The 132,207-nt window shown below is 35.5% G+C and overlaps 1 long non-coding RNA gene across 1 annotated transcript, besides 2 other annotated features; it reads left to right on the top strand.

The window, feature by feature from the left end:
- The first annotated feature begins 2,888 nt into the window (after positions 1 to 2,888).
- On the top strand, positions 2,889 to 52,016 carry LINC02444 (long intergenic non-protein coding RNA 2444). Its single transcript, NR_110130.1, has 4 exons — positions 2,889 to 3,142; positions 6,893 to 6,932; positions 50,031 to 50,121; positions 51,146 to 52,016. It is a non-coding gene; the product is annotated as a long intergenic non-protein coding RNA 2444 (long non-coding RNA).
- Positions 34,088 to 35,287: an enhancer, noted in NCBI's record as "MED14-independent group 3 enhancer chr12:73584169-73585368 (GRCh37/hg19 assembly coordinates)". NCBI's record gives its function as "activates an origin of replication core promoter dependent on BRD2, BRD4, P300/CBP and CDK7 cofactors, and independent of MED14, by STARR-seq in HCT116 cells {active_cell/tissue: HCT116}" and the evidence as "EXISTENCE:reporter gene assay evidence [ECO:0000049][PMID:35650434]".
- Positions 65,615 to 65,815: a silencer, noted in NCBI's record as "peak1832 fragment used in MPRA reporter construct". NCBI's record gives its function as "represses an SCP1 promoter by STARR-seq MPRAs in K562 erythroleukemia cells {active_cell/tissue: K562}" and the evidence as "EXISTENCE:reporter gene assay evidence [ECO:0000049][PMID:32103011]".

The following is a 132,207-nucleotide window of genomic DNA, read 5'->3' on the forward strand; positions in this document are numbered from 1 at the left end:
TATAATTTTTGCCAAATTTAAGGTAATTTTAATAACAATCTCAGTCATATTGACATCTGAAAAAAAATTAGCTAGAAAAATAAAACTCTGTGAAATTCATCTGGAAGAATTCCAGGTAATTTTAAACTCCAGGATATTGGAAAATGAGTTACATGGGAGAGCTAATTCTGTAATATATGAACTATGTTTTAACACCATACTGGTTAAAACTAGTTCTGCTGTTGGCTTAAGAATAGATAGGCAGTTAGCAAGACCACAACTGAAATACAAACTCTGGTCTGTATTTCATGTTTACATATATACTAAAATAAGTGGTATATCCAAGATTTTTCAATAAATAATTTTGAAATGAAGTTTATGTTAAAAAATCGGATTGTTTTCATGTCACACCATGCAACAGAATAAATTTCAAGTGGTTGATTATGAAACAAAAAAATATTAATCATAAAATGTGGAAAATTTTATTAGCTATAGAAAGAAGACAAGGTTGACTATATAAGCAAATTTAAATTAAAAACAGATGAAGACAGTACAATAGAATATGCAAAACAGTAGAAACACTAAACAACAGATTAGTGAATATTTTGCAGTATGTATGATATATAAGTAATGATATTAAAAGATAAAGAATTCATAAAATAATATATTTACAAAATAAAACTCCAGTAGAAATAATGAGCAGCAAACAAGCAAAGGCAAATTACATACACACAAGCAGAAATTAAAAATGTCTTATAATTACTCATAGAAAAACAATTAACCTTACTTCAAATCAGATATTTAAATACATAAAAAGGAAATATTTCTCAGGTATCAGTGTCCTTTATAGATAGATAGATAGATAGATAGATAGATAGATAGATAGATAGATAGATAACTTCTGGCAAGGGCAATGTAATTTATAAGCTGTACAACAATGATAAGATGTGAATGGGTGAGACTTTCTGTAAGACAATCTGGCAATGCTTATTACTAGTTTCAGGTATGTTTATACTCTTTAACTCAAGAGTTCCATTTTAAGTTTTGAAAAAGACTCATGGGAATCTATCTTAATGAAATAATCATAAATGTGGATAAAAACTACCCATAAAGTACCAAAAGTATGGATGTTTATAATAGCAAAAGAGTTAAATATAAAATAATGGTACAGAAATAGTGAAATCATGAAATAATATTAGCAGCATCTTATCATGGAAATTTAAGTATCATTAAAATGGTTTCCTGAAAAAAGTACTCAAGATATTATACTTGAATTTAAAATTGAGTTTACTACAAAATTGTGGCCTTTGTATTAGTTCAATTATAAGAAAAAGTTGCACTTAAAATGAACTGCAATTAATATACTCAGTTAACAATCGATGCCCTTCTTTCCTTTGCTACTTTTGTTCCTTTCTCCTCTTCATTTTTCTTGACTAGACTATAGTTCACAAACTCCATCTAATCCATTAACAAATCTTACTTCTATCTTCAAAAGATATCCAGAATCAACCACTTCCCACCATATCAGCTGCTACTGTATCACACATCTGAGCTGAAATTAACTCTTACCTGTATTATGACAATAGCTTCTTAATGTTTTCATTCTTTCACCCTTGTCCTCACAGCACTGATGACTGACCATAAGTAAGGTTCTATGTTTCCCCTTAACCGAACAATCAAATGGCTTCCCATGGCACTTGCAATAGAAGTCAAATTCCATACAGTGATCTAAAGGGTCCAGTGAAATTTCCTCACTTCTCTAATGACATATTCTACTGATTTCTTATTTCAACCTTCTTTTGATTTCTTATCTATAATGAGTCTGTTCTTCATGGAACATCCTTCCTTAACATCTCTATAGGCTCTTTTCAGCACTTTCATCAGGTGTTAACAGTTCCTTGCCTGACAAGTACCATTCTGTATTCCCCTTATCTTGTTTCTCACCATTTATTTATACATTCCTCACCCTTTTGCACATTCAATTGTTTTGTTTGCTGGTTTATTTTTTTTTTCATGCTAGAATATAAGCTCTCTGAGGGCTATAAATCCTAGACCTAGTGGAGCATATTGCTTAGATTTTTTGCTCAATAATTATTTGTTGAATGCATGAATCAATATATCTCACATGACATGTTAGTATACAATACAAGCCAAAAAACATTAGTGCAAAAATTCTGCAGGGTGAAGCAGAGCTTAACAAGCAATAATAATTGTGATATAGCTCATATCATTCTAGGGTAAATAATAAAATGCTTATGAAGCAATAAACACATAAAGGCATTCAAAACATTTACACCTAAGAACATATTTTGCATGGGTTCCAAAAGTCTATATGATAACTACTCTTTCAGATTCTCAGACATGTACCAGTTGCTCTTTATTTTTCTTATCAACTTATGATGAAGACATTGAACTCTATAAGGATTATTTCTAGTCTATCAAAAATAAACACCACTTCTCAAAATATAACTTTAGTGATAGCATTAAAAATGCTTTAAAAATGCAATATAACCACTTTATTTAAAAATGCCATTATACTTCAAATATTTCCAGTTCTTAATACCAGATATATTTCCAGATGTTGTTCCATGTTCAATATAATTTTGTTTTTTCCTCAAATCTTTTGTAGAGTGCATCTTTATTATAAGTATATGTTTGAGAATCAAATTATTTTAGACCTAATATAATCTGCCAATCTTAAATCAATAGTTTATAATGGCAAAATCAAAATTTTAGATACACAGTTACATATTGACAAATAATTGATACATTGTGCAGCATTGAGTCCTTCTATTTTCTTTTTCTTTTTTTTTTTTGAGACGGAGTCGGAGTCTCTCTCTGTCGCCCAGGCTGGAGTGCCGTGGCGCCATCTCGGCTGACTGCAAGCTCCGCCTCCTGGGTTCACGCCATTCTTCTGCCTCAGCCTCCCAAGTAGCTGGGACTATAGGCGCCTGCCACCACGCCGGGCTAATTTTTTGTATTTTTTTTAGTAGAGACTGGGTTTCACCGTGTTTGCCAGGATGGTCTCGATTTCCTGACCTCGTGATCCACCCGCTTCGGCCTCCTAAAGTGCTGGGATTACAGGCGTGATCCCCTGCGCCTGGCGAGTCCTTCTGTTTTCAACATGTGTGAACATAAGTCATATTAGAAGAAAAACCTCTTGGTGAATATACTTTTGATTTTACTAAATCCTATTTCTTGAATCATCTGATTCGGGTGCAATCTTTATTTTCCTAAAAAGTCTAGCAGTTTTTTAGGTACATGCATAAAAGAGTAAAAGGCTCCTTTCTTTTACCTATAACCATTCCTTACACATTCCACATGGTTACTGGTCAGTCCTTTAGGACCGGTGCTATTCAATCATCTTAATAAATCTACACTATTATTATATTAGTTTCTTTGAAATAGCTATATTTAGGTTACCTCAGGTAAAAAAGATTCAAAGTAAAGAAACACTGGATTATAAAAGAGGTATGAAAACTATCTTGCAAAACTTAATGAAAAACAGCATCCAGTATCAATTAGAATCTAATAGGAATTCCAGTAGTTAGATAGCAGCTCCGGTAACTAAGTAGATTTGCCAGTTGTCCTTGAAGAATCCATTTCAACAGGTGTAACTGAGATGCAAAAAACATTCCAAATGTTAGGGTATATTAAGGTCTTATACTGTGTCCAGATTCTGAAGGGCTGTGTATCATTTACTTACTGATGCATAAAAAAATCACCCTAAAACTTAGTGGTTTAAACCACAAGATTCTATTACTGTATATGAGTCTTTGTCTAATCTAGATGGTCCTGCTGTTCTAGGTGGTTTTGCTCATCTGGGCTGAGCTTGCCTGACCTTGGCTGGGCTCACATATGCAAGTGTGGTCAGATGATAAGTTGGTAGGGACTCCCTGGTCTAGGATAGCCTCACTCATATGTTTAATGTGAGGTCTGCTTTCAACTGGGTCAATGGAAATGACTCATCATCTAATAAGTTTATTCATATGATGATGTCAGGATACAGAAAGATCAAAAGCATGCAAAGTCTCTCTTGAGGCCTGGATTTGGAATTGACAAACTGTTACTTTTAGAGCTTTCTACCTAACAAAGCAAATCCCTAGGTGGAGAAAAAGAGCTAAAAAAATTTTCTTGAGAAAAAGAGCTAAAAAAATCACATTACAAAAGGTATGAAGATAAGGAGGATGAAGCCTTGTCGCCCTTTAGTAATCTATCACAGAGAAGAAATGACAGATTATGATTTGGGGAATGAATGAGTAATGAAAAGTTGTTTCATCTTTCTGTATGCAGAAGGACACACAATTAAACTATGAGATTAACCTGTGGGCAATAAAAAATGGATTGGAAGTGGGAATAATAAACTGAAGGTGAGAACAGTAATGATTGTATCTTTCTATATATTTAAATGGTAATAAGGACTTGAATTCAGTTCAAATGTAAAGGAATGGAAAAGCTGATTTGTAAATGTAGAATTGACCAAAGCATGAGACTTCCAAATGAGAAGAGAAGAATAAAACCATTGTTCTTCTAAGTTCTCACACTTTATAACTGGATACAGACTACTGCCAAAATCCAAATATGAAATTGAAAAAGAAAGGATATAATTTTGAATAAAATTTCATATGACTGAATATGATCATTTGGCATTTTATTTATTTAGCTCATGGAAAAGGTGTAATTCCTGCTGGAAATTACCATAATTAGTTAGTAACATAAGACTGTAATTCTTTTACAAGACGTACAATCCTTTCAAAAACTTTATGTTGCTCCCATCTCCTCCTCTTAGGTGCTTTTTCTTTGCATGAGAAAATCCATTCCTTCTATTCATGAGCTTTTCAATCAGATCAATATTCTTCATTATATGCTCCTGAGAACTCTCAAAATTGAATTATCGTCTGGAGTGAATTTGTATAACTTTGAACTCATGGACTGAGAAAGGGCAAAAATATTTTCCAAATCTATACGTATTTTCCCTCCTTAGAATTTCTGCTTCCTTCAATTTATCAATAACTGCTTCCAGAGCCGATACAACTTCTTATTTATAAGTCTGTGTTCCCTTAGCAAACACTGTATCTTGTCTATTTCATTATTTATGTCATAGAATTAAGAGGGCAAATAAGTATCCTTTCCTCAAATTACCTTATGTTCTTACATCATTTGCATGTTCTTTTCTTAAAGAGTTCTAATTTCAGTCTTCAAGTATCTGCTCATATCTGAAAATAATATTGTTCATTTATTGAACTCTTTCTAGTACAAGGATGTTTTGGGTTGAATTGTGGATCCACAAAATTCATATGTTGAACTCCTAAACCTCTGGACCGAAGAATGCCACCTTTTTTGGAAATAGGGTTGTTGCAGATGTAATCAGTTAAGATGAGTTCACTAGGATGAGATGTAATATAACATGACTGGTGTCCTTATAAGGAGGGAAAATTTGGATAGAGGCATGGACATGGTGAGAATATCACATAAAGATGAAGGCAGAGATCTACAAACCAAAGATCACCAAAGAGCTCCAGTAAATCAATGGAAACTAGGGAAGAGGAATGCAGTCGATACTCAGAAGGAAGTCTCTTCAAGATTGCAACATAAAAACTATGCTTGAGTTTTAGCGTGATAAGATTACAATATCATCTCTTACCTCAATATCCAGCCTGGTGACCTACTGTGTAGATTTTGAACTTGCCAGCTCCACTGCCAATTCCTTAAAATAAATATTCAATTTCTTAAAATAAATATCTTCTCTAGACAGTGTGAAAGAAAAATAAATCTTGGGGCCCCAAAATCACTAAGCTGAAGGGAAAAGTCAAGCTGGGAACTGCTTAGGGCAAACCTGTCTCCCGTTCTATACAAAGTCATCCCTCTGATAGCTGTGATAGATGCATATCTGATTGCCTCATGTGGAGAGGCTAATCAGAAACTCAAAAGAATGCAACCATTTGTTTCTTATCTACCTATGACCTGGAATCCCTCTCTCTATTTCAAGTTGTTCTGCCTTCACCTTGAGTTGTCCCACCTTTCCAGACTGAACCAATATGCATCTTACACATATTGATTGATGTCTCATGTCTCCCTAAAATGCGTAAAACCAAGCTTTGTCCCGACAACCTTGGGCACATAGGCAGAACCTCCTGAGTCTGTGTCACAGCATATGCCCTCAACCTTGGCAAAATAAACTTTTTTTTTTTTTTTTTTGAGACAGAGTTTCACTCTTGTTGCCCAGGCTGGAGTGCAGTGGCGCGATCTCGGCTTACTGCAATCTCCGCCTCCCAGGTTCAAGCGATTCTCCTGCCTCAGCCTCCCGAGCAGCTGGGACTACAGGTGCCTGCCACCATGCCCAGCTAATTTTTTGTATGTTTAGTAGAGACGGGATTTCACCATGTTGGGCAGGCTGGTCTCAAACTCCTGACCTCAGTTGATCTGCCTGCCTCGGCCTCCCAAAGTGCTGGAATTACAGGTGTACTGTGCCCAGCCGGCAAAATAAACTTTTGAAATTAACTGAGACCTGTCTCAGATTTTGAGGGTTCACATTTTGGTTACAATGAAGGGATTCTGAGTGGAGATGCCCCTGACCTTTGACAAATCTCCTATTGGTGCTTGGTACCAGCATGAGCTGATTTAATGGCTCAAACCAATAGGACAATTTGCTGAGGTCTGGGAGCACCCCCTCCAGAGAATCCCTGATCTCCCGAAATTTGGTCAAGATCTAAAGTTTATTTTGCTGTACAACTCACCCCCCTCCCCTCTAACTTTTTTTTTTTTTTTTTTTTTGGAGTTTACTTGCTTTCAACAAGAAAGGCAAGATTTCCTGTTTCCATAATGATGGAAGGCAGGTAATTCCTTTATGGAGTTTGAGCTTGCTCACAGCAGGAAAGATGAGTTCAAGTTTTTTTTTTTTTCCTTCTTCTAGGATGGTAGAAAGCAATCTTCAGCCTGAGACCCATTCCTAGGTAAGTAGCTGAATTGAGTTTTTTTTCTTGGTTAAAGTATAACAATCAACTGGTCTTAATTTCTCCTTACCATTAGAGCACTCAGTGATCATATGGCTGGGTTTTTGTTATTGTTTTTGTTGTTTGTTCCAGTCTTTTCCCCATCAGATTTGACCAACTCTACCTGACTTGGTCAAATCTGAGAATTCCAAATTATGGGTAACAAAACCTTTCTAATTTGGCTAAAATTCCTTGCAGCTGCAAAAGAGCAAGAAAACACAGCAACAACAAAAACAAAACCATGTCCTTGGTTTCTCTGTTTGCTTCCTGTCTTAAAAAAAAAGGTTCTTTCATTTACTTTTTTTCCACCCCATATCTCCTTTCCCTTTTGCCATCTGCTGTACCAAAAAATCTAGAGACGGCTTCTAATGACTTGAACCTCTTTAAAGAATTCAGAACAAAGGTGCCATTCACCCATTGGGGTGTTCTGTTTCCTCTGTGGAGTTTCAAGAGTCATGGGGAGATTCTTCTTAGGTCTAAACCTCTGTTTTCCTACATTGAATAATCTGGGCTCTTTGACTTTGGGGGTACCAGAGATTACTTAATACTGTGAGAGGATTTGACCTTGGCACTTGTAATGGCAGATGAGAGCTACAAAGTAGGGGTGGTTGTGCATAGTTTACAGAAATTGGTCTTAGCTGTTTTTTTTTTTCTCTCCTAGGAAGTTGTTGTTTAAGGATCCTAATTCTAGTTCTGAGATGCATTCTAAAGAGTCATCTCTATCGCTTTTTTCTCCCAAAATTAATCTCCATTTGGCTTGTCTGTGCACATTTCTATGAGCAACTGAACTGTTGTTTGCATAGGTCAATGAGAGACTGAGTTTTCTCAGCTCAAAAGAAATAGGCATATCTTTCTCCCAGCTGAAAGGTGCCCCTGGGTGACCAGGGGCCTCGTGGGAGTGTCTGGGGGGTTGATCCCTGTGACATGCAGCTGCCCTACAGGGAAATCCCAAAAAAAAATTAATTAAAAAAAGGCTTATCCAGGAAATGCATATAAAGGCTGATCACCTGGCATTTTGAGTCCTCTCAGAGATTATAGACCTCTGGAGAGAGAAATTGAGACACACAAGAGGGTGGAAACAACTCAGTGGTGATGCAATGTGGAGTCCTGCCCACAAAGAGCATACATCCACCCACCACACAAAAACCCTAGGCCACAACTCAGTTCCTCCTTTTTTTAAAAAAGTGGGAAACAAATAATCTAAGAATGAGGAGAAAACAAGGATAATGACAACCTTTTGAGCACTCCGTAGGTTTTATGGCACTTCTACTTGCCAGAGTTTATGTAAAATAGAAGTAATATAGTCTTTGTGCACATTTATTTTAAGGAAAAAGAGCCCTAAGGTCAGCCAGCAAACTATAGAGTTCCTGAGTTCTCCTTTTCTCTATTTTCTCTTCTGCCTGCTTTAAATCTGCTGTTATTTTTCTATTAATATAAAAACCACTGTTGGGATTCAACAGGTTATTTTTGCAAGCTGCTGAATTTTATATTTATCTCATGGCTAAAGTTCTGAAGTAAAAGCTATAGGAACTTCGTGTGTGTGTATATGTGTGTGTGTATATATTTAAAAGACTTTTATAATTTCTATAATTTTATGTTTAATTGACAACTCCATTTTAATTTTTCTTTAGCACACAGGACTTTTTCTCTCCATACTCTATGATGTAAATTTTGCTATTTGATTTTCACCTGAGTTGTTTCCTTTAATATGCAAATTTAAGGCTATTTAGCTAACAACTACCTAGGGTAATAAAACAGGTTGTCAAGAATTTGAAAGTTTAAGGTAGGAAAAAACAGGAGTTTTATGAATCTATAAGATGTACTTCTATCCACATGCCTAATACGTCTATGTATTTATGTGTTGTGTACACAGTGTTTCACTACTGATATATATAAAAAAGCTTTCATTAATTGGCTTAAGAAAATAAAAGCACTTGAATTAAATACTTTATCAGAAAAAAAACTGGTCATATGTTTTTTCATGCTTTCATTTTAATTCAATTATGTAAACTTAAGTAAATGCTTAACTTTTACTTAAGTTTATGTAACTTAAGTAAAATCTGTAATAAATAAGCCAGCATTAACATTATTGGTAAAGTAATATTAGAAATGTCTTAAGAATTGAAAACATACATTTTTGTTTGCACTTATTAATCAAGCAATTTTATACTTATCCTGCCAAATACTATAAAGTATCAAAATTTGGCATAGGGGTTAAAAACACAGAATAATCTTTGCTTGTGTAATCTTTAATAAATAAACATTAATATTAGTTTAATGAAAATAGCTACCTCTTGAATTTAGTTTAGATTACCATAACTTCTAATCTTGTGGGTGGTTTAGTCCATAAGCAGCAAGGTTTGTTTTGGAAAGGGATTGTTATTGTCTCTGTCCCAAAGCTAAACAATAAATTAAGTTCCTCCCAAAGTTAATTTTTCCTGTGCCCAGGAATGAACGAGGACAGCTTGGAGGTTAGAAGCAAGATGGAATCAGTTATGTCATATCTTCTTTACTGTCTGTTACAATTTTGCAATGGCCGTTCCATAACTTTAAACAATGACTATTGCAGTTTTCATAAATAATCTAGGTAAATGACTAAAAAAATAATTAGGCAAATGTAATGGGATAAATACATGTAGAAAAACTTGTCAGAATCTATAATCTAAAGTTATATTAAGCTAAATAATAGATATCTCATTATTTGGGCACTTTCCAATAAAAATGTATTTGTAGGAAAACATATTTTCTTAAACAAAGTGTGTCCTTTTAAAAGAGGTGAATAATTATTGTCTAATTCAAAGCTTATTTAAAGGTTATATATAAAACAAGGTAAAAGGAATGAGGATATAACAGGGTTGTAAAGAAAGTTATAAAAATAAAGTTTTTTTGTAAGAAAACTTAAAGGGAAATAATTTTATATGTGATAGAATCTGCTATGGTAGATTTAGTCCTAGAATAAAATGACTGGTTATTTAAGAAAGAGGGATGGTCAGAAAAAATTAGAAAATCCAAGCAGATCATGAACAATCTGTGAAAGTCATAGTAAAGTAAGAGGATTAAAAAAGAAAAAGCACAAAAACTTTTATATGATCAAGCTATTAATTAAAGGAAAATTATAATGGTCTTCCTAGAGATTGGGCTTGACGTAGGAAAAAACCATATAGAATAAATAATTGGTTAAAACAATAAAGTTTTCTTAAGGGAATGATTTACTCCTAATAAAATATGAGAGGTTTTAATTTTTTTAACCCAAAGTTTAACTTTTATTGCATCTCACCATTTTCTGTTTTCTCACCCATTTTAAACGGCACAAAATAGTAACACGGTCCTTCAACTCATTTTCAACTTATTAAGATTTTTTTCTTTGAGTCCTGTTTAATGTGTCCTAGTGCTAACAATGTTTTCTTAAAGTTCTAAAGGAAATGTTTACTTTCAACATAATATTTTGTGCAGAGCAGAAGGTCATTTCTTTTGTCTTTTGGTACCTGGCCTAGCAGATTTTACGTTTTATAGAAATATTTTCTCTGTCATTATTACTAAATTTTGGTTTGCTTAGGAAAAAAACTGTGATTGATATTTTTTAATTAAGGTTATTACATCCATGTGTCTTTCAGTATTTGCTTTCAAAGTACTTGTGACATTGAGATACAGGGCTTTGACTCCTAGGTCTAAAAAGGACACCAAGTCCTGCTAAATCTTAAACATTGACAGCAATTAAAACCTCATCTTCAGGCCGGGTAGAAATCCCAAACCAAATAAACTGTGTTCCTGAGACATAGGGCCAGAATTTAAAGGTATTCAACTCCTCAAGTCCCAGGAAATATCGCAGAAGAGATGGGTGTGTGAGATTGTGAGGGCAGACTTTGAGAGATAAAATAAATGCAGTTTCTCTATAAATTAATTATTAATGTCAAAGGCACATTGATGCAAGACCAGCATATGGGCCCTTATGTTAAGAAAACCTTAAGTTTTCCTTGAAGCATTAACTGACTCCTTAATAAAGGTTATAAAAGTTATTAAAGGTTTATGGAAGTTATATCTTATGGTCAAGATTAAAATTTTGTAGATTGTTTATAAAATTTTGAAAAACAAATTTATTTGGCTTTATGTTGTTTTTATTAGGGTTTATTGTTTAGAAAATTAAGTCTCTTCTCTCAAAGAATAAAAGTTATCAGCTTTTTAAAAAAATCCTTGTGTTATCACTTTGGTCAAATGAATGACTTATTTTACAATGACCTGTAATATCAACTGTTTTAAATGTTTGATAATTTTCCAAAATCAAATTATAAATTATATCTTCTCCTGGCCTAATTAATTCTTTAAGATATTGGTTTCCCTAAAGCCCAAAAATGACATAATTTGGCTTATTTAATATGAAAATCATATAGAAAACATTGTTAAATATGAAATAGTGTTTGCTTTTCTTTGGGCTGTATTTGTGTAAATATGTTATTGGTATTTGCTCCAAAATTATGAAAAACTCCTATAATTCTGATATCACTTAGTGTACATTATCAGTAGTAATTATAATTGTTATCTTAAATTATTGTGTGTCACAGAGGAAACAAATTTGTCACTTATGTCCTTGACTATGGCTGCCCTAAAATATTTTGTCATCCATGGACAATTGTTGTCTTGTTTTGCTCCTCTTTAGAAGGCAGTTTTATGACTTTTTAACGATTGCCATTCTAACTGGTGTGAGATGGTATCTCATTGTGGTTTTAATTTGCATTTCTCTGATGGCCAGTGATGATGAGCATTTTTTCATGTGTCTTTTGGCTGCATAAATGTCTTCTTTTGAGAAGTGTCTGATCATATCCTTCGCCCACTTTTTGATGGGGTTGTTTGTTTTTTTTCTTGTAAATTTGTTTGAGTTCATTGTAGATTCTGGATATTAGCCCTTTGTCAGATGAGTAGATTGCAACAATTTTCTCCCATTCTGTAGGTTGCCTGTTCACTCTGATGGTAGTTTCTTTTGCTGTGCAGAAGCTCTTTAGTTTAATTCAATCCCATTTGTCAATTTTGGCTTTTGTTGCCATTGCTTTTGGTGTTTTAGACATGAAGTCCTTGCCCGTGCCTGTGTCCTGAATGGTATTGCCTAGGTTTTCTTCTAGGGTTTTTATGGTTTTAGGTCTAACATTTAACTCTTTGATCCACCTTGAATTAATTTTCGTATAAGGTGTAAGGAAGGGATCCAGTTTCAGCTTTCTGCATATGGCTAGCCAGTTTTCCCAGCACCATTTATTAAATAGGGAATCCTTTCCCCATTTCTTGTTTTTGTCAGGTTTGTCAGAGATCAGATAGTTGTAGATATGCAGCATTATTTCTGAGGGCTATGTTCTGTGCCATTGGTCTATATCTCTGTTTTCGTACCAGTACCATGCTGTTTTGGTTACTGTAGCCTTGTAGTATAGTTTGAAGTCAGGTAGCGTGATGCCTCCAGCTTTGTTCTTTTGGCTTAGGATTGACTTGGCAATGTGGGCTCTTTTTTGGTTCCATATGAACTTTAAAGTAGTTTTTTCAAATTCTGTGAAGAAAGTCATTGGTAGCTTGATGGGGATGGCATTGAATCTGTAAATTACCTTGGGCAGTATGGCTATTTTCATGATATTGATTCTTCCAACCCATGAGCATTTGTTTGTATCCTCTTTTGTGGTGCTGGAGAGGATGTGGAGAAATAGGAACACTTTTACACTGTTGGTGGGACTGTAAACTAGTTCAACCATTGTGGTAGTCAGTGTGGTGATTCCTCAGGGATCTAGAACTAGAAATACCATTTGACCCAGCCATCCCATTACTGGGTATATACCCAAAGGACTATAAATCATGCTGCTATAAAGACACATGCACACGTGTGTTTATTGCGGCACTATTCACAATAGCGAAGACTTGGAACCAACCCAAATGTCCAACAGTGATAGACTGGATTAAGAAAATGTGGCACATATACACCATGGAATGCTATGCAGCTATAAAAAATGATGAGTTCATGTCCTTTGTAGGGACATGGATGAAGCTGGACACCATCGTTCTCAGCAAACTCTTGCAAGGACAAAAAACCAATCACCGCATGTTCTCACTCATAGGTGGGAATTGAACAATGAGAACACATGGACACAGGAAGGGGAACATCACACACCAGGGCCTGTTGTGGGGTGGGGAGAGCGGGGAAGGATAGCATTAGGAGATATACCTAATGTTAAATGAAGAGTTAATGGGTGCAGCACACCAACATGTCACATGTATACATATGTAAAAAACCTGCACATTGTGCACATGTACCCTAAAACTTAAAGTATGATTTAAAAAAATAAATAAATAAATAAAATAAATTAAAAAAGAGAAGGTGGTTTTATAATCAGCTATAAAACTCTAAAAGGTGCTCTTCAATACAAGTTTCTGATAACTTTGGAGATTGCGACATCAGAATAGAAGAAAAACTTTTAGGACTCACAGATAACTGAAATCTTCATAGCAAGCAGAATCAGAATTAACTATATGGACTGAACTAATGTTGCTGATCCTTTTTTTTTCTCAGAGTCAAGGAAACTTTTCTTTTCAGCTATTGACAGCTTTTTACAATTTAATATACTCCTATGAACAGAATTTAGAACATATTTCTTTCTCTCTACCTGATTTCTCCAGAATTTGGAAACTATTTGTAAGTATTCTTAACTTACAGCAAAATATAGTTATTTGCATAAGTGCAATAAGAATCTGTTTTCATTTATAACAGAAAACAATTGGAGAAACTGGTTATTTTACCAAAGCCTTGACTGGAATAGTATGCTTTCCTTTAAGGAACCAAACTTGACTTATGGAGCCAATAAAGGCCCCTCAGGAAAACTGGCCTCATACCTTGTCCACACAGTGCCTTACAGGGTTGCTGACCTGTGGTAAGTAAAGAATGTCACTTTCTGGGCCAGGCACAGTGGCTCATGCCTGTAATCTCAGCAATTTAGGAGGCCGAGGTGGGTGGATCACCTGAGGTCAGGAGTTCAAGACCAGCCTGGCCAACATGGTGAAACCCCATCTCTACTAAAAATACAAAAATTAGCCAGTTGTGGTAATGTGCACCTGTAATCGAAGCTACCCAGGAGGCAGAGGCAGGAGAATCTCTGGAACCCAGGAGATGGAGGCTGCAGTGAGCCGAGATTGTGCCACTGTACTCCAGGCAGGCTGGGCAACAGAGAAAGACTCTGTCAAAAACAAAAAAAAAAAAAGAATGTCACTTTCTGACAGGCCTAGGAACCCCAAGGTTATCTTTGAACCTTATGAGAAGAGGAATTCACCCAACTGATAGATATTTGATGGTACAAATCCACAGCTGGGCTTGGCTTCAAAAAGTCTTATCTGAGATTCCTTCTATGGAATAAAGTTCCATGAGAGATCAGACAAAACCTGAGACTGGAGACTCATTCTCCCCTAAAAATTCTTTCTCCAAAAGATTTTTAAAAAGTAAAGGGGTGAAACGTGAAAGGAAACTAAATCCTGGGTCCCCAAAATCACTAAGCCAAAGGGAAAAGTCAAGCTAGAAACTGCTTTGGGCAAACCTGCCTTCTATTCTATTCAAAGTCACCCCTCTCATCACTGAGATAAATGCGTATCTGATTGCCTCATTTGGAAAGGCTAATCAGAAACTCAAAAGAATAAAACCAATTGTCTCTTATCTACCTATGACCTGGAAGCCCCCTCCCCACTTCAGGTTGTCCTGCCTTTGCCTCAAGTCGTCCCAACTTTACAGACCCAACCAATGTACATCTTGCACATATTGATTGATGTCTCATGTCTTCCTAAAATGTACAAAACTAAGCTGTGCCCCTACCACGTTGGGTACATGTCATCAGGATCTCCTGAGGCTGTGTCATGAGTGCATGTCCTCAATCTTGGCAAAATAAACTTTCTAAATTAACTGAGACCTGTCTCAGATGTTCAGGGTTTACAACAGAAAATAGACAGATAGATGGACAGATGATAGATTTATATAATTAGATACATCTATATCTACAAGATATATGTACTGTCAGTTCTTTTTCTCTGGAGGACTCTGATTAACACAAAGAAATCTTGCAACTGGCTAATGAGAAAGCTATAATCATTCCCACTTTACACATGATAGTACTGATTTTTAATAATTTTAGTAACCTGCCCAAGGTCCCACAGCTCATAGGTGACAAAGAAGATTCAAGTCCAGGTCTCTGACTCCATAGCCCATTGTTGTAGGTACAGTGAAGGTCAACAAGATATCATTTCAAATTGTTCTCCATTTTTATTTATGTGACTTTTGGGAGAAGATTCCCCCATTTTTCTTTTGGTATATTGACAAAAATGCATTTTTTGGAACCCACATTTACAATTTCAGTAATGTAGATGATGGGAGGATGTAGTACCTACAAGATATTTTAGTCAAACCACTAAGATCATTAAACTTAGTCCTACTGTGAACTCCTGCCTGACCCCTACACATACAAGGAAATGCTCCTATAGAATATAAGAATTAATCACACCTTTCTCCACAAGTGCTTTAGACTAACCACATCAATTTCAATCTCAAGGTGAGTCTTTGCATCATTATCCTCTGTGTTTCCTCTGTTCAACTTGGAAGTCTTTATTTTATATATCTAAAAATATAAACTTATGCTCTAAGCAGCCTTCAGTATAAAATTAAGAATTACTTCCCTCTGACAGAGCTGCTGACAATCTGAGAACAAACTACACACAAACATACACGCAATGTTGTATATTCAGTCCAAGATTCTCATTCTGCAAACTAGACTTTTCAAGCACAGGTGCAGCTGCTGAGAAGCAGACATTTTAGATAACACAGACATTAAGGAACCAAATGATTAAATCAGTTTTATGTCTACACAGGAGATAAAATTTAATTAAAGGCAATTAAGTGACTTTTAAGTGGATTGCATGTAGAAAAAGCTATACCTTATCTTCCACACCTTTCAAATTTCTCTTGACCAATGCTGTCACTTATCTAGCCATGTATTTTCTTTCTATTTGCCATTGTGAATATCAGTCCTATGCGTAAGCTGACTCTGTGCAATGTTTTGAGTAAAAGAAGGAAAGTTTAAACATATTATACTAATCTAGTGCCTGCAGAACTTTCAGATATGAAAAGAACTTTCAGATATAGCTTCAAACCTGGATTACTCAACTTCTACTTATACCAACCTTAGAAAATAACCCTTTTTGAATCTCACCTATTAAAAAACAGGGCAAATAATATAGAAAACAATGGATTTTATGAGAATTAAGTTCACAAACCTAAAGTTACAGAATGCACCTTCAATCAAAAGGTGGACTGAACCAAGGTGGTAAATCTTATTTTTGCTTACAAACACACAAAAAAATAAAACAGCAGCTGGAAATAAAAAGCTTAAATAAGTATCTGAGATTTTTGGCTCATAACAAGATGAAAATCCAACCCAGTGTGCTGGGTCTCTCTCCCAGCTTAAGACTGAAGGTGCCAGCGAGGAAATGAAAATATGTGGAATTGAGTAATTACAGTTAAGTGTGAGAAACTCCTGAGGATAAAAGGGCAAATGTGACCTGGTGTGGAAAGCAACACACTAGCTCAGGGTAGACAGAGTGAACTTTCATAATTTGGAATATGGTCAGGAAGTCTGGAGAGAACTTTTTATTTCTGCTCATTTTTTTCCTTTTATTTCTTGCTCCCACACAACTAGGGTAGACAAACAACAGCTGCAGTTGAGAACTGTAGTCAGTAGGGGTAACATCAAAGTCATGCCAAGACTGGCTGGAGAAAGAGAGTATAAAAACAAGTACAAGCTGATTACCAGGACCAGAGCATCTCTTACTCTTTCTTCCACTGACACTCTAAAAATGAGGTAAAATCAGTTAAGGGAGATAAATCATTCAAGAAAAAGAGTGCTTAGAAAGGTGATATGTTGTTTCACATTCAACCACATACATGTTACAGGAAGGAAGATGAAAGGATGCCATCTATGTTAGGAAAATAATACTTTCCCCCGAAACCACTGGATGATTTCTGCTTAGGACTCAGGGTCTATGACTGTTTCACCCAAGTACCTGTAACTCCAAGGATGTCTAGGAAAATAAGTGTATTTGTTTCTTATTGTGAGAAACTATATATCATTACAATTATATTCTTGCATGGCTGTACGTACTTTGTTGAACTTAAGAATAAAAATGGACTGTTTACGCTGTTTCTCTGTGTCTTTATTCTAAAGACTCTTGTGTACACATGAAATAAAATTTTGTATGGCTTATCTTCAATTAATCTGCCTTTTTTGAGTTGATTTTTTAGTGAACATTAAAAGGGCTAAGAAGAAATTTTCCCTTGGTCCTGATAACTGCTAGTAAGAAAAGGGAAGAAAAGAAATATCAGGTAACTAGTTAGAAAATGCCTAATATGGACAAGAATTCCAGTATAAACAAAAGAGAATTCAAAGTAAATAACATCATGAAGAATAATGAGTTTTTATAACTGATAGAAAGTAATAATTAGGAATTTATTCATGTAGATTAAGAAAGAAACTGCTGCTTCAAGACTCTTGCCTAGGTTGGCCCATTGATCTAGTATGCTCTTTCCTCAAATATCTACATGGCCTCCTACCGTCTCATTTCTTTCAGATTTTTAGTCAAAGCAGAACTGTTTAGAGAGATCTTATTCCCGCTCCCTGTAACTTTCTTTTTACTACCTGCTATAATTTTTATAGCACTTATTGGTATCTCATATTCTGTATGTTATGCTCAGTTGTTTATTTTCTACCTTGCTCCCTGCCATCCACAATGATATAATCTTCCCAATGGTAGACACTGCGTAGGTTTTGTTCATTGCTGTGTGTCTAGTGCCTAAAGCAGTGACTGACACAAAGTAAGGGCTCCATAAAGAGGAATAAATTGACTGCATAATTACAAATATGTATGCAGAAAAAATAATTTAGCAGAACAAACAGTAATTAGCAGAACTATGGATAAAGCCAAACCCCAACGCTCAAAGTTTTAAAAGACTCATCCTAGACATTTTATTGATCAAACAAATACTACATAAACAAATATGTAGAAGATTCAAATAACACAATAGGCACACACACCATACATCTTCAAATCATACTTTACTGAGGATACAAAATTGATTAAATCCTGGTTTACAATGATTTTTTTGCGTTTTTACATATTTAATTCCGAATTTTTTTCTTTTAAAAATGCCAAAGTTACAGAGAAGTTGAAATAATTCAAGTAACAGCTATCTATCTCATACTCACTAATTTGTTTTATATTTTACTTTACGTTCTGGGATACATGTGCAGAACGTGCAGTTTCTTTACATAGGTATACATGGTAATAATCTTATATGGACTAGATTTTCCATACAAAAGTCAATGGAGGGAGGGAGGGATGAATAGATGAAATACAGTCAATTTTTAGGGCAGTGAAACTATTCTGTATGATATTATAATGAGAGGTATATGTCATTATACATTTGTCAAAATAGATGTAAACCATGTGCAATGCAGAGTGAACTCTAATGTAAACTATGGACTTAGTTAATGATAATGTATAAACATTAGCTCAATTATGGTAAACATACCCCTCTAATGGAGAATATTAATAATAGGAAAAACTGAAAATGTGTGTCTGTTGGGATGTGGTGAGGGGTATAAGGAAATTCTACTTTCCTTTTAATCTTCATGTAAATTTAAAACTACTCTAAAAATAGTATCTATTAGAAAGAAAGGCTGAATGAAATTGAAAACAAGTTACAACTTCTATGTTTGCAATATTAATAACATATTCTTAAATATCTCTTGGATTAAAGATGCATTCATATGGAAACTTTAAAATAATGAAAATACTATATGTCAAGGTTTGTGGACATTACCAAAACATTTTCTTTTAGAATGGTGTATAATTTTAATTATGCTGATCACATAATAAGAAATGAAAAAAATAAGCCAACACAAGAAAGTAGAAAGACAAAGAAAGCAAGTACAAAGTAACAAGTAGAAAGATTTTTAAAAATTAGATGTTAAGGAACTAGAGAACAACCACAAAAACAAAGCAGTACAGAGTGTTAACAATGAAACAATGAAATAATACCAATAAAATAAATACAATTTTGGAAAACAGGATCAAGGAGAAAGGACAAAAAATTTAGAAATTCAAAACGCATACAAGAAAATAACTGTAGGCACAACTGGCACAATTATATTAGTAATAATGATGGGATAAAAATATAAAGATGCATATGTAAATTGATCTGTGTAAACATGAATATAGTATTTGCCAAGTGACATAGACAAATATATTAAATAATATACTTTTGAATATTGGTATCAGAATCATAAAATCTTTAAAAATCAAAATAACTAAAAGTAATAATCACATTCCTCACCCTTACTTTACAGATGATTTTTGCCATAATTTCCAGGCTTTGATAATTCCATATAATAAATCTTATGCGAGAAAATATACAGACAGGTAAAACATCATAGCATAGGGGGTTGGTGAGTGGAGGAGTGAGAAGCTAATATATTAATTTAAAGCCAGGTCAAAGTTTAATTAAAATAGCAAAGACAAAACTAAGCTAAAACAACTAACCTATTTCCAGTTATAAATACAGTGGTGAAAGCGTCAAACACAATTGCATCTAAATAAATCCAATAGAGTTTTACAAATAATATATCATAAAATAAGGTGTATTACAGAAATTCAAGAGAACAGGAATTTGAGTTTGTAGGTCCAACACATTTGTAGGTTATCATGTTGTGGAGGAAATGGAGGTAAGGGGGATAAAACAAAGGAAGACCCTGAATAACCAGTCGTAGCAGTACTCTGTAAAATGAGGTCTATGTTGAACTCATTTCTCTGCACCTTGGCTCCAGTTAGAATTTAAAATATTTAAAGAAAAAAAAACTAATTAGTAGCTGAAGTATCAAAAGGAGGAGGAAAAGTAGACAGAGATTACAAAGTAGGAGGAGGGATCTCTGATCTCTGTAGACAAAGAAATGTTAAACTTGAAGTAAAAGCTTTAATGTGTATCTGAATCACACACACACACACACACACACACACACACACACACACACACACACACACCTTAAGTCAGTTGCTTTCTAGGTGTAGTCCCAGACTGCAAGCATCAACATTATCTGGGAATTTGTGAACTCAGAATTCCTGAACCCCACCCAGGTCTTCTGGACCAGAATTCTGGTGGTAGAGCCCAGCAATGTGGTTTTAATAAAATGCATGCTAATGCTTCAAAACCCCTTCTTTAGAAGGTGAAGTTGGAACAACACAGTACAGAGAGTTGAGCCCATAGTTCTTGTTAGTGTTAGGGACCATACAATTTATTGTTCAATCTGTGACACCCTTGGGTTTAAAACAGGAAGTTAATAAAACCACCAGTGCCAGAGCACAGCGGTGTTCTACCTAGAACAGTGGAAAGAGTCCCAGTGAAAATTTAGCAATGAAAACATGAGTTTTGCATAAGCAAAAAGTTGAATTTGTAGGACTCATGTGATGCTATAACCCCTAGCCTTGATACTAACAGAAAGCTGATCTTGAATCAGTGAACTTCATAAAGACATGGTAGAGACAGCCACAAAACAGTGTCACAGGGAGAGAGTACGTTGAAGTGTTCAACATGGAGGTCTTCTAAGGTTGGATTCACAGGAAATACAAATCACAAGATGACATTATTGCCATGAGAGTAACAGGCTCGTGCTAACAATACAATTAGCAAGAGGACCTTAAATATATGTTTGAAATAGTCAAAGATAAAAATAACTAAATTCATAACCCAGGTAAAGGGGAGTTTGAAAATGGCTACTTTGAAAAAAACAACAATGTAGATTTTAGAAATTGAATTTACAGGATTTAAAATCAAATTATGGCAGGGCGCAGTGGCTCATGCCTGTAATCCCAGCACTTTTGGAGGCCAACGTGGGCAGATCATGAGGTGAAGAGATTGAGACCATCCTGGCCAACACGGTGAAACCCCGTCTCTACTAAAAATACAAAAATTAGCTGGGTGTGGTGGTGCGCGCCTGTAGTTCCAGCTACTTGGGAGGCTAAGGCAGAAGAATCACTTGAACCCGGGAGGCAGAGGTTGCAGTGAGCTGAGATCACGCCACTGCACTATAGCCTGGCGACGAGTGAGACTCCATCTAAAAAATTAAAAAAACAAATAAAATTATGTACAACAAAAATAATTGGATCATGATGATAATTTTGAGATTTCTTCCCAGCAATAACTGGTACAAAAGCTCCGGGATTCCATATATGTAGGGGTGTGTGTGTGTGTGCGTACATGAGAAAAAATATACACCTTTACTAATGTAGTTTAGTCAAATAACAGCTATCACTTTTTAAAAAATCACTGATTGTCATCCCCTTCCTAAAAACCAGGAAAAATATAATTTTAGATTCCGTTAACCATGCAAGACATAAATGAAGACTATAAAATTTATATCATTACTAAAGAAAATCATGCATTTTAATTTCTAGCTTTTTATATTTTTATTTTGCTTTTCATCGAGATGCTTTTTGAGGAAGCTTGCTAAACTATGATTAACTATTTGGAAGAAATAGTTATGCTGGTTTCATTCATGAAATACAAGCTTTCCTACCTTAGGCCTGTAGATTGCCTTGGGTAGTATGGACATTTTAACAATATTCTTTCTTCCAGTCCATGAACGTGAAATAGTTTCCCATTTTTTGTGTGTGTCCTCTTCAATTTCTTGCATCAGTGTTTTATAGTTTTCTGTAGAGACCTTTTCCTTCTTTAGTTAAGTTAATTCCTATGCATTTAATATTATTTGTGGCTGTTGTAAATAGCATCACTTTCTTGATTTATTTTCAGATTCTTTACTATTGGTATATAGGAATGTTACTGATTTTTGTATGTTGATTTTGTATTCTTCAACTTTACTGAATTTGTTCATTAGTTCTAATAGTTTTTCAGTGAAAACTTTAGGTTTTTGCAGATATAAGATCAAATTATCTGCAAACAAGGATAATTTGACTTATTTCTTTCTAATTTCAATGCCCTTTATTCTTCCTCTTGTCTGTTTACTTTGGTTAGAACTTCTAGTACTATGTTAAATAGCAGTGGTGAAAGTGGGCATCCTTGTTGTGTTCCTGATCTTAGAAGAAAGGATTTCAGTATTTCCCCATTCAGTAGGATATTAGCTGTGGGTCTGCTGCATATTGCTTTTATTATTTTGAGGTATGTTCCTTCTACACCAAGTTTTTAAAGGGTAGGGATTTTATCATGAAGATATGTTGAATCTTATCAAATGCTTTTCCGGCATCAGTTGGAATGATTATGTGGTTTTTATCCTACATTCTGTTGATATGAGGTATCACATTAATTGATTTTTATATGCTGAACCTTTCTTGAATCCCTGAAATGAATCCCATTTGGTCATGATGAATGATCTTTTTAATGTACTGTTGAATTTGATTTGCTAGTATTTTATTTAGGATGTTTGCACCAACATTTATCAGTAATATTGATATATAGTTTTCTTTTTCTTATGTTTCTTTTTCTAGTTTAGGTATCAAGGTAATACTGGCCTGTCAGCATAAGTTTGGAAGTATTCCTTCCTTCTCTATTTTTTTGGAATAGTTTGAGAAGGATTGGTATTAATTTTTCTTTAGCTATTTGATAAAATTCAGAAGTGAAGCCATTGGGACCCAAACCTTTCTTTGCTGGGTGTGATGGTTAATACTAAGGTTAATACCTATTAAAGTATCATTGACATTCTTCATGGAACTAGAGAAAATTATTTTAAAATTCGTATGGAACCAAAAAATGAGCCCAGATAGCCAAGGCCATCCTAAGCAAAAAGAACAACATTGAAGACATCATGCTACCTGACTTCAAATTGTACTACAGAGCTACAGTAACCAAACAGCATGACACTGGTACAAAAACAGATATATACACCAATGGAACAGAATAGAGAACATACAGCCATCTGATCTTTGACAAACCTGACACAAGCAAGCAATGGGGAAAGGATTCCCTATTCAATTAATGGTGCAGGGATAGCTGGCTAGCCATATGCAAAAGATTGAAACTGGCCTCTTCCTCACACCATACACAAAAACTAACTCAAGATGAGTTAAAGACTTACATGTAAAACCCTAACCAATAAAAATCCTGCAGGTCATGTTTTCCTGGATCGTCGCAATGCTTGTGGATTTTCAACTGTGTCTGGGCATTAAAGAGAGGTATATACTGTAGCCTCCCAGTGTTGGTGGATCCCAGGAACACCCGTCCTTCTTGGAAATGCTTTCCAGGTATTTGGAAGGACTTGGGTGTTGTGATCTAAACCATATCTTATTAGGGGATGCCGCAAGCCTAGTAATGCTGTGATCCTTGCAGACTTATAGAAGTATCATCTTAATAGCCTTGGAGAAGATCCAGAATTCTCTGGATTACCAATCAGAGACTCTTGCTCTCTTCCCTTACTTTTTTTTCCAAATAGAGTCTCTTTCTCTTCTCTGAGCTGCAAGTACCCCTGTGGCTACCACCACTGCTACTGTTCTGGGTCAGAACTGAAGCCAGTACAGCACTGGGACTTATGTACTAATGCCTGCTGTAACCACTACCTGGCTCCACCTGTATTCACTAAAGGTCCTGGGGCTCTCAAGTCAGTAGGTGGCAAAGTCAGTTGTTTGTGTCCTTCCTTTCATGGTGGCAAGGTTCCCCAGGCCCTGGATGGGTCCAGAAGTGCCATCTGAGAGCTAGGGACTGGAATAAAAAGACCTTAGAAGTCTACCTGATGTTCTATTTTACTGTAGCTTAGCTGGCTCTCAAACTACATGATGTAGTCCTTCCCACTTTCCCCTCACCTTTCCCCAGGCTGAGGAGCCTCATCTCATGGCCACCAACACCATAGACCCACATGAAGTACTTCCAGGCTACTTCTGATGTTCACTTAAGGCCCAAGGGCTCCTTACTCAGCTTGTAGTGCTCTCTGGCCCAAGACAGGTCCAGAAATGTGGTTCAAGAGCCAAGACCTGTAATGGGGGGCCCTGAGATCTCACTTGGGTCCCCTATTCCCCTATGTTTGAGCTGGTACCTAAGATGCAAGACAAAGTTCACTTTACTTTGTCCTCTGCTTTTTTCAAGCAAAATGAGTCTCTTTCCATAGCCACCACAGCTGGGAATGTGCTGAGTTTCACATGAAGCCAGCAAGTTTCAGGGGCTCACCCAAGGCCCACAGCATTCTATATGAGTATTGCTGATGGTTATTCAGGGCTCAAGGGCTCAGTAAGCAGAAGATAGGTCCTAACAGGACTCAATTTTTCCCTTCAAGACAGCAGGTTCCCTTCTGGCTTTGGGTATGTTAAGAATAGTCACCCTGGAGCTAGGGCCTGGAAAAGGGGCCTCATGACCCTCACTGTTGCCCTATTCTACTGTGTCTGAGCTGGAATCCAAGACACAAAACAAAGTCTTCTTTACTCTTTCTGCTCCCCCTACTCCTCTCCTGAAGTGAAAGAAGGGGTCTTTTTTGGAGCCATGAGCTGTGCTCCCTGTGGCTGAGGGAGTGGTGGTGCAAGCCTCTCTTAGCCACCCTGTCTGATATCTCTGCAGGTTTCATGCCCTCCAAGTCCACTGTCTACGAGCCCAGTTCAGCACTGGGATTCACCTAGTTGCAGTTCTTGTGGTCTAGACTGCCTTTCAAGTTTATTTATGGCCCCAGAACACTTTAGCGTGTGGTGTTTGGCTGCTAGGCTGGGCAATTCCCCTCTGGCTAGGGCTCCTTTAAACGCTCCCTCTGAGGGTGTCAGCTGAGTTCAGCCAGGTTTTGCTGTCTCTCTTTTTTTTTTTTTTTTTTTTTTTTGAGACTGAGTCTTGCTCTGTCGCCCAGGCTGGAGTGTAGTGGTGTGATCTCGGCTCACTGCAACCTCTGCCTCCTGGGTTCAAGCAATTCTCCTGCCTCAGCCTCCCAAGTAGCTGGGACTATAGGTGAGCGGCACCACATCCGGTTAATTTTTGTATTTTTAGTAGAGATGGGGTTTCATCATGTTGGCCAGGCTGGTCTTGAACTCCTGACCTCGTGATCCACCTGCCTTGCCCTTCCAAAGTGCTGGGATGACAGATGTGCACCACTGCACCCGGCCAGCTAGGTTTTGCTTTCTGCTGTGACGGGCAGCACTGATTTCAATGCAGTGTCTCACAGCTGCTGTGCTCGCTCTCTCCCAAGCTCACAGATTATCTCTTCGCACCATGTGGCTACTGGTGGGGGATGGGGTAGAGGTGGTGTCAGTGATTTAAGGCTGTCTTTCCTACCCTCTTCAGTGCCTCTTTCAGTGATATAAAGTTAAAATCAGGTACTCTGAATGCTCATTTGATTTTTGTTTTTTGTGAAGTAATTTTTTGTGTAGATAGTTGCGAAATTTGGTGTTCCAGCTGGGGAGATCATCAGTGGAGTCTTCTATTTGGCCATCTTGCTCTGCCCCTTACCACATCTTACGCTTTCTGTGTACTCTACTATCTAGAATAAAGGTTTAAGTTAAATTGTTTCATTCTTAATATATATGATTCTTAAAATATTTATAGAGCTTTTAAATATGTTATCATACCTGAAAATAAAGTGAAAATTACACTATCTCTGCCTAATAACTTCTAGTAAAATATATTCTTTTGGCATCACAGAAAAGCATTTGATAACAAATATGCAGCAACTATTAAGTGATTTTTCCCGTAAATTTATTTTCTGCCTCATATGGCTGATCATATTTCCTTCAGCAATTTTAATTAGTCTTTCCCAGGGCATGTGGCTATGAAAAGCTTTGTACAAAATAAAAGAAGTGACACCTATAGAATAGGTTAGTAGAAATGACTTAGGCTGCACTGCTGATTCTTCAAGTCTCTATGGATCACTTCGAGGGAGAATAGCTAACTAACCATACCAGTAGTCAGCTAATGGAGTGACAGATTGTGTGCCTGAGGGCTAAATCAATGAATAAGAATATAATCACATGATTTAAAATTCTAGATGGGACATTTTCTCATGCTTAAATAATCTTGGTGTCTTTGGCTCAAAGCTATTTAGATGTATGATGAAGACTATCTCTAACGGATTAAAAATATGAATAGGAATTGTTAACCATTGCTTAGACTATCATGGTTGTCTATAATCCTATATATTTATATTCCCTTCTCCCATGTAATTTAAAGATTTAATCCTTAATCTACAAATTTCTAGCAAGAGAGCAAGGCATTTGAATCTGTTTCTTCCTGATTAATTTGTTCACTTATTGAACGAAGTACAAAGGTAATATGAAATATTAGGAAAGCTATAACAATCTTAACACTTTCATTTCTAACTCTAGCTTTCAAGTTTCATGTTTTGAAAAAAACTCTTAAAAATAATGGCTTTTTTAAAGTAGCAGTCATCTTTAGGATTAATATATTCGTCATACTCAGCAGATTTTCTTGGGAGATCTCTCTCTCTTTCGCTCTCTCTCTCTCTCTCTCTCTATATATATATATATATATGTTCAGCCATATAAGTCTCTCTCTATAGAGAGAGAGAGCGAGAGAGAGCGCCTCATATGTCTGAATATATTTCCTTCAGCTATTTTAACTAGTCTTTCCCAGGGCATGTGCCTTGAAAAGCTTTGTACAAAATAAAAGAAGTGACACCTATAGAATGGGTTAGTAGAAATGACTTAGGCTGCATTGCTGATTCTTCAAGTCTCTATGGATCACTTCAAGGAAGAATAGCTAATTGTATATATATATATATATACAGAGAGAGAGAGAACAGATATGTATATATAGTATATACATAAAATTATATATTATATATGATTTTTTTTCAATAATTTATTTTTTTTTCAACTTTTATTTTAAATTTAGGGGTACATGGTTACATAGGTAAACATGTGCCATGGTGATTTGCTGCACAGATTATCCTATCATGTACGTTTTAAGTCCAGCATCCATTACCTATTTTTCCTCATGCTTTCCCTCCCCTGACCTCCCCGACCCCATCCCCTCACAACAGGCCCCAGTGGGTGTTGTTCCCCCTCATGCGTCCATAGGTTCTCATCATTCAGATACCACATGTAAGTGAGAATATGTGGAATTTACTTTTCTGTTTTTGTGTAACTTTGTTGAGGATAATGGCTTCCAACTTCATCTATGTCCACGCAAAGGACATAGACTCATTCCTTTTTATGGCTGCATAGTATTCCATGGTGTTTATGTACTACATTTCTTTATGTACCACATTTTCTTTATGTAGCTCTCTACTTACCTGCTGTTGGTATATAGGTGTGCTAGTGACTTTTTTCACATTGATTTTGTATCCTGAGATTGCTGAAGTTGCTAATCAGCTTAAGAAGCTTTTAGGCTGAGATGATGAGGTTTTTGAGATATAGGATCACGTAATCTGCAAAGACAATTTGACTTCTTCTGTTCCTATTTGAATGCCCTTTATTTCTTTATCTTGAGTAATTGCCCTGTCCAGAACTTCCAATACTATGTTGAATAGGAGTGGTGAGAGAGGGCATCCTTGTCTGGTGCTGGGTTTCAAGGGAAATGCTTCCAGCTTTTACCTATTCAGTATGATGTAGGCTGTGGGTTTGTCATATATGGCTCATATTATTTTGAGGTATTTTCCTTCAATATCTAGTCTATTGAGAGTTTTTAACAGGAAGGGATATTGAATTTTATCAAATAAATCACATTTATTGATTTGCATGTGTTGAACCAACCTTGCATCTCAGGGATGAAGCCAACTTGATCATGGTGGATAAGCTTTTCGATGTGCTGCTTGGTTTGGTTTGCCAGTATTTCCCTGAGGAGTTTTGCATCAACGTTCATCAAGGATATTGGCCTAAAGTTATTTTGCTTATATATATATATATATATATATATAAAATCTTCCAGGTTTTGGTAACTTTATTATGCTGGCTTCATAGTCACAAAGCAGGCCCTCTGTTTCAGTTTTTTTTGGAATAGTTTTAGTAGAAATGGTACCAGCTCTTCTTCATAACCCTGTAAGAATTCAGCTATAAGTCTGTCTGAACCTGGGCTTTTTTTCAGTGGGTAGGCTCTTTATTACTGTCTCAATTTCAGATCTTGTTATTAGTGTAGTCAGGGATTCGATTTATTCCTGGTTCAGTCTTGGGAGGTTGTATGTGTCCAGGAATTTATCCATTTTTTTCTAGATTTTCTAGTTTATATGCATAGAATTGTTTAGTAATCTCTGATGTTTGTATTTCTGTGGGGTCAGTGATGATAGCCCCCTTATCATTTCTGATTGTGTCTATTTGATACTTCTCTTTTTTTCTTTTTTATTAGTCTAGCTAGTGGTATATCTATGTTATATATCTATTGTTATATATTTTATATGTACTCATTGATATTTTAAGGGTTTTTTAATGTCTCCATCTCCTTCAGTTCAGCTCTGATCTTTCTGGTAGCTTTGGGTTTGTTTGCTCTTAGTTCTCTAGTTATTTTAGTTGCAATGTGGGTTTTTAACTTGAGTCTTCCTAGCTTTTATATATGGGCATTTAGTGCTATAAATTTTCCTCTTTACACTGTTTTAACTGCATCCTGGAGTTTCTGGTATGTTGTCTCTTTGTTCCCATAAGTTTTGAATAACTTCTCAATTTCTGTCTTAATTTCATTACTTACCCAAGAGTCATTCCAGAGCAGACTGTTCAATTTTCATGTAGTTTCATGTAGTATTGAGTAAATTTCTAATCTTGAGCACTAATTTGATTGTGCTGTAGTCCTAGAGGTTGTTTGTTATAATTACAGTTCTTTTGCATTTGCCAATGAGTGTTTTGCTGCTGATTATGTGATCAGTTTTAGAGTGGGTGCCATGTGGTGATGAGAAGAACGTATATTCTGTTATTTTGGGGTGGAGAGTTCTGTAGATATGAACCAGGTTCACTTGATCCAGAGTTGAGTTCATGTCCTGAATATATTTGTTAATGTTCTGTCTCATTGTTAAAGTCTCCCACTATTACTGTGTGAAACTTTAAGTTTCTTTGAAGATCTCTAAGAACTTGCTTTATAAATTTGGGTGCTTCTGTATTGGGTGAATATATATTTAGAATAGGTAGCTCTTCTTCTTGAATTGAATCCTTTACCATTATGTAATGCCCATCTTTGCCGTTTTTGATCTTTGTTGGTTTAAAGTCTGTTTTGTCAGTAACTAGTATTACAACCCTTGCTTTCTTCTGTTTTCCATTTGTTTGCTAAAATTTCCTCCATCCCTTCATTTTGAGCCTATATGTTTCTTTTCACATGAGCTGGGTCTCTTGTAGACAGCATATCAATGGGCCTTGGCTCTGTATCTAGCTTGTCATTCTGTGTCTTTTAATTGAAGTATTTAGCCCATTTACATTTAAGATTATTATTGTTATGTGTGAATTTGATCCTGTCAGTATGATGCTAGCTGGTTATTTTGCAGACTTGTTTATGTGGTTACTTTATTGTGTCACTGGTCTGTGTGTTTTTGCAGTGTCTGGTAATGGTTTTTCCTTTCCATATTTAGTGCTTCCTTAAGGAGATTATGCAAGGCAGGTCTGGTGGTGACAAATTCCCTCAGCATTTGCTTGTTTGTAAAAGATCTTATTTCTTCTTCACTTATGAAGTTTAATTTGGCTGGATATGAAAGACTGGGTTGGAAATTCTTTTCTTTAAGAAAGTTGAATATTGACCCCCCAATCTGTTCTGGCTTGCAGGGTTTCCATTGAGATGTCCACTGGTAGTCTTATGGGCTTCCCTATGTAGGTGACCTGGCCTTTTTCTCTGGCTGCCCTTAACATTTTTTCTTTCATTTTCGCTTTGGTGAATCTGTCAATTATGTGTCTTGGAGTTGATTTTTTTTTTTTCTGCAGTGTCTTATTGGGGTTGTCTGCAGTTTCTAAATTTGAATGCTTGCCTGTCTTACTAGGTTGGGGATGTTCTCCTGGATAATATCCTGAAGTACGTTTTCTAATTTGTTTCTGTTCTCCCTTTCAGGTACCCCAATCAGTTACAGGTTAGGTCTTTTTACATAATCACATATTTCTGAGAGGTTTTGTTCATTTCTTTTCATTCTTTTTTCTCTATTTTTGTCTGCCTGTCTTATTTCAGAAAGATAGTCTCCAAGCTCGGAGTTTCTTTTCTCTGCTTGATCTCTTTTGCTATTAATACTTGTGGTTGCATTGTGAGTTTCTGTGTTCTGTTTTTCAGCTCTATTAGGTCAGCTATGTTCCTCTCTAAACTAGATATTCTGGCTATCAGCTCCTGCATTGTTTTATCATGATTCTTAGCTTCTTTGCACTGGGTTATAACGTGGTTTTTTAGCTCAGTGAAGTTCATTATTACCCACCTAATATTATGTTACACACCTGACTCCTATTTCTGTCAATTCAGCCATCTCAGTCTCAGCCCAGTTCTGTAGTTTTGCTGGAGAGGTATTGTCATTTGGAGAAGAGGTGCTCCGACTTTCGAGTTTTCAGCATTTTTACATTGATTCTTTCTCATCTTTGTGGGCTTATCTATCTTTGATCTTTGAGGTTGATTACCTTTGAATGGGTTTTTTGTGGGGTCTCTTTTGTTGAATTTGTTGTTGTTTTCTGTTTGTTTTCTTTTAATAGTCAGGCCACTCTTCCACAAGGCTGCTGCAGTTTTCTGGGGATTCACTCCATATCCTCAAGATGAGATTATGGGAGTATGCCCAAGAGGGAATTAGTCAAAAAAATGTGTCAAAATTTTGTATGTCACAAAGTGAATTTCTTCTCAGAAACTTGTTTTTGGATCTAAGTAAACAGGTTTTTCCAAATTATTAATGACCAAACAAAATTTTGAGTCAGTCAAAATAAATCTTTAATTTATTTAAGAGTTCAGGTTTGAAATTGCATCCAAAGGTGTTTGCTCATTTTTACTTAAGGTTTGCTAATAAGGTTAGATTTTAATTATTGAAAAAATCACTTCATACCATTGCTGAAGTTCTATGAATTGCAATCTTCTAAATCCATTTTGTGATTGATAGGATGAAGTTTTATAGATTTTGCATGATGCTATTTACTTGTGAAATCTAAAAATGTTAAATTTGGAGAAACAAAGTAGAATGGTGGCTGCTAGGGACCAGGGGAATGTAGAAATGGGGATCTTGTCAAAGTATATAAACTTTTAGCTATAAGATGTATAAATTCCTGAAATCTTAAAATATAGCCTGGTAACTGTGTTTAATAATAATATATTGATGATTGAAATTTGCAAAGATTAGACCTTAAGTGTTCTCAGCACAAACACACAAAAAGGTAACTATGTGAGGTGATGGATATGTTAATTAGTTTGATTGTGGAAATTATTCCATAAGTTTATAAGGATTTTCACATATATTTTATATCAAAACACCATATTATATACCTTAAATATATACAATCTATTAATTTGTCAGCTGTACCTCAACAAAGCTGGAAAAATATTTAATAGCTTTTGAATTATAAACCAAATTTTCTTCAACTTTGAGATATTTATTTTTTCACCCCTTTGGCAAAGAAATCCAACACTCTGAGTTTGTCTGATGATTGTGTGGGGAGAATTGCCACTGAATCTCAAGCTGTTCAGATTCCTTCTCAATAGCATTCAGGATAATCATTGCTAGCATGGCATTGAGATGGATCTTAGTCCTGTAAACAATGTTCAAAACTGATGCCTTGCTCTGGAAAGCAGTTCCTGCCACATAAATCATAGATGCCATAAAAATCACTTGACAGGAGAGGTAAAATTGATAGGCGATTACTACTGAAAGAATGATTGACAGCAAGACAATGCAAAACATCTCTGACTGAGGGAAATGTGGCCCATAGAGGACTGTGTTTTCAACCCATGAAAAATGGTTTCCACAGCAATAAATAGAAAACTGCTGCTAGCTTATAGATTTCTTCTAAAATGACTGATTATGGGAAAAAAGGAAGTAAAACTCCATATATTGAGGGGTAAAGGTGACCTGAATTTTGCTTCCTGTAGTGATTCTCAGACCTGCACATATATCACAGTGATTAGCGGTGCTTCCGAAGAATGGAGATTCCTCATCCCTACTGCAGACATAGAGAATCTTAAACTACAGGGTGGAGCCTTGGCCTCAGCATTCGAAAAAAATCCCACACATGATTAGTATAAATAGTCAGGTTTGGGAATCACAGTTAAGAAATATTTTCATAGCAGTTCCTTTAAAAATTTAGCTTTCACCTATGAGGAAGTCTATTTTTATCATCTTCATTTTCTCTATAGTATTGATTTTACATTAATACACATTCAAACTGTAATAACTTGTTTTTGCATTATCATAATATACACATTTTAATCTCTAGGACAGGTCAAGAAATATGATTTCCTTTTCCTAGTAACTTTCGGTATTACCTATTATCTACAGATTGAGACGCAGTCTCTTTTTGTCAAATTTGGGACGCAGCGTCTTTTGGTCAAATCTCTCTCCAGTCTGTCTTTGAGCATTTATTTGTGTACCATATCTTCAGCAATCCATTATCAAGCCAAGCACTCCAGACAACTATACGTTTGCCTATTATGGTAGAATGGCAAGAATAGCAGTTTCATTATTTTTGTCAATAATAACATCCCAGGAGTAAGAACTGACCAAAGAGATAATTGAAGTTATCCAGGGATTTAAACCAGCAAGATGGAAACAAACAAATTAAAGAAGTTAAGGTATCCAGCAAGCTGGACAGTGAAGATTTGGAACAGTGAATCAAAGTGATTAGAATAGAAAGGACTATAAAACTAGGAGGGTGTGATAGGCTGCCATGATTGGAACAAACAGAGGGAACAGAGGACAGATGAAAAAGTGATGCAAACTCAATGGATATAGACAAGTAAAAATGCCAGAGAGAGATATTAACAATTTTTGGAAGCCTAAATTGGTAGTTTCTTCCTGTGGTGAAAATAAAGATAGTTTTCTTTGAGAAAGTACAGCATCTCTAAGATAACACTGTTGAAATTTTCATGTTACGATTGAGATTCCTCAGGATATTAACATGAGTTTGGATAAACTGAAAAATAATGGAAAAGGTATTAATATATTCTTGAGATAAGTAGGGACTGTGTGGAAATTTGGAGATTGACTTTGATAAAAATGAGAGAGAGGGTATAGAATCTTATGATATGGACTTTAAATAAGGAGAAATTGTCGAATGTGGTAGAATGATTTTTTGTAATAAAGAGGACAGTGAAAATTATTCCAGCTTTTTGCCTTGGTGCCAATTGATGTTTGTGGAAGAGGTAATACTTTCTTTCTAATAAGTTTTAACATTTCAATAAATATAGATTAACCATTGCATGTTTAAAACTAAGCTGTATTTTAGAAGTAAAGGAAGGATATACATGTGAATAAAATGAATTTCTTACCTTTAAAATGTGCTTACAATCGCATCTGGGAGACAGTTCTGCACCCATCATAATGAATGAACAAGAGACTGAACCAAAGGTACTTATAATATTTATTGTATCCCAAATATAGAACGATTTTGCACAGAATTCCAAATTCAAATTGCTATCATGGTATAGAAAACACATTTTAAATCCAATTTAGCGGCATAGGAAATGATCCAATTCTCAAGGCTGGTAGCTGAAAAGAAAAGCTATGAATTTATAACTCACATATGTTATTATTTAAACAAATGTATTAAATAATGCTCAAGGTTAAGTTAATATTTTTCTTGATAGAAAGTGAACGCATTTCATGGGAAGACATCAAGGAAACACAGAGCAAGAGGGCTAATGGATTTTCAACTTGACTGATTTATTCTATTTAAAAGAAGCTGATGAAGAAATTTAAAATTTTTCCTAGTTTGGGGTTATAAAGAGAAAGAGACACCATGAGTACATTTATTAAATTTGTTTTACATCACTTATAACTTATGTTAATACACATACAACTATTTGCAAAAAAATACTTCATAGCGGCTGTTGGGCAAGTGTCAATGGTGTGCAATTACTAGGACCTTTGAAAATGACTCACATCTAGCTTGGATCACCTCACTCATTAATTACTTTATTCAATAATTTAATAATTCCATTATTAGAAGACTTAATTTAATGGTGGAAACCAATTTTATAAAGACACACTAATGTAGAATAGTAATTGCATCAAGCTAATCTTGAGAAAGTAGTACTCGAGTTCAGATTCTGAAGAATGAGATGGAGCTAACTAGAAAGGAGCAAGAAGAAAAAAAGATATAAAAATGTGTAAGTTTCTGAGCTTGGAGAAATCATTGGTGAATTGACAGAACTAGAATAAAGCCATCCTGATTTGGCACTGGAAGACATAGGGAGCTTGGTGTCAAATAAGGCTTGACATGAAGTAGAGGGACAAATTATACAGGATTTTTTGAATATATGCAAGTTATTTTACTTTATATTTAGAAAAATAAGAAACCATAAATAACACTTACCAATACTCTCAATTATTCTGTATAACAGTCAAGCACAAAAATCTTAGCAGTAGATTGAGAGAGGCAGTTCATCTTTGTTCCTTATGGCTCTTATTCTCCTTTTAGCCATGGGCTAGCCTGGACAAGTTCTCTCCAAAGGGGTGGAAAAGCACTTACTTGCAAGGCAGGTGAAAAATCCTGAGGCGTCTGACGGTCTGGGCTTGGAAATGGATCACTTTGATTTCCAGCTTCAACTAACGGCCAGGCAAATCTCATGGCTGGGGAAATCCACTCTACTACTAAAGTCAAGGGGTGTGGAAATGTACTTCACTACTCTATTGGGGAAGGAGAAATAATGAAGACTTCTGAGTTTTAATCTAACCTACCACAATAAAGAAATTGTTAAGTATGTGTTTGTATGTTTGTTTGTGTGTGTGAATGAGAGAGACACAGAGAGAGAGAGATGGAGGGAGAGATGCACTAGAGAGAGAGAGAAAAAATAAAATAACTACATTACCTTGTAAAATTATTGGTTCAATATGGAGAATGGATTGGATATATCTATCTATTGATCAATTGGTCTGTTTTTCTATCAAGACCTCTGTAGTGTCCCAAAGAAATGATAGTTTTTTGGACTTGGTTGAGTGAAGGTCGTGAAAAAAAAGTAGATGAATTTAGGACAGAAAATCAAAAAAACTTGGTGATGCCGTGATTTTAAGGGTAGACTAAGAGGAAATTATAAAGATATATATAAAGTTTCTTTCTTGATAAATTGAAAACTTGATGCCGTTCCTTAGGAACAAAGCAGCAGAAAGTGAACCAGTTTAAATAATTGAATTACGACAAAACATTCTGCTTTGGAAATATTCAATTCCAGGTAAATTTGAGATATCCCAAAAGAAATATTAATTAGAGAATTAGATTTTAAGGTTTCAATCCTAGAGGAAGCTGTTGATAATAAAAGTTCTCCTCTGTTATTTCTCCTTACGTACCAAAAAAGAATATTGGGAAATACTGAAGAGCTAAGTTTTTATTAAAAGCCCAGGTAGAGGAAGAACAGTCATCAAAAGAGTCAGAAGTTGGTAGAATGGTAGAGGGAAAGCCAGAAAATTGTTGTGTCATGCAGCCGAGTGAAGAGTGTGCTTTAAAAAAGAAATAAATAAGCAAGAGTCAAATGCTGCTTTGAAGTGAAATAAAATGAAAAACAAAAGCTTCCATTCAATTTCCTGCTTTGCTTACATAAAATAATATTTTTAAAAATGTGATTAGTCTTAAAATTGAGATACAGGTGATAGCTGTTAAGAGAAGGAGTATTCCAGCGAGGGTATGTTGGTTTGCTTTTGCTTTTATATTTCATTTCATTTTATTGGGTAAATCACCCATATGTTACTATAGAACCATAAATATATCTCTGGTATTTTGTCCTTCTTTCCCCTATTATTTCTTCTTTATATAAAAATAAACACCCTTCAAACTCTTGCTAGAGCTAAAAATAACATGTGCATGTAAAAAGGGCACAATATTGTCTTAAGGGAATGTGCTACTTCTCCAAGAGCAATTACAGCAAATAGTATCATGCCAACAGGAGCTGTTGAAAGTTATATTGTTGATCTGTGGTTGGAGAACAGCATATTGGATATCAGCCATATGAATGGCAAAAATAATCCCCTAATATAATACAATAGTTATATGTAAAGCATTAGGCTGAAGTGTAATATTTTTTAAATATTAAATTTTAAATTCTTAGTGTACTGAGGATGAGGGGTGCTAAATTTAATTAAGAAATCAACTTCCTCTTTTAAATGATTTTACTTTGTATTATGTCAGGAATAGAATGCTCGAAACTAATGTTCAAAGTAAAAAAAAAAATGCTTAAATTTAAATGAATGTAAAATCTTTGTTTTGATTACAGTGAAGCTACCCTGATTCATTTAATACTAATGGCATCAGTGATGACTCTAAGTTTCGGAAACATTCCATAGAGTACTTCTTAGGTTTTTGCATAACTTAGTCATATCGAATACTAGAACTGGAAAATGGGTGCGAGCCTTTTTCCCAGGAGAAACCATCATCGAAGTCAGTACTACTCAGAAGATAGTAAATACCCTGACAAACATGCTGACTTATACAAGTCTTTACCATTCTACTAGAAACCGATATATTCGAATAGTCAAAAAATTTGTGATGAAACCTATAAAGTGATTCAGAGATGGTAGTTTAAAAAACACAGTTCATTTTTACATCCATTATAATAGCATTGTGCATTATACATTATAAATAATATTTCTTAACATAATATCCAATATGTAAAAAGCTACATTTGATTACTAAAAGAACATTTTTCACACTATGGTCCTAGAGTGTATAATAGTGGCCACAATATAATCGGTGAAAAATAAGTGGTTGCTGAAGAAATTGATTTTTATAAAAATATTTTCCAACACACAGAAGGTAAAACAAAAGACTTCAGTGTTTTCGTTCCATATTGATTCTGACCTGCCTGATGGCAAGTAAATAATACTTAAAGCAGAAACATCAATTGGTAATCTGCTGAGACTGAATAACTCATTTCCCACTTATCATAGAAGAAGGTAGACAATGTTTTCAGGTTAATTCTTAATTTTGAAACTTATTCTCTTAAAATGCCTCAACTATGTGAGTTTGCTTTAGGTGATACATAGAAGTTTGAGCAGTTTACCCTCTCATCTGTTGCGCTTTCTTTAATTTTTTTTTTTATTGTTTCATCTTCACTTGTAGGGTAAAAGAGAACTTGATTGCATAATTATAACGTAACAGATGGTCACTATTAAATTTAATACTAAATACCCTATCTAGGGTAATTATGTGGTTCCTTAGTTTAGTAATCAATTCAGGAGCCTGAATAAGAGCATTTATAACATAGTTCTATTTATGTCATCTTTGGCTATTTTCTTTTTTTTTATTATTATACTTTAAGTTTTAGGGTACATGTGCACAATGTGCAGGTTAGTTACATGTGTATATATGTGACTTGCTGGTGCGGTGCACCCACTAACTTGTCATCTAGCATTAGGTGTAACTCCCAATGCTATCCCTCACCCCTCCCCCCACCCCACAACAGTCCCCAGAGTGTGATGTTCCCTTTCCAGTGTCCATGTGTTCTCATTGTTCAATTCCCACCTATGAGTGAGAATATGCAGTGTTTGGTTTTTTGTTCTTGCAATAGTTTACTGAGAATGATGATTTCCAATTTCATCCATGTCCCTACAAAGGACATGAACTCATCCTTTTTATGGCTGCATAGTATTCCATGGTGTATGTGTGCCACATTTTCTTAATCCAGTCTATCATTGTTGGACATTTGGGTTGGTTCCAAGTTTTTGCTATTGTGAATAGAGCCGCAATAAACATACGTGTGCATGTGTCTTTATAGCAGCATGACAGCATGATTTATAGTCCTTTGGGTATATACCCAGTAATGGGATGGCTGCGACAAATGGTATTTCTAGTTCTAGATCCCTGAGGAATCGCCACACTGACTTCCACAATGGTTGAACTAGTTTACAGTCCCACCAACAGTGTAAAAGTGTTCCTATTTCTCCACATCCTCTCCAGCACCTGTTGTTTCCTGACTTTTTAATGATTGCCATTCTAACTGGTGTGAGATGGTATCTCATTGTGGTTTTGATTTGCATTTCTCTGATGGCCAGGGATGATGAGCATTTTTTCCTGTGTTTTTTGGCTGCATAAATGTCTTCTTTTGAGAAGTGTCTGTTCATGTCCTTCGTCCACTTTTTGATGGGGTTGTTTGTTTTTTTCTTGTAAATTTGTTTGAGTTCATTGTAGATTCTGGATATTAGCCCTTTGTCAGATGAGTAGGTTGCGAAAATTTTCTCCCATTTTGCGGGTTGCCTGTTTACTCTGATGGTAGTTTCTTTTGCTGTGCAGAAGCTCTTTAGTTTAATTAGATCCCATTTGTCAATTTTGGCTTTTGTTGCCATTGCTTTTGGTGTTTTAGTCATGAAGTCCTTGCCCATGCCTATGTCCTGAATGGTAATGCCTAGGTTTTCTTCTAGGGTTTTTATGGTTTTAGGTCTAACGTTTAAGTCTTTAATCCATCTTGAATTGATTTTTGTATAAGGTGTAAGGAAGGGATCCAGTTTCAGCTTTCTACATATGGCTAGCCAGTTTTCCCAGCACCATTTATTAAATAGGGAATCCTTTCCCCATTGCTTGTTTTTGTCAGGTTTGTCAAAGATCAGATAGTTGTAGATATGCGGCATTATTTCTGAGGGCTCTGTTCTGTTCCATTGATCTATATCTCTGTTTTGGTACCAGTACCATGCTGTTTTGGTTACTGTAGCCTTGTAGTATAGTTTGAAGTCAGGTAGCATGATGCCTCCAGCTTTGTTCTTTTGGCTTAGGATTGACTTGGTGATGCGGGCTCTTTTTTGGTTCCATATGAACTTTAAAGTAGTTTTTTCCAATTCTGTGAAGAAAGTCATTGGTAGCTTGATGGGGATGGCATTGAATCTATAAATTACCTTGGGCAGTATGGCCATTTTCACGATATTGATTCTTCCTACCCATGAGCATGGAATGTTCTTCCATTTCTTTGTATCCTCTTTTATTTCATTGAGCAGTGGTTTGTAGTTCTCCTTGAAGAGGTCCTTCACATCCCTTGTAAGGTGGATTCCTAGGTATTTTATTCTCTTTGAAGCAATTGTGAATGGGAGTTCACTCATGATTTGGCTCTCTGTTTGTCTGTTGTTGGTGTATGAGAATGCTTGTGATTTTTGTACATTGATTTTGTATCCTGTGAGTTTGCTGAAGTTGCTTATCAGCTTAAGGAGATTTTGGGCTGAGACAATGGGATTTTCTAGATATACAATCATGTCGTCTGCAAACAGGGACAATTTGACTTCCTCTTTTCCGAATTGAATACCCTTTATTTCCTTCTCCTGCCTAATTGCCCTGGCCAGAACTTCCAACACTATGTTGAATAGGAGTGGTGAGAGAGAGCATCCCTGTCTTGTGCCAGTTTTCAAAGGGAATGCTTCCAGTTTTTGCCCATTGAGTATGATATTGGCTGTGGGTTTGTCATAGACAGCTCTTATTATTTTGAGCTAACGTCCCATCAATACCTAATTTATTGAGAGTTTTTAGCATTCAGGGTTGTTGAATTTTGTCAAAGGCCTTTTCTGCATCTATTGAGATAATCATGTGGTTTTTGTCTTTGGTTCTGTTTATATGCTGGATTACATTTATTGATTTGCATATATTGAACCAGCCTTGCATCCCAGGGATGAAGCCCACTTGATCATGGTGGATAAGATTTTTGATGTGCTGCTGGATTCAGTTTGCCAGTATTTTATTGAGGATTTTTGCATCAATGTTCATCAAGGATATTGGTCTAAAATTCTCTTTTTGGGTTGTGTCTCTGCCCGGCTTTGGTATCAGAATGATGCTGGCCTCATAAAATGAGTTGGGGAGGATTCCCTCTTTTTCTATTGATTGGAATAGTTTCAGAAGGAATGGTACCAGTTCCTCCTTGTACCTCTGGTAGAACTCGGCTCTGAATCCATCTGGTCCTGGACTCTTTTTGGTTGGTAAGCTATTGATTATTGCCACAATTTCAGCTCCTGTTATTGGTCTATTCAGAGATTCAACTTCTTCCTGGTTTAGTCTTGGGAGAGCGTATGTGTCGAGGAATTTATCCATTTCTTCTAGATTTTCTAGTTTATTTGCGTAGAGGTGTTTGTAGTATTCTCTGATGGTAGTTTGTATTTCTGTGGGATCGGTGGTCATATCCCCTTTATCATTTTTTATTGCGTCTATTTGATTCTTCTCTCTTTTTTTCTTTATTAGTCTTGCTAGTGGTGTATCAATTTTGTTGATCCTTTCAAAAAACCAGCTCTTGGATTCATTAATTTTTTGAAGGGTTTTTTTGTGTCTCTATTTCCTTCAGTTCTGCTCTGATTTTAGTTATTTCTTGCCTTCTGCTAGCTTTTGAATGTGTTTGCCCTTGCCTTTCTAGTTCTTTTAATTGTGATGTTAGGGTGTCAATTTTGGATCTTTCCTGCTTTCTCTTGTGGGCATTTAGTGCTATAAATTTCCCTCTACACACTGCTTTGAATGCATCCCAGAGATTTTGATATGTTGTGTCTTTGTTCTCATTGGTTTCAAAGAACATCTTTATTTCTGCCTTCATTGCGTTATGTACCCAGTAGTCATTCAGGAGGAGGTTGTTCAGTTTCCATGTAGTTGAGCAGTTTTGAGTGAGTTTCTTAATCCTGAGTTCTAGTTGGATTGCACTGTGGTCTGAGAGATAGTTTGTTATAATTTCTGTTCTTTTACATTTGCTGAGGAGAGCTTTACTTCCAAGTATGTGGTCAATTTTGGAATAGGTGTGGTGTGGTGCTGAAAAAAATGTATATTCTGTTGATTTGGGGTGGAGAGTTCTGTAGATGTCTATTAGGTCCGCTTGGTGCAGAGCTGAGTTCAATTCCTGGGTATCCTTGTTGACTTTCTGTCTCATTGATCTGTCTAATGTTGACAGTGTGGTGTTAAAGTCTCCCATTATTAATGTGTGGGAGTCTAAGTCTCTTTGTAGGTCACTCAGGACTTGCTTTATGAATCTTGGTGCTCCTGTATTGGGTGCATATATATTTAGTATAGTTAGCTCTTCTTGTTGAATTGATCCCTTTACCATTATGTAATGGCCTTCTTTGTCTCTTTTGATCTTTGTTCGTTTAAAGTCTGTTTTATCAGAGACTAGGATTGCAACCCCTGCCTTTTTTTGTTTTCCATTTGCTTGGTAGATCTTCCTCCTTCCTTTTATTTTAAGCCTATGTGTGTCTCTGCATGTGAGATGGGTTTCCTGAATACAACACACTGATGGGTCTTGACTCTTTATCCAATTTGCCAGTCTGTGTCTTTTAATTGGAGCATTTAGTCCATTTACATTTAAAGTTAATATTGTCATGTGTGAATTTGAACCTGTCATTATGATGTTAGCTGGTTATTTTGTGTGTTAGTTGATGCAGTTTCTTCCTAGTCTTGATGTTCTTTACATTTTGGCATGATTTTGCAGCCTCTGGTACCGGTTGTTCCTTTCCATGTTTAGTGCTTCCTTCAGGAGCTCTTTTAGGGCAGGCCTGGTGGTGACAAAATGTCTCAGCATTTGCTTGTCTGTAAAGTATTTTATTTCTCCTTCACTTATGAAGCTTAGTTTGCCTGGATATGAAATTCTGGGTTGAAAATTCTTTTTTTTTAAATTGTTGAATATTGGCCCCCCCTCTCTTCTGGCTTGTAGAGTTTCTGCCGAGAGATCAGCTGTTAGTCTGATGGGCTTCCCCTTCTGGGTAACCCGACCTTTCTGTCTGGCTGCCCTTAACATGTTTTCCTTCATTTCAACTTTGGTGAATCTGACAATTATGTGTCTTGGAGTTGCTCTTCTGGAGGAGTATCTTTGTGGCATTCTCTGTATTTCCTGAATCTGAATGTTGGCCTGCCTTGCTAGATTGGGGAAGTTCTCCTGGATAATATCCTGCAGAGTGTTTTCCAACTTGGTTCCATTCTCCCCGTCACTTTCAGGTACACCAATCAGATGTAGATTTGGTCTTTTCACATAGTCCCATATTTCTTGGAGGCTTTGTTCATTTCTTTTTATTCTTTTTTCTCTAAACTTCCCTTCTTGCTTCATTTCATTCATTTCATCTTCCATCGCTGGTACTCTTTCTTCCAGTTGATCGTATCGGCTCCTGAGGCTTGTGCATTCTTCACATAGTTCTCGAGCCTTGGCTTTCAGCTCCATCAGCTCCTTTAAGCACTTCTCTGTATTGGTTATTCTAGTTATACATTCGTCTAAATTTTTTTTCAAAGTTTTTAACTTCTTTGCCTTTGGTTTGAATTTCCTCCTGTAGCTCGTAGTTTGATCGTCTGAAGCCTTCTTCTCTCAACTCGTCAAAGTCATTCTCCATCCAGCTTTGTTCCATTGCTGGTGAGGAACTGCGATCCTTTGGAGGAGGAGAGGTGCTCTGCTTTTTAGAGTTTCCAGTTTTTCTGCTCTGTTTTTCCCCCATCTTTGTGGTTTTATCTACTTTTAGTCTTTGATGATGGTGATGTACAGATGGGTTTTTGGTGTAAATGTCCTTTCTGCTTGTTAGTTTTCCTTCTAACAGACAGGACTCTCAGCTGCAGGTCTGTTGGAGTTTGCTAGAGGTCCACTCCAGACCCTGTTCGCCTGGGTATCAGCAGCAGTGTCTGCAGAACAGTGGTTTTTTGTGAACTGCGAATGCTGCTGTCTGATCATTCCTCTGGAAGTTTTGTCTCAGAGGAGTACCCGGCTGTGTGAGGTGTCAGTGTGCCCCTACTTGGGGGTGCCTCCCAGTTAGGCTGCTCAGGGGTCAGGGGTCAGGGACCCACTTGAGGAGGCAGTCTGCCCGTTCTCAGATCTCCAGCTGCATGCTGGGAGAACCACTGCTCTCTTCAAAACTGTCAGACAGGGACATTTAAGTCTGCAGAGGTTACTGCTGTCTTTTTGTTTGTCTGTGTCCTGCCCCCAGAGTTGGAGCCTACAGAGACAGGCAGGCCTCCTTGAGCTGTGGTGGGCTCCACCTAGTTGGAGCTTCCGGGCTGCTTTGTTTACCTAAGGAAGCCTGGGCAATCACGGGCACCCCTCCCCCAGCCTCTCTGCCGCCTTGCAGTTTGATCTCAGACTGCTGTGCTAGCAATCAGCGAGACTCCGTGAGCGTAGGACCTTCCGAGTCAGGTGCAGGATATAATCTCCTGGTGCGCCGTTTTTTAAGCCCGTCGGAAAAGCGCAGTATTTGGGTGGGAGTGACCCGATTTTCCAGGTGCCATCTGTCACCCCTTTCTTTGACTAGGAAAGGCAACTCCCTGACCCCTTGCGCTTCCCGAGTGAGGCAATGCCTCTCCCTGCTTCGGCTCGCGCACGGTGCGCTGCACCCACTGACCTGCGGCCACTGTCTGGCACTCCCTAGTGAGATGAACCCGGTACCTCAGATGGAAATGCAGAAATCACCCGTCTTCTGTGTCGCTCACGCTGGGAGCTGTAGACAGGAGCTATTCCTATTCAGCCATCTTGGCTCCTCAGCTATTTTCTTTTTTCTTCTATTCTTTTCAGCCTATGTTTTGCGTTTGCATCATGGTAATAAATAATAGCATCTAATTCTTTATCTTAGAATCTAAGAAGTGTTAAAAAATCTGTCATGTAAAACACTAATTCTGATTACACTAGGAGCACCTAAAGTTATTTGTAAGTTAATTGAATGTGGTTTGGGAAAAAGTATCATCTGCCTTATGGCATTCATTTGCATATTAATAAAGAAACTTTGTTCAGTAGAGACATTTTCTGATTAAATCACGAATGTAAGAGCTCACTTAGAGATTATATGATTTCAAACTATGAACTGAAAAAGTCATAATTTCTAAAGAAAAGTCTTCTCAGACAAGCAATTTATATAAAAGAGCAAAGAAACACATTGAAGCTATTGATACCATGTCTATACATACCAAGAGGCAAAGAAAGCAATGTTCTAAAGCATGTTACCAAAAATTTCTGGACTTTTATTAAGAAAATTTTATCTCTAGTGATTTTTTAGAGCTTTGTGGTGGTCAGATAAGTTTCCCAATGTTCTTGCAAGGAGGGTCTTGGGAGAAAGCTGAGAGGTTATCATAGGTTGTGAGATCCTGGAACACATACCCGCTATGGCCAGCCATGGCTATTAGGCTTTGAATTAGTAACATAAAATAATAAGAACTATTTAAACTGCTTCACATGAGGGGAAACCCTACCAATCCATATGTCTGAAGCCTACCAACAAACTTCTAGATTATTCTCTAGAGAGTTTCATTTGTAAGGTCCTTTGTCAACCTTGCTTAATTTGGATTTTTAAATAAATGGGTATAAATCATGTAGCCTGTTCTAAAACATTCTGGAAAAGTTTTCAGAAAGCTTCGTTTTCTAAAAAGATTTTATTACTTAAGAAGCCCCATTATTTAATCTAGTTGCTTCAGACCCTGCTTTGCAATTATGTAGTTTCTTTGGTTGAATTCATATTCAGCTTATTTTATGAAGATCATAATTTTGTATAACTACATTGTGGTTTTGTAATATGTCTTACATAACAGTCCTTGTGACTTGATATTCATTGACTTTTTATATTCATTATTTGACTTTTCCTTTCGGAAAAGGTACAACATTTGAACTCAAATTATGATAGTTTCTCATTGTAAATATATGGTCATCAGTGTAAACTATTAATTAGCACCTCATGGGATTTTCTTAAGTGTCATCACATTTTTGGCTTAAATTTTTCTTCTCAAGTTACCTTTCTTTCAAAGCAGGCATAAGATATAAAAAAGGTAAGTGTTGGCTTCCTCCAATTAATAATTCTCTTTTAAACAATGATGATACTACTGACAGTAAGTAGTAATGGTGGGTGATGTGTTTGCATTTAACCTTTTTTCTCCTCCTTTTCTCACTTGTCACTTGTAAGAGCATTCCAACTAAGTCAAATGGAAAAAAAAAAAAAAGACTGAGGCTCAACTTGGCATCATTAAAGCACTGACCCATGTAGGGATAGGTATAGACAATGCATGAAACTTAGAGTCATATTTTATTACACTTGGAGAATTATATCCAACAACTTTCTACTGGACATCTCTACTTGAATGCTTCAGAGATATGACACACATAATAAATACTAGGTTTACTTTCTTCTTTGCTCCTCAGATCTCCCTATCTTTTCATTTTTTTCCTGTCTTGCCATTAAATACCTCTCTTGCCACCATTAAATACCTAGTTAAAACATAACCCTGGAAATTAGCCTCAATTTCTCCCTCTTGTTTAGCCTTTAATTTCATTGGAGATAAGACTCTATCCATTTTGCCTCTTAACACTTCTTGAATTCCTCCCTTCCTTTCCATTCTCACTGCAACTACTTTGCTTCAGACCACTATGGCTTCTCTGCTAGACTTCTCTAAAAGTGCCTTGAGAGGATCCCATGCCTCTGGTCCTGTTTTTATCCAATCTATTTTTCACACCATTGTAAGAATTACCTTTATAAATCACAAATGTGACTATGTCATTTCTCTGCCAAGAATTCTTCTGTGACTTTAACTTTCTACTTCTAATAAGTCTTTAAGAGGCTTATGACACACTGTAAGAATCTTTCATATTCTAGCAACTCTTACCTCATAAGCCCTATTTCTTGCCAATCCTTCTCCAGTTCCTTACTCAGGTCATACTTACTTTCTTGTAATCCTCAATCAAGACATTTCTATTTTTTTCCTGAACCTATGTGCATGTACTTCTGTAAGCCTAAACATATCTTCTCTTTTTGTTTTGCTTAGCTAAATTTTATGTCTTTTTCAACATTTATGAAGGCTTTAAAAAATAATTTCAACTTTTATTTTAGATTCAGAGGGTACATGTGTAGGTTTGTTACATGAATATATTGTGCATTACTGAGGCTTCAGATACTAATGATCCGGTTACCCAGGTAATAGGCATACTATCCAACAACAGTTAGTTTTTTTCAACCCTTATCCCCAACCCCACTCTAGTAGTCCCTAGTGTCTATTATTGCCATCTTTATGTTCATGAGTACCCAAGGTTTAGCGCCCACTTATAAGTGAGAACATGCAGTTTTGACACTCTCTTGCTACCCTTTTGGGTTTCTATTTTATAAGTTGTTGTAAAATCTCAAATTTGCTTTGATTTGACACTTATTAAGATAAATCACAACTGTATTTGTCTGTTCTCAAGCTGCTAATAAAGAAATACCCAAGATTGGGTAAATTATAAAGGAAATAGGTTTAATTGACTCACAGTTCCACATGGCTGGGGAGGCCTCACAATCATGGTGGAAGGGAAAAAAAGAAGCAAAGTCATGTCTTACATTGCAGCAGACAAGAGAGAGCTTATGTAGCGGAACTCCTATTTATAAAATCATCAGATCTTGTGAGACTTATTCACTACCATGAAAAGAGTATGGGGGAAACTGAGTCAATTATCTCCACCTGGCCCCACCCTTGACATGTAGGGATTATTACAATTCAAAGTGAGATTTGGGTGGGGACTCAGCCAAACCATATCAACAACTGTCTTCTGCTAAACCTAAATATCCTCAACCTAGAGATTGTGTCTTTTATTTTACTTCTCACAATTTCTAGCACAGTGCTTGACAAATAGTGCACAGTCCAAATTTATTTGTTGAATAAATGATTGAATGAATGAAACCAGATTAATTTACTTGATTTTTCTCTTCTGATTTTTCTTGATTTTGCTGTTAGAAAGTTCTTATAAAAATGCAAACAAACTCATATGCAGCACAATCAGTATGTGTCCCAAGTAGACAAAGGACTCCTACTTGACACTGTTCCATACATGTAGATAAATCACTTCTACATTATAATACCTACCACCATCCATGATGTTCTCCCTACTTAAGACCTCAGGAGTATTGTTGACCATTCTGCTTAATTGGTTACACCCAATATTGAATAAGTCTTTTTGAATCTATCCTCCAAATTGCTCTTGGAGGCTTTTCCTACCTCTTCTCTTAATTCCCGTAACCACTGTATTATTCCTGCTCCCATCATTTTTCGTCTAAATTGGTTTCCCTAAATAGCTTCATATTTTCTTATCTCATTCAACCCTGTACAGTCTAGTCTCTGTAATATTACCATAGTCATAATTCTAAAATATAAATTTATTTATATTCTGTGCTTAAAATCATCCAACAGTTCTCTAATTTCACATAGAAAAGTCAAGATTTACTTACAAGGTGTGGCAGATAAAATGTTTTATTTATATCAAATCTATTACATTTTTGTCTTTGGGCACTCCGATTAAGTCTGTTCCTCAGATTCCATTACTGATAGACAACATTTCAACATTTCAACTGCATTGAATCTTGGATCATAACATGAGTAAACAATGTAAACTTTATTTTGTCAATCTGATGAAATTCAAAGTTTCTCTGTTAAAGCATTTACATTTACTTACACTGATTAATATATATGATAACCACAGCACTGTGGTTAAGAACATGAGGTTTTAAATTACAAATGAGTCAGAGTCATGGCTCCAATATCACTACATATGGAAATGTAGGTAAATCACTTTCTTACTCTAAGTTTGGATTTTCTTTTCTAGAAAATGGTAACTATCTCATTGTGATGTTGATAATTGAACACATAATTAGAACTCAACAAATACAGGCTATCAGTATCTACAAAACCAAGATAATAGCATTTACTTTGTATAGGATTGTTTTGAAGGTGAAGGAGGTAATCTGTGAATAAGTATTTAATATAGTACTTGCACATTCTATTTGCTTAATTAAAACTAATACATGTGGATGTTATTATCATCATCATCAATATGAATTTTATCTTTAAAATTCATGACAAGGTAATGCTTCAGAATGACCCTAAGCTTATTGAAACTTCAAGCAAACCAAAACTTAAATTATGGTAATTTCTCAGTTATCCAACCAACAAGGTGCTGCTTACACAAATATTATCTAGTTTTACTTTGAATGAACAAGAAATGCAGCAGTAGCAGTGACCATTTAAATCTTCAAATATTGTCCCCCTCCCCACATACTTTATTTCTGTGAACAATTAATGAAGCACAAATTGCTTTTTGGCTGTGGAACAAGAGGAAGGAGGAGGAGTTAGTTCAAATAATGAGCAAATTAACAATAATTACTTGAATGAAACTTGCCCTGAATGCCATATGTTTCTATTATACTTTGACAATGGTTTTAAAATCTCGGTTATGTTTAGTTTATTTGGCAAACTGTATTTTAACATCATCTCAAAAGCTATGATCTAAGGAAGGCATAACTAAACTATATTTGGTAAAAAAGAAAAAAATGATACTACATTTTTTAAGTATGTATAAGAACATATTTTAAATCCTCTTCACTTTCTGTTATTTCTAATTTTATGAGTCAAAAAACTCTCACAAGTACATGATTTTCACTTACAGGTACATTATAGCATACTGAAAACTACAATTGAATTATGAATAATAGCTGTGATTTTAGAAGCTGAGAATGAAAATGAAATAGTATAATATTTACCTCTCTTTAGAGTATATTTAGTCTAGTTAAAACATGCTGGCATAGATTTGAGCAGGTAATAACTGACTGTATTTTAAGGCTTGAGGCAAAGCCCAAGGTACTAACTCAAGCAGGTCATTAACGCACTGGTAAAAATGCTCACAGGATATATTCTGGCTTTCTATTTCTATTTGTGCATTTTATATGGTGTATTCATTATTGAAGATGCTAAAACTACTTGGGCTAAATAACATATTTTAGCATAACTTGATAATTTATTAATTAATATTACCTTGTAAATTGACCATTTTAAATCTGTTATTCTTTAATAGTTAATTTTCCTTTTTACTATCTACCTTATTTCTTACTATAATAATGAATATCTATAGTGTTTCCACATCTTAGTTTTTAGAAGTTATGTCTATTAAGCAGAAATACAATATTAGACTTCCCAAAAGTTTAGAGAGTTATATCTGTATTTGGCAAATACTTCCTAAATATTTATTGTTGATTAAATTACTTATCAATTATTTATTGTTTTGACTGGGATGCCAATATATTAGTGACTTTAAGGGATTAGACAGCTGTATTTTTTAATCCTGAAAATTTTATCTGTAAGATTCAATTTATTAAATACTAATTGAAAAAAAGTATTTTCCCTGGCTACTCTGCTGTCCTTTCTGCACACTTGAACAGGACCATTTCTCACATCCTCCCATATTTACTGGAGTTTATTAGATGTTTAACTCCTCACTTCTCCTGGCATATATATATATTTTGCTTGTCTGAAATCAAGCCTTTTCTCATGTAAAGTATCTATCTTCCACTTATTTCTATATATGTGTACTTTTCAAGGATACCGATCCCTCCTCACCTAGAAAATTCTAATTTAAAACTTATAAAATTTTCTACTTGCCAAACCAAGAAGGGATTCTCTGCTGCCTGCCAGTTTGCAAATCCTGGTTATGGGATGAAGCCCAAACTTCTAAGCATGGCCTATACTGTCCTTCAACATCTGGCTGCTGCCCTCTGACTTGGCTCATCTTACCACCACTTTGATGTGCAAATAAGACTCCAGTTGCCTCGAAATAGTTGTAACCACCTCCCTCCATCTTTTATGTAAGACTTTGTGCTCTTACACAGATTTGTCTCTCTGTCTGAATTTCCTCCCCCAGCTATTCGTTTCATATATCCCTGAGACTGGTTGGAAAACTTCTCATTCTCCAAGTAACTGTAAGTGTTACCTCCTTTGAAAAACATTTACTCAAGCCAAGTCAATGGTTTCATAAATATTGCAGAATTTCTCTTATAAAAGTAGAATTATCTACTTATCTCTGATGACTTCAATAAGACTTGTAATTCTTGAAGACATGAGTGTCTATCTATAAGCTTAGATGTCTTGTTCTCATTACTTCTTACCTAGACATTGACATGAGTCTCCTAAATTAATTAATTCTTTCTGCTATGGAGTTTTATTTGTCTCACTTAATGAGACTAGTAAGGTGAACCACAATGCCATCAGATACCCTGATTTTTATATTTTTAGCTTGCTTTTTTTTAGTTCAGACATATCACCTTGCAACTACAAAATGGCTGTCCTACTTCCAGCATCACAGTTATATTCTGGGCAAGAAGCACAAGAGCAGCAGGAGGTAAAAGTGTATGTCCTGGCCAGATTAGTTCTCTTTAGAGACTTTTTTCTCAAAAAATCAAATATTTTCTCTCTATTATATATGATTGGACAAAACTATGTTACATAAACGTTTCTAGCTTCCAGGGAGAGCTAGAAAATGATAAATTCTTAGTCGGTCCATTTTCACCCTGAATAAAACTGGGTTTTCTTAGTAAGGAAGGAAAGAATGACTATTGGCTTACTTGCAGATATCCTGGTCCTCATTATTTAAACTTCTCTTTGTTCTTCTCAGGGTGTTTCCACACAATAAGTTGAATACATTTTTATAGATCAACTGGATGATTTTAAGAGAAAAACCATGAAAGAACAATAATTAATCACCAAGAAAAATAAAAAGAAAAAATGAGAAGAACAGTTTCATTTCTAGAGTTAATTTCCAGTATATGGAAACATAGGCTTATCTTTGGAGGGAACAGCACACACCACAGGAATGCCAAGTACCTATAGGATGGTGATACCATACATGACATGACTGAGAAAGTTCTTCTTTTCTGGAGTCCTAGCTAGGTTCAGCTCAGTTTTCTTGGTAGTGTTTTTCAGGATAGCCCCATCCCAACTGGTTTGGCCTGTTTCCCTTTTTCTTGTAGGTGTTTTCCTTTCTTGATGGTATCTATTTTGCTACTTACAAATAGGCGGTAATGGATTAATACCAGACATCACTCAAGTAACATATTAACACTTTAACAGTAGGCTTTTATATAAGGAAATTATTAAATCTCAGTTTCTGGATATGTCCATGGCAGGAATAGTGGTGGGTGGGTATGATTTTTAATAACCTCCAACTCATAAGCATAGACAGTGTTCACACTGGGTCAGTTTGTTTTGCCCCCTGAGATATTTAGGATAGTCGACTTTATCTGGATCTCTCCCTTCCCCTAGGTGGCACTACATTTAGATGCATGCTCCACCAGTGCTAGATTTGTTCTATGAAACCATTTGTAAATCACAGTTGAATAATTGCTCTTTCTTTCCCTTCCCTTAAGCTCTTACGATGCATAGAGTGCCTAGAAAACCCACACAAAATTACTATCCATTCTACAGAGCACCAATCTCATGGAATAGAAGTTTCCTTAATGATTTTGTCCTTCTCTGGGAACCTATCTGTGAGTTCTAGAGAACTCACACCACAAAGAAAACTGTCTGCTCTGAATATGCCGGATCCACTCAATGCTGAAGTGTGTTCTCTGCTTCATTGGCGGCCTGATGATTGCAGCACTCTCATAACCAGTCTTCTGATACCCAAGCTCTCAACTCTCATCTCTCATCACCTTACCATCAGGAAACATTCTGAAACAAGCATCTGAAACACATGATTCTCAATGCTTTATGCTGGTTAATGATTCTTTATTGTTTAAAATATTTAAGCATGGTATCAAATGTTGCTCAAAAGCTGACCACTGTTTTGATACCAGTACCATGCTGTTTTGGTTACTGTAGCCTTGTAGTATAGTTTGAAGTCAGGTAGCGTGATGCCTCCAGCTTTGTTCTTTTGGCTTAGGATTGACTTGGCAATGCGGGCTCTTTTTTGATTCCATGTGAACTTTAAAGTAGTTTTTTCCAATTCTGTGAAGAAAGTCATTGGTAGCTTCATGGGGATGGCATTGAATCTATAAATTACCTTGGGCAGTGACCAATGGAACAGAACAGAGCCCTCAGAAATAATACCACACATCTACAACCATCCGATCTTTGACAAACCTGACAAAAACAAGAAATGGGGAAAGGATTCCTTATTTAATAAATGGTGCTGAGAAAACTGGCTAGCCATTAGGTAGAAAGCTGAAACTGGAATGCTTCCCTACACCTTATACAAAAATTAATTCAAGATGGATTAAAGACTTAAATATTAGACCTAAAACCATAAAAACCCTAGAAGAAAACCTAGGCAATACCATTCAGGACATAGGCATGAGCAAGGACTTCATGACTAAAACACCAAAAGCAATGGCAACAAAAGCCAAAATTGACAAATGGGATCTAATTAAACTAAAGAGCTTCTACACAGCAAAAGAAACTACCATCATAGTGAACAGGCAACCTACAGAATGGGAGAAAATTGTTGCAATCTGGAGTTTGAGACCATCCTGGCCAACATGGCAAAACCTTGTCTCTACTGACAATACAAAAAGTAGCCAGGTGTGGTGGCACATGCCTATAATCCCCAGCTACTCAGAAGGCTAAGGCAGGAGAATCACTTGAACAGGGAGGTGGAGGTTGCAGTGAGCTGAGATTCTGCCATTGCACTCCAGCCTGGGCGACAAGAGCGAAACTCCGTTTCAAAAATAAAATAAAATAAAATAAATTCTCACCAATAATCTAATACCTGAATTAGATCTCACTGAACTAACTTCCTCATTTTAGGAGCAGTACTTACCATTGAGATCCCCAAGTTACACAAGCAGTGAGTCCTATTGTTGATATGTAAGCATAGGTATTTTGACTCCAAGTGGTGTCAAAATTTTTTCGACTTTTTAGAAAAAGTAGAGGCTCACAGTGTCAGAACAAACTCGGCTGCTGAATGTGAATTCCTCCAATTTGCCATCCTTTCCTGCTGAACAAAGGAGGTAATTCTGTACTAAGACTCTTCTTACTGATAGATGTGGTCCACAGTCTATGGTCCTGACCTGGGACTTGCCATGAACTTCTTGGCTTCCAGACCTTGCAGTTCATAAGTAACAAAGGCCAGAGATTTGTAGTATTGTTGTGGGAGAAGGCATCCTGATTCTCAATAATAATACATTAGTTCTCAGTAATAATAAATCGATGGACAGTTGGGAACCAAAGAATCCAGGGTTAGTGATGAGATACTAGAACATTCAGCTATTTTCAGGACATAGTGAGTTCACTTGAGAGTTCTCTATAGAGAAGTTTCATACTCTTATAACTATCTGTCTTCAAATGGAGATCAGATAAAAAGGGTAGGCAGAGTAACTTGCGAGGAATGAATAGCCTTTTTTCCCCTCTATTTCTTTAGCTCATATAGAACTCTGAGTTGTCAATCTTGCGTATATACATCATGCAAAATCAACTTTGTTTCGGAGCTCCGTGGCAGATTCTCATTGTCTTTTTATCAAGAAAAATAAAACATTTTGCTATTATATTTACAATAGCTATGTTTCAAGCTTTTATACTTTTTCTATTCTATTTTTCATTTTTGCACTTCAGAGTGCAAAGGCATGTTTCACAGCATTGTAAAAAAAAAATACATATCATCTAATTCCTCTAACTTCCCATATCTTGACTAAAACTCTGTGTAAGCATAAGGTACCATCTTACATTGTCACTCTATGTACTTCTGGCTCTGAACCATCTTTCCTGTTCCTGAGAGATACTCAGAAAAATAATAGGGCGTCTTCCAGATGATTATGTGTCTGTGGGAAGCGGGTTAGGGAACACTAGACATTGTTTGTAACCTCTAACAATCCATTATTCATAAGCATGGGGTATTTGAAGAGCTGTCTTTCATGATTAAGAGATGTTTTCATTTTAATGGTCTCATATGTCCTCATAAATGCGTAGGCAGCACTTATATTCCATCATGACAGAGATTTCTGGGCTATAAAAATACATATGGTTTTATTTTGTCTAATAGTTTTCATCATTGTCAATATTCTATTTCATAGCATAAAGCTCCACAATGTTAGGTATTTGCAGCAGGAGGTCGATTAAATATATACACACCACTTTGACATTCTTATGTTCTCTTCTAAAACAAGACAAAAAGTAAATGCAAAAAGATATAAAAGAGTGCAGGTAAAAATGAAAGAACAAGCAGCGTGAGATGATTCCAAAGTTAAGTTTTAGAAAAGATTTTTTTAAAATAGCTCTTATTTTAATTCGTGATTTAAATATAACATGTTCAGTATTTTACTTCTTAGAGATGTAATGAGAGTTAAATTAGACTATCTGAAAAGCACATCAAAGTTTGTATTTAACCCCTATTAAAAATACTATTTCTTACTGATAATTTTTCAATTTTGATTTGTAACCTAACCTAATAAAAAGACTGATTTTATTTTTATGACTGCAAACATACTATTCAAAAAGACAATGGCATTCATTTTGTGGAGTCTACATTCTGTCATACAGTGGTATGCAATATTATAGTGGGTAAAGAGAATTCCATTTTAGAGAGGCTTGGTTATGTTTATGAAAACTATGCTCATTCAGTGTACTGCTTTCATACATTTAATTCCCATGTAAAATTCATTAGGACACATTATGCTGTGAGAAACTTGGAAAGCATATTTTTCTGTTTTCGGTCCTGGAGCACATTTGTCATAAGTGCATGCGTTGGACATTTTCTATTCCGTTTCACTTTTATTTATAATTCTTACACAACCTTTTTGGAAGTGGCATTGAGTTTCACAATTTAGATTGTTTAGTGGAAGTTCACTGGCTACATTCCAAAATCTAATTACTTGGCTTAATTGAAAAACTTTTAGATTTGCGCTGGCTGGCATTTTCTTACTCCATAGATAATAGGTTAGTTTTTCTCCTCAAAGTAAACCTCCTTCCCAAACCAAGCACACACCTACAACACGTAGTTGAGCTGTGACTGCCTCCTGCTTATAATTACCAACAAAATAGAGGAAAGTCACAGGTTCTCCCTTCCTGAAGTGTTGCTAATAGAACATCTCAATCTTAGAAGGAAAAAAATGTTTGCTAGAATTTGGAACTAACAAATTGTCAAGATGCCATAATATGAAAGTAAGTTTCCATTTCACTTCAAAATATTTCAGCACTTTGTAAGTTTTGCTCAGAGTGATGGGTTAAAAATATTTTCTATAAACAAATATGGGACATAGTCATTTGACATTTAATAGAGCATATGCAATTATTTACATTTCCTGAAAGAGAAAATAGGAAAAACAACTTTCGGGGCATATACAGTATTCCATTGTCTTAATCTATTGTGTACTGCTGTAAAAAAATACCACAGACTGAGTAATTTATAATGAAAATAAATTTATTTGGCTCATAATTCTGGAGGCTGAGAAGTCCAAGACTGAGGGTCTACATCTGATAAGGGCCGTCTTGCTCGGTCATCCCATGGCAGAAGATGGAAAAGCAGAAGAGAACACGTAAGAGAACACATGAGAGGGAGGAAGGGAAGGCCAAATTTGAAATGATAACAAATGCACTGTCATGATAAGAAACCTTGCCCTGCAATAATGACATTACTCTATTCATAATAACAGAGCTCTGGTAACCTAATCACCTCTTAAAGGTCTCACCTCTCAACACTATTACACTGGGGATTAAGTTTCCAATGCATGGATTCTGGGGGACGCATTCAAACCACAGCATCAATGTTCTGTTGAAACTTTACATTTTAGAATAAAAGGAAAATCTAAATTTTTATTTCTTACCAGAGTATATGATAATGGAGAAAATTATAAAAATCATAATTAATTAAACAGCTGCTTAAATTCAACCCATGAGTCTATTAGAATAAAATAAAATTTGTTGAGGACATGTTAGTGCATGGCTACCACTGGCAATCAATTTCACATACTATTTCTTTCTAAATTTATTGAGGTATATTTGACAAATAAAACATGTATGTATTTAAGCTGTACAACCTGATGTCATGATATATGTATGCACTATAAACTGCTCACGATCAAACTAAGTGATATATCAATCACCTCAAATACCTTTTTATTGGACTGATAACACTTAAGATCAACTCTCTTAGCACATTTCAAGTATACAATACATTGTTGTTAACTAGAGTCACAGTGCTATATGTTAGATCTACAGAAATTATTGTTCTGTGTAACTAAAACTTTATACCCTTTGATTAACATTTCCCCACTTCTCTCAGCCTCTGGGCTTTGGAAACCACTGTTCTACTCTCTGCAATTATGAGTTTGACTTTTTAAAACTTCACATGTAAGAGAAATCATGCAGTATTAGTTTTTGTGTGTCTGGCTTATTCTACTTAATATAATGTCTTCTAGGTTCATCCATGTTGTTGAAAATGGCAGTATTTCCTTCTTTTGAATGCCGAATATTCCATTCTCTGTGTGTGTGTGTGTGTGTGTGTGTGTGTGTGTGTGTGTGTGTAACATGTTTTTAATCCCCTCTTCCTACCAGGAACACTTAGATTGGTTCCACATTTTGGTTATTTGTGAATGATGCTATAGAGAATATGAGGATACAGATATCTCTTTAGGATACTGATTTTATTTCTTTTGCATATACGTCTATAAGTGAAATGGCTGGATTATGTGGTAGTTCTATTTTTAAAAAATTTTTGAGGCATTTCCATACTGCTTTTCACAATGGCAACACCAATTTATAGTCCCACCAACATTGTAAAAGGATTACCTTGTTTCAACATCCTAACCAATGCTTCTCTTTTATCTTTTTGATAATAGCTTTTCTAGCAGGTGTGAAGTAATATCTCATTGTGGTTTTCATTAACATTTCCCTGATGATTAGTGATTTGAGCACTTTTTGATTTACCTGTTGTCCATTTCTATGTATTCTTTTGGGAAACATCTATACAAATCCCTAGCCCATATATTAATCAGGTTATTTACTATTTTGCTATTGAGTTGTATACATTTTTGATATGCTTTGCATATTAACCCCTTATCAGACACATGGTTTACAAGTATTTTCTCCCATTCCATAAGCTGAATTTTCACTCTGCTGATGATTTTATTTGCTGGGCAGAAGCTTTATTATTTGATACAGTTTGACTTGTCTATATATGCTATGGGTATTTGTTCTTTCTTTAGAGGTTATATCTAAAAAATTATTGCCCAGACAAATATCAAGAAACATATAGAAACTATATGTGCTTCTACTAGTTCTATGGTTTCTGGTCTTAAGTTTAATCTTTAATCCATGTTGAGTTGATTTTAGAATGTTTTATAAGACTATGTTCCAATTTTAAACTTTTGCATGAGGAGATTCAGTTTTCTCAGCACTATTTATTGACAAGACTGTCCTTTCTCCATTGTGTCTTCTTGGCATCTTTGTTGAAGATCAGTCGACAAGAAACACGGTTGTATTTCTGGGCTGTTTGGTTTCATTCATCAATCTCTCTTTTTGTTCCATTACCATACTTTTTTAATGGCTCCAGCTTTGTGATGCCTCCGTTTTTGGTCTTGTTGCTCAAAATTGCTTAGCTATTTGTGGTCTTCTGTGATTCCATATGAATTTTAAGATTTTTTTTCTATTTTTGTAAAGAATTTTACTGAGATTTTTGATAGGGATTGCATCGATTCTTCAGATCACTTTGGGTAGTATAGACATTTTAATAATATTAAATCTTTCAACCCAAGAGTATAGGATGGCTTTCCATTTGTCTGTATATTCTTTAATTTTCATTGATGTTTTATAAGTTTTAAAAGTCTTTTACTTTTTGATTGGGTTTAGTTTTTAGTATTTTAATTTTGTTGTTATTGTGAATGAAAATATTTCTTAGTTTTCTTTTCCAATGGTTCATCGTTTGTTTATATAAATGGATCTGATTTTTTGTGTTGATTTTTTATCCTACAAATTTACTGAATGTGTTTATTAGTTCTAACAGGTTTTATTTTTTCGGTTGAGTCTTTACCGTTTTCTACATATATGATCATGTCTTCTGCAAACAGATATAATTTAACTTCTTCCTTTCTTATTTGGATACCTTTTGTTTAATTGTCTAATTGTTTAACTAGAATTTCTAATAGTATGTTGAATAGAAGTGTTGAAAATCTACTGTATGTTGGGAGAAAAGTTTTGAGGTTTTCCCCATTTATTATAAAGTCAGCTGTAGAGTTTTCATCTGTGGCCTTTATTATGTTAGTGTAATTTCCTTATATACCTATTTTGTTGAGAGTTTTAATTATGAACATACGTTGAACTTTCTCAAATGCATTTACTCCATTTATTGAGATGATCTTTTTTTTCTATTTTTTTAAAAATGTGGCATATCGCATTGATTAGTTTGTGAATGTTGAACAATCCTTGCTTCCCAGGAATAAATACCACTTGGTTATGATGTGTAATCATTTTAATGTGCTGTTAAATTTGGTTTTCTAATATTATATTGAGAAATTTTGAATCTATGTTCATCAGAGATATTGGTCTGTAGTTTTCTTTGTATGTGGTGTCTTTGTCTGACTTTGGTATCAGGTTAAAGGTATACTCACAAAATGAGTCTGAAAGTGTCCCCTCCTCTAATTTTTGGAAAAGTTTAATTCTTTTTTGAATGTTTGTTAGAAGTCACCCTTGAAGACTTATGGTGGTGGGTCTTTCTTTGTTGGGAAGCTTTTAATTACTAATTCAAACTCCTTGTGTGTAATTGGTCAGTACAGGTTTTCATTATTTCTTGGTTTAGCATTGGTAGGTTGTATATTTCTAGGAAATTATCAATTTCTTCTAGATTATCCAATTTCTTGGTGTATAATTATGATAATAGTTTCTTAAAATTTTTTAAAAAATCTGCGGTATTTATTATAATAGCTTCTCTCTCATATCTGATTTAATTTGATTCAATGTTTCCTTCTCCTTGGTCTAGCTAAAGATTTTGTCAGTTTTGTTTACTTAAAAAAATCTTAGTTTTGTTGATTTTTAAAATTATTTTTCTAAACTCTTTGATTTATTTTGGCTCTAATCTTTATTTTTCTTTTCTTCTGCTATATTTGGGCTTAGTTTATTCTCCTATTTTGTTTATCATTTATTTTTATTTGAGTCTTTTTTAATGTAACCATTTATTGTTATAAATTTTCCTGTTAATACTGCTTTTGTTGTATCCTATAAGCTTTGCTATGTAATTTTTTTTGTTTCATTCATCTTAAGATATCTTTTAAATTCCCTGTTGATTTTCTCTTTAACCCAAGGGTTGCTTAAGAGTGTCTTGTTCAGTTTCCATGTATTAGTAAATGTTCATTTTTCCTTACTATTATTGATTTCTAGTTTTATTTCATTATGATGGAAAAGATACTTAGAATGAATTTGGTCCACTTTAATTTACTGAGACTTCACTTTGTAATTTAACGTGTGGTCTACCCTGGAAAATGCTCCATGTGTGCTTGAGAATATGTATTCTTCTGTTTGGGGGTAGAAAGTTCTTTATATATTTGTTAGGTCCTTTTGGTCTATAGTATTGCTCAGTTTGGCTGTACCCTTATTGTATCTGGGGTATTTCAGTCTTCTACTGTGACTGTATTATTTTTTATTTCTCCTTTGGGATTTACCAATGTTTGCTTTATATTTTATATTTTGCTTGTTTTTTGCTTTATGCTTTATATTTTGCATCTATGCTGGTATATATTCAGGTGTTTTGATGTTGGGTACATGTATATTTGTAATTGTTATATTTTCTTCTTGAGCTAATGCTTTGATCATTATATATAATAAACTTCTTGTGTTTTGTGAAAGATCTGAATTAAATCTATTTTGTCTGCTCTCTTTTGGTTACTATTTACCTTGAATATCTTTTTCCATCCATTTACTCCATCCTGTGTGTTCTCTTGTAGGTAGCATATAGGTGGATCTTGGTTTTATCCATTCAGCCACTTTATGTATTTTGATTGGATAATTTAGTCTGTTTACTTTTAAAGTAATTATTGATAGGTAATGAAGTAATCCTGCCACTTTGTTAATGGTTTTCAGACTGCTTTGTAGTTCTTTTCATTCTTTCTTTCACTCTTTCTTTCTTTATGATTTGATTGTTTTCACAGTGGTATGCTTGGATTCTTTTGTTTTTAACTGTTCCATATCTATTGGAGATTTTTCTCTTGTGATTATTTTAAGATCACATAAAACATCTTATTGTTATAACAGTCAATTATAAAGTGATAACAACTTAAGTTCAATCACATACAGAAACTCCACATTTTTACTCCTGCTTCCAACATTTTATGTTATTTAAGTCACAATTTTCATAGTTTTATGTGTGCATATGTTAACAAATTATTGTAGCTATAGCTATTTTTATCTTTCACCCTTTTGTAATGGCATCAAGCAAGATACACACCATCATTGGAATATTATTCTGAATTTGACTATATGCTTTCCTTTATCAGCAAGTTTTATACTTTCATATGTTTTCACGTTATTAAATAACTTCCTTTCATTTCAGCTTGAACAAATCCCTTTCACGTTTTTCTGTAATGCTTGCCTAGTGGTAATGAACTCCCTCAGCTTTTGTTTGCCTAAAAATGTCTCTGTCTTTTTAGTATCTGAATGACAACTTTGTCAGGTATTATATTTTTAGGCTAAAAACAGCAATTAATGATATAAAGATGTATGATAATTTTAGATACTGATAAATGTAAAGAAAAATAATATAATGTAATACAATAACTTTTGAGTAGAGTAGGCAAGATTATCTGAGGTAGATTTTTGGAACTTGAAAAAATGTTAAAAATCATAAAAATATGCTTATGATATTAAAATATTTGTTTTGAAAATATTAGAGTTATTAATAATATTAACAAAAATATTTTACTTAAATGCATTCCAATATATGTATTGTTCTGTAGGGTAATGAATTTTATAAAACAAATGAAATTCAAACTTCTTAATGTAGCATAGTCAAATAAACACTATTTTAATCTGTGCCAAAGATGGAAGCTTTATTTCCTTATATTGACATTTTGATTGACGGTTGATGATTGAAATTGCAATTCTGGTAATTTATAGGTAGTTGCAGAATGCTTGAATGGACAATGAGAAAATTAAGTATTGCACAAACTACTAACCACATTTTTAAAGGTATCATATGAGCTTAAAATGTCTTTTCTAGTGTTAGGCATTGTTTTCTATTCATATTATAGAGGAATGATTCTGAAAACTTTGACTATTATTGTAAAAAATATATATATAAAACTAATTATAATCAAAATTATAATTGTGCAAATAAATCCTAGATTTAATTCCATAATAACCATAGAGAGGTGAGAGAGTAATAACTATAGTTATTACTATAGAACATCAAATGCATCTTGATTTCACATTAGAAATTTTATTATTATTCATAGTAACATAACCATTTATGTTACAAAGTATTCCAAGAATTAGTAACAGATTAAAACTGGTACCTATTGTACTAATCAGAAATTAACACTGGTTAATTTATGCCAAAAAAGATATATATTAGAAGTTTATTCAGTAGGTCACAGAATCAGTCGAACCTGGATTTGAAAAGGAACCAGAACAGCCAAACAAAGACAAGAGAGCACTGCAGGTGCACCATGTTCAGAATAGCAGTGCTTGTTGCTGCCGGTGCTGGTGTTGCTGCTCCTGGTCTTGCTTGCTCTAGCGTTTTATTTTCTTCTACTGGAGTTTTCAATATGTAAAAAAATAGCTGATAAATTTGGCTATTTCTAAGATTTTTCTTAAGTTTTTCATTGACCAAGCACCCACTGAATCCATACAGTGGGTATCTGTATCACCCACTGATACATTCTGAGTGTATCACATGGGATTTTGTCATGTTACTGAAGAATGATAATTATTTCAGCATTACAAACCTTCCTCTGCTAGGGTTTTTGATTTGTTTGTATTTTTATCATTCCTCCAAATGAGTGATGATATCTGGAGTTACCAGCTAGAGATAAAGAGGAATGGAGAGTGGAAAGCATTAGGAAATTATCTTCTCTTTTCAAGGTGACTGCATCAGTCAAGGTTGTTACAAAATCTTCATGATAGCACAGTAATTCTTCAGGTAAAATATTCTTATCAGTTGATTTGGGTTTTAGGATATTCTTATTCTCTTTAATCTCCCTTTCCAATTATCATGGTTCAACTCCTTCTCCACAAATACTCTAAATTTTGCATAAGAGATCTATGAAGCTAGGAAATTATTTTCTTTTTTAATTTGATAGCCTCCTGGTGCAAATTTTAGCTTCTTTTACTGAGACTCCTTGGGTGATTTTAAAAGGAACCCAGATAGTTTCCAGTTTCATCCATATCCCTGCAGAGGATATGAACTCATCCTTTTTTATGGCTGCATAGTATTCCATGGTGTACCTGTGCCACATTTTCTTTATCCAGTCTATCAGTGATGGGCATTTGGGTTGGTTCTAAGTCTTTACTATTGTGAATAGTGCTGCAATAAACATAGATGTACATCTGTCTTTATAGTAGAATGATTTATAATCCTTTGAGTATATACCCAGTAATGGGATTGCTGAGTCAAATGGTATTTCTGGATCTAGATCCTTGAGGAATCGCCACGCTGTCTTCCACAGTGGTTGAACTAACTTACATTCCCACCAACAGTGTAAAAGCGTTCCTGTTTCTCCACATCCTCTCCAGTGTCTGTTGTTTCCTGACATTTTAATGATCGCCATTCTAACAGGAGTGAGACGGTATCTCATTGTGGTTTTGATTTGCATTTCTCTAATGACCAGTGATGATGAGCTTTTTTTCATATGTTTGTTGGCCATATAAATGTCCTCTTTTGAGAAGTGTCTGTTCAGATCCTTTGCTCACTTTTCGATGGGGTTGTTTGTTTTTTTTCTTGTAAATTTGTTTAGGTTTTTTGTAGATTCTGGATATTAGCCCTTTGTCAGATGTTTAGATTGCAAAAATTTTCTCCCATTCTGTAGGTTGCATGTTCATTCTGATGATAGTTTCTTTTGCTGTGCAGAAGCTCTTTAGCTTAATTAGATCCCATTTGTCAATTTTGGCTTTTGTTGCCATAGCTTTTTGTGTTTTAGTCATGAAGTCCTTGACCATGCCTATGTCCTGAATGGTAACAGAGGAACAGAAAACCAAACACTGAATATTCCCACTCATAAGTGGGAGTTGAACAATGAGAACACATGGATACAGGGAGGGGAACATCACACACTGGAGGCTGTCAGGGGGTGAGGGGTTAGGGAAGGGATAGCTTTAGGAGAAATACCTAATGAAGATGATGGTTGATGGGTGCAGCAAACCAACACGGCACCATGTTTCTATGTAACAAACCTGCATGTATCCCAGAACTTAAAGTATAATAAAAATAAATAAGCAATAAAAGGAACCCAGAAAGGGCTTGAGTTTCAATCTTTGCCTTTAGCTGAGAATTTTGAAATCTGATCTTGTTGTTCTCTTTCTTATTATGTTTAGTGTGGTAGAAATAAACATTTTATTTTCACTTGCCCATCATACTAATTTATGGCAGTTGCCACTCAGACCCCAAAGATATTTTTATCAATAGGCACTTTATTTCGGATGACTGTAGAAATGGATTGGATAACCCATTACCCACAGTTTACCATGGAATGACAAATTTCTATTTCTCAATGTTAATTTGTGTTTTATTTTATTTATTTAATTTTTTTGAGATGGAGTTTCACTCTTGTTGCCCAGGCTGGAGTGCAATGGTGCAATCTCGGCTCACCACAACCTCCACCTCCTGGGTTCAAGCGATTCTCTTGTCTCAGCCTCCTGAATAGCTGGGATTACAGGCATGCACTGCCACACCTGGATAATTTTGTATTTTTAGCAGAGACAGGGTTTTCCCATGTCTGTCAGGCTAGTCTCAAACCTCCAACCTCAGGTGATCCACCCGCCTTGGCCTCCCAAAGTGCTGAGATTACAGGTGTGAGCCACCATGCCTGGCCGGGTTTTAAATTTTTAAAATTATTTTTAATTTTTGTGAATACATGTTAAGCATATATATTTATAGAGTATATCAGATATTTTGATACAGGCATGAAATGTGAAGTAAGCCCATCATGGAGAATGGTATATCCATCCCCTTAAGCACTTATCCTTTGAGTGGGGAGCTGTAGGAGGTGGGGATGGCTAATGGGTACAAAAAAATAGAAAGAATGAATGAGACTTGCTATTTGATAGCACAACAGGGTGACTATAGTCAATAATAACTTAGTTGTATATTTTAAAATAAAAAATAGTGTGACTGGATTGTTGTAACTCTCAATGTTAATTTAGATATTCATAATCTTCAGTCTCAAATATGCCAGTGAACAAAGCCTAGAATTCCCTATGCCCCTGAAGGTTTATTCTTGGAAACCATTCATTCAAATTTCTATACTGACTAGTATAAAATGACTAACTAGTATAATATAATATCATTTTCAGTTATAAATAACAGAAACAAATTAAGCAGAAAAGGACTTCATTGAAAAGGTCTCAGCTGAGCCATGGGTAAAATCAGTAGGAAAACTAGAGAACCAAGCTTGGGCAATATCATAGACAGGCAAGGTACAGCCAATATGGTACTACAGAGACAAAGTAACATCTTATGGAGCTGTTAGCCAGCTGGATCTTTGCCATTTCAGCAAGTACTGCTGCCACTGCAAACTCAACCTTTCTTATATTCACTGTCTTTGTCTCATAATCCCATTACATTGTTAATACCTTACAGAAATACCTCATGTAATAAAATATACAACTTAATCATGGCTTACTATGCACTTTGTGCCAGATACTTGGTAGCTTTTTTGTTGCTACCTAACCTAAATACTATTAGCAAAATGGAATTATCCTCATTTTGAACATGAAGAAGCTTGACTCAGAATTTAAGTAATTTGTGGAAAAAAATCACATAACTGATATCTGTGTAGTTGTATTTGCACTCCACTTTTGTCAGACTTCTAAATTCAGGACAGGTCATCCCTCCTTCTCCACCACAGGCTATATTTCCTCATTTATTTTTATTTTGTTTGGGAAGCAAATTGGCATTACTGGTCTTTTTGTACTACAACCAAAGATGAATGCTGTGTTTGCTTTGGTTTTTTGCCAGCCCTGCTTGGATCTACTGCTCAATCTATTATGGATGATATTATTTGCCTCCCGCATGCCAGTATACAGGAAAAAACTTGTTCAAAAAGTAAGCAACGGATATCCAAAGGAGTATGTGTTCATGATGTTATACAATGCCCTAGTGATTTCTTTTAATTGCCCCCTAGATTTCTAGGAAAAATGTTTGGGTTTTACTCTTCACTTTGCTTTTTAATCAGGAAATACTGGGAAAAATCAGTATAATTTTGGTCTGACAAAAATATGTTAAATAAGTAGGGTAAAAGACAAGGTTCAGGCTTGAATACTTGCAAAATTAAACCCTAGAACAACTTTTAAACAAACAAATTAAAACAAGCCCAGAACTTTAAATGACCATGTAGTGTAGTGAAAATACAGGTGATGGTCAAATGAGCAATGGCCCAGAGGCAAGGGAATGAACTCAGCTCAAAGGTTATATACTTCATGTACCCAGAGGTTTACAATTCTGTTTTTTTGAAGTGTAATTTAAGAACAGAGATGAAACAGAGAAACACAGGGGGAAAAAAAAGAAATAGTGAAGAAGGGAAGAAAAGTTCCACAAATCTTGCTTTTGTTTTAAAGGAATAATGAATTTACCTTTTATTACCTGTCATTTGAATCATTAACATTTTAGTATACTTAAATTTACCTGCTTTAGGAATTGATTTTTTAATAGGCTTTAGACTGTTTAAAAATATTATTAAATAAATAGAATAGTAACTAAAATAATGAATAGTTTGCATTACTATAGACTAAGTTTGAGTTCTACTTCTACTGCTAACTAGCTGATCAGTCCTCAAAACTGAGTTTTTGCATTATGCCATGGGTTCTTAGAAAGAGGAAGTGAGATAATGAATGTAAGGTAGTTACACTGATATATGACACATTGCTTGGGCTTCTCAATAACTGTTAGCTGTCATCATCATCATGACTGTATTATAACATAAAGTATTAAAATGAATAAAATTAATCATTTTAGATCTCAAACACCAACATCATCATTTAATGACAAATTACTATAACTGTAGCTAGACAAAGAATGGGTTCTATCTGCATTGTCATTCACAGAACTTGAAGCATGAGACAAAAATAAAAATGTTAGTCATTACAAAGGGAACAAAAAGTATCATTATTAATGGAGAATAGAATTATATACCTAGAAATAACTAATCAAAAGGAAAGAGATAGTTTAATAAAGTAGCTGTATCTAAAGTAAATATATAAAAGTCCACATTTCTTTGTATTAGTTTTTAAAATTCAATCATCAAATTTAAAAAAAATCTCATGTTTAAATTTATTAGATTTATAATATATTAATAGAATAATTTTGAGAAAAATATTAACAGCATCTAGGGAGAAAGCAACTATCGGAGAAGTAGGTGGCCTCGGAAGAATTTTGCTGTATGTGTATTGCTTATTTTTTCATTATAATGAGAATTTAACTATGAATTTATAATTGATTTTAGAGCTCTGAGAGAATAGAGAGAAATTCTAATTAGTGAGTAATAAAGAGAAATAATTGTTATTCATTTATAATAAGTTAGCATGACTTTAGACCAGGGTCTATGCCTTTTCAATCTACAATAAATAAAGACAATAGCAGCAGTAACCAATCAACGCAAAACACAGAATACCAAAAATAATCTCCAAAATGGAAAAACTTAGTAAACAAAGCAATTTGGGAAGAATGCATACTTAACATTTTTCTTTTGAAAACTGAAGCTATTTTAAATATCATCTATTTAATGTTTTCAAAGAAATTAGAGAAGTAATAATAAGATAAGAATTTTTTAAAAGATGAGATAAAGCCAAAAGCAACTTCCTGAGTTAAGGTAAACTAAAAAAAAAAAAAAACAAAAAAACTCTGACCATATTATCAAATGACATGGCTCTATAAAGAGTCTTTATGTAAAGGGAAAAAGAAGATTTTCATAGAATAGACATATATTTATAACAAACATTTTAAGAAATAAAATAGAGAAGATTATACAATGATATTTTGGTCCAATTTGAAGAAGAATAAATGGGGCATGCATATGTTCCCACATGGAAAATAAATACAAAATAATCAGAGACTTCAAGAGTGCTCATTAATCCTTCCCTGGCTGTATCTGCCTCCTTGCCACAGGTTATCATTATTCTAAATATTGTGAAAGTTTCTCCATCCCTTTAAACTATTTTACCATATGTATGTATATACACCCACACACACATATATATACTGAGAACCATCTATGATTTCATTTTCTTTTTTATATTGCTATAAACGAAATTATACTCTCTATATATTTCAATGACATTTCTTTACTCAATCTTGTGATCTTGAAATTTGCTTTTGTTGATATGTGTGGCAGTAATTTGTTCAGTTTTCACTCCTTTACGTGTTTCATTGTATAAACACATCATAGTTTATTCATCCTTACTTCTGTTGTTGGAAATTTTAAATGTTTCTAGGTTTCTTTTTGTTGTTCCTGCTATTATTTATGCACCACACACATGCACACATATACAAACACTCACTTGAAATTACTGGGTGAAAGGAAAAATTTATACTTCACTAGATAATACCATTTTACCTGGGATAATTTTGTCTATTTAGATTCCTGGCAGCAGTGTATGATGGTTCCTGTTATCTTCTATCCTATTCTTTAAAGAGTATTGCCAGACTTCTCACATTTTGTGAAGTTTCGGACATAAAATGATTTCCTAGTTTGTTTATATTTTGCCTTTCTCTGATTTCTAATGAGGATGTGCCACTTTTCACATATTTATTGGCGATTTCTATTCTGTAAAATAATTATATCTTTGGGTTATTTTTGCATTGGAGTGATCATTTCTTGATAATATGATGGGAACTACTTTGTTAACAGCTTTACTGAGATATAATTTACATATGATAAAAGACATGCATTTCACACAAGAGATAGGATGAACTAATTATGATGTATATGAAATTTATAATTGTGCAACTGTCATCACAGTTTATTTAGAAGTAGTTTTAAATATATACAAATGTTGTGAGTTTTAATGTTTTTTGTTATTACCTTTTACCTTATTTGTACTGAGGTCAGAACATGTGTTATGTATAGCAATGTTTATTTGAAACTTGTTGGGAATTTTTTTCCATTAATAATTCAAACATACTCGAAGAGACTTTAATTTTTAGGTGCAGTATTCTATTTATGTATATTAAGTTCAGGCTTATTAATTATGTTGTTCACATCTTCTATATTCTTTTTTTAAAAAAATTATTGATATAACATTTCTAAAAAAGAGATGGTAGACATTTTCTAAAATAATAAACTTGTCATTCTGCTTATAGTTTTATTAATTTTTACTTTACATCTATTGAAGTTACATTTTTAGGTACACACAGGCTTAGAATTGTTATATTTTCCTGGCTATCTAACCATTTTGCCAATATTTAGTAGCTTTTCAATGATAATAAAACACATTTTCCCTTAAGTTTTCTTTTGTTAGATTTTACTTTGGGTTAACAATACAAGATATATAGTTTTGCAAATATTTACTTTCAAGTTTTCTATGTCTTTATTGTTCAAGCACATATCTTGTAAATAGCTAAATTGTGTTTTTTATCCTGTTTGACAAATGTATTTTAACTAGAAATTTAGTTCATTTACATAATTGTGCCTATTGTATTATTTAGAATCATTTCTTCCAGCTTGTTATATGCTTCCCTTTTGCTTTTTTACATCTGTTTTTCCCATCTCGTTCTATTTAAATTTTAATTACACTCTATTCACTTAGTGGTTACCTAGAGATTTTTAAATGTTTATATAACTTCAAAAACCATACATTTCATCAGTATGTCCTCATTGTAGATACGGTGACCATACTAATGTTCAAACTTGTGTTACCCCATATTTGAATCTGTCCTATTGATGTTCACTATTTAGTTTCTCATTCTTTTTAGTCATGAACCACACACCATTATCATCATTATTTTTATTTTAAAAACACAATATTGGTTTAAATGTGCTAAAGTTTACTATTTTCTTTGTTCATCATTTCGTTCTGTTTCTTACCACAGGTAAACAAATTAGATATATGTTAGAACTTATTACTTACTCTCCATGATTTTTAAATTATTTTAAATATTTTTTATTGGTTGTGGAGTCTATTTGGCATTCTAGGTAATTTCATATCAGATTCATTTTCTGGTTTATTGAAAATGAATTATGCCTAGCATATCTGATGCATAGTCCCTTCATTAAGATACTAATTATAGTTATTAAATTTAACCATCTCAATTATAAAGTATAAAACACAAAAAGCAAAATACACAAAATGAAAAGTAAACAACTTAATAATATTACATAAAGCATAGACATGTGTAATTAAACCCACATGTATTAGGTTCTTCTAAGAGGCAGAACTAAGAGGAGATAGATAGATAGGAGGTGATTTATTATGGAAATTGGGTCATACAATTATAGAGGCTGAGAGGTCCCATGACAGGCCATCTGTAAGCTAGAGGCCCTGGGATATGCTGTATCATGGCTTAGTCCAAGGCCAAAAGCCTCAGGACTGGGGAAGCTGATGGTGTAATTCTCAGTCTGAGGCCAAAGGCCTGAGAATCCCAGGTAGTGGGTGATGTTGGTGTAAGTCCTGGAGTCCAAAGACAGGCAAACCTGGAGTTCTGATGTGCAAAGGAAGAAGAATGTCCCAGCTCCAGGAGGCCAGGACACAGGGGTCGGGGGGTGTCTATGTGTGGGGGGAGTGTTGGGGGGGAAGATTGCCTTTTCCTTGCCTTTTTTGTTCTATTACAACCCAATTAGAATAAAAAGATTAGATAATACCTGCCCACATTGAGGATGAATCTTCCTCACTCAGTCCTCTGACTCACATGCCAATGTCCTCTGGAAACACCCTTACAGATACACCAGAAACAATGCTTTACCAGTTCTCTAGGTAATTTTTAATCCAATCAAGTTGACGTCTACAATTTACCATCATACCATGTTAGAAAAACAACATGCCAGCACCTCGGAATTCCTACCTGTCAATCACAAACCCTCTCATTCACAAACTTAAACAATTTACTAATTTAATGATTTTTACTTCTTTGCTTTTGACATTTGAATATTTAAATAATCATCTTTAAAGATACATAATTTTGTTTGATTTTAATCATATATTTGGAATGTATTATTTTGTATTTGGCTAATTTCATTCAACATTATGTTTTAAAAATTTACTTATACTTTTTAAAAATAGGTAGCTGTAGTTTTTTTCTCTTTGATACAAGATGATTCATTGTTTGAATATATCACAATTTATTTATTCTATTATGAAACAAACAATATTTTTGCAGATTGAGGCTATTATAAATAATTTTGTTATAAAGATTTATGTGCATTTATCCCAGTGTTCCTGAATACATAGAGTTTGGGGTATATATAACTAGCATTAGAATTCCTGGGTCAAATATTTGTTTAACTTATATTTATACCTGTATTATTGTTAGGGACTGTAAAGGGTTTGACATTTTACCTTACCTCTGAATAAACAAGTTACCCTGCCATAATTTCATGGATTTTGGCAGAAAACATCAGACTTTTGGGTCAGAGATAATGATTTCAACAGCAGTAGCCACAGTATCATCATTGTTTAGCAACAGTTTTCTAAGCCTAAATTCCTAAAAGATGACATGAGCAAAGCCAGGTGACACACATTTAGTGAGTTATAGTAGAAGAGACAAAAACTGAACTTAGAGAACCTAAGTATTTTATAATGGGTAGTAAAAATGCTCGAATTATGTTTCAGCAGAAAACACTAGCCTGTCATGACTTCTAACATTAGACATTGTGTCTTTTTGTACTTTATATAAAGGGTATATATATATATATATTTGTGTGTATATATATATATATATACGTATGTATATATATACAGTCTACTACTTTGAACTTCTTTTACTCAATGTGATTTTTATAACATTTACTTATAATGTTGCCTATAGTCATAAGTGCATTGTTTTAAATTTTCATATAGTTTTTATTTTCATCAAACTTACTTATACAGGTACCATGATTTAAAGAAGCAACTGGATTCACACATGCTGCTAGGAAAACAGCAGGGCAATGACAATTTTCAACCTACTTTCAAAAGTGTTTACTTCCATATCTCTAAATAATATTCTTATATCATTTTTCCTAGTTTTTCAGTTTGAGATATTGTCTATTGACTTCTTGCTATGGAAGATCAGGATTTAACCCTCTTTCATACACTCCCAGACTCCTATTTTATTTACACCTCCCACCATCCCAAAAGTTATATTCTAATTTTGATTATATAGAAATTCAGTATTTATGGTGACATGGCTATTTATAGCTAAACCAATAATTGTCTTATATTTCCTTTGTTTTATTTTCTATGTTCTGTTCACTAAATTAACCCAAAATTTATTGTCTCACTACACTAGAAAACTTTAGATCGTCCATCAATATAATCATCTAAGAACCCTCTCCCAGATTATTCTGATTGAGTTTAGTCTTATCCGGCTATTCTTTAGGCCTGGTGTGTGGACATATTCCTTCACAATTTTCCTAAATATTCTCTGCTTTTTTTCTTAGATTAGATTCGCTGTTACTTGAATCACATATTAACTTATTTGTTATTTTAATCTCTTGTTATTACAAAGCACATTCTCTAAGGAAGGTAAAATTATACATCTTGCATGTCTGTAAATATGTCAATTCTACCTGAAATGCTTAGGTGAAAACTCGATGAAATTTCAGGTTGGAAATAATTTTCCTTCAGAATTTAAAAAGTGAAGCTCTACTGTCTTCCAATTTTCAATATTGCTATAAAGAAAACTAGTGCCATTTTGATTTTTTACTCTGAATAAAACCTTCCTCTCTTCTTGTCTTTCTCTCTCTGCATAAATTGCAGAAACATCTCCCTGTTTGGTATTTTGAAATATGAAAATGTGTCTTGTTATAGGTCTATTTTCATACAAGGTGAGATGGCCTCACTAATTCGTTTCCGTCTGAAAACTTCATTTAGTTCAAGGATTTTTTTGAATTAGCTTTGAATTAGTTCTTCCATCTTCTCTCTGACTTTCTAGTATTTTCATTTTCTGGGATTTAACCTCCTGAAATAGATTGTACATAGGTTGTTGTTTATTTTTAAGTCTTTGATTTCTTAATTTCTATTGCTTTCTCTTTGGCTATACCTTCAAGAAAATCTCCTTTATTTTCCAACCCTTAATTAGTTCTATTTTAAGTTTTTTAAACCATTTAATTATATTTTTGTTTCAAGATTACAATATTATTTCTTATTTTTCTGAGGAAAATAATTGCCTTTCTCTCATATTCTCTCTCTCCTTTAAATTATTTTTTGACTTCGCATAATTGATGATATATTATAAATTATTGTTTTATTTTGTTTTTATTACTATTTATTACATTATAACTTTTTCTTAAATGTGTATTTATCCTTGGCAGTATGAGAGCACCTGGCTTTATTAAAATCAAGGTGCTCTGTAAAAGACATTTCTTTGGGAGTTAGCTAATGGAATTATATTCAACTTTGCATTTCTTAAAAAGATCAGATTTCCAATTGTGAATCTGATTAGTCTGTTCACACACTACTATGAAGAAATACCTATGGCTGGATAATTTATAAAGGAAAGATGTTTAATTGACTCACAGTTCTGCATTCCTGGGGAGGCCTCAGGAAACTTACAATCATGGCAGAAGAAAAAGGAGAAGCAGGCACCTTCTTCATAGGGAGGCAGGAGGAGTGAGTGCAAGCAGGGGAAATGCCAGACGCTTATAAAAACATCAGATCCTGTGAGACTCACTCACTATCATGAGAACAGCATGGGAGAAACTGCCCCCATGATCAAATTACCTCCACCTTGTCTCCCCCTTGACACATGGGGATTACAATTCAAGATGAGATTTGGGGTGGGGACACAGCCAAACCATATCAGACAGATAGCTATTCTTAATCAAGTCACATATATGGGTCTTATCAAAAGCTGTAGGATTAAAGTTAAAAAAAAGTGCTTACAGGAAAATTTGTAGTCTTAAAATTCATGTATAAAAATAAGTAAGATTGGAAATCAAAAGGCTCAACTTTTAGCTCAAAATCTAGAAAAAGAATAGCAAATTAATTCCCCACAAGGACAAGAAAGTTAATTTGTAAAAAAGCAGAAGCGAATGATTGATAGAGAATAGAAAAGAACAATTTTTAAAAAATGGAAGAACCAAATATTAATTCTTTGAATAAAATTAAGTGCCTCAAAATTATTTAAGATTTCAAAAATTCCAAATAAAAATAATGATATGACTCAAGTATTGTTGACATTAAAATAATGTTTGTACAAACTGTTATAATAATCATTTGACAATTGAAATTCAATTAAAAAAATCTTTTGTAAATCAATTTACCAAAAATGACAAAAAAAGTAAATAAAAATTCTGAATAATTTGGCATCTATTAAATAAGTTAACGATCATAAATAAAAGATGCAGATATCACAAATAAAATGTTCACATACGGCATTCAGCAATTTATAAAAAAGGAAAAATATCCAGTTGGGTTTTAGTCTTAGACTATAAAAATGATTAACATTTTAATATATATCAATGCTTTTTATCACACTAAAAAAAAGAAAATTCGGCTGTCCCAATAAATTCAAATAAAGTACTTGACAAAGTTCTTTCCCAATTTATTATAGAAGCTCTTGGAAAGTTAAGTATATAAAGAAACATCCTTAGTATAATTTTAAAAAAATGCAGAAAACCCTATAATTTTTAATAGTGAAATTTTAGAAGCTACCCACCTAAAAAGGTAAAATATGCTTGAATGCTCTCATTGCTTGCATTCGAAATTGTATTGGATGTCCTATGCAGTTCATTATGACAATTAAAATATCATTTAAATCCATCAAAATTAAAAAGAGAAGAGTGAAGCATATAAAGACCACTCCAGAGATCTTTGGACTTTATCTCTTGAGTACTTGTAAGTACAGGGTGTTAAAGAAACTGCTTGACAGTGGAGAAAACCATCCAAAAAGACTGAACAGAACAGTCTCCAGGGTTATCACAGGGCCAGGTCCCAACCTACCAGACTTTTAATTCAAATAGAGGCCTTATCTTAATAATAAGAAACAATTAGCCCTAGACTGAGCAATACTTTAGACCTACTAGACAGAGCAATACTTTAGACTTACCTAACAAATCATAAGAACATGACCCAAAGGACAAACTGTTTCCAAATAACTTAACTGGACCTTGGGACAAAGGTTTAAAATATGGAGAAACAAAAATATCTAGCACATAACAAGGTAAAGTTTACAATGTCTAGCATCCAATAAGATTAACAAGCATACAGAAAAGCAGAAAAACACAAAATATAAGGTGAAAAAATAATAAAACAGAATTAACATAAAAGTTAAAATTAAGAGAAAAGAACAACAAAATAGTTATCATAACCATTCCCTACGTTCATTAATATTAGGGAAAGACAAGACATGTAAAATATATATAAATCAATTTTATGGACATGAAAACCACAATGTCTGAGATAAAAGATACACTAGATAGAATTCAGGGTACAATAAACATTATGGAAGAAAAGATAAGTAAACTTTAAGGTATAGCAATAAAATTAATCCAAAAAGAAACACAGAAAAAATATGTTTAAAAAAATAAAAATAACATCTTTGAGCTATGGAACAAATCCAAGTTGCTTAATATACTCATAATTTGAGTTCTTTAAGGAGAAGAGTAAGAAGAGGATACAGAAAATTATTTGAAGAAATAATAACCTAAAATTTTCCAATCTTGATAAAAATTATAAACCCATAGATTTAAGAAACTTAAGAAAACTCAAGAACAAGAAACTAAAATATAACTATACCAAGGCACATTATAATAAAATAGCTTAAAATATATATACTAGAATATACATAACACCACTTTTCAAAATAGCCTCAAACTGAAATATAAACAAATCTCCATCAGCAGTCAAGTGGATACAAGATGTCACCACTGTGGCTGACTAGAGTCATGCAGAGCTTATCTCCTCCACAAAGAAGAACCAAAGCAGTGAGTAGATAACTACACATCAAATACCGTGTCTAAGGGAGAACATTGGTATTCAGCAGGGAAATGACAGGGCCCCTCTCAATCTTGGACACTAAAGATGGCAGTATACAGAAGGAAGTGAAGCAGGCAGGAAGGCTCCCTACTGTGAGAAAAGGTAAATTAAAGATCCCTATAGTAAATATTCTCACCATAGAAGCCTGAAATTCTAGCAACTGGACAGCCTCCCAGCCCTCTGATAGTACCTGAGTCTAAAACAACTAGCTGTATGGAATCCATGTAACTACATTGTCTCAAAGAGAGAACTCACACTGGGTCTCCACCCCGCACCCTTTGAGCCAGGGTGTTGCAACCTGGCGACATTTTGAGAGTGGAGCCAACACCAGGCTACATCTTGCTCAATAACCCCTGCATCACTGGGGGCCTGACATTTCCCAACATCCACTCAGGGTACTGCAGTGTTGTGGCACCAGCTGGACCTAGTAGTGCAGCCATATCCCCACCTAGGGATGCACCTGAGATAAAAGATACACTAGATACAATTCGGGGTATAATAAACATTATGGAAGAAAAGATAAGTAAACTTTAAGATATAGCAATAAAAACAATCCAAAAAGAAACACACAGCAAAAATAATTTTGAAAAATAAAAATAGCATCATTGAGCTTGGCTCATGCTTGGCTCATTGAGCTTGGCTCTATTCTCTAAGGAACAGATGATCCAGCACATGAGAGAGACTGCTGCCAGGACATAGGGAGACAAAGCCTTTGCTTCCCAGAGTCTGGGAACCAACTTTCTCAGGGCCATCACTGCTGCCAGCAGTCCTACCTGCTCCAGCAGCGGGGGCACAGTGCACCTGTGATCACCACCCAGGGACCCAAAATACTGCCTGACTGGGCTACAGCTGCTTCTGCAGGCACTCATGCATGGTGTCGGGGGTCCCAAGGACTGGCCAGCCTAGCCCACCACCAGCACTTCTAGGGCCCATATAAGCCACTTAGGGGACTAAGAGCCTGTCTGCCTGGTACCCTCGGCCCCCACTGAGGGTGCCCATATACACCACTCAGAGGCCTGAGGGCTGGCCCACCTAGTGCCCTAGTCCCCAGCAAAGCCTCATGATAGACCCCACAAACAACTGGCACCTAAGCCCCTGAGGAACTTGCAGATACAGCTGGCATTGATTACAGCTGAAGAAATTACATGATGATTCCACTATGGTAGCCACTCAGAACCAAAGCCAAAATACCCTACCCAAATGACATTATGGATACATACACAGGAAAAGGTTGTTTTCCACAAAAGCTGTTCCTAAAAGTGGAAGAAGCAACTGTGACAACAGATGCACAAATATCAGCATAAGGATTCAAGAAACATGAAAAAACAAGGAAACATACCTCTAAATGAACACAATTCTCCAGTACCAGACTCCAAAGAAAAAGAAACTTACGAAATGCCTAAAAAAGAATTCAGAAAAAATCATATTAAGGAAACATAGCAACATTCAAGATAACCTAGATAGATGATACAAAGAAATCAGAAAAAGAATTCATGATCTGAATGAGAAATTTAATAAAAAGATATATATTATGAAAAACAACCAGACAGTGGCCAGGCATGGTGGCACGTGCCTGTAATCCCAGTACCTTGTGAGGCTGAGGCAGGTGTTGAGGTCTGGAGTTCAAGACCAGGTTAGACAACATGGCAAAACCTCATCTTCACTAAAAGTACAAAAATTGTCTGGGTGTAGTGGTGTGCATCTGTGGTCTCAGCTACTCAGGTGGCTGAGGCATGAGAATTGCTTGAACTCAGGACGCAGAGGTTGCAATGATCCAAGATCACACCACTTCACTCCAGCCTGGGTCACTCAGCCACAGAGAAAAACACTGGAACTGAATAATTCAATGAATAAAATAAATACGATCAAGTATTTCAACAATAGATCAAGCAGAAGAAAAAAATTCTGAACATGAAAACAGGTTTTCTGAAATAATTCAGTTAGACAAAAAATAATATTTTAATAAAAGAAAACCTATGTGACATATGGGACACCATCAAGTGAACAAATATTTGGATTTTTGGATTTCCAGAAGGAGAAGATATAGGAAAAGACATAGACAAACTATTCAATAAGATAATACTTGAAAACTTCCTAAGTCATAGAAAATATATAAATATCCAGATACAAGAAATTCCAAAATGTCACAATAACTTCAACCAAAAAGGTTTTCTCTAAGGGCTATTAAAGTTAAATAGAAAAAGCCAAAGACAAAGGGCAAATTCCAAAAACAACAAGAGCAAACTGTCAAATCACATATAAGGAAATCTGTCAGACTAACAGCAGATTTTGCAGTGGAAATATTACAGATTAGGAAAGAATGGAGTGATATACTGGAAGCACTGGAAGAAAAAAAAAATGCCAATCAAGAATACCATACCCAGCAAAGATAATCTTCAAAAATAAAGGAGAAAAAATGTTTTTCCCAGACAAGGATAAACCAAGATACTTTAGTACCACTAAACTGGCCTTACCAGAAATGCTTAAGGGGGTACTACATCTTGAAGTAAAAGAACAATACATACCATGATGAAAACACACAGAAGTATAAAACTCACTGGTGGAGCAGATACACAAATGAGAAAGAGAAAGAAATCAAACTTCATCATTACAGAAAACAACAAAACCACACAGACAATAAGAGAAAAAAGAAGGAAACAAAGGATACACAAAATAATAAGAAATGAGTTAAAATAACAGAAGTTCACACCTATCAATAGCAATCTTGGATGTAAATAATTTAAATTCTCCAATTCAAAAAATATAGAGTGCCTGAAGGAAAAAACAAAACAAACAAACCAAAACCAAAACAAAAGCAAAAAAGCAAGACTATATGCTGCCTACAAGAGATTTACTTCAAGTGCAAAGATACCCACAGACTAAAGGTGATGGGATGAAAAAGATATTCCATATAAACAGAAAGCAAAAGTGTGCAGGAATAGGAATCATACAAAATGACTTTAAGTAAAAAAAAACACATAAAATAGACAAAGAAGGTTATTACAGGTCATTATAGAATGATCAATGGATTAATCCAGCAAGAAGATATAATAGTTATTAATATATATGCACCAAAAGCTAGAGAACCTAGATATGTCAAACAAATGTCACAGGATCTGTAGTGTGTTGCTTTTCCAGCCAGAAACCTCTGGGGCTGGTGGCACCTTTGCCCAAATTTTGCTCAATTCCCTGGGTTTATTCTGCCCATTCAGCCTGGCAGCTTGTGCTCAGCTCATGTTACTGGCTCAGATTCCACACTTGTCAAGGGCGAGCCAGGCACGGTGCAGCAAGGGGTATGTGAGCAACCATGGGGTCCAGTCACTGTGCTAGGAACGTGGGCTGCAGGAGGATGGGTAGCTCCAGGCGCTAGCATAGGTGCTGGCTTCATTCAAGGCTGCAGTTGAACCAGGCGTACCACAAGCAGCTTCCACTCTGGGCACTGGGGAACGTGGTGGTACCTGGAAGCTTGGTGATGCTAGGAACCACAAAGCCCGAAAGAGGGTTTCACAGTCCTGGCTCAGGAAAACCCTAGGTCTGGGCTTCCCTAAGAGCCGTAGCTCTTCTCTCTTTCTTGTTCCCCACACGTGGCAAGTGGGGAGTGTGTTTCAGCCCTGTTCGCATTACAGCTCTTTCAGTCCCACCATTTGGCGGGTCCTGAGTTCTTGTCCCCCATCCAGAAAGAATGAGGTATGCGAACAACTGGAGAGTGAGCAAGGTGGAGAAGAGCTTCATTGAGCAACAGAACAGCTCTCAGGAGACCCAAATGGATCAGTTCATCCCAACAAGTGTCCAGCTCTCAGCACAGAGGAGACCCGTGGTGGGCAGCTCCTTTCTACAGGCAGGTCGTTCTGAAGAGTAGAGGAGACCTGAAGTGTGTAGCTCCCTCCTGCATCTGGTAATCCCAATGTCTGTCTGAGTCTAGCTGAGTCCAGGATTTTCACGGGCTCAGAAGGGAGGAAGTGTGTGCTGATTGGTCCATGGACAGCCATAGGCGGGTCCAAAAAACCACCATAAGTTCTCACTCCTGATGGTGGACTCCATCTGGAACTGACAGCCTAGCCTCCAGGCTTTGGGTGAACACTGACTTGAAGGTGGGGCTTCACAGGGGACCCGCCCCTTTCTGTCCAGGAGTCTGTCTGACTCTTGCTGCCATTAACATGTCATCCATGGCACCCAGGCTGTTTGTGCTAAGGGTCACCTGCAGGCTCACACTGAGCTGCCCTCAGCACCCCACAGGCCTCCCTCCTGCACTTGTCAGCACCCAAGTTCTGGAGGGGGCTGAGGTGGGGCTGGGAGGGTGCTAGCGTGTCAGTGCTGCCCTGAGTGTGTGCACACGTGGCCAGGTTGTGACAGTGCCTGGGCTTGGCAACAACTTTGCTCCAAAATTGGAGTGGTCACCAGGAGCAGGGAGAGGCCAGTGAGAGGAAGCAGGCACTTCTGACCCTGTGTGGGCAGAGGGGCTTCCCAGGTTCCCGAGAGCACAAGGATGCCCAGGTAGGGAGCTGTGGCTGGGTGGCTGTAGCTGTGCCTGGGAGCATGGGGCTCCTACTTCACCTCAGTAGCGGGAGGGGCTCCCGCCTGATCCCAGCTCCTGTTGACCTGTGGAACCTGCAAACCCAGCCGTGCCTCCCCAGCTGCAGCCAGCATCTTCCTGGCGGCTGCTCCCATCACAAATATTATCAGAGATAAAGAGAGAGATAGACTTCAGTATAATAATAGTTGGATATTTTACCATCCCGCTTTCAGCATTGGCAGGTCATCTATTAAAAAAATGAACAAAGAAACATTAGGCTTAAACTGCACTGTAGACCAAATGGACCTAACAAACATTTTCAGAACATTTCACCCAACAAATACAGAATCCACATTCTTCTTATCCATACATGAAACATTATATAGAATATCTTATAGCTTAGTACAAAAACACATCTCAAAAAATAATTAAAAATCAAAATAATACCAAATATCTTCTCAGACCACAATAAAATAAAAGATTGATAACAAGAGAAAAATCTGAAAACAGCACAAACACATGGAAATTAAATAACATGCACCTGGATGACCATTGGGTCAATAAAGAAATTAAGAAGGAAATAAAAAAAAATCCTGAAACAAAAACAGAAAAATGACATACCAAAATCCATGGGATATAGAAAAATAAACAGTACTAAAATGCACATTTAGAGCAATAAATGTCTACATTTAAAAAAGTAGAAAGATTTCAAACAAAAAACCTAGTGATACACCTCAAGAAACTAGAAAGAATAAACGACATCCCAAATTAGTAGAAAAAAAGAAATAATAAAATCAGAGCAGAACTAAACAAAATGGAGACAAAAAATACAAAAGGTCAACAAACCAAGAAATGCTTTTTGAAAAGATAAACTAATTGTTAGCTACACTAAGAAATAAACATAGAAAACCAAAATAAAATCAGAAATGAAAAAGACATTACAGCTGATACCACAGAAATGCAAATGATCATTTGAGACAATTATGAGCATCTATATGCCAACAAATTGGAAAACCCAGAGGAAGTGGATAAATTTTTAGACACATATAATCTACCAATATTGAAAAAGGAAGAAATAGAAAATTAGAAAAGATCAATAACCAGTAATAAGATTGAATCAGTAATAGTCTCCCGACAAAGAACAGCCCAGAACTTGATGGTTTCACTGCTGAGTTCTATCAAACTTTTAAAGAAGAACTAATACGAATTCCTCTCAACGTATTCCAAGAAATTGAAGAAGAGAAAAATCTTCCTAAATCACTCTACAAGGCTAGCATTTCCCTGATACCTGAACAAGACATGGATAAAACAAGAAAAGAAAACTACAGGCCAATATCCCTGATAAATATGGATGCAAAAATCCTCAGCAAAACGCTGAAAAACCAAATCCAGCAACACATCAAAAAGATAATACATGATGACCCATTGGAACATTTCACAGGAATACAAAGACTTTCAACACCTGCACATCAATTAATGTAGTACTTCACATAGAAGTAATAAAGTACAAATACTATATCATTATTTTCATAGATATAGAAAAGCATTTGATGAAATTTGGCATCTGTACATGATAAAAAAGCTCAAAAAATAGGTTTAGAAGGAACATATCTCAACACAATAGAGGCTGTATGTGAAAAACCCATAGCTAAAATCATACTGAATGGGAAAAAGCTGAAAGTCTTTCTTCTCAGAACTGGAACAAGACAAGGATGCCCACTTTCATCACTTTTATTTTACATAGTACTAAAAGTCTAAGCTGGAGCAATTAGGAAAAAGAAATAAACAAGTCACTCAAAATGTAAAAGAGCAGGAAAGTAAATAATCTGATGAAAAAGTGGGCAGATGATCTGAATAGACATTACTCAAGAGAAGACATACAAACAGCCAATAAGTACATGAAACACTGCTCAATATCACTAATCATCAGGTAAACACAAAATGATACCACAGTGAGACCCCATCTCACCACAGTTAGAATGGCTATTATCAAAAAGAAAAACAATACAAAACAAATGCTGGCATAGATTCAGGGAAAGGGAACTCTTATACACTGTTGGTGGGGATGTAAATTAGGACAGCCATTATGGAAAAACAGTATGTAGGTTTTCCATTAAACTAAAAATAGAATTACCATATTACCCAGAAATCCCAGTACTGGGGATTTGTCCAAGGGAAAGGAAATCAGTATATGAAATAGATACCTGTGCCCCATGTTTATTGCAGCTCTACCTACAATAGTTGAGATATGGAATCAACAGATGAATAAAGAAAATGTGGTATATATACACAATACAATATAATTTAGCTACAAAAAAGAATGCAATCTTGTTGTTCATGGCAACATAAATGAGCTTGGAGGACATTATGTTAAGTGAAATGACTCATGTACAGAAAAATAAATACCACATGTTTCACTGATATGTGGAAGCTAAAAAAATGAGCTCATGGATGTAGAGTAGAATTGTGGTTATTAGAGACTGGAGAAGGTAGGGGAAAGGAAAGGATGGAGAGAAGTTGGTTAACAGATATGAAGTTACAGCTAGATTTGAGGTATAAATACTAGTGTTCTGTAGCACTGTAGGGTGAATATGGTTAACAATAATTTAGTATATATTTTCACAAAGCTAGAAGCAAAAATTTTGAATGTTCACAACACAAAATAATAACAAATGTTTGAAGTGATGGATATGCTAATTGCCCTGATGGTAATTGCACATTGTGTATATTTATTGAAATATTACCCTGTATCCCATAAACAGATATAATTATTACATGTCAACTAAAAATAATAGGGGAAAATCCAACCGAACAGAAAATTATGGTATGTTTACACAGTGGAATATTATACAGTAATGATTATAAATGAAATACAACTTCAATAATATTTTTAAAAATCTCATAACCATAATGTTGGGTGAAAGATGTTGGACACAAAACACAGTGTCCTGTGTTGTTCCTTTTGTATGAATTTCAAATTAGGCATAGCAATACGTATATTTAAAACTCAGGATATTAAATTATTCTCAAAGAAAAGTAGTGGCTGAAAAGGGGTTGAGAGAGACTTAAGAAATGCTGGTTATACATTATTTAGTGATCTTATGCAAGAAGAGATAAAACTGGATATTATTCAAAGATTATCATCTAAAATTTAAAACATCTATAAACATACTGTTTGAATTAATAACTAAGTTGAGTATGATCGTTAAATGTAAATGTACTAGAAGTATATAAGTAAAGCAATATGGAATTTCACAAAGGACTAAGAATCGAGCTACCATTCGATCCAGCTATCCCACTATTGGGTATCTATCCCAGTATTGGGTATCTATCCAATTTTTAAAATATTTTTAGATTAAAAAAATACCCACATTGTACATTTATCACAACACTGTTCACAATAGCAAAGATATGGAATCAACCTAATTATCCATCAGTGCATGATTTGCAATATGCATATGCATATTATATCTAGTGCATATGCAATAGAATATTATTCAGTCATAAAAAAGAACGAGATTATGTCTTTTGCAGGAGCATGGATGGAACTGGAGGACATTATCTTAAGTAAAACAAATTAGAAATTAAAGTTAAGTATCTTTTTTACTTTTTCACTTATAAGTGGGAGGTAAACAATGTGTACACATGGATGTAGAGTGTGGAATGTTAGACACTGGAGACTTGGAAGGGTAAGAGTGTGGAACAGGTGAGGAATGAGAAATTACTTAATGGGTACAATGTATATTATTTGGGTGATAGTTCCATTAAAAGCCCAGACTTCACCACTACACAACATATCTGTGTAACAAAACTGCATGTGTACCTCTAAAATTTATACAAATAAAAAATAAATATTAAAATAATAAATATAAAAATATAAATGTAATATTTAATTTATTTTTAAATAAATGAGCCATGAGCAACCCAGAAGTAAAATGTTAGAGAAAGTAAATGTTTATAATAATGTCAAAAACCTCAAACACTGAAATATAAACCTATTAAAAATGTGTAAGACCTATACAAAGAAAACAAATTGAGAGAAATTAAATAAACAAATAAGTAGTGGAATTTACCATATTCATATATTGGGAGACTCATTATTGCAAAAATAGTGTCCACCCTCCAAAGTGGGACTCAGTTACAGTCCTATTCAAATTCTATTTGGCTTATTTGTGGAAAGTAATGCTGTTGCAAAATTTTACCTGAAAATGGAAAGGACCAGAAATAGTTAATGCACTCCAGGAGAAGAACAAAAAGGTGAGAAAACTTTCTCTGCCTAAAATTCATGCTTATTATTAAGCATGCTTATTATTATTAAAGTAATTAAAATATGCTGATACTAATAAATTAGAAATATAAATAAATAAAAAAGTCTAAGAACAGAAATCGACCCATAAATATATGGTTACCTGATTTATAGAGTATTTCACTGAAATGCTGTGGGTCAAATAGAGTATTTTCAGTATATGTTGCTGAGTCAGCTGCATATTTCTGTTGAAATAAACTTTGACTCCTACTTCACACCTGATGCAAAAATAAACTTCAGTTAGGTAACAGGTAAAAAAGTGTAAGACAAAACAATAGAACTTCTAGAAGAACATGTAAGATAATATCTTCATGTAATTGTGGTAGAAAATTTTTCTTAAATAAGAAGCAAACTGTATCCATCCCTAAGGGAAAGATTGAAATATTGGATTTTATTAAAATTAAGAATTTCTATTATGACAAGACTATTGAGGAAATCAAAGGAGAATATATTTCCACAATATGTTTGATGAAGTATTTGTTTCCAAAATTATAAAGAATTTCTACAGATATATAACAAAAGCAGCCAAATTTTACATGTGGTGGTCAAAAGACTTGAAAGTCACTTCAGAAAGGATGCTATTTAAGTGACCACTAAATATATTTTAAAAGTACCTAATTTTCTGGTTCTAGATCCTTGAGGAATCCCACTACTGGGTATATACCCAAAGGAATATAAATCATTCAACTATAAAGACACATGCACACATATGTTTATTGCAGCACTATTCATAACAGCAAAGACTTGAAAGCAACCCAGATGCCCATCAATGATAGACTGGCTAAAGAAAATGTGGCACATATACACCATGGAATACTATGCAGCCATAAAAAAGGATGAGTTCATGTCCTTTGCAGGGACATAGATGAAGCTGGAAACCATTATTCTCAGCAAACTAACACAGGAACAGAAAACCAAACACCACATGCTCTCACTCATAAGTGGGAATTGAACAATGCGAACACATGGACACAGGGAGGGGAACATCACACACCGGGGTCTATCAGAGGGTGGTGGAGCCAGGGGAGGGAGAGCATTAGGAGAAATTCCTAATGTAGATGACAGACTGATGCATGCAGCAAACCACCATGGCACGTGTAGACCTATGTAACAAGCCTGCAGGTTCTGCACATGTATCCCAGAACTTAAAGCATAATAAAAAAAAAAATGTTCTAAAAAAAAAAAAGGTACTCAACTTTAGACTGTCATTGACAGGCATTTGTGTTGATTCCAAGTCTTTGCTATTGTGAAGAGTGCTGCAATAAACATATGTGTGCATATGTCGTTATAGTAGAATGATTTATAATTCTTTGGGTATATACTTAGTAATGGGATTGCTTGGTTAAATGGTATTTCTGGTTCTAGATCCTTGAGGAATTGCCACACTGTTTTTCCACAATGGGTGAACTAATTTACACTCCCACCAACAGTGCAAAAGAATTCCTATGTCTCCACATCCTCTCCAGCATCTGTTGTTTCCTGACTTTTTAATGATTGCCATTCTGAGTGAGATGGTATCTCATTGTGGTTTTGATTTGCATTTCTCTAATGACCAGTGATTATCAGGAAAGTTAAAAACATAAAATCATGGGCTAACACTGGATATCCACTGTTTTAGTCCCTTCAGACTGCTGTAACAAAATACCATAAACTGAGTAGCTTATAAAGAATAGACATTTTTAAGTCCAAGATTAAGGTACCAACAGATTTGGTATCCTGAGATTTCTGGTTCTTAGTGTAATCATTTGGTGGAAGGGCTGAAGGAGTTCTCTCAAGCTTCTTTTATAAGGGCATTAATCCTTTTCATGAGGTCTGGCTTTATAATCTACTCACCTACCAAGGGCCCCTCTTCTTAATACTATTAACATATGAATTTGGGGGGTTTATATTTCAACATATGAATATGGGGAAGATACAAACATTCAGATCATAGCACCCAGAAAATGTCTACAGTCAAAAACCAAATGACAATGGGAAGTGTATTCGTCAGTTAATACACTTCTAGAAAAAGAACAAATAGAATGTGTGTGTGTGTGTGTGTGTGTGTGCGCGCGCGTGTGTGGTGTTGGAGAGAGAGAAAGAGAGATTTTAAGATATTGGTTTATGTTATAGTGTGGCCTGGCAATCTAATATTTGGAGAGCGGGTATTCTTGTCCAGGGGACCTCAGTCTTTTCGGTTAAGGCCTTTAACTTAAAGGATAATGTGCACCTACATTGTGGAAGATAATCTGCTTTACTCAAAACCTACTTATGGAAACATTAATCACATCTAAAATATACCTTAACAGCAACATTTAGACTAGTTTTTGATTGAAGAACTAGGTGCCATTACCTAGGAAAGTTGACACATAAAGTTAATCATCACATCAAATTAAATGATATGTTATTGGTAGGAATATAAATGAACTCAGCCTCTTTGGACCTTTGGCAGTATTTACTAAAGCATGCTTTATAACTCAGCAGTTACCCTCACTCATGTATAACAGAAATATGTACATGAGTGAAACAAAAGATATATGCAAGAGTGATTATAGGAGTATTCGTTGTTAGAGCTTGAAACTAGAATAATCCAAGTATCTATCAGGAGTAAAATGAATAAATACATTATGCAACGAAGTCATGAAATACTACACAGTAATGGAGAAAATCAAGAGGCTCAATAATGAATAATTCTCACAGGCATGAAATGCAATGAAAAAAGATGTATTCAAAAGAGTACATGGTGAAAAAACTTTTAATGTACAGTATCTATTTAGGCAAAGCTAGTTTATGGTGTAAGAATTGAGAACAGTAGTTATCTTTAGGGTTGATAACAACTGGAAACTTGCACGGAAGATACTTTTGCAATTATGATAAACTATCATATATTTAATTTGGTAGTGGTTACAATAGTGTGTTTACTATGAATAATTCATTAAATTATATACCTATAATAAGATCTATGGATTTTATTGCATATATACTATAATTCCATAGAGTTTAAACAATAAGTAAAGTTATATCCTTACCTAATGATCTTTTAATTTAATTTATAAATGACAATACACTGCAGGTTATAATTTATATATTATCTGATTCTTGAAGTCAAGAACAAATATGGTACATCTTCCTGAAATTTAATGTTGATTTATTTAAAATTACTTTTACATTGAAGATACTTCTATGTTACAAGACTGTGATAAAAATGTTGCCTTACTCTTGAAGATAAAACATAAGACTTAAAAGACATTTTAATTAAGTCATCAGCTGCTTCAGGCTTTACCCTCAGATGCCCAGAAGGTAACATGCAATGGCCTTCTGTCAAGTTTCTTTGTTAGGGAGATTTGAGACTCACTCCCCAATATTAAAATGAAGTCCAGTAGATAAACTCTTTCAGTGTTAAAATTTAAAACAGAAACATGTAAGTATGAAGAAAAGTTTTACATATATTTTAGTAAAAAGAAAATATCCTATGTTTAATACCAAAGGAGAAAACACGGAGTAAAAGATCAATTAAGAACGAGAACACATGAACAAACAGAGAAAAACAATACACACTGGGGCTTATTGGAGGGTAGAGGATGGGAGGAGAGAGAGGATCAAGAAAAATAACTAATGGGTATTAGGCCTGATACCTGAGTGATGAAATAATCAGTACAACAGACTACCATGACACAAGCTTACCTATGTAACAAATCTGCACATGTACCCCTGAACTTAAAATAAAAGCTTAAAAAAAATTAGTAACATTAAAAAAAGCCAAAGATTTTTTAAAATTCTGCAGCATTCTTTTGTGTAAAATAATTCTTTTGATGGCAAAAAAAGAGGGAAAGTTACTTGCAATGTATATATCTTATATTTTAGTTCTCTTAATCTAAAAGGGACTCTTTTAAATCAATTTGATAACTAAAATAACATTGTTTAAAATTGAGACACTATGTGTACAGTCCCCCCAGAATTCAGGTTCCAGAGAACAAAATATCTTCACAGCTCAATTAGAAGGAATTTTGAAGAAATGCCAGAATTAGCTCTAGTTGGAAATTAGAAGAGAACTTCAAATATCTAGGCACTCTGGTAAAGAAAACCTCTCACTTGGAATTCACATCAACAATAGAAAGAGTAAAACACTGGGTACAAAATCTACATTTTCATGTAGTCATCCTCCTCTCTTCCTTTCCGCTAAACTCATAGCCTCATCACCATTTCACTTGAGATCAAGTCTAATCTCATTTTAGCTTTTAGCCCTGGGTTGTAGATTCTTAAAGTAATAATTTGTGTTGGTTTTTCTTATGGATGAGAAGAGTGCCTAGCATGTGGTTGAGCCTCAAAAAATATTTTTTGAATTGAATTGAACTTGATAGTCACCACAAGAAATCTAGAATTCACCAGCAATCCTTCAGCCTCCAGATTCTAATATATAGGCTCTGTACATTTCCTTTTCCATTTTATATTGTGGTCCCTTCTTAAAACATACAGCTTTTTTCTGTACTCTGCAATCCATTAACAAATGTCTTAATAACCTCACACTCCTTTTTTGTTGAAATTCTTTCCTAATTCTTACATTGATTAAAATTGCCTTAGTACTGAAACATGGTATACACTGTTGTCCTCTGAAGTAGTGACTATTTTTTTACCCTCTCTCTTTGTATCTCTAGTCACAGAGTAGGAGATGGGTGACTGACCTCTTTTCTGCAAATTGTTGCTGCCTCTTCTCTGAAACTGCAGCTTTGACTGTTGTCATTAAACTATATCAATCATCACCTTTCTTGTTGCCGTTTTCTATATAAATGTTACCTTAATTTGTCTGTAGAGACTTATATTCATAGATAATTTTACTTGTTTGTGCCCTAATTTTAAAATATTTTGATATCCATATTGATGATCCTTCTAATATATTTTCAGTTACTTGATCTCTCTTTTGTTTCTCTGAATATTATGTATTCCTTCAAGTTAAACACTTACTCTCATGGTCATAAAACAGTTAAGTCAATCTATCTCCCAAATTCTCAGTTTTAGTCATCTACTGTGAACAACCACCACTATATTTTCAGTTCACTCCACGTTTTATACTCCACTGGCAACTACCACATATCAATTTTACCAACTTTCTACTGTCCCCATCATTGTCATTTTATCACTTCCCTTTTAATCTAGCTTATTTTTCTTTGTTTTATTATTTTAGTCATTTCTTAGCTCATACACTCAAGCTCTTTGACTCTAATATGTCTTTCACTGAACTTCTCTGTGAAAATAAGAACTTTGATTTAATAAATTTCTCTCCCTACCATTTTCTAAAACACACACAGCCAGATAAACATGATTGAAAATACACACACACACACACACACACACACACACACAGGCATGTACAGGCATACTGATGCTTGTCAATTTATGTTAATGATCACAAAAGGGCCCCATGTTTATTTCCAGTTATACTAAATTCCTTTGTTGATTCATAATTTTACTTTCCTAAAAGACAATTTTGTATTTTCTCTCTCCTGACACCTTCAAACCCTCTTCTCCTATCATTACTTTTAATGGTAAAAATGGCAATTACTTTTGCACCAACTAATACATGTTTCATTGAAAAGCAATAAGCAAAAAAAAAAAAAAAAAAAAAATCTGTTTTCATCAACACATCTACCAACCTTCCTGCCACTATAAGTACATATTCTGTCTTCTTTCTTGTCTTCATGGAAACATGGCTTTTACTGCTATGTAAGATGAACACCTGCATTTGTACACTAGGTACTAATCTTGCTTTCTTACTCAACAGCTCCATTAGCTCTCCCCTTTATCTCCAAGATCATCAGTTCTCCACTTACCTTCCCCAACTGAATATGCCCATCACAACACAAATAGACTATGGCTATTTTCATTAAAAATAACTTATTTAAATTTTACATCTTTAGGCCACCATACTTCTCCATTATTCTCTTTCTTTCTATAGAAAATCTTCCTGAAATAGTTTTTTATACCCACTATTCTCTTATTCATTTTTAGTCTTTGTCTCTTTGACCTTTCTAGTTAGGTTTTGGCCCTCATTGCTTCAATGAAATTGCTTATCTATGGCACAATGACACTAAATCTGTTTGTCAATTCTCAAATTTTATTTTTCTAGACCCCTTGACAACATCTGATCAAGTTGATCACTCTCAGCCATAAAACACTATCTTCACTATTCTTCCATACTGTCACAATCTGTTGCATGCCCTACTTCACTTTGCTATTTTTTTAATCACATTTAGTATTGCTCCAATCTCTAAATGTTAAAGATGTCCTAGGACCCAGTCTTTGCCACTCTTCTTTACTTTATTTGTGCTCATTTCCTCCATGTTTTTGTCTTTTTTACAACTTTATGTTTTTAATTATAATTGATATACTAGAGATCACCAATTATATATTTTTAGTCCAGACTACCTTCCACTAAATTCATACACTTAACTGATTTTATTCCATTTTTATCTGATGTCTAATAGGCGTTGGAATGTAACACTCTTAAATCCACATTTTTGTTCCTATACCTACTCTTAGCATCTTTTTCGTTATTAAATAAATGGTAACTTTATCCTTCTACTTTTTTGAACCAAAGAATTTCGGAGTTATCTTTAATCCATCTCTCTCTCATTCCTCACACCCCTATCCACCTGTCTACAAACCTCATTGACTTTGCCTTTAATCATATTACAAACTGAACACTTCTCACCACTCTGTTTTATCTTCTTGGATCGTGGCACTGGATGCCTCAAACATATGTTCAAATGTCATATTCTCTGTGAGTCTTCACTGACCATCATATGCAAAACTTTAACAATCATCACATCTGAATATTTCCCTTCCATGCTATATATTATCTTTTTTATTTAAAAATCACTAGTGTTTGCTGATAAAGACATACCAAACACGGGGTAATTTATAAAGGAAAAAAGGTTTAATTGACTCACAATTCCACATGGCTAGGGAGGCTTTGCAATCATGCCAGAAGGTGAAGAACACATCTTACATGGCGGCAGACAAGGGAGAATGCCAACCAAGTGAAAGGGTTTCCCCTTATAAAACCATCAAGTCTCATGAGACTTATTTCACTACTATGAGAACAGTATGGGGAAAAGTGCCCCCATTATTTAATTATCTCCCATTGTTTCCTTCCCAAAACATGTAGGAGTTATGGGAACTACAATTCAAAATGACATTTGGGTGGGACACAGCCAAACCATATCATTTTGCCCCTGGACCCTCCCAAATCTCATGCCCTCACATTTCAAAACCAATCATGCCTTACCAACCATCCCCCAAAGTCTTAACTCATTTCAGCATTAAGTCAAAAGTCGACAGTCCAAAGTCTCATCTGAGACAAGGCAGGTCCATTCCTCCTATAAGCCTGTCAAATCAAAAGCAAGTTAGTTTGTTCCTAGATACAATGGGGGTACAGGCATTGGATAAATATACCCATTCCAAATGGGATAAATTGGCCACAACAAAGAGGCTAAAGGCCCCATGCAAGTCTAATATCCAGCGGGGCAGTCAAATCTCAAAGCTCCAGAATTATCTCCTTTGACTCCATGTCTCACATCCAGGTCATGCTGATGCAAGAGGAGGGTTCCCATGGTCTTGAGCAGTTCCACTCCTGTGGCTTTACAGAGTATAGGCTCCCTCCCAGCATTTTTCACCAGCTGGCATTGAGTGTCTGTGGCTTTTCTAGGTGCACAATGCAAAATGTCAGTGGATCTCCCATTATGAGGTCCGGAGGACAGTGGCCCTCTTCTCATAGCTCCAGTGGGCAGTGCCTCAGTAGTGACTCTGTGTGGGGGCTTCAACCCCACATTTCCCTTCCATGCTGCTCTAGCAGATATTCTCTATGAGAATGCTGCCCCTGTAGCAAACTTTTGCCCGTATATCCAGGCATTTCCATACATCCTCTGAAATTTAGGCAGAGGTTTCCAAACTTTAATTCTTGACTTCTGTGCACCTGCAGGGTCTACACCACATGGAAGCTGCCAAGGCTTTTGGCTTGCACCCTCTGAAGCCATGGCTCAAGCTGTACCTTGGTTCATTTTAGCCATGGCTAGAGTGGCTGGGACACAGGACACCAACCTAGGTTGCACGCAGCAGGGGGGCCCTGGGCCCAGCCCATGAAACCATTTTTTTTCTCCTAGGCCTCCAGGCCTGTGATTGGAGGGGCTGCCACAAAGGTCTCTGACATGCCCTGGAGACTTTTTTTTAAATCTTCTTGGCAATTAACATTTGGCTGCTTGTTACTTATGCAAATTTCTGCAACCAACTTGAATTTCTCCTCAGCAAAGGTTTTTCTTTTCTATCCCATCATCAAGCTGCAAATTTTCCAAATGTTTATGCTCTGCTTCCCTTTAAAAACTGAATGCCTTTAACAGAACCCAAGCCACCTCTTGAATGCTTTGCTGTTTAGCAATTTCTTCTGCCAGATACCTTAAATCATAGACCACAAGTTCAAAGTTACACAGATTTCCAGGGCAGAGGCAAAATGCTGCCAGTCTCTTTTTTTAAATATAGCAAGAGTCACCTTTACTCTCTTCCTCAAGTTCCTCATCGCCATCAGAGACCACCTCAGCCTGGATTTCATTGTCCCTATCATTATCAGCATTTTGGTCAAAGCCATTCAACAAGTCTCTAGGCAGTTCCAAACTTTCCCACATTTTCCTGTCTTCTTCTGAGCCCTCCAAACTGTTCCAACCTCAGCTTATTCCTCAGTTCCAAAGTCGCTTCCACATTTTCAGGTATCTTTTCAGCAGTTCCCCACTCTACTGGTACCAGTTTACTGTACTGGTCCATTTTCATGCTGCTGATAAAGACATACCCAAGACTGGGTAATTTATAAAGAAAAAAAAAGCTTTAATGACTCACAGTTCCACGTGACTGGGGAGGCCTTACAATCATGGCAGAAGGCAAAAGGCACATCTTACATCATGGCAGGCAAAGGAAAATGAGAACCATGTGAAAGGGGTTTCCCCTTATAAAACCATCAGCTCTCATGAGACTTATTCACTACCTCGAGAACAGTATGGGGAAAACTGCCTCCATGATTCAATTATCTCCACTAGTTCCCTCCCACAACACTTTGGAATTATGGGAGCTACAATTCAAGATGATATTAGGGTGGGGACACAGCCAAACCATATCAATTAACTTACTTTATATTTTGCTTATTTTTTTAATTGCTTTTCCCTTTACTACAGTATAAGTTCTATGAGGGCAGGGGTTTATGTTGCTTTTGTTTGTGGCTGGATATAGATTACATGACACCACTAGTCATACACCAGGGCTAGACATTTTAGTTGAAGGAATAAAGAAATGAATAAAATGTCTAGAATGTTGTCAATCTTACAAACAATTCTTACAAATTATCATAACAGTACAAAATAAGATAAGCATAAAGCTTGAATTGAGTCTTATAAATAAATGCTGTAGAAAAAATAGAGCAGTATGTATCAAAAGATTTGAATATGCAATTTTCTGGCTTAATAGTTCTACCTCTAGGAATTTACCCTAGATATAAACATGTTCATTGCAACAATGCATATATATGTACAAGAATAAAAGAAATTCATTTAAATAAATTAGTTGATATTATGATAATTACATAATGTGTATTTATTGAAAATGGGTTGATATTCTCTGTCTCTCAAAAATACTGCCAATTAAAAGTATATATTAACTTATTTTTTACTTTATTTTTGAAAGCAGGTTTAGATTCACAGTAAAATTGAGTGGTAGGTACAGAGAGTTCTCATATACTCACCTTCCCACACATGCACAGCCTCACTCTACTATCACTATCCAGAGTGATATATATGTTACAATACCAGTACATTGAGCCTATATTGACACATCATTATGATCTGAAAATAAACTGTTATAAGATATTTTTTGTAAGCCTTATGGCACCTCAAAGTGAAAAACCCATAATAAATACCTACAAAAAAAATCAAGGAGTCAAAACATACAACTACAGAAAAATCACTTAACCACAAGGAAGACAGTGAGAGAAGAAAATAGGAAGAAAGCATCTACAAAACAACTGGAAAACAATTAACATAATGGCAGCAATTAAGTAATTACCTAGCAGTAATTACCTTGAATGTAGATGAATTAAGTTTTTCAATTAAAAGACATAGAGTGGCTAAATAGATTAAAACAAACAAACAAAAAACAAGACCCAGCTATATGCTGCCTACAAAAGATTCACTACAACTGTAAAAACACATAGACTGAATGTGAAGGGATGGAAAAAAAATATTTCATGCAATAAAACAACCCAGATATGTGTAGGAGGAGCTATATTCATGTCATACAAAATAGTCTTTCAGTCAAAAACTGCAAAGAGAGACAAAGAATGTTATTATATAATGATGAAGGGGTCATTACAGAAGAGGATATAACACCCAACATCAGAACACCCAACATCATATATCCACCCAACATCAGAACACCTAAATATATAAAGTAAATATTAATAGCTCTAAAAGGAGAGATTGACTACAATACAATAATAGAAGGGTACTTCAGCACTCCAGTTTTAGCAATAAATGGATTATGCAGACAGAAAGTTGACAAGAAAACACCAGACATAAGCTACATTCTAGAACAAATAGACCTGACAGGCATATACAGAACATTCCATCTAGCACCTACAAAATACACATCCTTCTCAATTGCACATGCAACATTCTCCAGGATAGATCTCATGTTATGATGGTTAATACTGCATGTCAACTTGATTGGTTTGAAGGCTGCAAAGTATTGATCCTGGCTGTGTCTCTGAGGGTGTTGCCAAAGGAGATTAACATTTAAACCGGTGGGCTGGGAAAGACAGACCCATCCTTAATCTGGGTGGGCACAATCTAATCAGCTGCCATTGTGGCCAGAGTACAAAGCAGGCAGAAGAACATGAAAAGACCAGATTGACTTATCTTCCCAGCCTACATCTTTCTCCCATTCTGGATGCTACCTGCTTCACATATTGGACTCCAAGTTCTTCAGTTTTGAGATTGGGACTGGCTTCTTTGCTCCTCAAATTGCAGATGGCCTATTGCTGTAGCTTGTGATCCTGTGAGCTAATACTCCTTAATAAACTTGATATCACTTTATTTTATATATACATATATATATATCCTTTCTCTCTATATATCCTCTCTCTATATAAAATATATATCCTATATATATATCCTCCCTATATATAAAATATATATCCCATATATACATCCTCTATATATATAAAATATATATCTTATATGTATATACCCTATATATATAAATATATAATAATCTCCTTTTAGTTTTATCCTTCTAGAGAACCCTGACTAATACAGATTTTGGTACCAGGAGTGGTTCTAGAGGAACAGAATATAAAAGATAAAGTTCTTTGATTGGTTTTGGAGTTTCTAGAGTTGGAAGGTTAATATGATTAGACCCCAAAATGCTAAGGACTCTACCTCTAATGGTATGGAGAACACCGATAGTCCTTGGGGTAAACTGCTTAGAAACTTATGCAAAATAAATGCATCTGGCACTCCTGATTCACCACTCAAGAGAGGTAAGGAGTTTAGTGACTCTCTATATAATATCTTTGACTATATTAGAGAACCAAGGAACATAATGAAGTTGGATGGTTGCTCTTAAGTTCACTGGACAAAGTGATGAAATAAAATGATGGACTCAGGGATTCTAACTCCAAGCTTCAGAAGCAGACACTGAGCCTCAAACCTGCTAAAATCGCCTTGAGTGAGAGTCTTATCTCCTGCAGAAAAAAAGCTGAAATTGTGGAAAAACAGACACAAGCACTTATCATGTGAGTGGCTGACCTGTAACAAAAGGTGCAGGTACAGCTTTGCCAGGTGTCTACTGTTAAAGTAAGGGCATTGATTGGATCAGGCTGAATTTATTGGTTTGGACCCACTCAATAGGGAATCTGCATTTAATGTTGCAGCTTAGGGAGTTAAAAAACATTTGAATAGTTTATTTGCTTGGTTAGCTAAAACATGGATTAAAAGATGGCCCACTGTGAGTGAGCTGGAAATGCCTGATCTCTCTTGGTTTAATGTAGAGGAAGGAATCCAAAAGCTTAGGGAAATTGGGATGCTGGAGTGGATTAGTCACTGAGACCTACTCATCCCAGCTGGGAGGGTCCAGAAGATATACCCTTAACCAATGCTTTGCTAAATAGATTTGTAAGAGCAGGACCTGCATCTTTGAAGAGCCCTGTAATTGCTCTTCTCTGTATGTCAGATCTAACAGTAGGAACTTCAGTCACTCAACTAAAAAATTTAAATGCAGTGGGAATAATTGCATCCCAAGGTGGCAGAGGCCAAGTGGTGGCACTCAACTGTCAAAGGCAAGGAGGGTGTAGCTACTGTAATGGACAGCAAAGGCAAGGCAGCAATCACATAATAGTGTAGGGCTCTGGCATTGGCTAATTAATCACAGTATTCCTAGAAGTGAAATTGAATGGAAGCCTACTGCATTCCTACTTAATTTATATAAGCAGAAAACTTCCAGGTTGAGTAGATGAAAGACTAATTTGAATTAAAAGAAAAGAGAATCACAGCCCCTCAATCAATTTCCAGACTTGAGTCAGTTTACAGACCCAGAACCTCTTGGTTGAAGGGAAGGCCAAGACCCCTTGAGGAAGGACCCCACTACCATACGAAAAATTATGCTGTTAATCTTTCTCCCATCCTTCCCCAATGAGACCTCCAGCCTTTTACCAGGGTAACTATGCAGTGGGAAAAGGAAAATGATCAGACATTTCAGAGACTACTGTATACTGGCTCTGAGCTGACTGATTCCCAGGGACCCAAAACATCATTACGGTCCTCCAATTAAAGGAAGGGATTATGGAGGTCAGGTAATTAATGGAGTTTTAGGTTCGACTTACAGTGGGTCCAGTGCATCCCCAGACTCATCCTGTGGTCATTTGCCCAGTATCAGAAAGCATAATTGGCATAGACATACTTAGCAACTGGCAGAACCCCCAAGTTGGCTTTCTAACTGGCAGGCCAAGGGCTATTATGGTGGGAAAGGCCAAATGGAGGTTACTAGAGCTTCCTCTACCTAGAAAAATAATAAATAAAAAACAATATCACATCCCTGAAGGGATTGTAGAGATTAGTGCCACCATCAAATGCTTGAAAGATTCAGGGGTGGTGATTCCCGCAACTTCCCATTCAACTCTCCTATTTGGCCTGTGAAGAAGACAGATGGATCTTGGAGAATGACAGTGGATTATCATACATTTATCCAAGTGATGACTCCAATTGCAGCTGTTGTACCAGATGTGGTTTCATTGCTTGAGCAAATTAACACATCTCCTGATACCTGGTATGCAGCCATTGACTTGGAAATGCCTTTTTCTCCATTCCTGTCCATAAGGCCCACCACAAGCAATTTGCCTTCAGCTGGCAAGGTCACCAAAATACCTTTACTGTCCTACCTCAGGGGTATATCAACTCTCCGCTTTGTTTCATAATCTTTGAAGAGAACTTAATCTGTTTTTACTTCCACAAGATATCACACTGGTTCACTAAATTGATGACATTATGCTGATTGGATCCGGTGAGCAAGAAATTGGAAACACACTGAACTTTTTGGTGAGAGATTTGTATGCCAGAGGATGGGAAATAAATCCGACTAAAATTCTGGGACCTTCTATCTCAGTAAAATTTCTAGGTTATCTCATGGTGTGGGGCCTATTGAGGTATTTCTTCTAAGGTGAAGGATAAGTTGCTGTATTTGGCCCCTACTACAACCAAGAAAGAGGCACAACACCTAATGGGACTATTTGAATTTTGGAAGCAACACATTCCTCATCTGGGTGTGTTACTCTGGCCCATTTATTGAGTGACGCTTTCAGGGCTGCCAGTTTTTATGGGATCCAGAACAGAAGAAGGTTCTGCAACAGGTCCAGGCTGCTGTGCAAGCTGCTCTGCCACTTGGGCCATATGACCCAGCAAATCCAGTGGTGCTTGAGGTGGCAGTGGCAGATAGGGAAGCTGTTTGGACCCTTTGGCAAGTCCCCACAGGTGAATCACAGTGGAGGCCTCCAGGATTTTGGAGCAAGGCCCTGCCATCTTCTGCAGTTAACTACTCTCCTTTTGAGAGACAGCTCTTGGCCTGTTACTGGGCTTTGGTTGAAATTGAACATTTGACAATGGGTCATCAAGTCACCATGTGACCTGAACTGTCTATCATGAACTGATTACTTTCTGACCCATCTAGCCATAAAGTGAGATGTGCACAGCAACATTGCATCATCAAATGGAAGTGGTATATATGAGACCAGGGTTGAGCAGGTCCTGAAGGCACAAATAAGTTACATGAGGAAGTGGCTCAAATGCCCATGGTCTCCACTCCTGCCACTCTGACTTCTCTCCCCTACCCTGTGACGATGGCTTCATGGAGTGTTCTCTATGATCCATTGACAGAGGAAGAGACGACTAGGACCGGATTCACAGATGGTTCTGCACAATATGCAGGCACTGCCCTTGATAATGGACAGCTGCAGCACTACAGCCCGTTTCTAGGACATCCTTGAAGAACAGAGGTGAAAGGAAATCTTCCCAGTGGGCAGAACTTCAGGTAGTGCACCTGGTTGTGCACTTCGCATGGAAGGAGAAATGGTCAGATGTGAGATTATATACTGAATCATGGGCGCTAGCCAATAGTTTGGCTGATTAGTCACAGACTTGGAAAAAGCATTATTGGAAAATTGTTAAAAAAAAGAAATTTGGAGAAGAGGTTTGAGGTGGACATCTTTGAGTTCTCAAAAACTGTGAAGATTTGTATCCCATGTGAATGCTCACCAAAGGGGGACCTCAGCAGAGAAGGACTGTAATAATCAAGTGGATAGGGACTCACTCTGTGCACACCACTCAGTCTCTTTCCCCAGCCACCTCTGTCATTGCCCAATGGGCCCATGAACAAAGTGGCCATAGTGGCAGGAATGGAGGTTACTCATTGGCCCAGGAACATGGACTTCCATTCAGCAAGACTGACTATGCTACAATCACTGCTGAGTGCCCAATTTGCCAGCAGCAAAGTCCAACACTGAGCCCTTGATATGGCACCATTCCTCGGGGTGATCAACCAGCTACTCAGTGGTAGGTTGATTATATTTGGATCTGTTCCATCATGGAAAGGACAGAGGTTCATCCTCACTGGAATAGACATTTACTCTGGATATGGGTTTACCTATCCTGCACACGATGCTTCTGCCAAGACTACAATCCGGGACTCATGGAATGCCTTATCCACCATCATGGTATTCCACACATCATTGCCTCTGAACAAGGTACTCACTTTATGGCTAAAGAAGTGCAACAGTGGGTTTATCCTCATGGAATTCCCTGGTCTTACCATGTTCCCCATCATCCTGAAGCATCTGGATTGATAGAATGGTGGAATAGCCTTTTGAAGTCACAATTACAATGCCAATTAGGTGACAATACTTTGCAAGTCTGGGTGAAAGTTCTCCAGAAGTCTGTGTATGCTCTGAATCAATGTACAGTATGTGGTACTGTTTCTCCCATAGCCAGGATTCACGGGTCCAGGAATCAAGGGATGGAAATGGAGGTGGCACCACTCACCATCACCCCTAGTGATCCACTAGCAAAACTTTTGCTTCTTATTCCCACAACATTATGTTCTGCTGGCCTAGAGGTTTTAGTTCCAGAGGGAGGAATGCTGCCACCAGGAAACACAACAATGATTCCATTAAACTAGAAGTGAATATTGCCACCTGGACACTTTGGGCTCCTCTTACTTTCAAGTCAACAGGCTAAGAAGGGAGTTACAGTATTGGCTGGGGTGATTGACCTGGACTATCAAGGTGAAATCAGTCTACTACTTCACAAGGGAGGTAAGAAAGAGTATGCGTGGAATACAGGAGATCCCTTGGGGAGTCTCTTGGTATTACCATTCTGTGATTAAGGTCAATGGGAAATTACAATAACCTAATCCAGGCAGGACTACAAATAGCCCAGACCCTTCAAGAAAGAATGTTTGGGTCACTCCACCAGGAAAAAAACCCACGACTTGCTGAGGTGCTTGCTGAAAGCAAAGGGAATCAAAATGGGTAATAGAAGAATGTAGTCATCAATACCAGTTATGATCACATGGCAAGCTGTACAAATGAGGACTATAATTGTCATGAGTATTTCCTCCTTCTTTTATTATAAACATGTTTGTGAATGTATACACTTGTACTAAGAAAATACCTTCATTGTATTGCCTTTATCCTTATCATGTGACATAAGACTTATTGACTTCATATTAGCATTTAAGTGTTAACTATGTAATAGCATTTGGATTGAGGATTGTTGTGTTCCAGTTGTACAAAGGATAGTTGTATTATGTTAGTCATAATTAAGATCTTATCATTGTATTTATTTGAAGATTATGTGTGCTCTCAGGAGATGTGCATGGGTTCGAGTTGACAAGGGGTGGACTTGTGATGATTAGCACTGAGTGTCAACTTGATTGGATTGAAGGATGCAAAGTATTCATCCTGGGTGTGTCTGTGAGAGTGTTGCCAAAGGAGATTAACCGTTGAGTCAGTGGGCTCAGGAAGGTAGACCCACCCTTAATCTGTGTGAGCAAAATCTAATCAGCTTCCAGCATGGCCAGAATAAAAAGCAAGCAGAAGAATGTGAAAATAGCAGACTGGCTTATCCTCGCAGCCTACATCTTTCTCCTGTGCTGGATGCTTCCTGTCCTCGAACACTGGACTCCAAGTTTTTCAGTTTTGGGGCTTGGACTGGCTTCTTTGCTCCTCAGCTTGCAGACAGCCTATTGTGGGACCTTGTGATCATGTGAGTTAATAACTCCTTAATGACCCCCCTTTTACATATATATGTATATAACTATCGTATTAGTTCTGTCCCTCTAGAGAACCCTAATACACATGTTAAGGCACAGAACAAATCTTAACAAATTTAAGAATATTGAAATTATATCAAATATATTTTCTAACCACAAAGAAGTAAAACAGGAGAAACTTAGAAAATCCACAAATACATGAAAATTAAAGCACATGCTTTTGAATAATCAATGGGTCAATAAAGTAATTAAAAAGGTAATTTAGAAATGTATTAAGATAAATGAAAATCAAAACACAACATAGTTAAACCTATGGGATACAACAGAAGCAATCCTAACTAGAAAGTTTATGCAAATAAATACCTATATCATAAAAAGAAGAAAGATCTCAAATAAACAACCTAACACTGCACTTCAAAGAACTGGAAAAACCATAACAAACTAAGCCAAAAATTATTACAAGGATGGAAATAATAAATATCTGAGTAGAAAAAAATGAAATAGAGACTAGAAAAGCAATAGAAAATATCAACAAAATAAACTGTTTTTTGTAAAAGTAAACAAAATTAACAATCTTTAGTTAAATAGAAAAAATATTCACATAAATAAAATCAGGGTTGAAAAATGAGACATGAGACATTAAAACTGTGACCATAGAAATAAAAAAATTATAAAAAAACTATTAGAAACAGTTGAATACCAAAAAATTGGACAAAATGGAAAACTTCCTGGACACGTACAACCTATGACAATTGAATTATGAAAAAACAGAAAATTTGAACAGACCAACAACAGGTAAGGAGATTGAATAGGTAAATGAAAGGTCTACCATTAGAGAAAAGTCCAGGACCTGATTGCTTTACTGCTGAGTTCTACCAAACATTTTTTTAAAAAGCTAGCACCAATTATTTTAAAATGCTTCCAAAGAATTAAAGCAAAAGTTATGTTTCTGAACTCATTTTCCGTGCCAGCATTCACATGACACAAAAACCAAAGACACAACAACAAAAAAGGCAACTACAGGCCAGTATCCATGATAAACATAGATTTTTTTAAAAATCCCCAACAAAATACTATTAACCCAAATTCAACAGCACTTTTAAAAAAAATTCACTATGATCAAGAGGGATTTATTCTAGGAATGGAAAGATGGTGCAACATATGAAAATCAATAATCATGATACATGGTATTAACAGAATGAAGAACAAGATATCATATGATTGCTTTAACCTGCAGAGAGAAAGCATTGAACAAAATTCAACATTCCTTCACCTTAAAAACTTTCATCAAATTATAGATAGAAGAAATTTACTTCAACACAATAAAGGCCTCATATGATGAATCCACAGCTAACATCACAGTCAACAGGAAAAGCTGAAAGCCTTTTCTCTAAGATCTGTTGAAATATAAGGATGCTCGCCTTCAAGACTTTTATTCAACACAGTACTAGAAATTCTAGCCAAAACAGTTAGGCAAGGGAAAAAAATAAAAGAGCATCCAAATTGGAAAAGAAGAAGTTAAATTGTCTCTGTTTGGATATGACATGATCTTATCTATAGAAAACCCTAAAAACTTCACATAAAAAACCTCTTAGAACTAATAAATGAATACAGTAAAGTTGCAGGATACAAATCAACATACCAAAATCAGTAGCATTCTATACACTAATTGTGAACTATCTGAAAAAGAAATCCAGAAAACAAACACATTTAAAATGGCTATAAAAATACTTAAAAATGAATGTAATCAAAGAGGTGAAATATCTTCTCACTGAAAACTATGAGACATTAATGAAAGAAATTGAAGATGACATGGATTGAAAAAATTAATGTTGTTAAAATGTTGATACTACCCAAAGAGATCTACAGATTCAATGCAATCCATATGACAATACCAATGTCATTCTTCACAGAAATTAAAAAAAAGTCCCAAAGTTTGTATATAACCACAAAAGACGCTGAATATCCAAAGCATTCTTGAGCAAAAATAACAAAGCTGAAGGCATCATTCCTGACTTCAAAGTATATCACAAAGCTATAGTAACCAAAACAGAATGATACTGGCATCAAAACAGACACACAGAACAATGGAATACAATAGAGATTTCAGAAGTAAATTCATGCATTTAGAGCCAACTAATTTTTAGCATAATTGTCAAGAATACACAATGGAGAAAGGAAAATATCTTCAATAAATAGTGTTAGGAAAACTGGGTATCCATATGCAGAAGAATGGAATGAAGCACTCATTTCTCACCATATATAAAAATCAAGTCAAAAGGGATTAATGACTTAAGTGTAAGACTTGAAACTATGAAACTACTCAAATAAAACATAGGGAAAAAGTCTCCATGACATTGATCTAAACAATATTTTTCCACAGATTACTTCACAAGTTCAGGCAATAAAAGCAAAAATGGACAAACATGATTACATCAATTTAAATAGTTTCTTCCCAGCAAAGAAAATGATTTAAGAAAGTGAGGAGACAACCTAAAGAATGGGAGAAAATATTAGCAAACTCTACTCCTGTAAGGGGTTAATATTCAAAATATATAAAGCACTCAGAGAATTCAATAACAAAAACACAAATAGTCCAATTAAAAAGTGGACAAAAGACCTGAGTAATCATTTCTCAAAAAAAGACATACAGAAGACCAGCAGATATATGAGAAAATCCTCAATATTATTATTCAGTAGAGAAACATACATCAAAATCACAATGAGACATCACCTCACACCTGCTAAAATAATTATCAAAAATACAAAAGATAAGTGTTGAAGAGAATGTGGAAACCCTTGCACACTGTTGGTTGAAATGTAAATTAGTACAGTCATTGTGAAAAACGGTATAAAGTATCTCTAAAATTTAAAAATAGAACCACGATATAACCCAGCAATCTCACTTATATCCAAAGGAAATAAAATTAGTATGTCCAGAAATATCTGCACCCCATGTATATTGCAGTACTATTCACAATATTTAGTATATGGAATCAACCTAAGTGCCCATCAACAAATAAATGAATAAAGAAACTGTGGTCTATAGATACTGCAATACTATTCAACAATAAAAAGGAACAAAACCCTGTCATTTGCAACACCCATGAACCTGGAGGATATTATGTTAAGTGAAATGAGCCAGGCACAGAAGGACAAATGCTGCATGATCTCACTCATATGTCAATTATTTTAAAGTTGATCTCACAGAAGTAGAGAGCAGAATGGTGGTTACTAGAGGATGGGGTGGTTAGGGGCAGGAGGTTTGGGGAGATGTTGGTCAAAGGACACATATTTACAGTCAGATAGGTGGAACCAACTCAAGAGATCTCTTGTATAACTTGATTACAACAGTTAATGATGATATATTGTATTTGTAAAAATGCTAAGAGAGTAGATGTTAAGTTTCTCATCATAAAAATGACTATGTGAGGTAATGCATTTGTCAATTTATCCACTGAACAATGTCTATATACTTTAAAACATCATGCTGTACCCAATAAATACATACAATCCTATATTTAATTAAAAATCAAGTTTAAAACTTAAACTCATACATATATACAATTATTAAAATGATCTCAACTCAGGTAACAGAATGATTTAATGCAATTATGATGAGATCCACTTTTTCTGAAATTACACTGTGAATGTATCTTTTTATTTTTTTATTTTTTTGAGATGGAGTCTCACTCTTGCTCAGGCTGGACTGCAGTGGCGTGAACTTGGCTCACTGCAACATCCACCTGCCTGGTTCAAGCAATTCCCCTGCCTCAGCATCCCGAGTAGCTGGGATTACAGACGCATGCCACCATGCCCAGCTTTTTTTTTTTTTTTTTTTTTTTTTTGTATTTTTAGTAGAGATGGGGTTTCACCATGTTGGCCAGACTGGTCTGGAACTCCTGACCTCAGGCAATCTGCCCGCCTCGGCTTCCCAAAGTGCTGGGATTACAGGCATGAGCCACTGTGCCCGGCCTGAATCTATCTTAAATCAGATATTTACAATGAATCTAGACACATTTTTAATTGATTACATCATTCAGTGAACATCTAAAGTCACCAATTATTTTAAACTGATTCAATATCTGGAAAATAGGACTTAAACTGCATTCCCAAATGAACAACAACAAATCTAATCTATTAATCCATCATCACTTTGTAATTTAGTGCTGTAAATGGGTTTCTCAGAACAGTGGAGAGGATAACAGGTTTTTGAATGATCCCTTCTCAATGGTTAAATGTTTAGGACACTATACTACCTTGTTATGAAGACATCAATCCTCATAAATTTCCAAAAACTAATCAAAAGAGTCAAAAACTCTTTGTACAAACATGTACATTAATTTTGTTATAAAGGATCATAAAAACTTCTATATTTTCTATTAATGTAGGCATTAATAGGATAATAAACAATAAGATTTTGGCAAAAATGAAGAACACAAAATAAATTAATATGACTGGATATATATCCATTGCTTTGTTTTTGTGATTTCAGCATTTCTGCATGAAACTATCGTGACAATTGTGAATGGTCTTGTTGCCTGGTAGGAAACATCATAATATCACATAATTTTAGATGTTTGTTCATAGAGGATGAAGTGATGGTCTCATAAAAATTCTCAGTGCATTTGCTACTAGGTTAGAGAAGATGAAAAAGAAAGTAAACTCTTCTTGATTTAAAAAAGTTCAAATAGTGTTTTACATTGCCTCTAAGGAACTATTAATTTATCCCCAAATTATTCATTTTATGTGAAATATAGAAAATGTTTTTTTCCTAATATTTCAAGGACTTTTGCAGTACAATGAAATAAATACTTGTGGAAGTACCATCATGTTAGTAAAATTGAAAAGTATTACATGTGTAGAGAAATTACTTTTACATAGAGTTCTGCCATCGAATTGCTGATCCACTTAGTTAACTAAGTCAATTAATCAATACACTCGCCAGATTTATCTGAAGGAAACTTACTACTCTCAAATTCTATAACTCTGTGATACATTATATTCACCTGAGTTTCATTAAAAAAAAAAAACCTTTGTAGATTTATTTTATGCCTACCTGCCAGTAAATCATGTCTTTTGTAAGCTTCCTTGATTTTTTTTTGGACACTTACAGAAAGACAATTTACTGTCATAATGATTTAGAGAGAAATTCTGATGACCACAGTGAAAAATGAAAATCTCAAGAAATAATATTAAAAATATTTATCTCTTGATGTTTGTGTGTGTATAGAATGAATTAAACTTTGATTTTGGCTGGAAAAGCACCATCCTGAATAATTTAAATATATCATCCCTAAGTTGCTACGATGATCTAGTTGTTATACAATTTAAAGGAAGCAAGATGGATTACAGTAGGACTGGTTTCTTGTGTCTGGATTTGGTAGCCTCTGTATGTTAAGCTTTCTATATGATTATAAAACTAATATTTCAGAAATTATTTTATTGTTTTGTAGTCTGAAGTTATGATGCTTTTTCTTGTCCAATTGAAGAGAAAGAGGGATAATTTAACTTTTCTCTCAATAAGAGTGACACTTAAAATTTGAAGGTTAAGTTTACACATCTTTGCATGAATCACTGCTATTTAAAATAGTCCCTTCTCAATGGACTAAATGAGTTAAAGAGAAGGTAAGCATAAACTTTACAGAGCAATTACATTATTCAATTGACATCATAGTTATATAGATGTTTTTAAAATTAATGGTTTAACTATATCATGCAATAATGCATAGAGGAGAGCATATATGTTTGTATATAGAGATCCTGCCAAATATCTAATTGTCCAGAATACAAAAATGTATTCAATACAAAAACTTAACTCTAGCAGAGCATCTAATTTATGCTGAACTTGTATGTTGATCTTTCACATTATACTGTGAGATCACTGAGGTCTGGGACTCAGTTTTATTTATTTGTTTATTATTTTATATACCAAGTATTGAATACAATACTTAGTGCATAAAGGATTGAGTCCTTATTATGTTTCAGGCACTTTCTTAGGTGTTAGAAATATGCAAGTAAGCAAAAACAACAAAATTACTACTTCACTCTTGTAGCTTACAGTTTAGTCAAAGAAATATGCAACAATAAACATTCAAACAAATGTAATCTGTGTTTATGAGCAATGTTATACAGTCACAGTCTTCTTTAATAGAGGAGTTTAACCTGATCATTAAGGTAAACAAAACTTTACTGTGGCAGTATTGATTGACCTGTGATCTGAAGGGTAAGAAGGAAAAGAGGTCATCCCAAGCAAGGGAAACAGCTTGTTTTTTTTTTTCCTCCTGTTGCAGGAAAAACGTGCTCAGCACAAAAGACTGAAAGAAGCCAGAATTGATTAGACAATAGAGATGAAAAAAATATCTTGACCATGTAACTGGTTAAGTGGTCACTGAATGTGATTTTGCACATATTACTCTGCACGTTACTCCTCTAATATATTTTCATTACAGCGTTTATGAATTATCACACAAGATCTATTTGCTTGTTTATGTACTTTTTGTTCTTTTTTTTAATTTTCCACCATCAAAACCCATGCTCCATAAAAGCAGAAAGCTTGTGTTTATTGTTCTCTCTATGCCATAACCCTGATAACTAGGATAATACCAGAATATCATAAATGCTGAATAAATGTTAGTTCATTAAATTAAAAAATGAAGAATATTTTCATTGTCTATTACTACAGTGGCAAAAGTTATAGGACACAACATGCGCAAAAGAAAGCTCATCAATCAATCAAGAAGCACATTTTTTTTTCTTTTTGAGATAGAGTGAGAGAAAACACAATCCTGGAGACAGAGAATTGGGTTTCCAAGAAAAGTCTTTGCCCACTAAGTTAATACTTTATTCTTTCTCAACTATTCTTCTCTCCTGTCACTCTTTTCCCATCTTAAATTCATTTAATGGGATATTGCCACTGGGCTTAATACCTTTGGGCCTCCATGTTGTGAATGGCAAGGTGAGTGTAATGTAATTGGCACATTTTTGTGATGAAAGTGAGATAAAATAATCTAGCATAGGTGATGATCTATGGTAGATAATCAACACAGAATTTATGAAACTGTTGATGCTCCTATTGAGGCTATTGCTTTGGCTCCTGTTTTGGTGGTGGAGGATGAATCCTTTGAAAAGACAGCTGTACAATGGAGTTTTGTGAGTAGAATGACTAGGGAGTGCCCTTGGGATCAATGCCAATGAAAGAAATTGAAGGAAACAGGATAGGGCAAATAGGGCAAAGGGAGAAGTGGAGTTCTACGGTAGGTCAATGGTAGTTTTAGCTACCCACACCTGGATCTCCAAACTAAGTTGAACCCTCAATATTTTTCTGCATTGGGCCTAACTGGCCATATCTTTTACCCTTTGTATGTGAGATTCCCAGGGAAAAGTGTAACATTGAGGAAGAGGTTATCCTTGAAGGAACTGACAGCTGAGGCAATAAATCCTTTGAATGGGAATCTGGGTGCACATCACTACGTGTAACACCTCATTCTTCTTTCAGGTGATAAACTTTTTAGATCCTTGAGTCTCCTAAGACTTCAAAGAAGGGTCACTGATACAGCTGAGGAGAAACAAAACTCTAACCTCAGTTTCTCCACTCACTGGTAGGGAAAGTCTTTTATTTTAACTTGTTTTACTCCATTTATTATTACATTGTTTAATGGAAGGTTGTCTTAATCTGTTTTCTGTTGCTCAAAACAGAATATCTGAAACTGGATAATTTATAAGGAAAAACAATTTATTCCTTACAGTGATGGAGGCTGAGAAGTCCAAGGTCAAGGGGCTGTATTCAGTGAGTGCCTTCTTGCTGGAGGGGACTCTCTGCAGATTCTCAAAGCAGCACAAGGCCTCACATGAAGTGGGGGGTGATCGTACTAGCTCAGGTCTTTCTTCCTTTTCTTATAAAGCCACCAGTTCTACTCCCATGATAACTCATTAATCAAGTAACCCATTAATCCTGCAATTCAGAAATGAATTAATTTATTCATGAAGGCAGAACTCTTATGACCCAATTATCTCTTGAAGACCCCACTTCTCAATGCTGCCCACATTGGGGATTAAATTTTAACATGAGTTTTAGAAGAAACAAACATTTAAACCATAGCAAATGTCCACTATGAGACAATTACTATAATATATATTTACACACACATATCCTTTTTATTCTTACAAAAATACCATTTTTTGTAAACAAATAAAATGATGTTCAGAGCAGCTAAAATATTATCCTAGAATAATCAATAAATGGGCAACAAGGACAAGTCTCAAATTTAACAATTTGGTTGCTAATTTAGGTTTCTTGGACTAATTGATATCTATGGTGATTTTATGCCCCAAACTCCTAGTCTGTTAATGAACTGAAATCTAACGCCACAATAATAATTTGTATACATTATTTTAAAAATACAATCCTAATGTCAGACCAATGCATTGGTTAGTGTTTTAAACAGGAGATGTTTAAAGAATGTTTACATCCATGTTAATATAAACTGATTTATTCTGAAGTGCTAAGAGCGTCAAATCCTGTTGAAGAACTTTGCAGTTTTCAGGAATTATTGGTAAAAATATTAAAAATAATGCTAGAAGGGGGCCAACATAGCTAATTAGAAGCAGCTATGGTGTGTGGCAGTCACAGAGAGGAACAAAAGGGGTGAGTAAATACAGCACCTTCATCTGAAGTATTCAGGTACTCACATTGAGACTGACAAGAGAAACAATGTGATTCACAGAGAACAAAGAAAAGCTGGGCAGGGCGATCACCCACCTAGAAGTGACATGGAGCAAAGGGAACCCCCACACTCACCCAAGGGAAGCCATAAGTGAATATGTGACCCAAGAAACTACACTTCTCCCATTGATCTTTGCAACCCTCGGATCAGGAGATCCCCTCCTGAGCCCATCCCCTCCTGAGCCCAGTCAACCAGGGCCTTGGGTCCAACACACAGATCTGTGTGGAGTCTTGGCAGAGCAGCTGGTCAGGCACTGATAGGGACCCAGGAGCTTTATGTACTCGGCCTCGGGATACCTGACAAATGTGACTTCAACTCAGGCAAGGCAGGAGCTCCATATATACTGTTAAGAAGGGGGATGAATCCAGGGGTCTGAGCAGTGTCAGTCTGCAGGCCCCACTTCCACAGCACCTCACAAGATAAAACCCACTGGCTTGGAATTCCAGCCAGCCACCCACAACAGGGCCTGCCTGAGATTGGATGGAGCTCCTGAGGTGAGAAGTGGGCCACCACCTTTGTTGTTTGGATGACTCAGCTATTCCAGCCTTCAGGCTTTGGAGAGTCCCAGTGGTCCAGATGAGGAAGGGACCCCTCCAGTGCAGCACAGCTACTTTACCAAAACATGGCCAGAGAGCTTCTGTAAGCAGAAGTCTAATTCATTCCTCCTCCGAGCCAGGGACTCCAGCCACCCCCATCTGTGTTCTATAAACATAATTCTTATCTCTCCCTGGGACAGAGTGCCTTGGGGGAGGAACAGGCCACAGCCTTTGTTGTTTAAATGACATGCCATTCCAACCTGCAGGATTTGGAGAGTCCAAGCTGAATGGGGCAGAAGTGGTTCTCCAGCATGGCACAGCTGTTTTGTTGATGCATGGCCAGACTTAAATGGTACCCTGATTCATTCCTTCTTCCTGGGCATGTACTCCCAGCTGGGACCTCTGGCCACTCTGACCAATGTGCTATGACTGACAGTTCCAATTTCTCCACAGCAGGAGGTTCCCAGAGAACTTCCTTTTGCTATTTGGGCATCTCAGCCAGATATGAATTATGTCAGCCAGTCTAGCCAGTGGAACTTGGAGAGGCCAAACTGACTGGGGGCTTAAAGGATCCCCAATGCAGCACACCTGCTCTATAAAAATGTAGCTAGACTGCTTCTTTAAGTAGGTCCCTGATCTCATTCCTGCTGACTGGGTAAGATCTCCCAATTGGAGTTTCCAGCAACCTCCTAATGGTGCATTTGGGCCAGGAACAGCTAAGTACCTGCCTGGGACAGAGCTCCCAGAGAAAGTGGGGCAAGCTGCCATCTTTGCTATTTCATAGCCTTCACTGGTGATACATTCTGGTGCTCGGAAAACCAAGGTGAATAGAGCCTGGAGGTGACCTCCAGCAAAACACAGCAACCCTATGGAAGAATGGCCAGAGTGTTAAAAGGAAAACAAACAAATAAACAAAAACAACAGTAACAACAAAAAAACACACAAAAAAACCCCATCCAGAGGTCAGCAACCTCAAAGATCAAAGGTAGATAAGCCCACAAAGGTGAGAAAGAATCAGTACAAATGCTGAAAACTCCAAAAGCCAGAGCACCTCCTTTCCTCCAAATTACTGCAACACCTCCCCAATAAGGATTGAGAACTGGGCTGAGGCTGACATGGCTGAAATGACAGAAGTAGGCTCCAGAATGTGGATTAAAACAAACTTCATGTGCTGAAGGAGCACATTGTAACCCAGTGTAAGGAAGCTAAGAATCATAAAACAATACAGGAGCTGAAGACAAAATAGCCAGTATAGAGAGGAACATAATCGACCTGACAGTTAAAAAAATTCACTACGAGGACTTCACAATACAATCACAAGTATTAATACCAGAATAGACCAAACAAGAAAAAATCTCAGAGCTTGAAGACTGTCTTTCTGAAATAAGAGAGGCAGACAAAAAATAGAGAAAAAAGAATAAAAAGAAATTAACAAAATGTCTGAGAAATATGAGATTATGTAAAGAGACCAAATCTACAACTGATTTAGTTATTAGAAGAGGCAGGGTGAGTGGAACCAAGTTGGAAAACATATTTTAAAATATCATCCAAGAGAACTTCCCCAACCTAGCTAGATAGGCTAGATCCAAAATCAGGAAATCCAGAGAACCCCTGTAAGATACATCAGGAGAAGTTCTTCCCCAACACCCATAATCATCAGATTCTCCAAGGTCGAAATACAAGAAAAAAATGTTAAGGACAGCCAGAGAGAAAGGCTGGGTCAACTGCAAAGGGAAGCCCATCAGACTAACTGTGGACCACTCAACAGAGACTCTACAAGCCAGAAGAAATTGGAGTCCAATATTCAATATTCCTGAAGAAAAGAAATTTCAACCCAGAATTTTGTATTTGTCCAAATGAAGCTTCATAAACAAAGGAGAAGCAAATGCTGAAGGAATTTGTTACCAACAGACCTTCAGACAAGCAAATGCTATCTTTTTCAGACAAGCAAATGCTGAAGGAATTTTTACCAACAGACCTTCCTTACAAGAGCTCCTGAAGGAAAAACTAAATATGGAGAGTAAAAACTATTACCAGCCACCACAAAGACACATTGAAATACACAGACCAGTGACACTATGAAGCAACCACATAAACTGGTCTGCAAAATAACCAGATAGCATCATGATGACAGGATCAAATCCACACATATCAATACTAACCTTAAAAGTAAGTAGGCTAAATGACCAAACTAAAAGACAGAGACTGGCAAGCTGGATAAAGAACTGAGACCCATCAATATGCTGTCTTCAAGAGACCCACCTCACATGCAAAGACACACATTGTCTCAAAATGTAGGAATGGAGGAAAATTTTCCAAACAAATGGAACACAGAAAAAAACCAGTGTTGCAATCCTAGTTTCTGAAAAAATAGAGTTTAAACCAACAAAGATCAAAAAAGACAAAGCAGGATATTACATAATGGTAAACAATTCAGCGAGAGGAGCTAACTATTCTAAATATATATGCACAGAATAAAGGAGCACCCAGATTCATAAAGACAGTTCTTAGAGATCTTCAAAAATACTTAGACTCTTACATAATAGTGAGAGACTTTAACACCCCAATGACAATATTAGACAGATTATCAGGACAAAAAATTAACAAAAATATTCAGGACCTGAACTCAGCTCTAGGACAAGTGGATATCTACAGAATTCTCCCCGCTGAACAACAGAATATACATTCTTCTCATCACCACACGACACTTACTTGAAAATTGATCCAAACTAAAACTATCCTCAGGAAATGCAAAATGACTGAAATAATAACAGTCCCTCAGACCACTGCACAATTAAATTAGAGCTCAAAATTAAGAAATTCACTTAAAACCATACAAGTCCATGGAAGTTGAACAACCTACTCCTGAATAACTTTTGTGTAAATAATGAAATTAAAGTAGAAATCAAGAAGTTATTTGAAAGTAATGAGAACAAAAAAGACATTATACCAGAATATCTGGGATGCAGATAAAGCAGTGATAAGAAGGAAATTTATAGCACTAAATCCTCACATCAAAAAACTAGAAAGTATTCCATGGTGTATATGTGCCACATTTTCTTAATCCAGTCTATCATTGTTGGACATTTGGGTTGGTTCCAAGTCTTTGCTATTATGAATAGTGCCGCAATAAACATACATGTGCATGTGTCTTTATAGCAGCATGATTTATAATCCTTTGGGTATATACCCAGTAATGGGATGGCTGGGTCAAATGGTATTTCTAGTTCTAGATCCCTGAGAAATACTATGCAGCCATAAAAAATGATGAGCTCATGTCCTTTGTAGGGACATGGATGAAGCTGGAAACCATCATTCTCAGCAAACTATCGCAAGGACGAAAAACCAAACACTGCATGTTCTCACTCATAGGTGGGAGTTGAACAATGAGAACACATGGACACAGGAAGGGGAACGTCACACACTGGGGTCTGTTGTGGTGTGGGGGGCGGGAGGGATAGCATTAGGAGATATACCTAATGCTAAATGATGAGTTAATGGGTGCAGCACACCAACATGGCACATGTATACATAAGTAACAAACCTGCATGTTTTGCACATGTACCCTAAAACTTAAAGTATAATAATAATGAAATAAATAAAATTTAAAAAAAGCTAGAAAGATCTTAAGTTAACAACCTAACATCACAACTAAAAGAACTAGAAAACCAAGAGCAAAGAAATCCCAAAGCTACCAGAAGACAAGAAACAATCAATATCAGAGCTGAACTGAAAGGAATAGAGACATGAAAAACTGTTCAAAAAATCAACCAATCCCGGAGCTGTTTTTTTTTAAAAAAAACTAATAAAATAAATATATCACTAGCTATACTAATAAAGAAGAAAAGAGAATATTTAAATAAACACAATTAGATGATAAGGGGAATACTACCACTGACCTCACAGAAATACAAACAACGATCAGAAAACATTATAAACACCCTATGCACATAAACTAGAAAATCTAGAAGAAGTGGATAAATTCCTGGACACATACACCCTCCCAAGATTGAAACAGGAAGAAATTAAATCTCTGAATAGACCAATAATGAGTTCTGAAATTGAGGCAGTAATAAATAGCTTATCCACTAAAAAAAGCCCAGGACCAGACAGATTCACAGAATTGTTCCAGAGGTACAAGGGAAAGCTGGTACCATTCCTACTGAAATTATTCCTAAATAAATGAAAAGGAAGGACTCCCCCCTAGCTCTTTCTAGGAGGCTAGCATCACACTGATAAACCTGGCAGAGATACATGAAAAAACAAAACAAAACAAAACAAAATAAACTTCAGGCCAATATCCTTGATAAACATTAATGGGAAAATCTTTAACAAAATACTAGCAAACCAAATCCAGCAAAAACTTAGACACCATGATCAAGTAGGCTTCATCCCTGGGATTCAAGGTTTGTTCAATATATGCAAATCTATAAGTGTGATTCATCACATAAACAGAAATAAGGACTAAAACCACATGATTATCTCAATACATGCAGAAAAGGCGTTCAATATAATACAACATCGCTTCATGTTAAAAATTCTTAATTAACTAGGTATTAAATGAACATACATCAAAATAATGAGCCATATGTGACAAACCCACAGCTAATATTATACTGAATGGGCAAGAGCTGGAAGCATTCCTTTTGAAAACCAGAACAAGACAAGGTTGCCCTCTCTCACCACCCCTAGTGAACATAGTATTGGAAGTTCTGGCCAGGGCAATCAGTCAAGAGAAAGAAGTAAATGGCATTCAAATAGGAGGAGAGGAAGTCAAACTATTCCCGTTTGTAGATGACATGATCCTATATCTAGAAAACCCCATCATCTCAGCTCAAAATCTTCTTAAGCTAATAAGCAACTTCAGCAAGTCTCAGGATACAAAATCAATGTGAAAAAATGACTAGCATTCCTATATGCAAAAAACAGACAAGTGAGAGCCAAATCATGAATAAACACCCATTCACAATTGCTGCAAAAAGAACAAAATACCTAGGAATACAGCTAATAAGGGAAGCGAAGGATCTCTTCAAGGAGAAGTATAAACTTCTCAAATCAGAGAAGACAAAACTAATGAAAAACATGCCATGCTCATGGATAGGAAGAATTAACATTGTTAAAATGGCCATACTGCCCAAAGCATAGATTCAATGCTATTCCCATTAAACTGCCAATGACATTCTTTATGGAATTATAAAAAACTATTTTAAAATTTAAATAAAAACCAAAAAGAGCCTGAATGGCCAAGGCAACTCTAAGCAAAAAGAACAAAACTGGAGGCATCATACCACTCGACTTCAAATTATACTACAGGACTACAGTAACCAAAACAGCATGGTACTGGTACAAGAACACATACGTAGACCAGTGAAACAGAATAGAAAACCTAGAAATAAGATCATACACCTACAAATATCTGATCTTCAACAAACCTCACGAAAACTAGCAATGGTGAAGGGATTCCCTGGGAGAACTGGCTAGCCATATGCAGAAAATTGAAACTGTACCCCTTCCTTACACCATATAAAAAAATCACCTAAGATGCATTAAACATTTAAATATAAAACCCAAAACTATAGAAACCCTAGAAGGAAACCTAGGCAATACCATTCAGAATATAGCCAGGGGCAAAGATTTCATGATGAAGACACCAAAAGCAATTGCAACGAAAGCAAAAATTGACAAATAGGATCTAATTAAACTAAAGAGCTTCTGCACTGCAAAAAGAAACTATCAACAGAGTAAACAGACAACTTACAGAATGGGAGAAAAATTTTGCAAACTATGCATGTGAAAAAAGGTCTAATATATTGCATCTACAAGGGACTTAAATAAATTTACAAGAAAACAATAAACAACTGCATTAAAAAGTGGGTAAAGGACACAGACAGACACTTTTCAAAAGAAGACATACATGTGGCCAACAAACACGTGACAAAAAGCTCAACATCAGTGAGCTTTTTAATGATCAGTGGATCATTTTTAATGATCAGTGGATCATTTTTAATGATCAGTGGATCATTAGTGAAATGCAAATCAAAACCACAATGAGATACCATCTCACACCACTCAGAATGGCTATTATTTGAAAAGACAAAACATAACAGATGCTGGCGAGGCTGTAGAGAAAGAGGAATGCTTTTACACTGTTGATGGTTTGTAACTTAGTTCAACCATTGTGAAAGGCAGTGTGCTGATTCCTCGGAGACCTAGAGGCAGACATACCATTTGCCCCAGCAATCCTATTACTCTATTACTGGGTATATACCCAAAGGGACGTAAATCATTCTGTTATAAAGATACATGAACACCTATGTTCATTATAGCCCTATTCACAATAGCAAAGATGTGGATTCAAGCTAAATACCCATCAACAGTTGACTGAATACAGAAAATATGGTACATATATGCTATGGAATACTATACAGCCATAAAAGGAACAAGATCATGTCCTTGCAGGAACATGGATGGAGCTGGAGGCCATTGTCTTTAGCAAACTAATGCAGAAACAGAAAACCAAATACCACATGTTCTCACTTAATAGTGGGAGGTAAATGATGAGAACACATGGACACATGGAAGGGTACAAAACACATTGGGGCCTGTGGAGGGCAGTGGATTGGAGGAGGGAGAGGATTAGGAAGAATAGCAGGTGGATATTGGGCTTACTACCTGGGTGCTGGGATGATCTGTGCAGAAAGTCATCATGGCAAACGTTTACCTATGTAACAAACCTGCACATCCTGACATGTACCCATGAACTTAAAAGTTGGGAATAAAAAAAATTAAATGATGACAATGATGTTGTTTCATATATGTACAAAACTGGATGGAAGAAAAGACTATTATAGAATCTGATTAGAAGAATCTTAGTAGAATCTTATTCTACTCATTGAATACAGGAAAAAGATGTATTTTGGCTTATGGTTATATTGATGAAACAAGCCTAAATTTAACTCAATAACTCTTTTGTTGCAATATACATATTTTTTATTTTACACCTTTAAGCATTCCCACCATTTTCACCTAAAAGTAGTGCCTAATGGAGTCTGAAAAATTCATTGAATAGGAAAATTGGTCAAAGTTGTGTACCTCTTCTGTTAGGGAAATATGCTATTATGCTAAAGCAGTGGTTCTCAATGTGTGGTCCAAGACCTGCAACATTAGCATCAGTTGTGAATTTGTTAGACATGCAGCTTCTCAGGAGCTACCTCAAATCTACTAAATCAGAAATTTTGAATGAGGGGCCAAGTAAGCTGAATTTAATCAAGCCCTCCATGCTGATGCTTGTTAAAATATTAGAAAGCTGAAAAGTACTGATGTAGATTATTTTAGATTGAAAAGTTTAATGCAAATACGTATCACCTATAAAACTATGAGTGGTCACAGATTATGGAGGAGAGAGAGAAACTAACAGAAAATGACTCAAATAAGAAATAGTATAAGAAAAGAGAGAGGTTACTTTCATCTGATAGAGGTTCTTTGCATTTAAATGGAATAATAATGTCAACCTAAAAAATTAAAAAGGCAAGAATCTGGTTTAAAGGGTATATTCTAGCAAAAAGGTTGAAGGTGGGCCATCCAGGAAAGCACAGATCCAAAGAATGGAAGTCAGTGTTCCAAAAAATAGAAATTTTGGATAATTTTGTTGATGAAAAAATCAAATTCTGTAAGATATTTGAAGAGATTTATTCTGAGCCAAATATGACAGACCAGTAGCCCATAACACAGCCCTTAGGAGATCCTGAGAACATGTGCTTAAGGTGGTGAGGCCAAAACATGGTTTTATGTATTTTAGGAAAACATAAGACATCAATTAATACATGCAGGCTGTACATTGGTTTGGTTCAGAAAAGTGGAACATCTGGAAGTGGGGGCTTTCAGATCTTAAGTAGAGTCAAAGATTTTTCTTATTGGCAATTGGTTGAAAGAGTTAAGTTGTTGTATAAATACTCAGGGAAGTCTGGGTTAAGATAAGGGGTTGTGGAAACCAAGGACCAAGGTTTTATTGTGCAGGCAAAGCCTCCAGGTAGCAGGCTTCAGAAAGAAAAAATTGTAAGTGTTTCTTTTCAGGCTTAAAGAGTCTGTTCTATTAGTAACTCCAAAAGGGAAGAAGGTATAATAAGCTATTTCTGACCCCCTCTTCCCATCATGGCTAGTTTTTCAGGTTATCTTTGGAATGCCCTTTGCCAAGAGGAAGGGTCCATTCACATAGTTGAAGGGCTTAGAATTTTATTTTTGATTAACAATTTATATAGGCAAAGTTCAAGAAACTTTAATGGAAGTTTAACAGAATTTCAATATATTTTTATGTAAGGCTTAATACATAGTTATCGCAATCTGATTAGGCAAAGTTATATTTTTTATTGTTTTTTAGGAAAGGTATATTTAACATTCTACACTACACCCTGTTTGGGTGCCATCTGATCTGAGTTAGGTAAAGGACAATAAAGCAAGTGGTTAATCTATAACAAAGATCAGTGATTGGATATAGAAGTTCTGTCTCTGGTCTTTTCTAGTCATTTACAGAACAAGAACAATGAGGAAGAGAGTTAAGCTATAACCTAAGAAGCAGATTTGCAAACATGTTATGTGACTCAGCTCACAGTCACATCTCTCTCAAGGTTTCAAGTGTTTTGGGGTTCAAACAGTTTTTAGATTTCATTTATTTTCACAATGATGAAACTACTTTCTAGAAAAGAGAGAGCCATACCTAGAAAGAAGTGAGAAAGCAAAAACATACAATTTACAGATTCTCCACACAGCCCAGGTCTACAAACACCTGGAGAATAATAATAACATATAAGTTTGTAGATTTCACTGGCATTCCCTCTTCCACAGAGTTTATATCAGAGGACAAACATTTCTATTACTGAAAGCTCTTCAGCTTGAGAAACAGCTTTAGTTTTACGAATCCTGCAGTAAATATGCATAGCCACATGATGCAAGAGCGTAGCAGTATCCAGTGAGTCACATTCTGGGCCTGAGAGGGAGGGGATTTTATTTTTTAATTTAGGTAACTCTGGGTCTTATTCTTTTCTTTTTAGAGACAGCATCTGGCTCTGTCACGCAGGCTAGAGTGTAGTGGCATGTGGTATTTATTCTTTCTTGGAGAATAATGCTTACTCTAACATATAAGAAATTTCCAAGTTGATAAAAATGTGAAATTATGGTAATCCTTCTTTTGGTTTGTTTCACTAAAAATAGTTATTATTGAAATATCTTTGCTTTAGTAGTTGAATAATTCATGAAAAAACATGATTAACTTATGATAAACTTTACAAACACCAACACCACATTTTTTTCCTAGTATGTTACTATAGCCTCTTCACTGTTCTAAACTGTCAGTTCAGATTTAGTTAGGGCCTTATGTTAAATTTTTCTTTACATTTTGATCTGAATTTACTAGACTCTCTTTAGGTAATTTTGAAAGTAGAGTAAAATTTTCTGTAGCTGCTACCATGTTTGGAGTCAAATACCCACATATGGATGTGTGTCTCCGTAAAACATCTTTTGGCACAAGCATGTTGCATCTTACCATGTATGTTAACTTAGGCATAAATATATGCAGCCTGCAACAGGTGTGAATACCATGCAGAGAGGGTCTCATGATCTTTGGCTAATGTAATTAAACAGCCCAGCATTTTCTAAAGGCATGTCTATTTAATTACTTCACATTGTTAATGATTCCATATGAAGGTGATTTTTCCCCTCATGATCTCATAGATGAAAAAAATAGATTCTTACATATTTTTGGGGGGTATACAGAGGAAATGGTGGTTTTATGGAATTAGATGCCTCTAAAATTTTCCCCCTTTTGTGACAACGTAGTCGCTGAAAACAAAGACATTCACACTGTTACTTCTGTGTACCAGGGAAAGCTTTGATCAAAGTTTTACCATGTGTCATTATCAGGTAATACATTCTTCACAGTTGGTAATTAGCAGGTGATAATGAAAAGCAAGTCCAATATTTCACATATGCCCTTAAAAGCTACATCTCCAGCAGGAGGAAAGAGCTGAGAAATTGATTTACAAAATAGTTTTCCACATATTGCTTCACTAAATAGAAAGACAAATCCCTTTTAAAATCAGAAGCTGGACAAATGTGAGGAAATCAGAATCTGCAAGCAACCAGATAATGTTATTGATCATTAACTGTGGATTATCTGTTACATGCAGTGTAGTTTGGTGGAACTGATTTTTAAAGTTAACAGAGACTATTTTCATAGATAACTGACTCCAAGCAAATATCTTGGCTCATTTACAATTATTTTCCTGTGATTGTGATTTTTTCTTTTTTTAAATGTAATTGAATATTGATAAATTATAATTGTATATATTTACATACATATGATATATGTATATAACGTGGAATGATTGGATCAAGCTAATTAACATGTCCATCACTTCGAATAATTCAACAAAAGTTAAATTTCCTGGAAATTGGGTACCAGCCAAATCTACTGGACAATACCTAATGGACAACATGGCATGATTTTGTGTTAACGACGTATCTGCCTCAGAATCTCTATCACTAGATTACTAAGGTGATAGACATGTCCAATTTAAATCATTCTTGAGGATTAAAACAGGGAGCAAGCAAAAGATTAAGGTTAAATTCTAAAGCGCTGGAATCAGAAGTTTAAGGTTTTCATCTTCAGTACTATATGCTCAGTCTGAGCAAGTTTTGACAAGTTTCTTAAACATTCTGACTCTGTGCTGCTTCCTCTGTAAGACTGATGGGGTGAATAAAAGTGAAGATTTCATGGGGAGATGTGAGAAATATGTGTGAGCATACAAGTGAGGTCCTTAGTTTACTGCTTGGCAATGAAAGCCAAGGCATAATTTTTAGCTATTATTATTTTTATTACTATTACTCCTTCTATTATCATTTATGTTCAGCAGAGCCCTGGTAACATTTACCTAGATATCATCCTGGACAAGGTGGGATATTAAGCTATAATCATCCACTGATGAACATGAAATTGTACACAGGATTAGATAGTTTTCACCTAAAATGAGAAAACATTTTGAATAGTGGAATGCAGGGCTGGTTGGTTTTGAAAAAGCATAGAGATTGAGAAAAAACTTCAGTGCATGAGTCAATTCTTGCCCAAGGAAGGCAAGCTTAGGTGTGTCCTAGGAAGTAAGTACCTCATTATTTCATGACTGTAGTGGACTGGTCAGTAACAGAATGCATCAAAGGAAAAGTGCAATTTTTCAATGCAGAGTGAAGAATTTAGGGAATAAACCTTAAATTATGCAGGAGGTAAATTTTACTCATTAATATATATTTATTGAATGATAGACATGTATTGGGGACTGTATTAGGAGAGGTGACAACAAGCTTTAATATGTCTGTTAAAGACAACAGTTTTAATATAACTTGCAGAGAAATATAAAAATGTACTAGCACACATGTAATTGGTTTATATATGTGTTTTAAAATGCTGAATTATAATACGATAGTCAAAGGTTACATTTGTGCCTAATTTTTGCATAATCACAGATTATTTCACCATACAGCAGTTGCCATTATTTTTCCATTTTAAAAGCTTATTAATAAAACAATTTCCTTCTAGAAAAGTCTTATTACCTGTGCTATAATAGATGACAATAAATAGAAAGGAATTTTTAGATAAGATAAAGCAAAGTTACCTTCTATAAGGTTCTGTAGTAAATCTGTAAAAGTTACAGCTCTACATTTCACTCAATTGACCCACTATAATTGTAATAATAAATAATTACCTTTTTTGGACACTCTAAGATTGTTCACTATGACTGTACAATTCTTACAGTAACTGGCTACTGAGAAAATGCCAAAGGCATTCAAGGAGTTCATGCAAGGATTTTCCTTTATTAGTCTTTGCTGTTGAGTAAAATTATGTTTAATGAGAGGTAAACAGTGCAGGGGAGACAGTGCTGTGTTTTGGATAACTATGGAAACTGTTGCTAAGAAGCACACAACATCTGCAAATTCATTTCCTGAACCCAGTTTCCAGCCCCCAACCTTGCCCCATTTCTGGGAATTATATTGCCATTTACTGTGCAATTGTTGGTCACTGAATATTTTAGAGTACATGGGCTAATGATAAACAGTATCACATCATCTTTCAGTCTGAAAACACACTGTCATAGAAGCATCAGGACTGCTAATGAGAGAAGAGATAGATGTTAATTTTTAGTCAGAATTATAGTGAGAATATTGATTCCTTATATTAACTATTTCTATTGCTTATTATATTCCCAGCATCTGTGACAAGCCATGAAAAAGAATCTGTTTGAAAAAGAATACAACATTACTTTGCTCCTGTTCCCATGTGTCCTTTTTTGATTTTGTAATCTGGAAGATACAAGCTAAATTTATTTTAAAAATAGTGAAAATCACCTCCCAACAAATCATTACATATTATATAATGCTTGATGATACTCTTTGTCATGGGTTGTTTTGTGTGTGTGTTCATTTAAAATATGCCTTTGCAATAGGAAACACATACTCTGACAATTTTACAGGCCAATAAACAAATCTGTATTATTAATTACCACTGTCAGAACGTGTCTTGGTATTTGATTACTGGCAATGGTTCTTGCTGAACAGATTCATAGTAATAAGATCCTTGATTCTCTGGAAAGGTAGCCTGACAAATTAACCAACCTGTGATTTATCCAATCAAGAGAATTCTCAGGAAGATTTGAGTGTTTCCCGCCATTTCAATTATAAAAATAAAACTAGTTAGCCTGATATCAAGATAGATATTTTTTTCCTCTCTCAATTCTTAGAAGAATCAAGTTTTGCTCATGGCTTACATTGAGATATTTCTGTAGACACATGAAATTGCAAAAAAATTTTGGTTTATGAAATTCAAATGACATGTATATACTAATTAACAGCATCACCCTTAAGAGTGGAAAAGTAAGCTTAAAAATTACATCAGTTTTCTGTTGCTGCTGTAAAAAATTGCAACAGACTTCGTGGTTGAAAACAACATGAATTCATTGTCTTACACTTCTGGGGGTCTGAAATCTGGATTGGTCCCACTGGGAAAAAAGAAAGATGTTGGTATAGTTTGGATCCACGTCCCCACCAAATCTCATGTAAAATTGTAATTGCCAATGTTGTAGATGGGGCATTGTAGAAGGTGATTGGATCATGAGGGCAGATTCCTCATGAATGGTTTAGCACCATCCTTCTTGGTACTGTCCTTGCAATAGTGAGTGAGTTCTCATGAGATCTGGTTGTATAAAAGTATGCAGCACCTCCCTACACTTCTTGCTACTGTTCCCACCATCTGGAATGTTTAGCTCCCTCTTTGCCTTCCACCATGATTATAAGTTTCCTGACACCTTCACAGAAGCCAAGCAGATGCCAGCTTCATGCTTTCTATAGCACCTGTAGAACCGTGAGCCAATTAAACCTCTTTTCTTTATAAATTATCCAGTCTCAGGTATTTCCCTGTAGCAATGTGAGAACAGACTAGTACAGATGTTGTCAAGGCTGCATTTCTTCTAGAGGCTGTAGGAAAGAATCTGTTTCCTTGCCTTTTTCCCCTTCTAGAGGCCACCCACATTTCTTGGCTCATAATTATTTTCTATCTTTAAAACCACTAATGGCCAGTTGAGTTTTTTTCACTCTGTGTCTTACAGTAACACTGACTCTTCTGTCTCCCTCTGTCACTTATAAGGATCACTGTGGTTACATTGGGCTCACCCAGATAGATAATTCAAAATAATATGCTCATCTTAAGTTCAGCTAATTAAAAACTGTATTTCTCCCGGCAACCTTAATTCTCCTTTGCTCTGTACCATAATATAGTCACAGGATTCAGGGATTAGGACATGGACATATTTGGGGGAACATTATTCTACATACATCAGAACATAAGCTGATTTTTCAGAATTCATATTGAGAAGGACGTAACTATATTCATTACTGTAGCCAATTATTTTGTTATTGCAATGTTGGACTCTGCTAATCTATTTTTTTTATGTTATTATGAATTGTGTCAGTTCAAAAATGTTTACTACTTAAGCAATCTCTACCCAACTCCTAGAATTAGATTTCTGAAAACCTTAGAAATGAGAGAAACCATATGGGAAAATAAGTTTACTGGAGCAAATTAATAAATTGTATATGTATATATAAAATACTCATAAAAATATATACACTCATTCACTGAAACAAAATACACAAGAAAAAACAAAAAACAATCACTAAACAAGTGTAATATATTTTACAAATCCTAATATGCAAATTTGTCACATTTTAACATTTAACATTTCGATTTGGGATGGATCTTTTAATTGCTATTTTTCTGTGGCAGTCATGAAGCACCATTTTGTCTGCACAGTCCATCAAAACTTGCAGAGTAAGTATAGCTAGTTTGGAAGAAAATTTCAGATACAATGATGAACACTCTTTTAAGAAATGCTGTAATTCTAAAACTCCTGCTGGCAGAGAATAATATGTGAAAACACATACACACCCACACACATAAACACATGCACACTCTAAGTTGAAGAGTTTCAGAAGAGTTAGACACGGAATGTTGAAGTATTTTAATGACATTTTAACAAATATATTTCACTTATATTTTCCTTCTTATGTAAGTGAAAGCATAACATTATTATGTCTAAAAATCTATTTTAATATAAAATGAAACTACAAGTGGAAGGATAGTGTAATATTTTCATTAGCAGCATCTTTTATTTATTGGTATTACATAAATGGTAGTGTTTCCTATCATTGATGGAATTCTAGCTTCAGTGAAATAGTGTATGAATTTTGTCTTTCTATTGCTCTTGCCTTTGGGAAACCTACTATCCCAATACCATTTTGAAAGGTCACTCATTGTATTCCATCTTTACTACAAGGGTAAATGGTGGCTGATCCAAGTAAGTGAATCAGAGTGTTACCAGATCTTTACATTGGGGTATATTAGTCATGGTACAGCCATCTGCAACATAAAGATGAGTAGTGATTTAAGCCAGCTGTTTACTTAAAACTCTTGCCAAAATTAATTTCTAAAAGGGCTGGGGTTTAAATAACGGTCAGAGTGTTTCCTAAGCTATGATATATTAGTCTTAGAAGCGTTTGTTCTGATTCTGCTAGAATGAGGAGAAATTTGAATCACGTTTACTGAATCCAATTAAGATTATCTTTCTAGAACACATGAAGGCAGAAAAATAAGACCAAGTGTTAAATAAATGTATGCAAGAACAACTGTAAGAAATGAAGATAAATAAAAGTCCATGTGAGGTTCACTGAGGTCCTGGATCTAGACATGCCTGAAGGAGCAATGACCTTGAATATGACCTTGGATTTACTATTTCCTCAAAAATTTTTGAATTGAGTTTTACCTTCCAAAAGAAAGAACCATGACAAGTATGATAATACATAATTAATTATTTCTTAATGTTAATTTTAAATAAACTTCTGAGATGATGCAACATCTCTAATGATGGCAATGATGAAAAGAATTATAGCAGAGCAAAGCAGGAAGATACATTGTTATTAGGAAAGGACAGCTCCAAGCCCACTTCACCTCAAACTTACATATCTCCATACTTTCACAATTATCTAATTTTTGAAAAAATAAATATTATTGTGTATATTTTTCTGGTTTACAATATGTTGTTATGGGATACATATAGACAGTAAAATGGTTTCTACAGTGAAGCAGATTAACATATTACACATAGTTAATTTATTGTGATAAGAGCAACTAAAATCTTATTTATTAAAAATCTCTAAGGTAGTGCAATTTTATTAACTTTAGTTCTTATGTTATACACTAGAGCTCTAGACTTGTTTATCCTGTATTTTTGCTAGTTTATATTCTTTGACCTACATCTAACCATTTTTTTCTCCCTCCTCTACCCAACCCATGGTAACCATTCATTCTCAATATTTGTGTATTTGAGCTTATTTTTTTTGGGTTATATTCCACCTATAAGTGAGATCATGCAATGTTTTTCTCTCTTTGTCTGGCTTATTTCACTTAGCATAATGTCCTCCAGTTTCATCTGCATTGTGGCAAGTGGAAGGATCTCTATCTTCATTAAAATTGAATAATATTGTTACATATTTATTCCACATTTTATTTATCAATCCATCTGTCAATAGACCGGTGGATTGTTTTTATATCTTACCTATTGTAAATAATGCTTCAATATACATGATAGTGCAGGTATCTTTATAAGGTGTTGACTTCATCTACTTTGGGTATGTGTTCAGAAGAGGAATTGCTGGGTCATATGGTAGTTCTATTTTGGATTTCTTTAGGAACCTCCATATTGTTTGTCATAATGGATGTACCAATCTCCATTCCCACCAACAGTGTACTAGAGTTCACTTTTCTTCACACCCTCAATAACGTTTATTATTTCTTTTTTTTTATAATAGCCATCCTTGCAGGCATGAGGTGATTCCTCACAGTGGTTATAATTTGCATTTCCCTTATGATTAGTGACATTGAATGTGTTTTAATAGATCTGTTGACTATTTTGGGGTCTTTATAAGAGAATTATGTACACAGTTTCCTTGCTCATTTTAAAATTGAATTATTTGTATTTCTGCTATTGAGTTGTAAGAGTTCTTTATAAATGTTGTATATTAACCTCTTATCAAATATGTGATTTACACTCACTTTTTTCCCAGTGTAGGTTGACTTGGTTGTTTGCTTGCTGTGCAGAAGCATTTTAGTTTTATGTAGTTCAACTTATTTATTTTTATTTGTGTAGCCTGAGCTTTTGGTGTGATATCCAAAAAATTATTGCAAAGGCCAATGTAAAGGAGCTTCCCTCTACATTCTCTTCTAGAATTATTATGGTTTTGAGTGTTACATTTAGGTCTTTTATCCATTTTGGGTTGACTTTTGTGTAGGTTGTTATATAAGGGTCCGATTTTATTATTTTGCATGTGGAAATCTAGTTCTCTCAGCATCCTTTATTGAAGAGACTGTCTGTTCACTGCTGTATCCCTTGGTGTTCTTGTCAAAAATTAGTTGACCATATATGTTTGCATTTATTTCTGGGTTCTCTATTGTGTTCCATTGTCCTATGTTTATTCTAGTACCAGGCTGCTCTGATTACTATAACTTTGTAACATAATTTTCAATCAGAAAGTGTGATACCTCCAAGTTTCTTTTTTTCTCAGTATTGTTTTAACTATTTGGAGTTTTTTAGGTTTCATACAAATTTTAGGACTTTTATTTCTATTTCCATAAAGAATGCCATTGGATTTTTGATAGGGATTTATGTAGTATGGCAGTATTTATAGTATGAATTCTTCCCATCTATGAACATGGGACAGCTTTTCATTTTTTTATTCTTAAATTTTTTTTACTAATTTTTTTTTTTTTTTTTTTTCTGGTACTAATTACTTTTCTTTTTTTTTTTTTTTTAATTTATTTATTTATTTATTTATTTTTTATTATACTCTAAGTTTTAGGGTACATGTGCACATTGTGCAGGTTAGTTACATATGTATACATGTGCCATGCTGGTGCGCTGCACCCACTAACGTGTCATCTAGCATTAGGTATATCTCCCAATGCTATCCCTCCCCCCTCCCCCCACCCCACAACAGTCCCCAGAGTGTGATATTCCCCTTCCTGTGTCCATGTGATCTCATTGTTCAATTCCCACCTATGAGTGAGAATATGCGGTGTTTGGTTTTTTGTTCTTGCGATAGTTTACTGAGAATGATGGTTTCCAATTTCATCCATGTCCCTACAAAGGACATGAACTCATCATTTTTTAAGGCTGCATAGTATTCCATGGTGTATATGTGCCACATTTTCTTAATCCAGTCTATCATTGTTGGACATTTGGGTTGGTTCCAAGTCTTTGCTATTGTGAATAGTGCCGCAATAAACATACGTGTGCATGTGTCTTTATAGCAGCATGATTTATAGTCCTTTGGGTATATACCCAGTAATGGGATGGCTGGGTCAAATGGTATTTCTAGTTCTAGATCCCTGAGGAATCGCCACACTGACTTCCACAATGGTTGAACTAGTTTACAGTCCCACCAACAGTGTAAAAGTGTTCCTATTTCTCCACATCCTCTCCAGCACCTGTTGTTTCCTGACTTTTTAATGATTGCCATTCTAACTGGTGTGAGATGATATCTCATAGTGGTTTTGATTTGCATTTCTCTGATGGCCAGTGATGATGAGCATTTCTTCATGTGTTTTTTGGCTGCATAAATGTCTTCTTTTGAGAAGTGTCTGTTCATGTCCTTCGCCCACTTTTTGATGGGGTTCTTTGTTTTTTTCTTGTAAATTTGTTTGAGTTCATTGTAGATTCTGGATATTAGCCCTTTGTCAGATGAGTAGGTTGCGAAAATTTTCTCCCATGTTTTAGGTTGCCTGTTCACTCTGATGGTAGTTTCTTTTGCTGTGCAGAAGCTCTTTAGTTTAATTAGATCCCATTTGTCAATTTTGGCTTTGGTTGCCATTGCTTTTGGTGTTTTAGACATGAAGTCCTTGCCCACGCCAATGTCCTGAATGGTAATGCCTAGGTTTTCTTCTAGGGTTTTTATGGTTTTAGGTCTAACGTTTAAATCTTTAATCCATCTTGAATTGATTTTTGTATAAGGTGTAAGGAAGGGATCCAGTTTCAGCTTTCTACATATGGCTAGCCAGTTTTCCCAGCACCATTTATTAAATAGGGAATCCTTTCCCCATTGCTTGTTTTTCTCAGGTTTGTCAAAGATCAGATAGTTGTAGATATGCGGCATTATTTCTGAGGGCTCTGTTCTGTTCCATTGATCTATATCTCTGTTTTGGTACCAGTACCATGCTGTTTTGGTTACTGCAGCCTTGTAGTATAGTTTGAAGTCAGGTAGTGTGATGCCTCCAGCTTTGTTCTTTTGGCTTAGGATTGACTTGGCAATGCGGGCTCCTTTTTGGTTCCATATGAACTTTAAAGTAGTTTTTTCCAATTCTGTGAAGAAAGTCATTGGTAGCTTGATGGGGATGGCATTGAATCTGTAAATTACCTTGGGCAGTATGGCCATTTTCACGATATTGATTCTTCCTACCCATGAGCATGGAATGTTCTTCCATTTGTTTGTGTCCTCTTTTATTTCCTTGAGCAGTGGTTTGTAGTTCTCCTTGAAGAGGTCCTTCACATCCCTTGTAAGTTGGATTCCTAGGTATTTTATTCTCTTTGAAGCAATTGTGAATGGGAGTTCACCCATGATTTGGCTCTCTGTTTGTCTGTTGTTGGTGTATAAGAATGCTTGTGATTTTTGTACATTGATTTTGTATCCTGAGACTTTGCTGAAGTTGCTTATCAGCTTAAGGAGATTTTGGGCTGAGACAATGGGGTTTTCTAGATAAACAATCATGTCGTCTGCAAACAGGGACAATTTGACTTCCTCTTTTCCTAATTGAATACCCTTTATTTCCTTCTCCTGCCTGATTGCCCTGGCCAGAACTTCCAACACTATGTTGAATAGGAGTGGTGAGAGAGGGCATCCCTGTCTTGTGCCAGTTTTCAAAGGGAATGCTTCCAGTTTTTGCCCATTCAGTATGATATTGGTTGTGGGTTTGTCATAGATAGCTCTTATTATTTTGAAATACGTCCCATCAATACCTAATTTATTGAGAGTTTTTAGCATGAAGGGTTGTTGAATTTTGTCAAAGGCTTTTTCTGCATCTATTGAGATAATCATGTGTTTTTTGTCTTTGGCTCTGTTTATATGCTGGATTACATTTATTGATTTGCGTATATTGAACCAGCCTTGCATCCCAGGGATGAAGCCCACTTGATCATGGTGGATAAGCTTTTTGATGTGCTGCTGGATTCGGTTTGCCAGTATTTTATTGAGGATTTTTGCATCAATGTTCATCAAGGATATTGGTCTAAAATTCTCTTTTTTGGTTGTGTCTCTGCCCGGCTTTGGTATCAGAATGATGCTGGCCTCATAAAATGAGTTAGGGAGGATTCCCTCTTTTTCTATTGATTAGAATAGTTTCAGAAGGAATGGTACCAGTTCCTCCTTGTACCTCTGGTAGAATTCGGCTGTGAATCCATCTGGTCCTGGACTCTTTTTGGTTGGTAAACTATTGATTATTGCCACAATTTCAGAGCCTGTTATTGGTCTATTCAGAGATTCAGCTTCTTCCTGGTTTAGTCTTGGGAGAGTGTATGTGTCGAGGAATGTATCCATTTCTTCTAGATTTTCTAGTTTATTTGCGTAGAGGTGTTTGTAGTATTCTCTGATGGTAGTTTGTATTTCTGTGGGATCGGTGGTGATATCCCCTTTATCATTTTTTATTGTGTCTATTTGATTCTTCTCTCTTTTTTTCTTTATTAGTCTTGCTAGCAGTCTATCAATTTTGTTGATCCTTTCAAAAAACCAGCTCCTGGATTCATTGATTTTTTGAAGGGTTTTTTTGTGTCTCTATTTCCTTCAGTTCTGCTCTGATTTTAGTTATTTCTTGCCTTCTGCTAGCTTTTGAATGTGTTTGCTCTTGCTTTTCTAGTTCTTTTAATTGTGATGTTAGGGTGTCAATTTTGGATCTTTCCTGCTTTCTCTTGTAGGCATTTAGTGCTATAAATTTCCCTCTACACACTGCTTTGAATGCGTCCCAGAGATTCTGGTATGTGGTGTCTTTGTTCTCGTTGGTTTCAAAGAACATCTTTATTTCTGCCTTCATTTCGTTATGTATCCAGTAGTCATTCAGGAGCAGGTTGTTCAGTTTCCCTGTAGTTGAGCGGCTTTGAGTGAGATTCTTAATCCTGAGTTCTAGTTTGATTGCACTGTGGTCTGAGAGATAGTTTGTTATAATTTCTGATCTTTTACATTTGCTGAGGAGAGCTTTACTTCCAACTATGTGGTCAATTTTGGAATAGGTGTGGTGTGGTGCTGAAAAAATGTATATTCTGTTGATTTGGGGTGGAGAGTTCTGTAGATGTCTATTAGGTCTGCTTGGTGCAGAGCTGAGTTCAATTCCTGGGTATCCTTGTTGACTTTCTGTCTCGTTGATGTGTCTAATGTTGACAGTGGGGTGTTAAAGTCTCCCATTATTAATGTGTGGGAGTCTAAGTCTCTTTGTAGATCACTGAGGACTTGCTTTATGAATCTGGGTGCTCCTGTATTGGGTGCATAAATATTTAGGATAGTTAGCTCCTCTTGTTGAATTGATCCCTTTACCATTATGTAATGGCCTTCTTTGTCTCTTTTGATCTTTGTTGGTTTAAAGTCTGTTTTATCAGAGACTAGGATTGCAACCCCTGCCTTTTTTTGTTTTCCATTGGCTTGGTAGATCTTCCTCCATCCTTTTATTTTGAGCCTATGTGTGTCTCCGCACGTGAGATGGGTTTCCTGAATACAGCACACTGATGGGTCTTGACTCTTTATCCAACTTGCCAGTCTGTGTCTTTTAATTGCAGAATTTAGTCCATTTATATTTAAAGTTAATATTGTTATGTGTGAATTTGATCCTGTCATTATGATGTTAGCTGGTGATTTTGCTCATTAGTTGATGCAGTTTCTTCCTAGTCTCGATGGTCTTTACATTTTGGCATGATTTTGCAGCGGCTGGTACCGGTTGTTCCTTTCCATGTTTAGCGCTTCCTTCAGGAGCTCTTTTAGGGCAGGCCTGGTGGTGACAAAATCTCTCAGCATTTGCTTGTCTATAAAGTATTTTATTTCTCCTTCACTTATGAAGCTTAGTTTGGCTGGATATGAAATTCTGGGTTGAAAATTCTTTTCTTTAAGAATGTTGAATATTGGCCCCCACTCTCTTCTGGCTTGTAGGGTTTCTGCCGAGAGATCCGCTGTTAGTCTGATGGGCTTTCCTTTGAGGGTAACCCGACCTTTCTCTCTGGCTGCCCTTAACATTTTTTCCTTCATTTCAACTTTGGTGAATCTGACAATTATGTGTCTTGGAGTTGCTCTTGTCGAGGAGTATCTTTGTGGCGTTCTCTGTATTTCCTGAATCTGAACGTTGGCCTGCCTTGCTAGATTGGGGAAGTTCTCCTGGATAATATCCTGCAGAGTGTTTTCCAACTTGGTTCCATTCTCCACATCACTTTCAGGTACACCAATCAGACGTAGATTTGGTCTTTTCACATAGTCCCATATTTCTTGGAGGCTTTGCTCATTTCTTTTTATTCTTTTTTCTCTAAACTTCCCTTCTCGCTTCATTTCATTCATTTCATCTTCCATTGCTGATACCCTTTCTTCCAGTTGATCGCATCGGCTCCTGAGGCTTCTGCATTCTTCACGTAGTTCTCGAGCCTTGGTTTTCAGCTCCATC

The sequence above is a fragment of the Homo sapiens genome, chromosome 12 (assembly GCF_000001405.40).
Source record: "Homo sapiens chromosome 12, GRCh38.p14 Primary Assembly".
Taxonomy (NCBI): domain Eukaryota; kingdom Metazoa; phylum Chordata; class Mammalia; order Primates; family Hominidae; genus Homo; species Homo sapiens.